Source organism: Xiphophorus maculatus, chromosome 20 (assembly GCF_002775205.1).
Source record: "Xiphophorus maculatus strain JP 163 A chromosome 20, X_maculatus-5.0-male, whole genome shotgun sequence".
In the NCBI taxonomy this organism is placed as follows: Eukaryota; Metazoa; Chordata; class Actinopteri; order Cyprinodontiformes; family Poeciliidae; genus Xiphophorus; species Xiphophorus maculatus.
This window is the reverse complement of record NC_036462.1, coordinates 25,596,912-25,718,807: the sequence shown is the minus strand read 5'-3', so window position 1 is coordinate 25,718,807 and position 121,896 is coordinate 25,596,912. Positions and strand designations below refer to the sequence as shown.

Sequence of the window (121,896 nt, the reverse complement as noted above, 5' to 3'; positions counted from 1 at the left end):
GAGACGGGGGGAGGGGCAGGGGCGGGAGCCTAAAGCGCACTGCCCAATCAGAAGCTTAGCTCACTAGGAACCTGGCAAAGCTTTAATATGCAACATTCATTTTCCCAGCCCTCCATCTGTGCTGAAATTTGGGAAATACAGTAGATTTCCAGATCACTTTGAAAACCACATGATGTAAAATGTGATTCTAGCAACACTACTGAGCCTTAGAGAAAAACAACCCAAAAAAGAATCACATCGGTAAAAGCCGAAGAAAATAAATAAATTCAGATTTTTCCTCATTTGTTTTTTTTGTTGTTGTTGTTGTTGTTGTTGTTGATGAAATAGTGCAGTCATCATTGAATTTTGTTTGGCAGAAAACATGGGTTGAACAAGATCAGAGCTCTGTCAAATATTGGAGTAAACAATGGAAAATAAACCAGTAATCACCGATGAACAACTTAACCATTTGTTCTGATTGCAATACGTATCGGCACCAGGTAAATGACCTTGCTTTGATCAAATGTCCAACTAGACAACTACCTCTTTTTCCACACGTTTAAAGCATTTATGACGGAAGCAAATTGTAATTACTGCTGAGAGGGGACTAATTTTCTTCTTTTTAATCCTAACTACAACGAGTCCTTTTCACAACGGCATGGATCTATTGTTACAGTATGTATAAGGCTTTAGTGTAATACTGCATTGTCATTGAGAGTTCACTAGTGACAGGAAGAAAAAAACAACAACAATCGGTCTTTGAGGAAGTTAAATTCAGCGGGATGCAAATTAGCGCCTTCGAGGATTAGTGGCGACGGCAGAGCTCGGATCTTGACTCAAACAGCGCAAATAAATAAATAAAACGCAATAAATTAAATAAATAAGATAAATGATTAAAATCTGTCTCTGACATCACTTGGTCAATAGGAGCTCCTTTTTTTTTCTTTTTTTCTTTTTAAACATTTTTCTTCTCCGTCACCAAAGAAGTGCTGAAGGCAGGAACAAGGATTCATCTGCGGACCACGACGGTGGCCCGTGCATGTCATATAAAAAAAGATTTGGTCACGTACCAACTCATAGAAAAATAATGCTGTGAAAGCATGCATATCATCTCAGACATGACTTCTAAACAAATATCTAAACAAATAAATGAAGAGAACCCACTGAAGTTTTTTAAATGTTTAGTTTTTTATAAAATAGGTCAACGTGTGTCTAAGCTCTAACTGAGGTCAATGCTCTCCCTGACTGTATTCTGGATAAATGCCTTGGTCAAGTCCTACAGTTTTCACTGTAACCTAGCAACTGTTTTTTTTTTTTTTAACCTTTTCTTTTTGTACCTGGTTTTAATGAGCATTATCTTGTTTTCATTCATATATTTATATTTATATATATTTATTTAAAGTATTTAAAGTACTTTATCCAGTCCTTGTAGATAGAAGTAAAAGTCCTATAAAATATGCAAACCTATGTACAGAAGAAAACGGAGCAAAAAAAGAAATAATTTACAGTATATTCATCGGTTTATGTATATATTTATATATATTTATATTCAAACTTCTGCTCTGTTTCTTGTTGTTGAACCAAGTTTGTTTTGTTTTAATTCATTTATTTTATTTTTATTTTTTTTCTTATCCCAGCCTGTAAACTTGCAGCTTTGATTCAGAGCAAATGAAGATGACGAACGCGTCACGTGACTGCGTCATCTCTTCCTACGTCCCACAACGTGAAAGCGCGGCTAAAAAAGACGTGCGGGATTGCTCAGACGAGCTCCGTGAACGCGTCTCTCTCTCTCTCTCTCTCTCTCTCTCTGTCTGTTTTTGTGAAGTTTTCTCGGTGCAGCAGTGGGGCGGTCAAAAAGGGACAGACAGCGCAGCGGCGAGCCGCCTTTTTCTTGACGCTCTCGCTGGAGTTTATTCTAATGCACCCGATCATGTTGGTCATCTGGGTTCCTCTGACTGACACGTAAATAGTAAATTAGGCGCAGCGCAAAAACAAAACAAAAGGAGTAACGACCCAGAATGTGTGGCGCGGGTTTTTTTTAATTATTTTTCATTCTCGCTGGATTTTAAAGGTAAATGTCAAATTATTTAAACAGCTAAAAGAAAAAAAAAGAAAAAAGGCAAGACGCAAACGCCGGGATACCGGCATAGTGAACATTTCATACCAAAACCAGTAATGACACCTAACGGAAAGAAAGCATCGTCATCCAAAAGTGTCATATAGCCTTATAAATATGCATATCTATAAATATTCATTAAGTATACTCCGTTGAGGGGAGTCCAATAAATCCACGTCTGTTGACCTTTTGGAAGTGTACAGCAGGTGTTTGCAGCATTTTTCTGTAAAATGCTGTAGGAAACTTTATGCTGAAGAACCATGAAGTGAAACTGCAGCTGCACCGAGTGGAAGGATTTGCTTCATTTAGCAGATTCAGTTAGGAGACCAGCGCCGGTCCTTCAGGTCCAACTGCTGCCCCTGGTAAAGATGTGTAGAAAGCAATAAAATACTTTTTTTTTTTTTTTAATTTTATTATTTTTTTAATCGCAGTACTATAATCTCTAGCTGAGAAATTCAGGAAGAAATAAATCTTTAATTTGAGTACATTTATTTCCTAAGGGGAAAATAAAGTGACATAAATATTAACACCCTTTATGATTCCTGCAAATGTAAATGTAATTGAAGCAATTTCCATTTACTTTTGTGGGTGCAGGGACTTTAAATCCAGAGCTCCCTGCTGCTCTCGGGGTGGGAAGGATGTGTGAGATGGTTCGTTTCTCTTATAAACGCTTCAAAATGGGACGGACACAAGAAAATATGTCTTTCAAGAAGGGCAGGTGTCTGTTCGTCTTCACAATTTGGGAAATGTCCGGAAAGAAAAAAAGAGATCTGCCCGCGTAAACGTGCACATGCATATATTTACAAGGAAAGTAGTTCAAAAGTTTTAAACGACGACTGGAGGTACGACCTAGAAGGCTGGAGGAGAACCAAAACCGAACAGGTGCATCGCATTAAATCGGAATATCAGTGAAAAATGTCTTTGGGTCATTAATTTGTTTTTTTTAAAAAAAATACTCATACATTTGTAAACTTTCATTTTTTTCTACTCTGTAAGCAAATTGATGTTGGTGGATTTTGTTGGTTTGCATTACTCTCTGTGTTTGTATTTGTGCATTTTAAATAATCATATGTCCAACAGTGAAGAGGTCTGCAGTCTACCTCATGATTTCACAGGCCGTAACGTAAACTTACACGTTTCAGAAACATGTTTCTCGTCGTTTTAAGTTTCTGAATAAAACTAATTTTGGGGTTTCAGTTGCTGTTGGACATAGTTAGCTAAATTAACCCCAGAAACATCACTCTGTGTTCAGAATGAGGTTTCTGAACACAGGAATATCTGTCGGGTTGACTTTTTGAACCAAATATTAACTTTTCAAAGACATTATAATCTTTTTGCGATGCACCTGCATCTTGCCAACATGCACAATGAGCAGCACGGCTAGGGAGGAAACAAAGCAAAAAGTCTCAAAAGTTTACTGTTGCACAATTGCAGCAGAGTGTGTGGGATATTACGGGTCACGATGTCTCCATTATTTTAAGGCTTTGTTTACGCATCTTTGCCAGGGCTTTCTGTCACGCAGTGGTTTTGTATTCATTTGGAAGGGGGACACGTGATGAGGCGATCTGACGTATCTTTAAAGCAAATGCTTCGTGTCACCAGCAGAGTTTTGCTCACAAACCGCCACATGTCACCACATTCCCAACGTCTTGACCAACATTACAATAACGTCATAGCTGTAAATACCGCTCGGTCACTTCCCTCATTCAGCCACGCCTCTCGTTTGCTCCAGCTTCGACCAGAGGAAGGAAGGTAGTTTACAGGAGTTTATGTGCCGACAGGCCACCTAATGCCCACGTTTCATAGAGTGTGTCTGCTTTAAGTTCTGAATGCTTGTTTTTTGTGTCGTTTTCTTTCCAAAGACCGGTGGACGCAACAGTGATGGGACGATTTGCTCCGTTTGACGTGCGCTGAAGCTCTCCACACATGGCTGAGAAATTATATGGATCCACCTGGGTTTGTTTTTTTCTTCTTTTTTTTTTTTTGACATCATAATAGCGCATTGGCTGCTTGCAGAAGTGTGTGTTCAGGTTTCTTTGTGTCTGTCTGTTGTTGTTTTTTTTTCTTTCTTCAATGTGGGAGCACAGTGCTGAATGGCAGATTCTGCAGGTGACAAGGCACACCTCGACGCGGTGACAGCCCATACGCTACATGCACTTTACTGAATGCAAAAAGAGAGCTAGGGTTGTGAGACGTATTCGTTTTGGTTCAAGTTTCAAAGAGAAGTTTGTGTATGCGCGTGTGCATGTGTGTGTGTGTGTGAGCTCACATGATATGTTTTGAAATAGAGTCGAAGATAATTGTCCTTTCCCTCTAAAGAAAATCCTCTTTAGCCCGATTCCCTTAAAGCCTGCTACTGAGAGGTGGCTTTTTGCATTTTTCAGATAATATTTACAGAAGATAAGTTTTCTCACACGCGCTAATCTTTCTTCTTTTTCTTTTTTTTTTTTTTTTTAGCAACATCTCGTGTGTCAGCATACAGGTTATCAGAGATAGGAATGCCTGCAGTTTTGGGGGAGCTGCCAGATGTGTGGTTCTCTTCCCAAGCAGAGCAATGCTTCGAACTCCTAAAATCTACAAAAAAAAATAAATAAATAAATAAATAACAGCTCAAAGTAGTCAGTAGCCGCTCTATGTACAGTCGCACATATATAAAATATGTGCATATAAATACATATATTTGTGATTAATATCTATTATCCATATATACCGTATATATATGAATACATTTGCTTGAATGCTCGTTATACATATATATGTACTGCAAATATAAACAAGTTCGTATATTTCAAACGTTTCGGATGTTATTTTATCTGTGAGGTTAGGATGTCGATTTTAAAAAAGATAAGGCTGTGATACGGAGCAGCCCCTCCCATGCACTCGCCATCCCTCCCGAGACAAAAACGAAAAGGGAAACAAAAATAAACATTTTGCGTAATTGTAAACTAGCGAAGTGAGAGACCCCTTTTGGTCGTCTGAAATAGTTCTGCCTGTATTCAAAAAAAGCATATCAGCAATATATATATGTATATATACAGGTTTTGTATATATTCGAAATGTACACTTGCTTTAAGTGCAACTCTCCAGGCAGGCGACGCTGACCCGAAAGGAGATGCGGTGGTCCGAGTATATTAGAGCTACAAGTCCTCAGCGATAAAAACGTTTGGTCTTTTGGTCCCTAAAACAACTAAGGAATGACGGATAATACTCCCTGGAATCCGTTGCTGCGGCTCTCCTCGGCAACGGTGTTCCCTGGAAACGGACAGGCACTCCGAGCTGAAGGTGGCCATCCCAAAATCTGTCCCGAAAATGTCACATTCCCTCCCTCGGCTCTCTTTCTCTCTCAATTTGCTCCTGGTGGCTTGAAGTCTTAGAAATTGGCCTTCAAAAGTCAGCTGTCCAAAAAAAAAAACCAGACACCCTCCGAAACCGTCTCTCAGAAGGATCTCCTGCGGCAATCCGCTGTTCAGTTTTTAAGAAGTTTGTTTTTCCTGTTGGACTTTTGGCGTCCACGTCCCCTTGGAGAGTTTAGTGGAGTTGGTCATTATTAGTAGATTTTACGGAGGATCTTTTACTTTTTTTCCCCTCTCGGCGTTCAAGTAAAAGTGTCTGTGGTCCAGAAAAAGGTAGCTGTCATTTAAGCAAGTTTCTTTCTTTTTTTTTTTTTTCTTTTTTTTTAAGGTGGAGGAGCTGTATATATGTGTGCAGGAGGAAAAGAAGTCCTGGTGCTAACCAGAAAACGCTCTCTCAGTTCAAAAGGTCAATGCTCGCTCTCTCTTCTCTCTTTTTCTGAAGCAGACTTTGTGGTCCAGAAGCTGAGTTTGCACTCAGCGGTGGGTAGCAAAGTGGTCAACATATTATTCAGCTCAACAAATCCTGCAAAACACAGAAGAAATAGTTTCGTCAACAACAATGTAGAAAATCGGTCACTCCTTTCATTAAAAGCTGCCGTACAGATTTAAAACTACATAACAAGGCCTGTAATTTCCAGAAACTTAATGGATAATTTCCTGTATGTCAGTCGCTGAAAACTGAACGTTTTAAAGTTTCTAAAAGGTACAAATGAATTCCAGCAAAGTTGCAGCTAAGTTTGATGGGCGTCACCGCATAATAACACTAGTTATCTGGTACCGGTAAGTTCTAAGAAAGCTAGGCCAAAGTTACTGGCAAGTTCTGTGAAAGTAAAAAAATAAAAAATAAGTGCTCAAGAAATCCTTGAACATTAGGCGGTAGGTTCTAAAAGGTTAATGTAAATACACTTCTTTTAAACTGCTAAATTGTTCCCGGTTCCTGAAAGGACTCAGTAAGTCTCATGGAAGTTGAATAAAAGTTTCTAGTAAGCTCCATGAAAGTACGCTGTTATAAGTCGCTTCATACTACAGTCCAGAAAAGTACTTCATAAGAAACATGAGTTATGATGAGCTTATAGGAAAGCTCTAGAGGAACTCCATGAAAGTGACAGGTAATTTTTTATCATATTTATAGGTAAGTTCCATGAAAATACCCTCCTATAAGTCGTCCCAGCTCCTGATAACATTTGATAACATTTTACAGGAAGGTCCCATGTAAGCGACAGGAGAGAATGGGCTGGGTTATGAATTGATAGGAATTTATTATAAAAAGGAAAGAAGTGGAACCAAACAATTTAAGTCTCGGGTCATTTTTAACCACAAGCTGAGAAATGGCTCTTTTTCAAATCTGGCAACAGAGAAACCATTGGAAACTAAGCATAGGGCAAGTTTGTTAGGACACATTTATGAAAGAGCGGACATAAGAAACAGCATCAAACCTAAGCGTCAGCATTTCGAAAATCAATTCCTTTGAGATGTTAGAATTATTTGGTTCATAAGAGGAACTTTATTTACGGAGTAAAATGGGAGATAATTTTTGATTGCCAAGAAGAGCAAGGGTTTCACTTCTGTTGTGCCTATTTCTCTTTCTGCATCAACATGCAGGTCTACAGTCACGGGAAAACTAAGTACACACTGATGATTCGCTGGTCACCATCAAGTTTGACCACCTCTATAAAAGCAGGAGTCGTGTCAGTCGGCTGGTCAGGAGGAAACTGGTGAGGTTTAGTGTAATGCCAAGGCGAAAAGACTCCAGCAATGACCTTAGAGGAGCATTTGTTACTGCTGATTACTCTGGGACGAGTTTAAAGGGTGATTTCCAAACATCATTCTACGTTACAATAACAAAGATTATTCACAATTAGAAACATTTAAGATAGCCACCAATCTTACCAAGAGTCACCCCAAGTCACAAAGTTCAACCTTGTACTGGTCGGAGAAATTGCGAAAAACCCCAAACGCTCCATCTCAGACTGTACAATGTTTCTGCTAGCATTTTAAAAGTTAAACTCCATGACATCGGAGTCGGAAAAAGACTGAAGCGTAGTTAGTTTAACAGAGATGACGGCAGAAAAAGCTTCTTCTGTCTTAAAGAAAAGGTTTCCTGGAACGCATTTGATTTTCAAAGTTGCATCTGAGTGAAGGAAAGCTTTCTGGAACAGTGTCTTTTGGACAGATTAAGTGTTTCAGTCTCCAAGGCCGGAAATCAACATGAATTAAGTGCTTTGAGAAGACATTAACAAAGCTGCAAACAATCAAATGCCCCAAAATATCAGTCTGCCACTGTAATGTGACAGACTGGTTATGTTTACCGAGAGTTATTGTGGCTAAAAATGGTTTTACAACCCACTGAATCTTAAAGTGCACTTCCTCTATTTCCCATGAACGTATATAATGGCAGACTATTTAAGCCGCACCTGTTTTTCTGAACCTTCTCGGACAACAACAACAGTGCAAAGAAATACAGTACAGGGAGAGACTGTAGAAAAAGATATTGTGTCGCAAAAATATTTAGATATGTAAAAAGAGCAGAAAAAAACCCCCAAACAAAACTTGCGCCCCTGTGCTTGCTTTGACAAACTCGTATGAGAATGCAATATTTTGCCTGTGATTTGCCCCAGGACACTGTGCGGTATGGTTCAGCTGGCTTGTGAGTGGGTGATAAGTTGCCCTTGAATGAAGTCATCAGCGGTGGATGAACGACGCGGCCCGAACCCTCCATCACACAGATGAAGGGAGGAGACAAAGAGGAACGGCACAATTACTCGCCTGAGGGGTAATAAATGCCTCCCCCCCTCAGAACCGTTTCCTTCTCAGCGCAACACGCCGAACCATTTACCAATTAGCTTTTACCTACAGGGTAACATGCGGGGTCACTTACTGCAAAGATGTTCCGCAAACAGAGGAGGCAGCGTGGAAAGGAAACGCCTCTACAGCTTTGTTTGTGTTTGACTGACATTAAAAAAAAAGACCCCCATCTATTTCCAATATCAGACACCTTTTCCAGGGGGCATAGATCTTTATATTACAGAAATAAAGAGAATGCTAAACTCCCATTTTCACCAATTTTAAATCTATAGATTAGCGAAAAGACTTTACATATTTTTTAAAATGCTCTCCGCTTTCAAAACCATTTTCTCACTTGCACTCCCTGCCAAGTCCTGAACGAGCCACATTAGCATAACCTTTACCAAATATATTCTTAAACTGTCTGCGCCGGAGTAAGACTTCACTAATCTTTACAAGCATTTTACAGATGATCAAGCTGTTATTAGGTGCCTGCGAGTGTTTTATGACTTACATAAAAGGTTATGGAAAACACATCAGGCGGCGCCATAAATGGGCTCGCCATTGGAGCGTTTGCCAGTTTAATATTGCAGCAGTCGTTCTCGCTTTGGTTCAGTTACTCAGTTATCCGGCTCAAGTGACACCTGACCTGTCTCTTCCTGTTGACGGCGGCGGCCGGCTGGGGCAGGGGAGAAGGGGCTAGTAGGGGCGGTTGGCGTCCTTTGGTCTCTTGAGCTGGACCTTCAGTCTCTTCATGCCAATCTGGAAGCCGTTCATGGACTGGATGGCAGCCTGGGCACTACCTGGGTTGTCAAAGCTCACAAACCCTGAGCGGAGAAGGAAGAGGAGGAGGATATATCGTCGTCAGGTGAAGGTGCAGCAACAGTTTGGGTTTATGAGGCAACACAGAATAAGGGTTAGCAGGGCTAAAGACGTGGCTTTTCACGTAGGAGTCGTGATCCTGAAAAAGAGAACGCATCCTTGATTTTGGATGTTCATAGTTTGACAAAGCATAAATCTTAAAGCAACAATGAAATTCTTTAAAAGCTTTTGCACATTTGAAATACAGATTAATGATACTAGGACAAAAAAAAAAATTATAACAATGCAGTAAGATATTATATGAAGCCTCCAACCAAATAGCATAGAAAAAATATGATATAGCAACACAATCCTTCATCAGTTAGTCACCAATGTATGAAACAAAATCATATAGAAAAAGTCAAAATAAAGCAATGCATGCACAGTGCCTTGCAAAAGTGTTTACATCCCTTGAACGATTTGGAATGGATTTGCACCCAAGCCCCTTTACACTGATACCCCTAACTAAAATCAAGTGCACAATAAATTGCACCTGATTAGTAAATAGAGTCCATGTGTTTGTGTGGTTTAATCCCCGTTTTTAATCCAATGTTTTCTGTGAAGGCTTCAGAAGTTTGTTAGAGGACATAAGCGAGCAAATATAATCCTGCTGGCCAAGGACCGCAGCGGGTCAGGGATAAGGCTGTGGAGATGTTTAAATCAGGGCGAGATTATAACAGAAATTACCGAGCTTTGGACATCTGTTCAATCCATCGTCTGAAAATAACTGGAGTGTAGCACAATTGTAAAACGTTAACAGAGAGGCTGGGTAGGGGGAGTAAGGGTTAGGGTTAGCAAAAATGGTTTATGCCAGTGGTTCCCAAAGATTTTCTGGGCCCCCCCAAATAAATTACAATAAAATCCCCCCCCAAAAAGAAAATAAAAATCTACTGGGCACACATCCTTCAACCAGACATAAACCTATACACATATTTTGCTTTCAAACTCCACTGAAGTTTATTTCACACTTCAGGTTGCAACAAAACAAACTACAAACCATCTTTACAGTGAAACACTTTTGTGTAACTATTTTTTCTTTTTTTAAATTCATCCATACTGCTTTCCACGCGCCCCCTGCAATGGCACGGCGTCCCCACTAGGGGACGCGCCCCACACTTTGGGAACCACTGGTTTATGCTAACCCTGGAGGATCTATACTAGCTGTGTACTACAAAGATCTGGTCTTTATGGAAAAGCATTAAGAAGAAAGCCATTGTTAGGAAAAAAAAGTGTTAGAAGCCCAATTAAAGTCTGAAATGTAAAGCTCAGAAAAATCCCCAAAATAAACATTTTTTCCACCTACATACAAAACACTGTTGAAATCAACACTTTGGATCACCCTGAACACATCATCCCCACTGCAACACATGGACACAGCATGCCACCACCTCCATGGGACGGCGTTGTTTTTTTTTTTTTAACAGCAGGAACAGTGATGTTTGTCAGCGTTAATGGGAAGATGGATGGAGCACAATACAGGGCAACACCGGAGGAAAAGAAAGGCTCTAAAAGAGGTGAGATTGGGGCAGATACCGGATTTACTTTTCAGCCGAGCAGCAGCCTGGAAAACGCAGCCGGCGCTACAGAGGAACGGTTTCACTTAAAGAACATTAACGTGCCAGGATGGCCTCATCAAAGTCCAACCCTAAACCCGACTGAGAATCTGTAACTAGACTTAAAGCAACATGTTGACAGATAAGAGCTGAGCAATGCTGGAATAAAAAAAAATATTTTCTTTCTTACACGTATGCGCAGGTTTGCACTGATTTTGTGCAATCCTCAGTAAAATACAGGGACGAAATGATGAAATGTGACTAAAGGTCAAGGGGCATGAGTACTTTTACAAGGCAATTCAACATGGCACAGTGACAGCAACAGTAGCATCACAATAGCTACCAATCAAACATGAAGGCTTCATAGAAAGCTCCACAGGCTTCCTCTAAGCACATTCATGTTGTGTCATATTAATGAGCGGGCTAATTTGCTAATTGGTTGCAGCTGATGGACTCAACATCAAACGCTCTCCATCATTCTGAGCTCATCGTTGTCAGCAGCGAAGTAATACAGCAGTTCAGCCCAAGATCACATATTTGTAATAAAATGTCACAGGAATAAAGGAATTAAAGGTCATATGAATGCAGAAATTAAAACAAGTTGAGCTTTGGAGTAAAACTTTAGGAATAAAGAGAGAGAAAGGATAAAAATCATTTTTGAATGCATGCATTTCTGCACGGCTGCAGCAAAGTGTTCTTCTTTGCTTTAATTTAAAATGGAAAGGAAAAAAAAACAGAGCGTCTGAGATGCATTCAGTGAAAATGGAAAAAAAAAAAATAGAAACAAGTAACCAGTATATATATATATATTTTTAATTCTGTTCATTTTTACCCACCAAAGCATTTACTTTGGTTTGTCGCCCGATCCACAAACACTTTGGAGGAGATGACATTACCGAAAGGCAGGAACATCTGCATCAGCTCTCCATCCCCAAACTCCTGAGGGAGGTGGTAGATGAACAGGTTGCACCCCTCTGGTCCTGCATGGGAACAGTGAAAAGCAGACACACACACACACACACACACACACGCACACACACACACATGCACAAAAAAAGGGGAGAGACGGTTGAAGAGGAGGGGAGAAGAGGAAGAGAGGGTGAGAAAAAGGTAAAAGTTAAAAAAAAAACAACTAACCATGAGAGAAGATTCAGTCAAAACTGGTACGCCTGGTAAAGATTTGTCAAACGTCCTGTTTTTTTTTTTGGATAATCATGAAGAAAATCTCTAATTTTATATGTAATTGTGTTTAAAAAGTAAAATATTTTCACAGATTCTCTTTTTTGCTTGTTTCTCTTCAGCTCACCCCTCACATTTTCATCAGGATTCAGGTCTGGGGAGAGTGGTAGCCATGGCAGATGCTTGACTTATTGCCTACTGAGCCCTTCCTTTCATTGTTTTCCCTTTAAAGCTTCATAGTATTTCAAGAGTTCATAATACCAGGAACTTAAAACATCTCAAAACAGAGTCACAGTCGCACAGAATCTCCACAGTAGCCACTTTGAGATGCTTTCTCATTCATTCAGCCTTTGTTTTACAACGGTCCCACTTTATGCACATTACATATGCAATGACCCAGTGTCAATTCTTCAACCAAGAGACTGTAAGAATATAACTTCCCTTTGAGATTAACAGAGCCGTCTGACTGAAATTGTAGTAAAACAGCTGCTACTTCTCGTATTTTTGTATCTAAGTGTTTTCTGGTTAGTTGCCAGTAATATCAAACATGTTCACCCCTCTCTATATTTTAGTTTTCCTTTACCAAATCACCACTAAAAGCCTAAAACCACAGACTCTGTCACGGTGGATTGGAGCGCTTTTTATCTCCTCCACTAGAGGGCAGTAATGCCCCGGACATGAGCCTGCTACTCCTCGGGGTCATCAAGTTTATATGAGCAGGTTTACAGCAATGTTGGAGATACTCCGTTTTTTATCCTGTTACTTTGATGCAAAATTCCCTTTTAAGGACCTTTCATCTTTTCAAAATTATTTGTCATAAATTACGGAGAACAAAATTGGGGCATTTAGATTCGCCTCGGTTGATCTGATTTAAAATAGTACGCTGTTGTGTTGAATAGCTGCCTGAATGACTCAGACACAAAGAAGAAAAACCCAGTAAAAGCTTGAAAGAAAAGCAAAGCAAAATGAAATGTTTGCAGTACTGTCCGTGTGCGTGTATAGGTGTGTGTGCGTGTGTGTGTTACCTTCTCGTTGCTGCTGTGGAATGATGGGTGGAGGATGGGGGAAGGCTTGGCTGATCTGACCGTATGCGGCGGGGTAGGCTGCTGAGACCCACACAAAGACACGCACACACACACACGCCGCGCATCAGATAACAGTCATGAATACAGCACACACTCGAATACATACAAACAATGTGATATATGCAGGAGCACAGCAAGCAATCGATCAGATAGCGTACACAATGGAGTCTACGTGTTGCACAAACACCGTCCGGGAGAGAATAAACTGATCCAGTTTGTGCCGAGAAGACGGGAACACTACATGATCAAAATACCTCATTTGAAACCAGGAGTGCTTATCTTTGCACTCCTCTTTTTTTCCCTTTTTTTTAAAAAGGGTCTCAGATGTAAACTCGCAGCCACCAGTGCCGCTCAAGACAGACACATGGATGAGCTCCGGAGGGACAGAGTGACGGACAGACCTGCGTACTGCTGGACTCCTGTGTAAGCCTGCTGGAGAGGGTCGGCCGCAGTGGGACTCTGAGCTGCTTCAGCGGGAAAGAGAGGAGGAGGAGGAGGAGGAGGAGGAGGAGGAGGAGGAGGAGGAGGAGGAAGAGGAGAGAGGTGAGACGGGGAGACGGATGGAGAATGTAGATGGAAGAGAGGGCACGGAGGAAAAGATAACAAGGGGAGCGAAGGAGAACAGACAGGGAGGTTAGAGGCAGCTCGCTTTTCCTTCAGTGTGTCCAAAACTTTTCACTTCATGCTCCTGCTGCAGCATTTTCAAAGTAGCTCTAGTGTGCTATTCTTGAAAACAAGTACAACTTTGAGGGAGCAAAGAGACAAAAACACACTACCACCACCACCACCACAGGAAAAAAATAAAGAAACAAACAAAAACTCCCTGTCATGCAAATCCAGATCCTACAAAACGGTTTTCATTCCGCAGAGAGCTAAACGCACAGTGGCGGACGGATCTGTCGCCACGAGTTGGCGCCGCACATCCGGGTACGTACCTGAGCGCACGCGTGTTTTTCTACCTGTCTGTTTCCACATGTAGCGCATGCACACAGAGACACACACACACACCGACAGACCCAATATGACTCGAAACAGCCGAGAAAATATCGAACACTGTGAACCGACAGCAACACTGACACACAGTCACAGATGGCCTGGAGGAAAGAGGAGAGGTAAGGGCTAAAATAGAGCTCTATAAAAGTTACAGAGTGTGAAATCATATTGTAGCTTTCTTTTCCAACCTGGGAGACGCTATTTTGCTCGGGGGGGCCAACAGGCAAAGGTTACTCCCAGGTCACGGTTTGCGAAAAGGGCGAGATCACACTCTTTGCCTTTTTCAAGTCCGTCGAGCGCGGACGTGTCTCACTGGAAGTTTCTGCTTGTTTAAACTTTGGAAACATCCGACTTTCAAAATGTCATTTAACTGCAAATTTTCGAGGATATTTTGTCATTCCCTGATACGGTGCCTCGCAAAAGTACACCTTGAAACTCTGCACATTTATATCGCCTTTTATTGCAATCTATCATTTGATAGACCAACATAAAGTGGTGAATTGCTTTAAAGTGGAAGGAAAGGGATTTTTAAAAAAAACATTTTGTACAAGTAAAAGTCTGGAAAAATATGGTTCATAATTTATGTCCGGCATGCTGAGTCAATACTGTGCAGATCCGCCAGGTTTGCCTCCAGGGAGACGGACGAAGACTGAAACCTTTCTCAGTTGCTTCTTCAGCTCAGTCTGATTAGACAAAGTTTATCTGTGAGCAGCAATTCAAGGTTTTCTACACATTCAACAAGAGTTGCTAGAGATCTAGCATGGTGGGTCACTAGCAAGGTGACCTACGTCGACGCCATGCTAGCGACCTATTAGATTCTTTATAGTCATGTTAAAAGGTTCATTTCACAAACTGCCTTTGTGTTGTTTTGCTCTCCTGAATTTAATTATTTTTGTACTTTTGGTGTGGGTCAGGAAGGGAAGTTGACATGTAGCTTATGTTTTGTTAATGTTCTACAAACCTCAAAAAAGATTCAAAGTATTGCAAAAAAGAAAAAGGGGGGCGAGGGGGTTCTTTTGTGTCATTCTTTCATAAAGGTCATATTGGTGGAGCGATTATCTGAAAGATGTCCTGCGAACACATTCTACCGTCTCGGCTGTGAATCACTGCAGCTCCCCCAGAGCTACCAACGGCCTGCACGCTGCTTTTCAGATCAATGCCCTTCTTGCCCGGTCTGTCTCTCTACGTCAGTCTTGGTCTTTATTTTTAGAAGATGGATGAAGCAGTCTTTATTCTCCCCGACAAGTTCTTTGCTCTTCTAGACGCGGTTTGTTTCCTGAAGTTCTCGGAGGCCTTCGCAGATCAAATGTTTTTGCCCTGATGTTAAATTTCACACAGACGGAATTTGTTAATGTGGAAGGCGCTGTACAAGTTGCTTATGTAAAAGTCACTTTATGTAGTTTTTGCAAAACAAACTACGACGTTTTTAGTTATTAGGGAGATCTATTTAGAGGATACATATACAATATACGAGCTTCGAGATATTTTCTGCAAAAAAACTAAAAATATATATATATTTTTTTGTTCATCGTCAGAGATTAGAATCCCTCCCAGTTTTCTCCAGAAATGTCACAACAGCCCAAAAATCCCCCCCAAAATATTTAGGGTTCGGATCTTCCTGACCGCTTCAAGCCTGGTGAGAGATGAGAGTGAGGGTGGGTGGGAGAGGAGCGCTACCTTCAGAGAGAGAGGAGAGGAAGCAGCCACCCTGAACCCCAAAACAACTCCGCGGAGCCACGCCCAAGCCGTTTTTCTCTGAGTCCTCCCTAAAAACCACCTCCTGCAACACTGTGGAGACAAGAGTGTAAAGGGAAAAAGCAGATAGAGTTTTCTTCGTCCATCCCCTCACAAAAAAACAAAACAAAACAAAGAAAAAAGCACGAGCCACGGCTCACCACACAAGCTCACACTCGCACCGTCAGCACGGTGAAGAGGCGCTCACCTGCACGCCATTTATTTTCCCTTAACATGCTTTAGAGCTGGTAAGATATGCAATCTGGAGCCATGTTTCTAACTGGTCTGTGTCTACAAGGTGTTGCTATCTTCAAGCACAGCAAATAGAACGGAAAAAAATCAGCCGTTTCTGTGACTTCTTAATGGCTGCTCCGAAGACGATCAAACCTACCCGGGTAATGGTGGATCCCGTTGGTGAAGACAGCTTCTGCCGGCGGCTGCCCGTTCGCCTGGGGCGGCGGCATGCCAGTAAAACCATTAACGCTAATGGGGGAGGGGATGCTGGTCACTGTGGGGGCGCTAATGCCCGGGGGAGTGCTGCCACCTGCAATAACAGAAACATTGACAAACATTGTTTTTTTTGTTAGTTTTTGGGGTTTTTTTTATCTCTTCCTGAAGACATGATGGGAAAGTTTGGTTTCGACCAGCTACCGAGTCACGAAAATGTCAGAGGGGCTGGTCCAGTGGACCGGTGAAGACACTAAATGTCAGGGCTGATTTCTTGGCCCTGTGTGACCCTCAGGGTTACACAACAACCATTAGACCTGAGTCGCTGAGCTAATCCTGCAGAGCAGTGGAAAAAAAGAGAAAAAGGTGTCGACATCTTCCCAGCCGCAGTTGGATTCTTGGAGTTTGATCCATTTGCTTTAATGCATTCTGAGCCAATTACAGTGGCTCTATTTTCACCTTCGGCGACGGCTCCACGGTTATTATTGACACCTCTGACAAGACTTAAAATAAATTGTTGTCATAGAGACTTGCTCAGTGCTAATAATATTGCTATTCTTCATGGAAGTTCTTTCTTTTCTTAATATTTAGTTTACTTTTGAAGTGAATGATCATCGTCAACAAACAGCTGATGACCAGTTTCACCTAATATATAAAAAAAGTCCCCTGAAATTCTTCTATTTTGTTAGAATCAAGAATGCTACCTCCCTGCTAGCTATTCACCACAGACCTTTAACCCCTGACCTCCAGCGCTATTACCTGACGTGGGGGTCAGCGGTGCTCCGGGGAGGCCATTGATGGTGGCCATGTGCTGCATCTGGGCTGCTGCGAAGGCCGCCATAGGACTGAGGTAGCCCCCCTGTCCTACAGACGCCATCAACGCCGCCTGCTGCTGCACCTGCAGACGGAGGATGAGGAGGAGGAGGAAGAGAAGGAGGAAGGGGAGGAGATGGGATTAGAAAGCAGAGCAGAGAGTAATAAAAGGAATGCCGCTGTCTGTGAGGTCACTGAGATGAGAAAGACAGATAAAAGGAAGAAGTAGGGCTATAAAGTGAAATGAGGTACAGCGCAGAGACAAGAAAAAGAGGCTATTAGGTAGAAACCGGGTATTGATTCTTACAAAATATCTATTCCCCAAACCGAGCTCCTGTTTTTTAATAGTAACGCGAAAATCTGACATGACCTCCATTTCCTCTTCGGACATTATTTGGTATTTATAGAGCCTTTCGGAGCTGTACGTATACACGGCCCTTGAACTTTTGCCACATTCTGCCATGTTCAAGCCTCATATTCAATGCGTTTTATTACCGTTACATAGACTTTCACCGAAGGGCGATTCATCGTGAAGTGGAGAGAAAATGACACGTGGCCAGCAAGATTCCTTACAAGTTAAAGTGTCGAAACCTTCAGCCTCTTTACTCTAACACCACAAAATAAAATGGAGCATGACCTAAATAACAATGAAATGGGTCTCACCAGGGTTTAACTCTATTTCAGATCTGGTAGAAATATCCCTCAACAGACTTGCAGCTGTATTTGCAATGAAAGGCGGTTCTACAAAATATCGACTCAGGAAGGTGGAAATAAAACATTTCCGTACTTCCAGTTTTAATTTCTTAATTCTTTTTGTGTAATTATTATTTTCCTCAGTATCCCATCTAAAATCCAAATAAACTACATTAAAGTTGCAGTATGTAACTTCTAAAAACATATTTTTTTTTAACTAATTTGTTGAAACTGTCACTATGTTGTGAAACGACAGTCCGGTATGAAACAGATCATCTGTGAAAAAAGCAAACTCCTTTGCATTCTCCCAGTGCCAACTAGAAACAACTAATCAGAGGAAGGTTATTATTGCTATCAATCATGCTTATATTTGCGCTGCTCACCCCCCATCGCTCCTGCAGCTTCTTCAAGACAGCAAGGCCAGCCATAAGTGCAAAGTCTAGTTAGCATGGGCACCAATGACAGTGGATGAACAGTTTTTTTTTAACCTTAAGTTATTAGTACATTTAGCAGCATGTACAAGAGGATGATTGACAGCACTAACACACTCTGGTTGATTGTTTTTGTGTGGAAGCGGTGCAGCAATAGTAGCACAGGGAGGAAGTGGAGAAGAACAATCTTTTCACAGATTACTGTCCCAATGATGGTTTTGACAAAAAAAAAAAAAACATTTTTTCTATAAAAGTTGCAGCTTTAAAGGTTGTGGTTGCAACATGACAAATGTGAACCGGTTCAAGGGGGAACAGTATAGTCACAATTTGAGTTTCACACACTATTTGCCATAAATAGCTCTTGAAGGAAAAGAAAAAGAAATGTATCTATGTGGCTCTTGCCTGAGCGTAGGCTCCGTAGGCTCCAAACTGCAGGGCCATGGGGTTGAAGATGCCCATCTGACCGGCCATCTGCTGCATGCGGCGGATGGTGCGCTCCTTATCCGTGTCAGCGAACTTTACCACCAGACTGGACGAGGCACCCTGTACACCCACCCACACCCACACACACACACGCACACACACCCGGCAGGACAAGTTAGTGTGGTTCGATTGACAGAGGACATAAGCTTTCATTTGTACTTGCACCCCCATGCTGCACACACATGTGCTTTTATGCTTCCTGCCAAGGCAGTGGCCTCAGAGCTACAGTTGGTGCTCACTCCACTGAAAAATTTAGGATGGGTTACATCCAAAGGACAAATCTCCTCCATGGGGATAATAAAGTTTAAAACTTTAAAAAGGCAATCAAGTGCTATTTAACTGTTTTGTCTATGTGACTCATGGTTTTCTTTCTCTCTTTCCCTTCACAGCCACAGGATACTCACAGGCATCGTCTGGCTGCCGTGTAGTGCACCGATGGCTGCCTGAGCTTCAGCGTGAGACGAGTATTTTACAAACGCACAACCTGAGGAAAAAGACCCGGAGAGTAGAAAAAACCAGTGAGGTGAGAACAAAAGCAACAGCATTTCTAGTAACAACAACACACACACAATAAAAACCTGAGTAGGAGTCCAGTTCCTTGCATTTTGTTACACTACTGGACGCTCGACAAAACGAGCCGCTTTGGCACCATTACCGAGTGTGGGATCCGCCGCATTCTGACGCTGCTTCACACTGACAAGTGTCACTGATGAATCTGAATGGTCACGTTCACAGTAATTATTGGGCAAATCCAGCTGAGTAAGCGAGCTGACGGAGCCTCGTTAATGGAGCTTCATGCAGGACTCAGAATGATCAAGCACACTGCAATTGTCAAGCTTAGTTATCACTGAACCTCATTGATTGGCTGCTGAACCCACAGCTGAACTTTATCCAGCGAACTTGTGGAGCACCCCGAGAGCATTTCGAAACGATCCTTTTTAAATTTTTTGTGTACCAGGACATGAAGCCTGAGGTTAAACAAGGCAGTTCAGTTAATTTTCCTTCCTTCGTTCGGGTTCGTCTTATGTTCAAATTTGCAGAATGAAACGGTTGTTTTATATTGTTTTTCTTTCGTGGTCATGAGCTTGCTCACTTGTGTCAGAGAGGTAAGAAAAGAAAAGAAAAGAAAAGAAAAGAAAAGAAAAGTCATCATTGTCACAAATTCTACCTTTGCTGTTTCCGTCGGGACCTCGGAGGATGGTGCACTCCTCGATGCAGCCGAAGGACTCAAAGAGGCGCCGCACGTCATCTTCTGACTGCTGCTTGTTAAGCATGCCCACAAAGAGCTTTCTGTCTTCTAAAAAGAAAGGGAGAGGAGGTCATGATCAGAGGATCAGATGTGCCTTCAGATGGAAGCCTTAGGAATACACATAGAATGTATCAAAGGCAGGTTTAGCGAAAGCCTTAGCGCGGATCAGTTTTGATACTGGAGGTAATGCACAGGCACGCATGCTGTTCGTGCGCAGCAAAAGCAATATATAATAGTTAAAACGTTGTAGTGTTGAAAATTTTGGTCTCACTTTTTTAAGGTAAACCGTCAAATGCTGTTGCATCTTTAAAGGACGTGATACAAGTAAAATTTTCAGCATTTTACTGATTTGAGACAGAATTTCGACATGCCATCACTGTCTTGTTGTATTTGTTCCTGACCATCTAGGGATGAAAATGTAATGGCCTAAACAAAGTTAATGAGTTACCCAGGTTGATTAGATAATTGTCAGCTGAAATAAACACAAAGTGGATCATGAGTTGGAACATCCCAATGGGAGTAAATCTTCATCGGTGTAGATAGAGCGTCTTCACAGCGTAGCAAGAGGTAAAACAAGGTTGTTATCAGGTTTTTGCTGAGACATTTGAAAAGCCTTTCTGCTCGTTTCGTACCAGTGCCGAACATTTGGTGTCTCAGAGTTGCAAATCTCATGCCGCAGGATTTTTTCAACGTGTCAAAACATTATGAATCCGTGGCAGCCTGGTTTAGTTGGGCAGAATTGGGAATAACAAATGCAGATAGTGTAGTCGTCAATGGACTCCCGCAAAGGCTTATCTGGGCCCCAGTTATTGAGGCCATTTAAAACATTTATAGAAAAGATACTCAGAAATACTAGTTAAATGATAGATAATACCAGTTTACTTGAAAGTCCTTTTGCCGTTTTATGAGTATTTAACAACTGAGGAATGAAAGTAGTTCAAAATGCCCTTTAAAACCAGTCCAAAAGTTATCAGCTGTCCTCAATAGCGTTTTATTGTTGTTGAAAATGCTTTTTAGCAGTGAGTCTAAACCAGGAGTCACCAACCTTTTTGAGACTGGGAGCTACTTCACGGGTCCAGAGCAACACGAAGGGCTGCTTGTTTGATACAGACATACATTTTCTTGGCTCAGCCTTTATAACAATAGTATATATACATATTATATATACATATATATATGATTACATGCAGCCTGATCATACTAATGTTAGTGATTACTGACAGTAATAGTTATCAGTAATAATTTGCCATGGCAGATATGGTTAATTGCTATTATGTGATTATTAGTTCTTAGTTCAGAGTTTTAAGTTTGATTCCCTTTTGGAGATTTTCTGTGTGATGCTAAATTGCCCACAAGTCACTGAGAGTCTGGATTGTTGCAGCAGCAGCTGTACAGATTTTCCTTAAAATAAAAAAAAGAAAAGAAAAGTTATTGTATTTTTTTTTATTATCCAACCCTCTTTACTATTAACAAAATTGTGGAGAGAAGAAAAAGTTATTTTGTGCCAAAACATCTTGTATGTAGCGCACATCAGTGTGAGTCTGTGGGGGTCAAAGGGCACGCCAAAGCCTAAATCTTACTGGTCAGTTTGCTTTTTCTGTGAGCTAAAAATGATGAGTGGAGTTTGAACCGCTCGTTGTTCTAAGATCCCGCCTGAGCTTATTATAGTGTGCGGTTCTGGCGGGTCGCCGGTTTCTTAGCTTTTTTTGTGGTTTTGCAAACTTAAAAGCTGATGGGTCACCCGTTGGCTGACACTAGCAGATGTCGAAAAAAAAAAAAAATCCGACAGATCGGACGTACAAAACGTACAAAACTATCACTGCACCTGACCTGCAGGAGCACAAGCACCTCTCCAACGCGCATCATGTGCGCGTCGCACAAAACCAGCACGAACCTAAACCACTAAAGCAGCGCACCTTTTTTTCTCTCGTTTTTTTCTTACACAAATGATGCTAAATAATAAAGACATGGAAGCAAAGTCTACCCGTGTGATACACGGAAAGAGGAGGATGTTGATTCCCAGGTTCAGGTGGAGTCAGACGTCCAAAGGAGGAGAAGGTGAAGCAACAATGTTTGCTTAATTTTTACTCTTTTGGGGAATGTTTCGACTAGATTAAATTGTTTAACCCGTCTCACTTCTGTTCATCAACTCCACATCTGAAGAGGCTGGTACGGTGGTACTGGAGTAAATAAATGCTGCAGTTATTCAATTAGTTCTGGACTTCATCTGCAGCCCCTTGCTTTGTACCATCTGGACTCTGTGCTGGTAATAATGCCACAGCACAAACAGGCTGTGCAAAGCTTCCCTCTTTCCACTTCTGGCTGTGCTTTAATGTTGCAGGTCATTAAAAAGCTCTTCTTTTTTAACTCTATTGAGATCTGGGTAGTCACTCCTGCTGATTTTACAACATATAATACTGCTACGACAATAACATACAAGAGAAATCAAAGGAAAATAAAGAGCTCTTTTCTGAAGGTTGGACAGCTCTTAGACCTTTTGCTTTGAGAGATAATTTCCTGTCTGCAACACGCGAGTGAGTAACAGCTACGGCACAGGTTCTTTTGAAAGTTTACTAATAGGGAGAAAGAAACTAAAATAACATGTTATATTTTATGGCCGGAACCTGTCACATGAATCTGACATTTTTTTCTTTTTTCTCAGAATCAGAAGATCCTACTTCCTGTAGATAAGGAATTGCACCTGTCGCAGGTGTCAGGCAGGAGAAAAGACAGATGCGTTGGTGTTCCTGTCCTCTGGGCTCAAATCTAGCTGCAGTCTAAGTTCAGCTCCACCGGATCTTACTCTGTGTGGAAACCACAAGCTTGCCGGCATCGTTATTAACTGCGCATCAAAAACTACGGTTCAATCAGTGGCCAAAGACCAGCTTGAGTGCAGCTTATGGCTACATTAATTTGCATGGAAATATAAAATTTTTACAACATAGAATTATATAGTTTTAATAGCAAAACTGTATGAAATAACAACAAAAACATTTTTCCTATTATTAGTTTTAGCAATTCTTTAGTTTCTGCAGACTTACAACCTACTTTGTCGTCTATAGGTCTCTTAAATTCGACCAAAAATGAAAAACTTGCAAGATATTAAAGAAAAGAACAGGGTTAATATAGTAAAAAATGTGATCATGTCTTCTTGTGAAATGCTGATTTCATTTTCCACCAGGTCTTGATGTCTGCCTACTATCTCAAAACTACCAATTCCTGCTTTAACGTCATTCAGCAAATTCAGGAAATTGAGGGCAAAGGAACAATGGCCGTTGTATTGCATTAAGATACACGGGTCTCAGTAAAAATATTTTTCCGAATCTTGAGTTTACATCGGCTCTAATCATCAAAATTAATAGAAATTAGACAAGACAACACAAAATAATGCTTAAAATTTGTGTTATGAATGTATATAACATTAAAATATAACATTTAGGACTGATTTACTGATCAAAGTTTTTGATGTACAAGGTTCTGGTAGTGATCTTGTAATCTAACACAAGTCAAATCTATGATTCTTGGGTTTTAAAGGCGGACTAGAGCACCGGCTTACATTTGACGAAAGGAGTGCATCGACATGTTTCCTTTCCTCACATCCCATAAATACTCAGATTTGCGGGGAATGGATGTGTATGTTTAGAAATTGATGAGCCGCAGAGCAATCGCCTGTGGAAAAAAATAAAAACACGCTTTGCAAATTAACGCGTGTGCAGATGTGGATTCTCTGCGGGCGCTTGCAGTGTGAGGGCGCGCGCACGCCGGCTGCGCCGAGCGTCCGTTCCCCCCTCTGCCTGTGCTTAACAGGGCGTCCTTGCCAAGTCAACAAGACTAATCTGCGCTCCGGCCTTGCACCGGGTGGGCTGGGTTGGAACGACGAGTGTTTACAAGAGTGCACCTCATATCACAGTGGGAGGACACACACCTATGCAGACAGACACACGGCTCTCCTTAGCGTCTTCGTGGGAAATATGAGGTGAAATCTGAGTATTATGAGCAGCTCACTTATTCACACACGTGCAGAGAGTACAAGTCAGTGCATCGTCCTGATCTCCTGATAGGTTTACTGAAGTTTTACTAGAATGTTTAAAAAATGTCTTATTTTACGACTAATATCAGAAATCCTCGTTTTTCACAGTCGCGTTGGTTTCAAACGTGATGTCTTATAGATTTCCAACATCTCACCTTAAAGCAGAATTTTTATTAGAAAGCTTAACTTTCCCGACACATTTAATATCAAAATATAAATACCTACAAATGAACAGCTTAAAATAAGCTGTGCCTTGTTTTATGATATTTTGTAATAGTGTATTTATTTATTCTTCAGCTATAATATCAGGCAGACAAAGTGTCGATCTTGAATTTGTTTTCTAAGCACTAGGCATTCTAATTCTTCCAACAAACCTGTATACGTTTGTGACACTTCACAGTTAATATTTAATATTCTTTAAAGGCTTGGCAGATATTTTAGTTTATTTTCAACGTTTAATCTTCAGTTGTAAGTTGGATTTGTCGTTCGGACAGTCGGACGTGTTGTTCCTTTACAACAAACATTGTAAAGGAACGGTCGGACCCCGGACTGAGCAAAATTACAAAACACTACAACAGGCGCACACACAAATATTCGGATAAATATCCTCTAGCAAGTCACAGTAAAACTCTTTTTTGTAGCCATCAGCAGGCCTCAGGCATATTTCTGGCCAAAGGTTTCACTCCTCTTACCAGAATCGGTAAAGCTCCTTTTTATCGATCGGTTCTCTTGCTTTAAAGTGTGATCTACTCATTTTTTATGGGGCTGACGTTGGAGTCAATCCAGAAGCTTAATGTTGTTCTGGTTTATCTGGTCCAAACCCAGTTTGGATGTGTGTGTTTGGGATCATGGTCCAGTTGCGACACTGAGCTACGTCCGAATTTCAACCACACAGCTGTTTATCTGAGGTAAAGTGAAATAATTTGAAGGTAGTCTTTTATTTTCATTATTCCACCCACTTTGTGCAATTCATTAGTATCACTGTCAGAGAAACGGATCCCCAGCATGATGCTACCACCACTGTGTTTGCCATTTGATGCAGAGTTCTTAGGCCTGAAAGCCTTTCCTAGTCTCCTCATGTCTAGACTTCTCTGTCACTGGAACCAAACAGCTCAATCTTTATAAAATCTGACCAGAAAATGTTTCTTTGTGGGGGGTTTGGTTTATCCATGTGGGCATTTGGTTGTGACTCTGGTGTACTGGTGTTTTCTCCTGGGTAGGTCTTGAACATCATGAGCATCTCCTCCCATCTAAAGCTGACGGTTTTGGCCCAGACGGCCTGAAAGCCGGGTTTCTCGACCTGACAACGATCCAAAACACATCAAAATTAATCACGGAAGCCTTGCATTAAGTTTTCTGTGTAGGTCCAAAAGCCCTGATCTCAGTCATACTGATAATTGTGGACCATGATTAAAATCTGAGTCGGTGCCAGGAAGCCAAACAATTTAAATGAACTCTCTACCCTTTCTAAAAAAAACAAAAAAGAAAGAAAAAGAAAGAAAAGTGGTCAAATCTTCAGCCTGAACAAGGCCTGGACCGTAACATGATTTCTCTTCAGCTTGCTAAATAACATTCATCCAAATATTAGTGGGGTTATGCATCATGTATATGTGTGAGCCTGTATGTGTAATTCTAAACTGGATTTTAGAAAATGTGCATTCATTTAAAACTTTTATACACAATTCCTATATCTGGGGTTTTAATGAAGTTGCTTGTTGTATGAATATTCCTACCTGAAAAAAAAACAAACCCAAATGCATAATTAAATATCTTGAAACATTATAATATCCGTATTCATGATGAAACTACTGAGTATTTTATGTTCAATACAGGATGGATTTGGATTTGCTCTGACTTTGGATCCACTGTCCAAGCTAAACAAAGTTCAAACTTGTGTTTACTGGGGAGAACAACGAGGGAAGAAATACTTTCCTGATTATCCTACTGAACAGACAGGAAACAGATATCTCTAAGAAAGTTTTACTCGGAACAACGCAAACAAAGCCTTTCCTTCTTTGAGGCGGCGTTAAACTCGCCAGTCTTTAGCGCTTAGTTTAATCTCCATAGATTTACACTTCTGTCATTTCTTTAAATGTCAGGTTTTTCTGCATTTCTGATCTATACTGATCAATACATTTGCATTTATTTTCAGACTACATTAGGAACTTTATTTATTCCACTTTCAAATCACTAAGTTGTGAATCCTTTTGGCAACGGCAGCAGGTATTTGTTATGAACACTGGCAATAATATGTTTTCTTGTGCAAAAATGGTCATTAATTTATGATAGACCAACACAAAATACTTTATAATTGTGATGTGAATGATTTTACATGATTTTAAACTACTTTTGATCAAAAATTGATCTATCCTGCCAGAAGAACTTTTTAAGTGTTTATAAACTTTCTTTTCTTACCTTGATCTGTCAAAGGACTGCAGATGTGATGCCTAAAAGTTATAACCTGGAACAGGGCGTCACATGGCGACATTTACTTAATTTAATTGTACATTGTCTCTTTTTAAATAAAATTACAGTTCAGAGTCAAAGTCAAAACAATCAATCACGCACTTTTACGCAGACAGGTTGACCAGAAGGCACTTAAAGTTCAAAAGGTCATAAAAATGCAATTACCACTCCTATTACTACAACTAATGATAATTTTACTGTGGATTTTATGGTTTTATAATTAGTGAGTCTACTTTTCTCTGAGTTACGCAGTAAGCTGCACTGCATTTTATTTAATTGTTTCATAGTGAAGGAACCACCTTTATTTATTTACTTTTGTTTATTTTCCTCCCCCTTCACAGTCATGCACTACTTTGTATCGTCCAGATGAAACAAGACAGATCTCGTGGCTGAAACACGACACAACGTGAAACGTTCGTTGCGTCTGAACCGCCCCGCCAGGCACTGCGCTCCCCTTTTCCACTCGGCTCTGTGAAACGTTGTGCCCTGGTGGCGCGGCGTTTAGCTTTGAAACCTCGCAGCGTGGAGAACGGATGAGAGACGCGAGGGAAGGACATCCGTACAGGAACAGATAGACCTCCCTCACAGACGCGTATGCATGTCTTCTGCCGCTCGCTCTTTGTTTCCTCCCGCTCGCTGCTTGCTTCAGTTTTCTCCCGCTCCATCAATCACCCTCCACACACCCCGACAGCAGGCAGACTAAATAGAGGAGGATGTTGCACAGCCTCTCTTCCTTCCTTTAAAGGTTATTTTCTTTTTTTTACTACAGGGTAACACCTCTACTTTCTCTCCCTAGACGTCTGCTGCTCATCAACCTTTAGCCACTTCCATGTTACGTTGCTGTTTCTCTCCCCTCTTGCTTGTGGATAAAAAAAAAAAGAAAGAAAAAAATCACTTTGTTGCCAATTATATTAACCACTTGAAGGTCTGAGACACTCTGGACAAAAAGATGGCTTCGGCCTTATCTCGCGCAGCCCTGTGATTGATGTCAAGAGTGGGTCGCCAAATGTCTAGACATAGAAAATTTCCTTTAAGCCATCTTGGCTGAAAATAAAGCTCCCCGCGTGAAAAAAAACAACAAAAAAACACCTTTTACCCCTGCAGAACTTCTCATGTAATCTGCACTTTGCAGTGTCACAAGTCAAACAGGGTTTGCATTGTTGCAAACTGATTTTTACAGGTGTTTTTGACAGAGGAGGCAACTTTGTTTTCTTGCATGACAAGACGTGTGCTTTTCTTCACGTTGCATATGACGACAGACAGGAGCTGCAGGCTGAGCCGGCCGGAGGCGGGCGCGGGGGGTCTGTTTACATAATGCGTTCTGAGCGCTGGAGGGTCCGGGGCCAGGCTGCGCTGTCAGCCCGCGTCGAGGCGCAGGCCGTCGTCTCGACGGGACAGATAATGGTGAAGCTGATGTATGAAGGCAGCAAGGTTGGAGTAAAAAGAAAGGGAGGGTGGAAGGAAAATAAAGTAAAAAAAAAAAAAAGCAAGGAAGGGCATACACTACCTCCTCGACTCTCGCTGTCTGCTGGCTTCACCTGGATCGGTCTGTTCATCTGTGACAGTTTGAGAAAAAAAAGAGGAGCAAGAGGGAACAAAAAGAGAGAAAGAAGAAGAAGAGACCAGTTAGCATCATGTAATGGTTGCATGCTTCCACCTCCCCCCTCACAGCCTCAATACAACTTTCGTAGAATGACTCAAGCAAATGACAATTTAAGTGTATTAGAAATCTCCAAAGCTGCAGCGCTCGTGGCCATTGGGGGAATGGCTTGTTGGTAGTATGGGCTGGAAATATTATTTGATCTGAGATGAAAGGGGGACAGAAAGGGATCAGCAGAGGGAGGAGTGGAACGATGGAGGAGAGAAAACAGTGGGTCAGCAGAGCTATGCGTGTGCCATCATAATTCACTGTGTTAAATATCAATACAAATTCACACACACATGCACACATTTATTCAAATGCAAGCCTTTGTAAGGTACGCCTCGACCCGTTTTGCAGCTGTAGACACTGAAAGCTCTGCCGTATTTTCTCTAGAAAATACCTGGAGCTCAGTTAGACTGAATAGAGGAGGATTGTAAGCAACCGTTTTCCAAATGACCACGCTGGACGTGGGTCATTTCTTTAACTTGGCCATTCTAACCCACTTCCTCTCTCTAAACCTCACTGCTGTAGCTCGGGGTGTATGTTCAGGCTTGTTAACCAGCTGGAGGGCGAACCTCCGACACAGTTTCAGCTCATCTGCAGCTCCTAACAGGTTTCCTCTGATGACTCTCCTGTATTTCGCTCCATTTATTTCAAAGTCCAACCAGCTTCCCTACACATACTGATGAAAGGCATCCTCACAGCGTGGTGTCGTCACCACCATGTTTCATCGTCGGTACAGGGGAGGTGGATTGTTAGTTTTTTGCCACATAGCTTGATTGCTCGGCTTGATTGACGTTTCATCGAATGTTGAAAGCTTTAAATCAGGCACCACAGTACAAACTCCTCCTGCATTAGTTCTCAAACTGCTGGTTCACACTACAAAATGTCCTGGCCAATCTTCTTTTAGTACTTACACACACACACACACACACATCTACACCCCCTCTGTCCCCCACTGAGACCTTTCCACACTGTGTCCGCCGAGGCTCTCCTTTCATTTCACTCCTGCCTGTCAAAATTTCCCTCTCCGCCTCGCCACCCTGCTAAACGCTCTCCGCCAATCAATTTTTAATAATGCCAATCGCCACGCTGCCAGGAGGGATGGAGGGAGAGGAAGGAGAGGAGGAGGAGGAGAGCATAGGAGAGGAGGAGATGGTGGAATCTGAAGGATGAAAGGTAAAATAAGAAAGTTGGGAGTTTTTTAAAAATTATTATTATTTTCTGGTGCGATCTGTGTTTTGCAAATTGTCAATATGTTGTTGGGGTTTTTTTGAGTTTGCGGATGAAGTCATCATCTTTATGATGCTGCAAGCTTTTTCTAAAGGTGAAGCGAAGCGCGTCCACACGGGGCGAAACATTTCAGCCCACACCTCCAACCTTCTCCGGCGGATCGTATCAAACCCGACCGTTCTCCGCAACGCTTATTTAAAAACGGAGCTACCCATTCCTCTCCCCCGACCGCCTCGTCTCCTCCCTCTCTTTGACGGGCCGAGAGAACCCTACTAATGTTTGTAATGTGCTGTGATGCATTATTTATCAGACTGGCTGTTGATATGGAAAAAAGGACGAGCGGGGATAAGGAAAACGGACAGGGGGAGTTAGAATGAGTAAAAAAGCGAGAGCGCGCGAATAAAGGAAGTCATCAGAGGGGAAGTGGGGGATGTAGAAGGCAAACAGAAAACACATTAAAAGAATGAGGTGGAGTTGGATTGCATGTGAGGCAGGTGTTTGAGGAGAGGGAAGTGTGGTGATAAAAAAAAAGAAAGGGGGAAGACAGAGGGAGGAATCAGGAAAAGAGGCCATAGGGGGGAGATGAGGACATAGATCAGAGTACGCTACAAGGTCAGCCCAGTGCTCCCAGGGGGCCCATAAGCCTGCATACATATGAGCACTTTTACCATGACCCATACAAATACTATGGCCTCAGTCTGACCTACTTGTGTTTCTCCACTGGTCGCTTTTGCTTTATTATTTTATGTAAGTGTAGATTTCAGCCTGGAGTCCATGAAGGAGCTGACTGTATTGGTTTTAATTTCACAGTGGGAGAATACACTTAAAAAAAAATCATATAAAGTTAGTTCTAGTTTTATTAAAACCATAAGTCTTCATTCCTAACATGCAGAATTACAGTGATTATAGATACATTGATGAATCCCTTAATTCGTCACTGCTAGTTGAGCACCAGTGTGCAAAATGTCCGCTAATAAAATTTTAAATACCGCTCAGAACGTGGCGATGTGGTTAAACCATTATTTTCTTTTGTCACCAAAGCCCGAGTGGTGTTTCATGGGCTCTCTATCAGTGGGTTTCCATTATCCCAAGGCCCATAACTGCTTCAAGGTCAGTTTTATCATCCCGCTCATAATGGGGTGAGTTAGCACCAGCCCAGCGGACGGCCGATCCCAAAACTGTTGTTAAAGGCAGACGCTGACTCGCCCGTATGGGTCCCTCGAGGAATTCTGCAACGGCGCTCGCCGAAGCCAGATGGCAGCGTTGAGCAGTAGAAGCGTCTAATGCCAAGTGGGCAGAAAATTGCCTTCCACACGGAAAGGAAATGGGGGGTGCGGGCGTTTATACATATGTATGTAAAGTTGCGCGCGTACAAAAGCTTGGCCCGTCCACAAACACACAGCACTGCAAATAAACGAAAGCAACCATCCATGCATGGGAACGATGGCGGTTCTCTAAATGGAGCCCTGGGCCAGTCTGTCCTCCTGCAGCCCCAAAGAATAACAAAACAACTCCTTTCTATTACGCAACTCATGGGATTCAATAAGCTGAAAATAGTAATCTGATATTAAATGACTAGATAGGCAGAAAACGTTTGAGCTATGTCTGCCAAACCTGCATTGGGAGAATCTCAGCGAACTGTCATGCTGCAGATTTGTATCTATTTATATCTATTTAATAGCAGTGACCTCTGATGTTCGTATATTTCACATCGTACTTTAAGCATCGTAGATGAGAATCTTATACATACAACAAAATAGTTACAGCTTCTGAAGAGGACAGTGATATTTCTGACACTAACGATTCTGATGATGATGGTTAGAGAGCTTTGGCCCACACGGCTTTAAAACCAACTCATATTCCTAATTTCAGGATCTTTTTTGCGTAAAGCTTTATAGTAACTTCCTATAGTTTAAGCTGTAATCTGATACAGGTGCTTCTTGCTAATAAAAATATTCAGGTATTGCAACAATACTTCACTAAGTATTGTTGCAATGGTCTATTTAATAACTTGTAAAAAAAAAAAAAAAACAACAAAAAAACATCAATGTGATTTTTTGTAAATTGCAGAACATTTTCTACGGACATGTTCGACATCAATACAACAATTCAACACATACAGTATATATTTTTTCATTACAAATTCAGTGCTTGTCACACTGTACAGTACTGCGGTTTTCAAGATTTTATAATGGAAATATATCTGCAAGGTTAGACAAAAGGCACGTCGGTCAACATGTCCGCCGCCACTTAACTGGCCATTCAAATCGGCTGTAGAAAACCTGTTAGAGACTGACTTTAACTTTTCTTTTGTCGCTGCACAACTAGCATACAGAGGTCATCAACCTCGGCGCAGCCATCCTGAGTTCCCGTCATTGGTTCTTTTGCCGCATGTCTTCCTTTTCTCTGCTCCCTTCCTGTCAGGCAACTTTCAAATAAAGACCAGTAGTGCCAAAAGTAGTCTTTTTTAAAAATAAAAAAAACTAACAATTTTTCTTTTGTCTCATGAGATCCCTTTGTGGTGTGTCACCTGAGGTAGAAAGCTGCCTTGGCCATATCAAAAGCTGCCTCCGCATGGAAACCCACAACAGAATACAAATATGGAAACACCCAACACATAAATAACTGGAGCCTTTTGATTTAACACCGACTCAACTGGCTCAATTTGCAGGATGAACCTCCTTACACCCTGCTTGTTGCTTGTTCTCTTATCCTTGTTTATGCTTTCTTTAAACTTAGAAACACCAGCGTTGTCCTACATGGACTCCATTGTTCTACAGTTGCTGAAAGTCCAACTTCAGCAGCTTTGCGTCAGATTGGCTTCTGCGCGCTCTCTCGCACACACTCTCGCCTCTGTTGATTATGTAACTCAATGACAGCGCTCTGCCTCAGCTCTGCCACAGATTCCCCCGTTAACTAGGAGGGTTGGGAATACAAAGTCTGCATGCAGGCTGTGTGCTGTACCAAAACTGGTGAGTCACTCCTCTGATTCAGCCTGGCACGGCCTGAGAGTCTAGCAGGGCCCCTCAACAGCGGCTCCACAGTTTACCTTATTGGATTTAACCTCGATACGGGACAAAACTGCAGCCTTTGATCTGAGTTTTACCGCTTATTGTATTGATTTCGCTGCATGAAAGCTACAGAAATTAAGTTACGAAAACACTGTTACGATGACAACTCTATGGGATTTCAAGCAGCTGGATTTCTGTACGCTGCCCTGTTATGTTCAATATGCTTCAAATGCACTTTATTACAAGTCATTCGGAGCGGTTTTAGCATCCACAAGCCTCACACACACACACAGAGTAACGCGTGCACGCTGAGGCGGAGCGACGCAGAGAGCTCACAAGGACACAGAAGTCCGCACTCACTCAAACTGCCATCATTCTCCGAGAAAGAGAATATTGAAAGTATGCTTTACGAAACTCGAGAGAGGAGGCAGGATTTTCTCATTTTCACCCTCGTCTCGCAGATGTGTTTTTGAGAGAGAGAGCAGAGCGGTGCAGGCCAGGTCATTTCATTATCACAGTGAGAAAGCACTCCATGAAACTCTCCCAGGGAAGCAAGGAAGGCTGCTCATAATATTCCACCTCTACCATTGTCACAACTCTCTCTGTTTTACATTCTGCAGCTAAAAGCCTTTTTAAAAAACATGCCAACTGCCTTAATGTTATTCCATCCAATTTGAATGTTGATTTTTTTCCCCCCGCCTCTCCTTCTCTGTGGCCTCTGTTCATACATATTTTCACAGTGCTGCATTTAAAAGCGAACATTTAAAACGCGCCTTTTGCAAACGTTTGAATTCTTTGCAAGAGGACGAAGGTCCGGGTTACGTGTAACGGGATGCCAGCGCTCGTGTCAAACGAACCACTGGCACTGAACCCAGAGCTGCTTTCCAAACCATCTCAGCATGCAAAACACTCATTTTGGGATGGAGAGTTGCCAACAGAAACATTAGCTGAACAAGAATATGGTTATAAGCCCTCCATATCCTTTTTGGAGAGTTGGACTCCGGTGTGAAGAGAATAGAAAATCTTTAGCTTAAAGATTAACTGACTAAAAAAAATATTTAGTAGGTATGAACAGCCTTGACCGAGAAACGAGTTTTAAAGTATTCAATTCACAATACTTCACAAGTGATGATCCTCTACATGTCCATTAAAACTCCTAAAGCACATGCACATGTTCTCTCTTAGCCACACAAGCGTTTTGCAGCATATGACACTAAAGGATCTCCCTTAACGCTGCTTTAAGATGAGCAGCAGATTGGTACCAGAGTCAGAAGAGACATTTTTGGGTCCCAAAACTTATATTATCTAACAATTTTCAAGGCATACTGTAACAAAGTGTAGATAAAAATAGAGTAATGTATTGAAATGTTTTAGAAAGAGACACACAAACACACACACACAAAAAAAACAACAAACAAAATCAGTCACTTGTATATTGATTTGCGCTGAACCTTGACTATTTAGTCATTTTGCTAGGCTATATTCCCATTCCTATGTTTCCCGTAGAGAAATTGTCCATCTATTTTTGTATCTCTATTATATTCTTCATGAATTTTTTTAGGCTAAAAATGCTCAAAACATTAAGAAAAGGAGCCTTGTCCAGTTGCAGTTAAATGTGGTTGCTGCTTCACACAGAAAAATGTGTTATGTGTCTTCAGCAGTTGAATATTAAAACAATTCATTTCAAACTGGGTAAGATCAGAGGTCGTGATCTCAGCTGTTCCCAATGAGGATCAGAAGGACATCATTGAAATCTTAAAATACTGATTCACAGTTAACTTAAAATACTCTTGATGTTTGATTTTTACTCATAATTTATCTCCGCAGTTCATCGAAATACTTAATTACCAAAATAAATAAGACACATGAGTGTGCAGTATACAGAATTGGGCTACAAATGAGCAAACTGACCTGTATCCAATACATTCTGATGATGCAACATGAGTGTTTATTTATCCCAGTTCTTTAAAAATAATCTTTAAAGATTAAAAATGTAACTAGAATTGCTTAATGGCTAAGTGGCAAATCCTACTTTGGTTCACCCTGAGGGTTTATCAGACTTCTGAGGAGAAAGTGAGTATTTCTCTTTCTTTCCTCCCTGCTGCTGTTCTTCATCCTGATGTACGACAAAACAGTAAACCTTCATTTTTGAGTGAAACACGCTGCACTATAAAGGAGAACAATCTTTTCCTTTCCTTTTCTGTTTTTTTTTTTTCAACAGAGATGTGCAATGTGCTTTGCGTCAGATCAAGAGGGAGAGAAGTATGTTCTGACAACAAGGCGGCCCCGGCCCAACTGTTTGTGCTGGAACTGAGTGGAGTACCGGAGCCGGTCTGAATGGAAGAAAAAAACATCTCGAGAAAATCTCTAAATAAAATTACAGACCACAAAGGAAAGTCTAGCTTCAACTAGTTGGTATAATATTGCCACAGTGAGATAGAAGAAAAAAGCCAGTTTTACAGTTTAAACCTAAACTGCAGACAAAAATGTTTATTCCTGTCACAGTATTGCACATCTGCCTTTGATTTGAATTGTGCAGGAACAGGCAAAACTACACCGAAATAACACAGCGGCACTGCCTTGTAACACATTTAAAATGTAGCGTTTAATCATAGCTTAATCCAGGCTTTTGTAGATTTTTAAAATTAAAATTCTGCTGTGTTAGCACCACCGTTACTCACACACCCCATGTATGCCGCCAGCGCATGCCACTGCTAAAGAATCAATGCAACTGTGACTCAAATACTGCAGCAATGATTGAATAAAACCACTGTGACATTATATCACAGTAAGCTACGAAGACGCGCCATTCCCCTTAGCATGCTGGATGCTTGAAACTAGAAGTTTCAGTGACAGCATTTCCTATTTCCTGTCTAATTTGGTGAATAATTATCTGACCTGTTGAAGGCATTCATAGGCAATATAAAACTGAATTCTCAGAAGGTCACTAGATCTTTGTTATGCATGTAAAACAAACTAGGTTGTGATGTCGCATAAATATGACTTTGCCCAACAAAAAGACAGATTGATCTCCACTATTCTACATAGGAGCTAATCATGCTTCAAAGATGTGACAGGACAGATAGAAAACAGTGTCATTTTAATGCTGATAAAAATGTACAATAACACCTACTAGTAGTTTTTAAATGCTTGTTGATGAGACTATGATCTCTGTTTCCCATTCTGCTTTTCAGGATAGAGTAAGTCTTAGAAACCTCTGGCCATTCCTGCATTTTCTGTACATTTTCATTAAACAAACTTCAAACCACAAGACTGATAAAGTTGAAAATCCTAGCAGAGTCTTATCTGAGTATTTGAAGTCTTGACATAGCCAGATGTCAGTAACCCGCCTGTGCTCGGTTACAGCAGTGTGCATTATTAAACATGAGCCACTTGCTCTCATTTTAAAGCATTTTCATCAGTTCAAAATGCTCAATGATGCAGCAGTGGTGCAGGCTTTTTCTCTGCAGAAACAAAGCATGCATGAAACTGTTCGTTTGCCACATGAATAGATTTAACTGGACAAAAGACAAAAGTACCAAATTGTGAAGATTTGTGTGAATGTATCATAACAATTATGTTGATTTTAAGTCTTCTTTTTCTAATATGATTCTAAAATTGTTATCATGTTATCATTTGTGTGAATGTATCATAACAATTATGCTGATTTTAAGTCTTCTTTTTCTAATATGATTCTAAAATTGTTGTCAAAGCCTCCATGAGACTGAAAGAGGCATCTTTTTGCTGGCTTGATTTTTATGTTTTTCCACCGGCAGCTCTACGATACCGCTGCCCCCCCCAGTCGTCTCTGCCAAGATCACGACGTCTCCACAAAGGCAGATGAAAGGAAAGCACACAAAAGGAAGTGAGCCGCTCCGTCCGAACCTCTGATCATCCCTCATTTCTTTATTAACGTGCATGCCGTTCAGGCACACACAGAAAATAAAGGAGAATGAAAAACAGCCATGCACACACACACACACACACACACACAGCAACCTTCAGAATAAAGGAGCATCTTTATATTTCTCTGAGTGAAAAACATGCCAGCTTTCCCACATAGATTCCTCCTGAATATCTTTTCTGATTACCGTGTAAGATGATTTCTTATCCACAAAGATACGGTTTCAAAAAACCCCCAAAACTTCAACTTTCTTCGAGGAAGAAAACCCAGAAAGTTACGGAGACATTTTAAAAGAGCTGCACATTATCACACACCCCCGTGCCTCCTCCGTGCCTTTTCTTATTTGCCTGGAGTTGGTGTGAGAATAGCAAAGCTTTTCTCACATCCATTGTTTGATCCATTTCACACCAGCCCACTTCTTTATCTCCTCCTGTTTTCTCCTTTCTCCACTGGCGTGCCGCCTTTACGCAGGCATTTACAGTGGGATGGCTTCTGGAGCGCTTCTGAATGAGAGGTTAAAATTTTTAAAATATGCTTTTTTTTCCCCTTCTGTTTCCCTTTTGATTCTTATTTTACATATTAATACTTCCTGCCGTGTGAATTTGCTGCAAAAAAAGGAGTGATTGATTGTGAACGCTTGCGGTGTGACACGAGATCTCGCAGTAATGCAGGGCAATATATCTTGTGAAGGCTGCCTAAAACAAAGCTCTATTATGTGACTTTGTCTGGTGAAGCAATCAGACACCTGTGTCCATAGATACAGAGCGAGGAGCTTCACGCCCTCACCTTCCTATCTTAACAATATAACGCTTTGTTACAGCATTCATAACCCTTGAAGTTTTTCACATTTTGTCATGTCACAGTTACAAACTTCAGTGTATTTTATTAAGAATTTATGTGACAGAGCAACAGAAAGTGGTTCATAAAAGCCAGAATGATCCTAACTGGGGTTTCACTTTTTTTCTCTCTCTGCTAGTTTTGAACATCTAGACACTGAAAGGTCAGTCAGGTTGGGTAAAGGCTGACTGTATGCAGCAATTTTCCAGTTTTGCCAGTGATTCTAAACTGGATTCAGGTCTGGACTTTCAGAACGTCAGTATTTTGTAAGATGTTTAAAATATTGCTGCTTTGAACTAATTCACAACATTGCTCTGACATTTCTCAACAAGTCAGCTGACAATATCATTACAAAGATGTTGCTTTCACCAAAAAAATCTTATCTGGTGTTTTATTATTTTAGATACAAATGATTCGTAAGCACTGTGAGAATACCTCAACTAGCTAGCTAGCTGTTAGCCGCAGAGTATGCTAAAGCTTCAGTTTTCTTTCTGTTTTTTTTTTTTTTTTAAATGCAGACAGCATTTTAACATCTTCCAGTTCAAAATACAAAATATTTAAAGTAGTTAAACCTGATACAAAACAATTCTATCGCCTTATTTAATCTATTGAAAACGATTAAATAAGGCGGGAGTGTCGAACTCAAACACATACAGTGGGTCAAAATGAAAGACTTGGTCAAAGCTGAAGCTAACCTTCATATTTTGGACAAAAAATTCTCCATGTTGGCTCGGTACACAATACACACCGGTCTGTCCTTTAGTTTGTGAACATATTTTTCTACTTCCCACCTGTTCAGAAAACCTTTCATTTGGCCATTTTTTGAAGGGGTGACCTGATGTGTCTGGTTGCAGCATGCGGTTGCTGAATGTCAATAAAGGAGGAAGGCTTGTGGGTCTTGTTTGACACGGAAACACACCAGCAAAGCGTTCTGGGATTTAGCTGCGCTAAAGGTCAGCTCTAATGGATGTTTGAAATTATCTCCCGGGCAAAACGTAACTCCACTTCGGGTCAAATTTGGACAACGATCCTGAATTTGAGGCACAGCCTGAAACTTGTATAGCCCATATTCTATCTGTGAGAACATAAAAGAGAATATTTTCTGTACTTTTTAGTATTTGTCACTGGACCCACCTTCAGTTGCAAAAGCAAAACCAGCAAAATACATGGATCAGCAAAATCTAATGACAGACAGTTCTTTGTTTCTCCGAATGTACTTTTAAAGTCTATTCTTGCTTTTGTAAACTCGATATCATGCTTAATTTACAAACCGGACGAGGCGTTACAAATCACGAGGCGTTAAGAAAAAGCAAACAGGAAGCGAAAGCGGACGGGGTTTCCTACTCGGACTTTAACGGGAATCGACACTTTGGAATTCTGTTGTCACAGTAGAACTGGATAAAAAAGCACATCATCTGCACAACCAAATGATTCTGCTCCGTCAAAACCTGTAATAGCTTCACACTTGTTTGTGACACGCACTCATGCACACACCACCCTCCGTCGCACGCTGAAGACACATGGAAATGAGATGCACACACACGCAGGCACACCCACATATGCGCAGAGGATTTATGCTTGTCAAATATTCAATTTTGAGAGTCTATAAATGATTAATTTGTCGTTTTATGACACACAATGGCACGCCTGACTCTGAAACTCTTTTGTGCGCTCTGACCACAGGTTATCACGCTGCAGCTTGATTCATCATCAAGAGATGCATTGCAAATAGAGCGGAGTGACACGGCGGGAAACAAACACACACACACACACACACACACACACACACACACACACACACACACACACACACACACACACACACACACACACACACACACACACACACACACACACACACACACACACACGCACATAGAGAAGCACACCTCCTGTGATGGTTACACGATTTGATGTGCAGCACCTTGGCAATCAACAACTCTGATGTTGCCATAGGGACTGAAGCGTTGACTATAAAAAGAATGGATCTATATGAGGAGGCGGCTGAGGGCGGAGGTGCAGAGTGAAGGAGCAACGGGAAGAAAGGAGAAGACACGGAGAATGAAAAGTGTGAGAAAATTGGTGCGAGGGAAGAGAAGGTGTCGCTGAGGGGTTTGAGCAGATCTCACTTCGTGTGCGAGTGCGGGTTTTCGTGCGTAGCGCACCTGCGTGTGCGTCTTCCGGAGGCATTCGAGTCTGCAGTGTTTGCGTGCGTGCAAACTCCTGTGCATGCAAGCTTCCAGGAGGAGAGAAAACACACAGGGACAAAATGTGATAGAGTTGGTTAGTAAGTGAGAGAAACGAGGGGAAGAAGAAGAAGAAAAAACTAGAAAAAAGTGTAGAAGACAATTTTCAGCCTCGTTCTCCCTCTTAGTTTAAGCCTACTGCGTTGCTCCGGCTTTGCACCATATAGTAAAGATTAGGCCAGTTGAGAAAGCCATAAATTCTACTTTTCTCGTTTCAGAGGTGAACATAAATCATAGCTGCGGCTGGTGTTCCATGGGTTGCATTTTTTTTTGTGTTTTCACTTATCTAATTAATAATAATAAAAACTCAAGAGAAAAAAAATGACTGCAAAAGCTGTCGTTTTCTAAACGTGCACGCTGCTTTCGCCAGATTGGCTACGCGACTTCCGCCTTCTTTCCCCCAGCCATCACAGGTACAGAGACGACAAGTTGGCTTCTCACAATTGCTCCAGGAGTATTCATGAGCTGCATATCGCTGGACTGCAAGTGCGTGAAAACGCATGTAAGAGCGAGAGAAAGAGAGGGAGAGTTGTGAGAGCTGGCTTGAAAGCCCCGTGCGCACGACAGATACCACACAACATATGCAAACGCAAATATAGACACAAATAGAAGCACGGGCAAACACGTCGCGAAGGCACTCGGACAGAAAATGCACAACTCCTGTGCTCAAATACAGTGAAAGTCGTGGTCCATGTAAACACACATTTACCCCACTGTCTGGTGAGGAGGGCAGGCTTCACTCACAAAACTGTTCAAGAACCGTTTTGAGAAAGGACAAAGCCGGAAATTACTGCCACAAAAGAACACACGTTATGTTACAATAAACAACTTAAAATTCAGAGTTTTATTGTTACTGAAGGAACCCTGGGATTAGTGTTTGGTGATTAGCTTGTTGCGTTTGCAAAACCGCAGTCAAATCATTACTTTGCTCGCAAAAATGTAAAAAACCCGCAACTCGAGAGGAGTGCAGCACAAAACCTAAAGGAGCATTTGGAGATGTGGAGACATTAGACAAACAGCTTTTATAGCTTCTGTTAGTAGATTTAATTATTTTGCTGCGTGGTTGTCAGGCAACTAGAATATCCTAAAAAAAGGAAAGAACTGTGTTCGCCAAACAAAAGCTGAAATAGCATCTTAATTAGAGGCGGTTGTGGGTGGATTTCATCACCTTTGGGCGAACAGGCTGGTCCTCTGACCTCCATGTTGATTAGCTGGATGGTGTAGCTGAATGTTTATTATGCATGTACCAGAGAGCAGATGCAAGACAACTTTTTAGGGAATGGAAATGTTTTGTTCTAAAACTGTGGCACAAGTGCAAGTAGTGATGCTTAGTATGTTTTTATTGAGGCTATGTCATTTTCTGCAAGGTAAGTACAGGGAAACTCACTGTAACACACTGACCTTTATTTCATCAAAGACATCTCAAAAGAGAAATTTTGTAAACTCCTATCCTGAACCGAAGAGACGCAAATTATGGACATTTACAAAACTGCAGCTGTGTTAAAGTCACTGTTAATAATTGGCTATGTCTGCCTCACAAAGTTGACAGGATTTGGTTGTGTCTCAAATAGTTCCTCTCAAAGTGAGTGTTTGGGAAAAAATGTTGTTTTCATCCTTTAATAACCTGCTACCCTCTACTTTTTAACTTTGCTAACATTGCGACAGGCAGTTATATTATTATGGGCTGATGCTGCATTAAGCTACACTACATCATACAGGGCAAAACCTGAGGTAAGATTAAGCATTTGATTCATGCGTTTATTTTGCTCTGATTTTCTCCACCTCAACCTGTGCAGATAACTCAGTGCAGCGCTCTTCTGAAAGCAAGAAAAACTGCACTTCATACAGCAAAATGTTTCTTAATGACAGCCCGCATGAAGCCCAAATTGAGATAGGAAAAAAAAGCAGGAGGGACATAAAGAAAAAAAATGACGACAATAAAATATATCTGTGAAGAAACGAGCATGAATGCATCACGGCTACCTGTACAGTGGAAACCCCTCTGGGCCCTATTTTTGCAAAACATAGCCTCTTATCTGCTCTTTTCAAAAAACTCTGCTCTGCACTAAAAATTCAGGGCTAAAGCTCCAGAAAGACGGATGATGGCTTCCCTGTCATGATCGCACATCGTCTTCCAGCCGCCATTCAATAATCACTAATTCAACAATCCTTGCTTGATTAAATATAGAAGAGGCTGGAAGAGAGTCAGACGAGAGACGAGAGGACTGGGAAGAGAAAAACTTTACAAAAGGATTTAGAAGAGAGGAGTTAGGAAGGGAAAAGGAGAAAGAAGTAATACTGTTAAATTTGTTTATTAGGGTTTGCCAATAAATAAAGGGTTTTGTTTTTCCTCACCACTAATAGATCTCTTTTAGCTCCAAGCTGAGCCCAGGTGGGCGATGTGAAGTTCTCTCACTCCCACATACTTACTTAGAGCCAAAAAATCAGCACACACGACTGAATGCAGAAACGAGTAAACACGTGCAAACAGATGCCCACTTGAAGTACAGTAACTTGAAAAGGTCTTAAATGATTGATTCAGGAATATGGTCTCACATGCAATCTGGACTTTTTTGAAAAAGTAATCAACCCCCTCGTTAATTCATGAATTAACTGAGATTGCCTTTTGTTTTTGGAGATTGGGTCAATTTTACCAGACTTACAGCTTTACTTAAATAGTAGATAATACTATTAAACTAAAAGTTTATGCTGATTCAAAGAAATTCAAGAACACAATTCAAGAATGTGATATAGAAATTGGCTGACATCTAATACGTATTAATTTCTAAGGTTTAGGACTCCAGCAGACCAAGGTGAGAGCCATTTTCCACAAATGAAGAACATAGAACAGTGGTGAACCTTCCCAGGAGTGGATGATCCACCAGAATTGTACCAAGAGCATATTGATAACATCTAACACACTGCAGGCATCACTTTCCTCAGTTAAAAACATGGGTTGATTTCACTTGGAAACTGTTTTAGTTTTATTTGTCTAATATCACAATTTCTGCTGTATTTAAAATAATAAAATATGTGTGACAAGAAAAATGCAAAAACAGAAAAATGAGCACACTTTTTACTGCACTGTGGATGCAGTCATCAATATTTTATTTAGCAATATAAACTTGGGTATATTCCTGCTTAGCAAGAAAGCACAAATGCACTTTGGACTAAACGTGTCTGCACACACAGATTAAACATCTTTTTACTAAACTTTATGGATGCAACAACCAAGATCTGAATCCATCCAGAATTTGTTCTATATATTTTCATTTATTCCAATATATATCCACTGATGCTTTCTGCCTTTAACCGGCCTATAACCAAGAGTTCATTCCCTCCATGAAGTCAAAAAGGAGATGAACAACAACAAATCCCGACTAGCGTTTTTGAAAGTAAAAGTATCATGAAACAGCGGGAAATAGAATCTATTAGAGAAAATGTTTTTTTCCAACTTTCCCCCACATTATTTTCATATCTTTGTGAGCGGATGAACTGCATTTCATTTCCGACGCCTGTCCCTCTTCATTTACCTGTTTTCTTTGCCATTTCACAATTCATTTCCTCCTTCAATAGCACAGTTTTTAGCTAAGGATAAGAGAATAACCGAGAAAATACAGAAAATACAGGACGGCATTTTAGGAAGCAGCTGCAGGGCAACAACTTCTTCGTTCCAGAGAACGAAGGGAAAGAAAAGACAGGGGAATACAACATCATTATTAATGCAGGAAAGGTTTCTTTAAATTGAACCCGTAAAGTATCACTGGACGCTTCTCCTTTCAAATAAAGAACACTGATGTCAGGAGGGGAGTAAACCACCTGAAGGAAAAAAGTAAGGAGGACGGCCGAGCAAAAACCTGTAAGATATTTCCTTTGTTTTGAATATTTATTGTGTTCCTTTTAGGTAGTTGATGCATTGTTCAAACTGGAATCAATAGTAAGTACATGACTGAGCTGTTTTCCCTGCAGATTTTAAAGGTAGCAATAGAGTCTAACATGGTTTAACTTTGATAATTATTAATTTAGAGTAAAATGTTTATGTATGTCCAACACATACTGAAACTTAATCCATTGTGAGAAAGTTTATTTGGTCTTTTTCTTCTGTATTAGGCAAAGTGTTCTACAAGTTCCCCGTGTTCCTGGAATGCTGCAGAAGGTTTGGGCAACACTTTTTCAATTTTCAGATAATTGTCTGAAAGGTAAATGATACATACGCTCAAAGATTGGGATATTTGTTTGATCTCCTAGCCATGCTTTGAACTTCTCCATATTGTCTCCCTGACCTGTTTGTTGTCTTCCTTGTTCTTTATGATTCTGTTTGTTTACTTATGTCCCCTAACAAACCTCTGAGGCCTTTACGAAGATATGCTGAGACGCTTACACACAGGTGGATTCGGTTTAATAATAGGATAATATTTTTGCACTTTTAACTCTAGATTTTATTTAGAGGTATCAGAGTAAAGAAGGATATGTTGGTAGGGATATGTACCTGCTGTAGTGTGACATAATTTGAGAATCATTCAAAAATTGGTACCTCTACTTTAGCAAAGCACTGCACAACATAAATATGTTTAAGCTAAGATTGTGACTAAATTAGGGCTCAATACAGACAAATTTAGAAGCTTAAGCTCCATACCTTAAAGTAAAGAAAACATTGTATTTTTGTGAGTGTAACAAGCCTGGTTACAGATATGGATATTCCACGTGTCAGGGATAATGTTTACATTGTATGAGCTAAAGCTAAAGTGCTTATGCAACTCCGTGGTGGAGCGGCTGTTATTTTCATTACCTGTCAGGATCGGTATTATGTCATTCTTATGACAGCGCTGGCCAATATGTCAGCCTCTTTAGGCTGAGTGCATCCATCTGTGTTACTATATATCTGACTGTAATATCTCTCTGGCCGTTGGCCAACTGGATCCTGGTCTGCCAGCGTTGCTAGTGTTTCTCAGTGTATCTCTTGTGCTCTCTTCTCCGCCCTCCACGCCCCCACGGACCTAAAAATATTGGACACAGTGATATGAAAGCAGATGCTCCAGCCAGCTTCTTACATCCCTAAAAATCCATGAAGAAAACTGACCGTTTGCCCAGCTTCAAGAATTTCTCTCAGCGCCGGGGTCCAAATCTATAGCCGAATAGGCAAGTTTGTACTTGCAGTGGTTGCAAAGACATTTAGAAAGGAGAAATCAATTTGTCCAAGAACGGGGCAGCAGAATGACTGATTTCAGGTGAAGCTTTTCCCCCCATGTCGACTTAAGAGGGCCCACTGGCCCTCGGGAGCAGCCAGTTACTAGAGAAACTCCTGCTGGGGCCACTCTGTTGAGGTTTTCAGCCTGTTCCCTGGGGGTCGCCACCACCACTTACCCGCTGAAATAAAAATCAATGGCTTAATGATCCAAAACAGGAAATAGAATGAGGGGGGTGGGGGGGAAGAAAAAGCAAGTCCCTAAAACAACAAAATGTCTTTTGGCAAGGGACATTCTGTCCTGCACCTTCATTTGTTTGTTTGTGTTGAGAGAAACTTGCGAGGATGGGAAGTGAGTGTATATGTAATGTTTGTGTGTGTGTGCACATGGACAAGCAGCTCTGAGAGAGTGAGCTTACCCTAGCTTAGTGGCGCAAAACATATTGATTTATTGATTGCCTGTTTCACCCCCTTGCCATCTCTCTCTCTGCCTGTTATAAAGGCTCCGGGGACTTGAGACTGCAGCGGGGACTGAAAAAGGGACGCGAGGGTGGAAGAGAAGTAGGAGGAGAGAGAGAGAGAGAGAGAGAGAGAGAGAAAGGCTGAAAGCAAGGGAGGGCTATCCCATCTGAGAGTTGATCCAGCAGCCTTTTAACCAAAGCCCCTACATCATTCAGATTTATGAACTAAGGTCATGACCAAATCAAAACCTTGACCTATCAGAGAGGATGCCGATTTATAAGCAGCTTGTACTGGGGAGAGGTGGGGACTTGGCAGTCACTTGTATTCTCCTTGGCCCTGGCTTCCCTATGAAGAAAGCTGGATCAGGGATGGGAGGGAGAGGCTGCCTGTAATTTGTAATTACAAGACAGGTTGTGCTTTATAATGCAATCCATGTGCGGTGCTGCTTCAAAAGAATGTCACTGTTGCGTGCTCTGTTCTGAAAAGCACTGATGAAGCTGAAGCACGGCATGCAGCAGGAGGTCTATAGGAAACGTTGAGAAAGCAGTTTAATGCAGGACCTTGCAAATGTATCCGTACTGCTTTAACTTTTTTATGCTACAACCAGAAAGTTTACAGCTGCAGATTGTAAACTGCACTGGGGTGAGACAGATAATCTGTGAAAAAATTTAGCTCCTCTGACTTCCTAGAAACAACCAATCAGAGCCAGGGGGCGGGTCTTAGCGCCGTCAATCACAATCTCGTGTGTCTCCCCTCATCATCCGATCGCCCTCCCTCATAAAAGGTTATGCAGCTAGCATAACCTGTTGTGAATGCTCAGTCTAGTTAGCATGGCCACTGATGACGGCAGATAAACTTTTTTTCTGTAGTGATAAATTGTTTGATCAACAGCGCTAAGCCCCTCCTCCTGACTCTGATTGGTTGCTTTTGGTTGGGAGCAACCATCTGATGCCATCTGCAATTCTTCAGATGGCAATAGTAGCTCAGGGAGGAGGTGGAGGAGATCGATCTTTTCACAAATCATCTGTCTCATTGCATGCTGTCACAACACTTTTAACAAACATATTCTTTATAAAAGTTACATACTACACCTTTAATGTATCTTATTGGCATTTTATGCGACTGACCAACAAAGATTGTTGGGATATGTTGTTCTGCAAATGTTTTATAAATAAAAACTTGTATAACTGTTTTCCTGTCACTTCCTTCAGTAGTTCTTGGTTCAGCGCCGCCACAGGCGAGGAGGAGACAGATTACTGTACCAGCTGAAAATGTAAATTTCATCTGCAGTTGATCTAAGACTACCGGACTATAAGGTGTTAAAACACACCCCTAATGACTAAATTGGGCCAACTGAAGTTTTTTTATGACTGACGTTTAAATCAGGATTTAGATATCAAATGATCTCCCAGGTAAAGTAATGTGAAACAAGCATCATCCCAGAAGAAAACCTGACTAAAAAAGACGTGTAACTGGGGTGGAAGTTCATTTGCCAGCAGGAACACAAAGTATGTGTACTCAGACTGCATGGATATCTAAAGCATACACTCAGTCACAGTGGGATGATCTGGAGAAAAGTGTTTGAATGTGTTGACCTAGTCAAAGATTGGACTTGGGAATCTGGACATTTTTCCATAGATGCTACTTTACAAAAACATTTGATCACAAAAAGACTTGCAGCTGTAACTGCAGCAAAATATTATAAAGTTGTAGCTCAGTTCAGCAAAACACACAGATGCCACACTTTTCAGATTTTTATTTGTAAAATAACCCCCCAAAAAAACGATGTTTAATTTTTATGCCTCCTTGCACTACTTCATGCTGACCAACTGCATAAAATTCTGGTAAAGTTCATTGTCAGTTTATGGCTACAACAAAAAAATGTGAAAAAGTAGTAGGGATATGATTACTTTCTAAATTTTAAGATTCAGCTAAGGGACTCTGACACGTGGCACTCCATGCAGTAAAATGTTTTGTTTTTTTTTTTAAACCCTGAAATGTAAAAAACCCCCAGAAAACTGAAGTTGTAATTGGTTACAGGACAAACACTATAGCAACACTGAGAGAAGTGTTGCTATAGTGTTGCTTTCTCATGCAAGTTCCACAAAAAGGGCAACCTTTTTTCCCCCTCAACAAAATAAACAACTTCTCCTTCATTTCATTTATTTATAGCCGTCCAAAACAGTGAATTATGGGCAACGTTTATGGCACAGAGCAACATGAAGCCTCTTCATATGAACAATGGTTGTATTGCATCCACATTATGTTCTATACCAAACAACCACTCTCTACTAAAACAGTCTGGCAGTCACACAGGCACCATAAAAGTCACTCCCTGCTATTGTCTTCTTTAAGCAGCAGCACAGCACATTAAACTGAAGTGGGTAACCATCTGAGACTGAAAGTGAACAAATATACAGCAGTTAATTATGAATGAATGATAATCGCATTAAAAAACACACACACTGCAGATTTTCTTTCCTTTCACAAGTCTCTGCTAACGTTCAGGCGAAAACGCTGCTTCATATGCACAATGTGGCAGAACACATACGTCACCACAGATCTGCGCTGTACTGTAACCCCGTGGATTATCTCATGACTCATGGGGGACGCTGGAGACACGGATCCTACCCCATCTTAGTGTAAAGTCCTTTCCTAAAACATCCAATGAATTATTGAAAAGATGAAATATGAGTCCCGATTCAACAGCCCTCTCTTTCCCCCTCCCTGGGAGACCCTGCTCAAAGAGTCATTTGTTGCTATTTTTGGCCTTTAACAAAAACAACAAAAAAAAAATCAAAGAAGACTAAAATGAATGCACAACAATTAAACTGTGTAAACGTGCAGGAGAGGAAAAAAAGTGCAGAGTCACACGCGGGGAGAAAAAAGTAGGTGTTTCTGTTCCACTTCATGTTGTCACATAAAGGGCTGGTCAATTCTTCCTGAGAGCAGGGAAATCAGTGAGGGGAAGGCCATTCTATTCTTAAATACACAGCATCGGGAAAATTCGATTAGGAGCCTGAGGGGGGCCAGGCCTGATCTAATAAAGGTGGCCCATGTGGTGAAAGCCTTCCTTTCGCCTGGGATGGCACGCCCAGGCGTGCCACGGGCCCCCCTGCGGCACGGGCAGACTGAAAGACACTACGTGGACAACACGTTGATTAATCTTTGGTTTAGAGTCACTGAACTGATTGTTTTGTTTTCCATATTTTGGTCTAAAGACACCGCAGTTTGTGTCCTTTCTTCTGAGTTAGCATTTGGCTTGTAAATGTAGAGTAATAACTTTTCTTTTCCCTCAAAAAATCCTTCAAGATCATGAATTCATTACTTTTCATCATCTGCATCTTTTGATTGAGTCGAATCTTCCTTTGCTTCCTGCAGGCTACTGTTTGCCTGGGATGATGAACCGAACCGTCTCCTCAGACCGAGAGTCCCATTGACTCTTGTTGGACATCGGCTCGTCCACCCCAGCCAAACCCGCTCGGATTACAAATGAGAGGATTTAATGGTGTCGTATGTGGCCGTACTCCTCTAATTAAAATCCCAGTGGTTGGAAACATTGCAACGCCGCATTGTCTTGGTTGAGGGTCGCCTGCTTTAGCCCTACGAGAGGAAACCTGGAGTGGAAAGGTTAATAGCAAAGACTTGTGCGGTACAAGCGCATGTGTAATTATAAGAACTATGGCTGTGAGAGAAGCTTTAATACCTGCAGACTGTGGGATTTCTGCACCCTTCGCTAGAATGGATCTTATGAAGTTTGAGCTGAGCAGACCGAGCTGACAATAGGATGCGATTCCTCGACAAACACACACTCTGGTTACACCACTGCTTTCTTTCTTAATATATCAAACATCTTTCAGTTCTGCTTTATAAACTTCCTCATTTCGTTCACTAAGCTGGGTAAATGTTTTGATAATTGCTCAAAAACACATTACAAATTCACATTCTGACTTTGACGCAGATAGAAATCTATTTAGCATCCACAGATCTCTTAGTCACTCGTATCGTTCCTTTCAAGCCATGACTAAAATCTACAGCATATTATCTTGATCATCTCTCTGGAGACATCCTATATCCTATATTGTGTGTTCTTTATTTTATGAAACATAAGTGAAGCTGATAATTGGAAGATTGAAAAACGAGGGTTGTGCTATTTTGGAAATTTGCAGTATTAATGAACCCACATTTTCCTTAATCATCTCTTTCTTTGACCATGATTAAGACATCCCTCAACTTTGTGAGTTTTAGCATCTCTATCATCAACAAGTGCAGTTGGGATCTATCCAAGTCAAGTAAATTTAGCACCAGAGGTAGGGACATTTGTGTTTGTTTGAATTATTCCTTTTTGAAAACATTTTTCTTGGCAATAAATTTTGTACAGCTGGAAGGTCTGCTTGTTTCTCTTTTAAATGTCATCACAATTATAAGAAAAATACATCTGTGGCATCGGAGCTGTTGTACCATGAAAAACCTACTAAGTCCTCTCTGCCAATGCTATACAGCTTTTGGTGGAGTCAGTGTGATAGTATGGGTTGGAAAAGCCGACTTCTCATCACTTCAGGCCATTTCAACGCAGAGAAAAAATAACGTGGAATTCTTCGGAATGGGAATCTAATAATCCAGCCTTTAGAGACAGAACTTTCTCTTAAGAAAAGTTCATGCTCAAACATCCAACATATCAAATGAAATCAAACAGTCAATAATAGAACAATACAAAACTAGAACAAAAAATGTTTGGCACAGGCAGTGAAGACTTGGTAAGTGTCATGAGGGGTGTGCAGGCAGGAAAGAGAATCACCAGTTTGAGCAGATGAAGGTGTTTAGTGGCCAACACAGGTAGTCTGTACATCAAACGTGCTTGGCTACGTCAAAGTCCACCAAGCACTAACAAGAATCCCACGCTGATAAAGAGCACAAACAAACTTAAATGCAAGCGGGAGATAATCAACAAACTGAAACAGCTGATGGTGATCAGGGAGAAACCCAACGAAACAAAGCGTAAACAGGAAAAAACTAGCTGTCCATGAGCAGATCACGACAGTAAGTTTTCCATTTTTCTACAGTCTACTTACTTATCTCTGCTGTCCAGCCCAAAAAATATATAATTTCATTACAAACGTGACACCAAACAAAAAGAGACAAATTCCAATTATTGCTAATTACCATTGTTACAGCAATGCCACATTAATGGCTCAATAAGACCATTACTTCATCTTATGGTGATCTATGCAGACACTGTCTGCACTGACAAAAAAAATCCCTCACCTCAGCATGACGATTGCTTAAAGTCACAGAGCATGGGACCCACCTTTATTCTCTGAGTAATTTAGCTAACATTTGATTGACCCATTTGGTGTATTCATAGAATGAAAAAGGACCAATAAGGACCCAAGAAGATCAAACAATCAAAAAACCAACAAATATGTCCCAATTAATGTAGTTTGATTTTTATCTGATCCAACTTAAGCTAGCCTCAGCATACCTTCAAACACTAGCAGCAACAATTTGTTGAGCTTGTTGATCCAAAAGCACATCCAAGTGTTGCCATGTTGTGTGTTCTTAATGCTGCTGGAAAACTTGCCTCAGTGCTTCTGTTTTTCTCTTGACGGAAATTTACACTGACTCCATAGTGTTGTGTTACGTGCTTCTGACAAGTACAAGAGAAAAAAACAAACAATTTCTAACACAATGTATTTCATTTATTGATCATGGCATTTAAAACACCCAAATTACCAGGAACAAAGATTAAATCACGTGGCCACAATTGGATATGTTTTAATCAAAGTCATGTTTTTATGGCCGACCACTGATGTTAAAATGGCTTTAAATGATTGCAAATAGCAACATTTCTGAAATGCAAATGTGAAACACGCAAAACAAAGAGGAAATAATGATTGTATTGATCCGCTGAAGTTCACAAGGGACCAGAGAGAAATGCTCACACTCACAAGCTATTTTGACACATTAGTGTTGCAGTGTTAGCCCACACATTTTCTCAGCATTGATGTGAAGCAAATGTTTTAAAAGATTAACAAAGGCAGTTTAGGATTAGAAACACAGACTTAACTCAGAAATCAGTTTAGGACCGACTGGCTACTGATAAATACAAACAAATGGAGTCAAATGTGGATTCGGATGTCTTGGGGTAAATATAATCCAGACTCAATTATCATAGAAACATAACTTTTCAGGCCTTTTGTCACTTTTCTGGTCATCAACAAGCTCTATCAAACACTCCAATTTCTTTTTTCTTAGTCCGAATACACGTGGACTTAATTTATAAAGCACCAACAAAACAGCAGCTCTCAAAACAAAAGCCTTATGCTGCAAGTTTCTGTAAAAATTTTACATTTATAATAATATTCTCAAGTTACTGCCATGGTGCTGGTGTTTTGAAGAATACATTGGCAGCTGCTTGGTTAGTTTCACCTCTGAAACGCTCTGATGACTTACAATGTGCAGGTAAATGGGTTTCTTTCTGGAAACTAATATATATATATATATATATATAGACTGTATAACTGGGAGCACTGTAGTGTATGGGACATTTAAAAAATATTCTTCTCTAAATCTTATTAGCTATAACTGGTTGGAAAATGGAGAAATTGAGATGGTGATACTTAAAATGCTGCACTCTATAGTCCCAAACAAAGGCCCTATACAAAACAGATGCACACACTTCAAATGAATGTCAAGATATTTTTCACAAATCGAATGTCATTTCCTCAAGATCAGGCCTGCATTGCCCAAGTTTTATTGTTTTATAGCTCAACAGACATATATGAACAGTTTAAAAGATGGATCATTACTAAATATTTCTCACAAAACTGAAGATGGGGAAAATTTAATACTGGGGTAAGTGTTTGATAGTCTCTTTTGAAGTTTTTTTCCCACTCTACTATACTTTTCTTTGCAGCTTTTAAGTAACCAATGAGAAAGCTGTATATTACTTTGAACGAGAGAGTAAGAATAAAAGAAACGTTTAACATTTCTCTGAAACATTTTTTTTGTGTGTGTTCTTGGCAGGAAGCAACATCCTTCCCAACACAGAGGTCAAGTAAAGTGTAACTTTGGCTGACTTCGAGTAAAATCTATTATGCACTGCTTGAGGGACAAAATAAATCCCTCCTTGCTTCTGCAGATGATTCAGAGCTGACAAAAGCTGAGTGTTTTTCTATTTGCCACCGTTATGAGACTCGTGGAAGTTTGTAGAAAAACTGGGGGGAAGAGGAAAGCAAACTGCTGAGTGGGAGGCAGGTTAGAGCCCAGGCTGACATGAGACGATACATGCATGATAAAAATGAGAAAGGTCAGCAAGAAAGACGAGATGAAGAGGAGGAGTCGTCTTCCTCTCTGTTCAAAAGCTGTAGACCCAAAGTGATGATCAGGATATTTTAAACATAGTTTATATATGTATACATACTGTATATTTATATAATGAGATTCAAAGAGGGACATATAGGAAGACGAAACCCATGTAAAGGTTTAACATTTTCAGAATGTGCTACTTTTACCAAAAGAGAAGGGGGGAGAAAGGGAAAAGTAATGTTGTGATCTATGCCAATATGCATACAGGGGTCCGAGCTGCCAAGGAGCTTTTAACATGTGGGCCAAACAAACCTGCCCTCCTGGAAAATCGCCAAAAACCGAACAGTGTGGTTGTAAGGCCTTTACATCACCACATCTGACACCAACCAGATGGTAGTTTGCCACAAACCATGAATGGAACCCAGCAAACATCAAGCGCCGTGTACGGGAAAACACCACCACTTCGTTACCTTGAAGAGACCATTTCCACTTATGGGTGGAATCTGGGTTGTTTTTCCTGCATATGAACAAGGAATCTTGTTCAAGCCACTCCTGGGTGAAAACCTGTTAAGAGGCTGAAAGACTTGAGACTGAGGGAGATGTTCACCTTTCTGCAGGAAAAACTTAAAGTTACAGCCAAATCCGAAATGGAAAAGATTTGATAAGACGTTCACTGCTGCAGTAAACCTATTGTTTCCCACGTACCACTACAATGCTAGACATTTAAAAACAACAGTGCAACAGGCTTGATGTGTTTTTTAAATCCAAAAGAAAGAAGAACATTGTTTTCCACAGGTTGTCAGTCCATCGCAGGGCCAGAAAAGTTTGGTTTTCAAACTTAGAATTGTTTAGACTTCTTTGCCTTAGTCCTTTCTGTTCTAGGAAAATTTCCTCCACTATTCCTGACTAATTCCCAATAAATAAAAGATCAAACAACATAATTTTTTTCCTTTTGGCTCTTAGTAGCTCTAAGTCTGGTATTTCACTGATATTAAACTTGCAAATAATTGATCCAAAACCATCTTCTAAGTTCAAAGCTGCTTCTGTGATGACCTTGGAAAATAGGTTTAGATTGGAGCGTCTACCACTGGTTAGAATGGCTTGGTCAAAGTCCAGAGCAACACATAGCTAGTAGGAAACCATGAACATCACAGTTCACAGATGCCCTCCATATAGTCTGATTGGGTTATTTTAAACAAAATAATGAGCAAATCTTTCAGTCCCCAGATGTGCAAAGCTGGTAGGGACGTACCCCAAAAGAAGTCACTGTAATTGCTTCTACAAAGTTTTGACTCAAGGGAGCAGTACACGTTCATGTCACCTGGAAAAGTTCAAGGAGTATTAATGGTTTTCTATGCTTGTAAGGCCAGACTAAGAGGCCGGCACTGTTGCTACAGAGGTTTGCACTTTCCCCACTAGGGAATGCACACAACTCCACTTGCAGAAGAGCCTGTGACTCTCTGGGGACCAGTAACGCTCATAAATGTAGAAAAGTATACAGCTGTAGCACAAAAGCAGTTTAACGCCCCCTTTCTGAAAATATAATTCTCCTCTTTAGTAGGAGAGACGCTCCTTCCAAGTCTAATAAAGTTTAGCAAATCTCCAGATTTCGCCCGCTCTAACCCCCTGACAACACCCCAGTCGTTCATTCCTCCGCGCACTTCGTCCATAAGGGAAGTTAAGTGTAACACCTGCCACCTCCTCTCCCATGCCATTGTTCCTCCCGCTCTTGTCCTCCGTCACTCCCTCGCCGATTCCTCCTCTCTTGCCGCACCTTGTCCGTGCGCTAATGAGTGGGGTAATTATGGATAGCCCAGGCCAAAGGGAGAGGAAGAGGGAGGAGACAAAACAGGAGGAGAAGAGGAGGAGGCCCTGCGAAGTTTAGCCTGGTTCTCCAGATAGCATTAGTCCTCTCCTTCCCTCTCTGACACATAGCCCTACGCTTAATTAAACATGCCTCAGAGGGATGCAGAGAGGGAAACAGAGAGAAAGTGAGTTCATGTTGGCAAGGAGTTGGAGGAGAGAGAGGGAGAGGGAAAAGTCAGGGTGATGCAAATGCAGCGAGAGAGAGAGAGGCAGATAAGCTGGTGATGGAGTGTGGGAGGTGGGGACAGCGAGTGGAAAGGTGGGGAGATATGGATAGGGAAGGGTGGAGGGGCTGGTAAGTAGTGAGCCAGAGAAAGAGCGAGTGATGTTGATGGAGGGAGGAGCCGAGGTAAGCGAGCTGAGGAGGAGATCTGAGAGACATCTTTGGTGGAAATGAAACGAACAAGCAAGGGGTTGATGGAGACAAAAAGGATTTAAAGAGTGGTAAAAGGAGAAGGGAAGGGGATTACGATAATGTATGAAAATATATCCCTGCGGAGGACCAGCCCTGCTGAAAGTACAGCAGGGAGAATACTGGCAAGGCATTTTACAGCGTCATGTGAGACTGGTCAGGTGTCTCCGTTAACAGATCGGCATGATTAGTTTTAGGATTGCAAACTGCTGCAAACAATTAAGGAAAAAATGTGTCTCCCAACATAACAGATTAATGTTTGGCTCTGGGAACGACTTGTTTTGGTTGGGAGCATCAGGAGCAAAATCATACAGATATTTGAAGGTTGTGGTTGGGAAAAAAAACAAACAAAGTGAGTAAACAGACCTAAAGATGAAACTGTTTTCATTTAATTAATTTTGGTTTAGTTGTGATGAGGTCTCTTGTCTTCATGGAGCATTTCCATCGGAGCTCAGGGTTCACTGTATCAAAAAGTGAAGAAACGGAGGGAAACAAAATGCACTCACTCACGTCAATAACAAGTTTTATGGCGTTATGTTGTAGGAATGAAGAAAATTTCCATCAGTTTTCAACATTTTTGAAAACTCACAGAGGTGACGATACTTTTCTCCAGCAGCCAAATGCATAAGGGTGGACACACCCTGGACTGTTCACCAGTTCATTAAAGACACGTAGCAACACAAAAGCATAATCATAATAAAACACCCAGGGCAATTTGGAGAAACTATTAAACCTCATAGTCATGTTTTTAGACTGTAGAAAGAACCCAAAGTACCCAGAGAGACCCTAAATATGCACAGGGAGAACACAGCAGAAGCTGAAGTGGATATGGACAAAGATGAAGAACAAATAAAAAACAGCTTAGCGTTTAAGAAAAGTGCTAAATCATATGGAAAATGTTTACATGACCAGTGTCACAAAGAAGCCAGGCTCATTTCCAGAAATCTGTCATGTGAAGCTAAGCTGAAAGTTTTTTTTGACAAATTGGAAACTTTCCACGGCAATTCTGGAAGTTACTGGGAAGCTGTGTTACTTACTTGGGCATTTAGCATAATTTAAACACACTGAGTCATTCTCAAACATAAATATGAACATTTCGTTCCATACATTCGAAAGTTAACACCATGCATTGAAGGCATTTACAAAATGATATATTGAAAGCCATATTCAATATGGTTTGTGTAGCTCAAAAATTCAAATGTGTGGCTCCAAAAAACTTAAAGGAAATAAAAAGTATATATATGTTTTATATTTTTGTTGTGTTTTTCTGTAGAAATATTAACCCTGTAATGATGTCACGTGGTCAGAAATCTCATAATTGAGCCTCTGGTGAACCTTAATAGTAATAAAAAATATCTGTATATTTGCAATTATTTTGCAAATGCAGTTGCAAAAAACACAAGTGATTCATAAGACATTATTATTATTATTATTTTCATGGATTCAAATGTAATTCTTTCAAAAATACTAAAGCATCCTCTCTGCAGACCAACAGATAGAAGTCATGCCTAAAAAAATGTAAAATGGTGATCTTATTGAGTTTTGGCAACAAAAAGAAAATCAAAAATAAAAATAAATCTTAGCACATGAAAAGAATGAAAACATCCAGTGAACTCATGCAAGTTGGTGGGCCCTATTGTTATGAATAACAAACCAGTCTAATAACGGGACAATTATGAATGTGTAATCACATTAACGGGACACGGAGACTTGTTTAAACCTGACGATGGTGACATGCAATTAGAGAGTAACTGTTATCTCCAGGATCGCATCAATAATTTATCACTGCACGCATTTTGTGCATTGCACGGAGATGACATCAATGATTAATAACTAGAATTGCGTGTCTATCCGTTCTTCAAACACAGACCCCGGATCCAAAGAACGGCTGATGAGAATTACAGGAGAGAAAATGTGAGTTTTGCACAAAAACTGTCAGGACAGGTAAACAATCTGAAAATCAGGCTGGAATGGGAGCGAATAAGGAAATAAATAAACCGTCCTACATCTCAATTAACAATCATTTCACTCCCAGAGCACTGTGGAGTAAGGTTGCCTAGCAAAACCCAACACTGTTGATAACACAGGTCAAAAGAGGTAGAAAAAGCAGATTTTTTTTTTCTCTCTGTCTCTCTCTTAAGACCCAGAGTAGGAAATGCAAAGCAACATTTATCCCCCCATAATAAATATAGTGCCAGTGCAGCTCACTCAGAGGGAAAACGAGAACTTCCACAGACGTTTAATTAAAGCACAGGAGCACCGCCTGTCAGTCTCAACATCTGGGCTCCGACGGGCGCCGGCAGATTTTCTCAGCAGCTCGCCTCGACGGTGAAGCGGGAGCGGAGAAAATGAAAAGGAGCTCGCACTTCTGCGGCGTGGCACTGAAAAACAAAAGGACGTGAAGGAGCGAAGACAGCAGCGATGGAGGGAGACGGGCTGAAGTTATTCACTGCGCGCGACTTTGGAGTGCGGCGCGCGCTTAAACTTTAATGAATACAACCCTTAAGACATGATGTAATGAGACTAAGGGAAGAAAAATAACACACCAGTCCCAAAGAGGGGACGAAGAGATGGTGGCGAAGGGGGGAGAAGATGAGAAAGAAAATAAATTCTCTGTCATTATTGTTGACTCAGCAATCACTGGGTAAACACACCACAATTAAACTGTGGCCGCTCTGTCCAGCATATGCACAAATCCAGCTATAACTCACTGCTAAATTACTATTGATTCACCACGGCTAGGTTCTGTGCGCAGCTTGCAACAAAAGGAATTGTACATCAAAGTTCTGCCTGTGAGCTACGGACCATTTTGAGCGAATAAAACGTGAAAAAACCCAACGCGCCAGAAAACTCATACATCCATCTGGCAGATGTGAGCGATTATAGGGAATAAGATGAGGATATTCAATTAAAAAACATTTGCTCCTCTCCATCCCCCCATCGTCATCAGTTCTGCTTTCCCATGGCAGACAGCCATGAAGAAAACACATCTGGGAGTGATCTATGCTATCTGTCTCTACAGGCTGCAGCTCCAAAAAAAAGGAAGGTTTATGGGCCCTTGTTGTGACGAGAAGCTGAGACGCTCAGACCTTTAAATAACACCTATAATTGTGAGTTTGCAAAGGCGGACCTGTACAGTAGCCAATCCTGGGAGAGTATAGCTGCTTCCTGGTAAAGAGGCGTATGTTAGGTCGAGGCACAAAACACGGGCTTGGATCTGAGTAGCGAGCTCGAACAGAAGCGCTGCTATCTGCAGAGACGCCGACCGAAAATAATTTGCTCACAGGGGCTTAGTAGAAAAGCTTTGAGTGGAATGATAGACGTACTTTCTCTCCAAGAAGACAAATAGGGGAAGAAAGCAGGTGAAGGCACGTGAGGGATGCAGATCTTTCCTCGTTGGACTGGCAGCCATCTATTAGCCGCAGTCCTATGATGACTTATGATACTTTTCTGGATGCCCGCCCAGAGTGAGATGCAGTTATGTGGAGGTAATGCCAAGTGCTAATGTACAGCAGCTCCACTGTCAACTCTTACTGAGTAACAGAAGCGCTTAGTTAATGGCAGCCTGCTGTTAGTTTGAAGGAGGGAAAACTGGCCTTTATGGTGTTATAGCTGTTAAGCTCCCAATGAAATATTTAACATTGTTACAATACAGATTATAAATAGAGACCAAATCACATTGATTTTGAAATAGTTACTTCAAAATCGATGTGCTAACCACGCAGTGTTGGATATGTAGCATAAGATGACTTTCTGGAGAACTTTGGATTTTACTAATGCTGTATGAAAGGTTATAGAGGCACTGACTTTTTACTGATCATACTCTGATTTTGTTGTGAGGGTGGAGGGCAAACCAGGACACACTAAAAATGTAGATTCTCGTGTTGAATTTGATAGTTTCTTATTATTGGGATGATAAAATTCATTCTGGATAAATAAACTAGTTGGGAGAGCAAATCTAACTTCAGAAAAATGCTGGAGGTTTGCTGAGGTTCCAGCCACCCCTTCAGAAGGAGCAAGTAGATTTTTATGTTATGAAAAGAGTAAGGTCAGCAGAGGAGCAGGACACAGGAAAAAGTCTTTAACCGAGAAATATCTTTAGATGTCATGAAGCTCACAGCAAAATAGTTCAACTGAACTGTTCAACTGAATCTCTTTTTCATCTCTTAACCCTTCCTAAACCAGTCATGAGCGACTCAGGCTCAGTGGATTCTTTGCAGTGCTAACAAACCGTTCAATTATGAGTCAGATTTAATGAATGTGATTTGTAGAAGTCACAGTTACAGTTGTCTGCTACAGTCAATGCCTTTCCTAGAAAAACTTCTCAGAGTGCAAAGCATCACAAAGGTGGCCAGCTTGGAATACACAACAAGACTAAAGGTATGCATAGTCTAAAAAAAGAGACTTAGATTAGATATAGACTTTTATTCAATCAACAAGTTTTCTTCTCATAAGAAATAAGACAGAAATATCTTAAAAAATTATTTTAAAAAATGTTAATTTGTAGTTCCCCGCACAGATGCTCTGGCAGATTACAATCAAGACTCGACCTGAACTGCTGCAAAATGATACCATACCTCAGGTCAGAAACCTGTTGGTAAAATTTAAATATTACATTTCAACCTAAATCTGTCAGAGGAATAGATTATTATGGACTTCGCTGTATGTTAGTCTGTGAGCAGGTTAAGCTAATGCTGCATCCGTTTTACCTCCACTGGGCAGAGAGAGCAAACAGAAAAGGAAGGTGAAGGTTGCTGTGAGGAAGATGAGGAGAGAAAATGAGACAGGCTGTGGGAGGCGTAGCAATGCTGGCCATCAACCTTTTTCTTCACACACTGGCAAAAGGAAAATCATATTTATTACTTTGATCTCACACAGTAAGAAGTGAATGTGTGAGACATATTGAGTGAACGAGTGGCTGAATAATGGCCACAATGCAAGAAAATAAAGTTAATTCATATATTTAGCCTTATCAGGACAGATTTGGTCAAAAATACTTTACAGATTTTACTTCCTAGTAGTTAAAGTAGTACATTTTGTGAATGAGCAATTTTTGTGGGTTTGGCAAGTAAATTACAGCTACAACGAGCAAACACAAGAAACATGAGAGAAATGAATATGTGTAAATAAATTAGTAAAGGGCGCGTTGCAAATTCGATGAGGGGATAATAATGACGCCAACTGTTAAACAAAATGACCTATATATTTCTCTTTCTTTCATAAATAAACATTAATGAGAACCGATGAATTTTTTAAAATATTTTTTTTCTTCAAATATTAAGGTATTTAGCCTTAAAGAAGTAGAGAACAGACAGTAGTTCTACTTCTCCATAATGTTCATGTGCGATGGTTTAAGCAGGTCGCTGTTGAAAACGAGACATTGTGTCATAATGAGACTCACCACATAAATAAAGATTGGAGATGAATGAATTAAGGACGAACTTGCACAACATTGTCACTATTGCAATTGCAAAGGAAGGCATGGACGTAAAACATGGAGGGGTTTTGCACTTAAAATGAAATAAATTTATGCTCCGTCTGCCAATAATTGTTTTGGTCTGTGGATTGGGCTCTGCCTCTCATTGAAGCTTGCTTCTGATTTAAGTTATCAAAATGATAAACATTGTGATAGCAACATCTTGAATGTCAAAACAAAGAGAAGAATTGTGAATTGTTTGGCTCAAAGCATCGTAACCATATTTAACAATAACGCTGCACGCTTTCATAATATCCTGCAGGCCGAGGACAGTTGTCTCATCGTCTCTGTAGATGATGCTTTCAGGTACCATCATAAAATCTGCCCTTGTAATTGCCTTACTGGTGTCAGTGGTTCATTTTGTGCGAGCTTGTTTGGGATTAAGGGAGCTGCTGTCAGTACCCACCCTGTTCCAGGAGGGCGGCTGCTGTAAAATGCAGTTCAAGTACACCAAACTATTGTCCTCTCATGGCCAAGGTTGTCCCTGAAATCAATAAGAAGATAAAAAATAATCTTTGTGATTAGAACTTAAAAACATCCAGGGCGAGTAGTCTTGCAGTTTAGTTATTAGTGTGCAGAGAAATCTACTCTCAGAAGCCATTAAAGGAGAAAAATACACTAAGTAGCTTACCACTAAGTGCTCCTGTAAGAGCCATGTCACACTTCTAAGTCCTTTACTACCCATGAAGATGTGTTGCTGTTCTGTAAATGAATTATTGGTTGGGGCTGGATTCTGGCCAAAGACAACCTTGCTGTGGAACATGGTTGTTAATTAGGTCTAGATGTGCTTAAGGGATAACAAATGTGCACAGCCACCACATCTTTAACATCCAGCTGAGGCTACATTTCTGCCGCAGCACCTTCTTTCCTTTGATAACCTCGCAGGCCCCAACCTCAGAGAAACAGCAGGAAAAAAAAAGCAAAAAGAAATGCTCCGACCTCTGGCATCGAAAGCAGTTAATGCATGCAACAGCTTAGCCATCCTTCACGCGTCGCTGTTATTTTGTTTGGCGGCCAGTGGAAAATTTCTTTGTCTGTTTAATTTCACAGGTGCCCTCAACACACTGATCAACAACGGGCACCGGCGGTGAGCAGGCGGCACCATCTGTGCGAAAGAAGCGCCAAGGACCCTGAAGGATTTGCTCTTTGCTACCAAACACTTCCAACTCTAGAACGCAGTCTGGGTCGTGCGTCTCTGCTCGTCACTTGCTGGGCAAAGTTAAGACTGAATGAGTGGAAGAAGGCACATCTCTTCTCCTAACGATTAGTTCCTGCAAGTGGGTATCACTGAGTATCATCACCAGCCCGGTTGTTACAGCCAGTGCACGTCTGGGATGACAAAAAGGTGGCAATAGGAAAGAAAGAAAGAAAGGAGAATTGCTGGTACAGCAGAGAATCTGGGTGACTTGGACTTCTGTCCAAAACTGTTACAAGGTTGTCCCGTGAGGACCGTAATCCATCAAAGTGATTTTTCTTCTCCCTTTTTCTTCCACCTCCTCCTGTTCCACCCCCTGTCCTCTTTGCAACGTAATCATTTTCCTCTCTCGGGGTGTGACATTCATAAAGAATGCTTGTGCAGGTGCCGCCTCTTGCCAAAGTTCGAAATCAGCTTTAGAAGTGTACTCAGACTGTGAGATTGCCAGAGGTAAGTTTCTGTACAATGCTTCTTGGCAGACTTACTCCCAACTGTCCTCCTCGTCTCTCTCCTTCTCTCCTGCCTCTTCTTCTATCCTCTTGGTTTTGGCGCCGTGGAGCTTAAATAACGCTTATTTTGTATTAATGGTCCGAAAGAGTTCCAAGAAAATGTGCCCCCCTCTCCCACACTCTTACACCATCACCACCATCGTCAATACAAGACTAGATGAATCCAGGCTTTAATGTAAGTAATCCCTAATTCTGTCCTGCGTTTCCATTACAAATGTGCAAAAAACTTTTTTGATATTCTGTTTATGTAAAAAACAACAACAAAAAACAACGTCGCAGTTGCGTTGTTCCCATTAAATAAGAAATGCAGTTAAAATTAAACGTGAATAAGCTTGAATATGGGATACGTCATTAAAAATTATGGCGAAAACAGGTGTAAACACTTACATAAGACATTTTCATGTATATGCTCATCACCGGCTACCTATATATTTGGCGTTTTGGGGAAATTGTAGTCTAAGATTTAACATAGAGCTATAGTATTTATTCAACACTTTCAAATGACAAACTCAACGTCTGACGAACTGAGCGATGCTGTGAGACCTGAGACGGAGCCAACATGTTGTCTCCAACAACATGTTGTTATTATTTGCAGGCCAGGTCCTGCAAATAATCACGTTGCTGCTGTTTACAAACTGGCATGATGCGAAAAAATTTTTCCTTTGCAACTCTGCAAAATACGACTTTGAAACGGCTGAATAACTCCTCATTCCAGCGCAAAAATTTTTTAATTGAAAAATGTGTGTGTGTTTCTTTTTTTTTTTAATTGGTGAGTTGTGGGAAAAATTTAATTACAAAACACTGTTAGATGAAATGCAGCCAATCTGAATCTTGCAGCTGAAACTGAGCTGCATCATTGTGACGTGTCAGACGTATGAGATTGTCCCATTTTGATGGTCCATTGCAAATTCAGGTCTTCTGCTGTTGTAGCCCGTCGGACTTATGATCTGATGTTTTGTGCATTCAGAAGTGGTATTGTGCATACTTTTATTGAAGCAAGTTGATATTTGTGCCGTTTTCAGGCCAGTCTACACATTCTCCATCGACCTCTTACACCAATAAGGCTTTTCAGTGAACACTTTCTCTTACCTGACCTTTCTCTTTAAACCTGAAAGATGTCTGTGTATTAAAATCCCTGCAGATCATCAGTTTCTAAACAACTGAGTTTCTAAACAACCATGCAATGTTCTCCTAAATACAGTTTCTCCCTCATTGTGACGTTCAGTTTGTGATCCTCATCCCATCTAGCTTAAAAGGCTTTCTGCAATGCGATTGGCTGACTTGACATTTTGTGCTAACAAGATATTGACAGATGACACTAATAAAACAGCCAGTGAGTGTAGATACCATCAGTACTTTTGGTCATAATGAATCCAGCTTTCTGATACTCCTCAAATCCGCAGGAAGTAGGACAGAGTCTGAAAACTCATCCTCACATCTCATGGCATTTTTCCATTAAGCAGTGTTTCTGTAAATGGCAAATGGCATCCTTTGGGAAAACAAACAAGGGTTTGTTCTAGATTTCTTCGGGTAGAAGAGTCCTTTATTTGTTGACAAGAACGCAGATGTTCAGTCCCCGAAAACACCTTTGGTGTTCAGCAAAATATCCTTTATTCAAAGTTTCTAGGGAGCTTTGGTGGAAAGACTGTTTACTTTTAGTTCCAACATTCGCACTAACAAGCTGTCTGACCGTGCAAACATGATAATCACACAAACCTCGCGACTCAGCCTGGCTGATGCTAAACCTCCCCCCTCCCCGACACCCCTCCCCCGTCTTTGCAGAGTCCTATTTCCTTAATGACAGTGCAAATTTTCGGTCTATTGACGCGCAAGTGTAGCACGGCGCGTTTCACAGCACTGTCAAATATGTAGACAGCATTAAAACACACATCCGTGCTCAAAGAGAGGTATGGGAGGAGGAGAGGAAAACAAACATCATCTGACAAGTTTGTGGCACATTTGGTTCAGACAGTGTGATTCCCTCTGGATCTGTGAGTGGTGGAGAGCAGAGGAAGTGTGGGAGAGGAGGGAGGGCAGAGCAGGAGGGAGAGGACTGAGCAATTGTTCTTCCATGTGGAAAGGTGAGAAAAGAAAAGTGTGAAGGGGCTCAGCCAGAGGAGGGGTTGTTGGGGTTGTTGGAGTGAAGGATGCAAAGCGAGGGGGAAGGATAGAGAGAGTGAAGTACGAACGTGAGGCTGTAAGACAAAGAGAGGAAGTTGAATATTTCAGTCGGCTGTAGGTGTTTATCATTGGCTGCTGTTAAGTATGATGTGGAAGCTTCTCTGGGGGGTTTTAGCTGAAAGTTTGTGTTTATGCTGATCCATCACCTGTGGGGATACTCAAAAGTGCAAAAAAAATAAAAAAATAAAAAAAATTAATAAAATGAAAAAAATTAGACCAAGAGAAATCCTTTCATGCCCTGTACAATTCAACTGAAAAGCAAACTAATCTGTTTGCATGCCTGAATTTTACTGCAACACCCATTTGTTGTCGTCTACAACAATCTTACGTCTCGACTCGCTGACTTGGCAATATTTTTCTCTCACTTCCTTGGAAAAGTTTTGCATGTAAGATGACATTTTTTAGGAATCCTTATTAGTACCCTCCCACTGACTGAAAGCTTTGTACAGAGATTCCTCTGAATTTTTAGTAACATCTCTGCAAACCCTAGATTTACCAGAAGTATCGGGAAAATCTTAATACAACTGCAGAGCTTCTCATTTCAGAATAATTAGTCTTAATAAAACTGAGAAGACTGAACGCTGAATATTAATCAAATGTGCTAAAAAAAAAGAACTTTTGTTATTTTAAGGTGTGCACATTAATACCACCAGGTAATTGCACATGTCTGCTTATGTGCTTTTCCAGTGATCAAATCATTTCGATTTAAAGTTTTATGTTTTGCATGTTAGAGGATTATAGTCGTTTTCTACAACACAGTGCCACCATGTTTTGCAGAGGAGACTGCATAACAGGGTTGCATTTGGGTTATTTTTTAACTGAATATTTAAACTGCTATTAAATTGAACAAATAAATGTGTTTTTCTTTGATGAATGCATCAACTATGTAAAACAAAGGTCTGGAAATTGAAATAAAAAAAATGAAACTGGAGACAAAAAATGGAATTTGGAAAAAACAGAAAGGTAATTTCACATGGCTTATGAATGTCATGTTGGGCAATTTTTCTCATCATGAACCAGTTATTGACTTTGGTTCAATGATTAAAATGTTTCTGTTTTAAAATTAAATTGTAAAAACAAAAGTTGGAAACATTAAAAAAGGCTGTCGACTTTTATTCATTTATTCTTTTTTTGCTGCAGAAAAGTGCGTTGTGGGAGCTAGGCGCCAGGAGCCTTTAGAAACAGATTCCTGTGTTCCTGTAAGGTTCTCTTCATGCCATCTGAGCCAGAATGTCCACACTTACTTCATTTTGAGGCAATACTGCCAAGGCTCCGGTTTTGCCTTCGGCCCATCATTGATGCCCGCACCCATGAGGTCGGTGATGAGAACAAAAACATTTTTTGCAGGTCTTTCCCTCATGGTTAGTGTTGCATCTTTTAGCACCCGTGTTGAGAACAGTTTGGCCTGGTCTTTAGAGGCAGGAGGTAACTCATGTCGTTTTCTCCAAAGTACCCACCAGGCTGGTCTTCCTGTCCTGAAAGATGGTGGCCAGTTTTAGAGAAGTGAAGAAAATATTAGTGGTGATATTTCTTCCCTCCCCTCTAAATAGCTGTGCCAGTTTCAAAACCAAATTCTCCTCAAGGAGCGGATGTCTGCTCCATGTTATGGAGCCTCATTTATCATATACTTTGACTGTACATCAGTTGCCAGCCAAAATTGGGTCCCACATTTATCAGGCATATTTGCAAATACGCTGAATGAATTTACACCTGGCCAAAGGTGATGGTGATGATGCCAGCAGCGGTCTTAGGCAACAAGGTTTCCACAAACTTGCTCCAAGTTGCTGAGATCAGCGCTAGCCTGGTATCCACAAGGTGTGCCTGACTGTCGGGTTTCCTTCTTATCAAAACGCAGAAATCTTCTGATTTCTTTTCATCTTTTTCTGGATATCATTTTCCTTGAAAACCGGGAAGCCGCATTTTCCCATCCAGAGACTGTTTACGTTTTTTGCTCCATGGATGTACAAGAGACTGATGAAGGCTTTTAGGCTTTTAAAATTGGAACCGTTTGTTTTTAGTCTTTCAAACATGAAAAGGAAATCCAATAAGTTTTTGATTAATCACCTATATTTTTTTAATCAACTAACCCACCTCTTATTTGTTTTTACAGTAGTGCAGATATCCATTGAAAGACTCCGATGAACAATTTTAGGCAGTTCATTGACACCAGACGAGGTTCCTATGCACAATTACTGTTTCTGGGCATCCATCTTAGTTGTGGTAACAGTATTTAATGTAGCATAAAAAGTAATTATATTTATCAAGTTTAAATAAAAAAATGTCTAAATCTCTCAAATTAAAGCTTTTAGTACACAAACAATTGGGGCAGCATACAGCCACAAACAAACAGTTGGGGGAATAAACGGCCATTTCTGTTTCTTGTAAGCTGTAACCGATTCACATAAAAAGGATTTGCTCATCATTAGTTAGATGACTTTATAGCCTCATCCCGAACTTCCCTTTTAGACCTCTGAGCATGACGCTTGAAAGCCGCTGGACTCTCTGGGTCAAATGTTAAACAAACAGCCTGTCCGGCTCTTCGGCATCACATCTCTGTGTATATCTGTGTTTGTGTTTGTGTGTGTGCGTCACTCATGCACACACACAAAGAACGCTCTGTGGCTGCTGCTCTGTGGCTGCTGCTCCCAGCAGTGGCATATCAGGCCATAATGAAAGCTCATCACCCATACTCTGTCAATGTGGACAAGTCCTCTCCAGTTCCCCCTATGTACGAGCATTCGCACAAACAGAAACACTTAAGAGGGTGAGTCAGAGCAACGGTTCTCCTGCGTCGTGCGCACATAAACGCTTGGCCGGCAGAGGCGAGGCGAGCGGCAGAGCCCCTGCCAGGTTATATGGAGGGACGGAGAGCGCTGAGTTACTGCACAGTGCAGCCACTCTCCACGGCAGCACCATACAGAGTCCATAAAGCATGATGGATGGCCTATCATCATTTACCTCTTTGGTGACTTCTCAATGCTGTCACACCCTGCCAAGCACATGCAAGAAAGGCAAGACACACCGACACAGACAGGGGAGCGAAGGCAGAGTATAACGACAAAAAACAAAAGGAAGGCAATGCGCAAAAATTATGCTAAAGTGGGCATCAGGGAGAGTGACAGAAGGGGAGAGAGGAAGAGAGAAAAAGCAGAGACGGATGAGGGATCATCTTTGATGTTTGCTAGAATTCAAGCACTCTCAATCACATCTACAAACACGCACACACACGCCCACACACACACACACACACGCACACACACACACACACACACACACCCACAAAAGAACTGAACCGTCCTCTGTCCCTTCTCTCCTTTGATGACAGCACCCCACACACAGAGGCCGTATTTAGAGCATGCAAAATCTACTGTCTCCTCCACTCTCCTCTTGTCCTCCTCTCTCCGCCACGGCAGAGGGAGCAGGGGGGGCCGAAAGAGAGGCGAAGGCAGCGAGAGAATAACGGAGGCGGAGGAGGAATCAACACCAGATGCAGCTAAATGACACAGTGATAGTTTGCGTGTCAAAGTGGCTGAAACGTCAAGACGAAGGCAAGACAAAAAGAAGGCGAGGACTGTAAAATAACTTCCAAGAGGATCATTGTAGCCAGAAGGGGCACCAGGGAAAACGGCCTGAACTTTAGCACAAACGGAGCTCTGCACTGAGATGAAGGCGAGCTCGGAGGTTTTTTTTTTTAACCTTTAAAACTTCAGATATCCTCCCACTCATTTCTGCTTCCTTTTGTGAAGCCCACGTATAGTTGTTTATTAGGGGCAATGGGATGACTATGCATAGCACTGGAATAAAAATGCAGAATTTAAGCGAGGATTTTCCTTCACTTATTACTTGGCTTTTTGTCGCCTATGACCTTAGATCTTCTGATTTGCTCCTACAGCATCAGAAATCTCTCGTTCACACTTTCTGAGACTGAAACATTTCGAGTAAAGCAAAAATTTTGTCTGCTTACTCCATGTAAAAAACCCCCCAACAAACAAGCAAAAACAACATACCTGCAGGGTGGAAAACTTTGTTCAGTGTGGATGTGCAAAAAAATAAATAAATAAAAGAGCTCCGGTCTCTCAAATGGTCACATTGAGTTGAAAAAGCTTGTCATCCCAAACTGAGACACAAACAGTAGGTCAGTGCCATTAAACAATAATGAGTTATCCCTAGGGGTGTATGATAGCTCACAATATTAAAACGGCACAACATTTCTCAAGCCTGAGCCATTATTATGCCTGAATATGAGCATGCAAACAGTAACTCCTCACTGCCTGAATTTAATAACAGTAAGAAATAGATTAACAATATTTTGCCATGACTCAGCTGCTAAATTAAAGATTATACTAATTTTAATTAGATTATTTTACAGATGCCACTGTTGCTGACATAATCCTTAAAGAAAATGCATCATTGGGCTCCTCAGCTGAATTAAGACCTGATGAAGTTTGAGGGAAGTCTGTGAATCTGCTGCAGCTTTGTCCCACACCTATTCTAAAGAAAGGAAATACTGTAGTTCTTGAACAATCTTGTTGTGCTTATGGAGGCTTCCTGTCAAGCTACTCAACAGCATTTGGTCACAAAAGTGTTGAAGATGTGCAAAAGAAACCTTCAGTGCGTTTTGGGTACTTCCATACAGGCGATAGGCTGTTAGCTAGCAATGACACCAACATTGGCATCTGCCTAGGGGATTCCAATACTAAGGTAAAGGGCTTTCGTACAGTTTTTCATGACTTTGGGCTGTTTTAGATCGTCTATATTTCAAAATGTAAAATATTTCATCTAATCAAATCAGAAGTGGACAACACCAGCATTAAGACCTCTGTAGAAACAAAGCATAAATAAACAAGTTTTGTAGTTTCTCCTGACATATTCCTAGAATCTTGGCACATTTTCATTAGCCGCAGCCGCCTGCATTGTCTTTTCAGCCAGACTTCTAGTTAGACCACCAGTCAATATTTATGAATAGCTGGTGTTTTTCTAAAGAAGCAACTGGCCCCAGTCCTCTGCATCATGTGTCCTGAACCAAACGGTTTGCAATATCCAAACCTAAAATGAGTCACAGCATTTTAAATTTACTCATTGAATACATGAACCCTACTTGAAGTCTGATTAAAAAAATAAGTTTGGGACTTCAGTGGTTGCTACTGACTTGCATGTGGTTTTATTTTTTTAATGAGTTGATTATGTTTGAACAACAGCAACTTATGAGCCTTCTCTTATTTTGCAAAAAACCCCAAAACAAAACAACAACAAAAAAAGACCCGGTTTCAGCTTCCCAAATCCCAAAACTGTGAAGCTCAATGATACCCAGCATGTGAGATTTCACTTTGGCTACATCCAGATTATGTAGAGTATAGAAATAACACAGGTATAATTAGGCAGAATAAGAAAATCCTTAGAAATCTGCAGAAAGCATTGAGAGAGAATATCTCCACCAGTTGCCCTTAGAGAAGCAGAAAGACAAACAGCATGAGGGAGGGACGTGGGGGTGCTGCCTCTCTGGACAGTGTCTATTGATCGCCGCCCGGCACAAATCACCACAACTTTAGCAAATTGCTATTGAGAAGTGACCTGTAATGCAATTACTGGCCAATCCGGGGTCTTGGCTGCCATCAATTATTAAAAGCTGCCTGAGTCGTGCACTGCTATCCCGTCTGAGCCGGAGCGTCATGTCATTATCACATCTGCCGGCCAACGGCTCACCAGCTGCTTCAACTGAAGTTGGGAATAAGATTTTCCAAGTGCCACTTCGCGGTCCGCTGAACAGATTGAATAACTTGATAAAAAAAAAAAAACATCAAAATACAATTACTAAAGTAAAGTAAAGTAAAGTCGAATGGCTTTCATAACCCTTGCGGATTTAAGTTTAAGGTTATTTTTTAAATTTTACAGCCATGTTTTTCCCGACTGGAGTGGCTCAAATAAAGTCGTGACTTGAATGTGATAGAGAAGCTGTGCAGGGAAGCTACAGATCAGGGTGATGGAGAGGAGGCCTTCCAACCTCAAACATGCTCATCATTAAGGGTAAATCATAAAAGTTCCAGTGAAGAAATGCAAAACGTTGGTCTTTAATTAGAGGAGTGGTTTGGTTCCTGTAATACCAATAAAACATTTTTATGACTGATTTAGCTCTTCTAAAGTGTGGCTCCCAGTTCCTGAATGGTGTTTCAATCATGGTTGAGATTTGAGCTGCACAATTCTCCAATCACAACAGCTGTCAAAATATCTCTGTGAAGAATATTGCAATTGCAAATGACTGATTGACGCAATATTTGGGCAAGATACTATATTTCAATAATCAGACATTCCCTCGCTGTATCTCAACTCTATGCTTAGCTTGTTGGACGGATTCTGACTGTGTTCAGTCCTGAACCTGATGTGTAGCAGCTAAAATAAATGAGGTCATGAGAGTGGAGGGGGCATTGTGCAGTGGTAAAAAAGTAATAATATTAGAAAAATGTGAGTTTATCATAATCAAAATCATCACTGTAATTTTTCGCTATTAAATATTTTCCTGATACTGTGCAGCCCTAGTTATGGTAAAGAAAAACAAAGATGCCAGAAGTATTACTGGTAAGATGCGACCTTTACTTTGAAACGGCTATCAGTTGCTTACATCCATCTCGTCACAAAAATGACTATAATAAATGTTTAGGGCTTTAACGCTGAATTTCAGCTCCTTGAGAATTAATATTAACACCAATTCTGGTAGTTCTTGAATTCATACAGAATCAAAACGATGGACACAAGCTCAGGTGGACATAAGATACAGATAATAATAAAGTAAGAGCAGTTTGGGACCTGATAGAGCGGGCTCTCTGACAAGAGCCGAATTTCCCATTGCTGCTTTGAAACACTTAGGTTAAGTCCAGACAGTAACTTTAACATCTATTAAACAGGACTTATAAGCAATGTTCATTGCAAAAATAAAATGTCTTAAAGAGGCTCTGAATACAATAAAAAAAATCCTTTAAGGCAAGTTTCCTCGATAACCTTTAATTTCATAACAGCGGTAGGTCGCCTTTGAAAAACTGGAGACCATTGATTAAGAGAAAGAAGGAATATAGAGCGAGATGCAGAGAATACTGGGCTCCATGCTGTTCAGTAAAAGCTGTAAGAGCCCTGTAAAGCCTCGGGGAAAAATGAGATCATTGAATGAAAATGTTCTCTGCTGTTTCAAAGCATCTGCTCTGTCCCACACTGACAACTGAGCAAGAGACTCGGGGAGCTGAGCAGACAATCCCCAACGCCTGACACGAAGGGAAGGTATAGAGAGCGCGGACCACAAGGTGCTCCCGCCATCCATAAAATGCTACTTTATCAGATAAATTAAGCTGTAAATGTGACTGATTTATTAGAATTTTATTGTTTACAGATGTATTTCTTTTTTGTGCCATAGCATTTAAAGTGCATGGTAATATATCAGAACAAGACACAATGATTTTTTTATATATATATTTTTTAAATCCCGACATTGCTACACTTACTGTGGTGGAAAAAACAAACTCTGCTGTATTTCTTCTGGGTTTGAGAGCATGAAAAGACAAATAGATATAGCAAGGTGACATAAAGATATTCTGAGAAAAAAAAAATTATATATATATATATATACATACATATAAAAAATTCCTTCACTGGCAGGATGTTTCAAAGCAGCTGGAGTTTACTCACTACAGCAGCAGCAGCAGGAGGTAAAACTGTGACAATGGCAGAATGACTATCACAACCAGCTTATGGAGATACTTAAATCTGTGAACTATGCTTCTGTCCTCTCCCCAGCGACAGTCACAGGCGCTGCTGGCTTTACATCAGTAAGGAAGCGCAGAGCTCCGGAGCAGGGCTTATGGAACAACTCGAGTCACACAAGAAGAGGACGGCTGAGTTTTCTCCGCTCTTAGACAATGATTTGGACGTCACAAAAGAGGTTTCTCTCTAAGATCCCTTCACAGAAAACCAAAAAATAAAATAAAATGTACATTGAGGGAATCTTTAAGACCCGTTTTCTTCCACCATTCTAGTGGGTACACTGAAGAGCCCTAAATGCCAGCTGTGACATTAACACTTGTAAATGCTCAGCAGGGAAGGCTGTTGTGGATGAAGACTCAGTGGTGCACTGTGAGGCAATGCTTTTGTGGATCAATACTGACTCAAGAAAAAGGACAAGTTGATTTCAGTCTGACAATAGCCGGTGCCAGTATTAAAGTAAGGCCTCGAAAATAGCCTGGTAGCAAGGCCACTTCTGCAGGGGCAGGTTTCTTTTCTATTGCTAACATCTGATTTTGGAGCAGTTGCACTGCTGGCCAATGTTCACTCTCTCCCTTTTTAAATTAGATTAGCATTTAAAACTGGGTTATCGCCATGGCACTGCAGTTGTGCTCAGTTTTAAAAGGTGTGTAATTTCACATATGGATAATCAATCTATTGACCCGGCGGGGAAGCATGCACCACTTCTAAAATTAGTTGGCTTATTGGACTATAGTGAACTGTTGCCTCAAGGCAGATGAATAGTTCTCATTTGTACAATCTGCTCAAACTCCACTTGGCAATGGGAGGTTGTAACATCAGGCCTAAAGCCTAATGATAATGGGAGCATTCAGACTTCACATGACAAAGGATGGCGTGTAGGCTTGTAATGATGTTACAATTAGAGTGCAGTTCACATTTTAAACCTCACGGGGCTTTAACCAAAGCTATTGTATCTGCCCCAAATTAGGTGGACATCGAACTAATTCAAGCATTCAGAGATTAGTTGAAAGCGTAAGCATTTCTGTTTTGCCAAATTGATAGTCCTTAGAGTGAAGAACATTTTCCCTGCCGTATATGTACAGTGCCATCATAAACCATAGACCAACATAAAGCAGCAAATGATTCTGAAAAAAAAGAAGATGTGATGTGTTATGAGCAACTTTGTACACGGAATATTGGCATAGATTTCAGCTTGTGTGACGTACCCCTAAAGCTGGGGTACGTCACACAAGCTGAGCTGTAATTACTTTGAAAGGTGATTCTACAAAGTATTTTATAACAGACCTGTATGTTGTTCCAACAGGAAACAGGAAAGACTCCTGTTTGAAATTCTTCTCAAGAGAAATAATAAGTCCTGCACAATACAAAACCGGTGTGTATTAAGGTCCATGATTTGATGCTGGCAATACAGTGACAAAAGAGTTTTAACACGTTCAACAATCCAACAAGCACTTTAGTTCAGTTGAATTAAATAGTACTGACAGCTTAGGTTCATTTGGACGAGGCACTCTAGTTCATTACACAAATCAATCAGTGAATCAATCAAACCAAAACCATAGGCATTAATCCGCTAGCACGGCCTCCACTCAAAGCCCAGATACAGTTACCTTTCCACTTCAACCTAAAGACGTTTGAGCTCAACGCCTCTGTGCAGACTACACTCTAAAAAGTGTATTTGGCCTGTACATCATTTTATGGACTTATTTACATTAATCTCAATTAATTATTTTTGCTTTAGTTATGACATCTTACTTTTTTGTGTACAATTCACTTAAAAGTTACAAATCTGTAACATAAAGAAACTTTTGACTTTACTTGAAACAATTGAGTTCAATGTCAGTTTCATATCCTACGTCTGACCAACGTAATATATTATAATAATTAAAAACTCAGTTCATTAACTTTATCCAACTTAGTGTACACTTTTGAGAATTAAGTGAGATTAACCCATTTAATCCCAAATTTCTTCCTGCAAAATAAGTGCATGCATTTCAATCCTAACACATGATATTTATGAATTATTACATTTTATGTTGGTTATGTTAGTGAAAATGTAGGTTTTATACTCGGCAACAACTGTTGCCGGTGGGAAACTGCATAGTCTAAATTACACAAATCTGGCATATTTATACATATAAAAAAAATAAGAAAAATTATGACATGCATAACCTATTATAACACAGAATGGTTACAAGAGTGTTCAGAAATATTTTAGATACATAAACATTGAATGCCACATCCTGCAGATGTCATTGTTTCAATGTGCCGAGTGACCTTTGAACTCATTTGGTCATTTCATCAATGAGGCAAAGTCAGGTGAAAATGTTAGTATGAACAAATCTGCATCTGAGAGGACATTCTCCCTGTTCCACCAGACCAAGCACAAGACCTTTGCCTTGTCCTAAACTAGTTTCAGGCGTGGCATCATATTGTAGTGGTCATTTAGTGACGAGGCCACACGTTGTGAAAAGGATCGCCTTTTGGGGGAGTTAGGGTGGGGTGAGGTTCAACTGTGGGACAGTCAGTGATGTAGAAGACATCATTTTGAGGTTCTTTCATGTCTAGAAGATCTAAAATATCTGATAGTTTTAAGCTGTGTGGAAACAGCGAGGCATATAGATTAAACAGCAAAGCTGTGGACACATAGCATAGTGCTGTCTATGTATTATGCTAGCGGCAACAATTGTTGCCATGCTTACATTCACTCTTATGATCAAAATATGGATGAAGGGATACAATTTTCTTTATATATCAGTAGAAGACACTTGAAAGAACATATGTTCAAAATATTTTATTTATATTTGTTTATTAAAGTATTTTACTGGCTTCCTCTTGTAGAGGTTTGTGACCTCCAGTGTTACAGGCAGGAAGTAAAGTGGTCTGGTCATGTGACCTTTCACACTAAATACATGAAATTGATATTGCTTAGAGTAGACACACTATTATTTTATTTTAAAACTTCAATTATCTGCCAAAAGTCAAAACCATTTTTTTTTAGAGCGTCTAGAAGTTAGAAAAAATGTCTGGCAACAATTGTTGGGTTAATGTAAATAAATCCGTAACATGAACTACAACCCAAATACTTTTAAAACTTTTGAAAGTGCACTTTGGAGTGTAGTACACTTTGTAGTGTACACTTTTGACAGTGTATACTTTTGAGAGTACTTGTAACCACTTTTGCACTCGCAAAAGTGTATTTGGGCTGTAGTTGCTATTAAGGACTTATTTACATTAATCTCACTTAATTCCTTTGCTTCAGAAATAACAACTTACTTCCACGTGTTTAACTTAAAAGTTAAAAATATTTAACTTAAAGGAACACTTTTTACTTTGACTTTACTTCAAGCAATTAAGTTCAACGCCGTGTTCGTATCTTACGTCTGACGTCGTGACGCAAGCTTCACCAGATCCTGCGCCATGCAGGGTGCTCTGGTGGCGCAGTGGTAGAGCACAACAAGCAGAAGGATGCCTTAGTCCTCGACGCGGCCATTGTAGGTTAGATTCCCAGCGTGAAGACCTTATCTGCACATCTTCCCCCTCTTTCATTGCCTAACTACTGTCAAGTAAAGGCTGTCTGATTAAAAAAAAAACATTTTAGGAGAGAGATCTTTTATTATTTTACTTCTTTATTTGACGTAAACTAAATGATTTGAGTAATACTAACTTAAGTCATTTTGTCATTGTAAACACACTTAATGAATTCTGTCAAAAAAAATATATAAATTGAGTTGGATGAACTAGATGAGTTGAATCGGATTGTCATAATATATTGAGTTGAATCAATTTAATTGAATTACTGGTTACCAATTGAAGCAATTCAATTAAGTTGGTTCAACTAACGTCTTTTTCCAGTGTAGTGACGTTCTTTGTTTGTTCAGTTTTGGTTTCCTCCAAAAGGCACTGTTAATACGCAAGAACAAAAGAGCTTTCCGCCAAAAAGCTGGATTTGTGAAATTGCCTTGCATAAAATCAGCATATAATTGTGTGCTGATATCCTTTTTACTGGAAGCAGCCGCCCTAATGTCGACAAAAAAAAAAAAAAAGGTCCAAGACAAAGGTGCTCAAAACTGTAGCAATAGGTCACATGTAGATAATAGGCAATTCTCAGTCCCTTTATAGGGCATAATAAGAAAGCCTTAATTAATGAATTATATTATCAACAAACAGTGTTTAGCCCCTGAAATGATTCCAAAGCCAAGTCCTCCTAGCTGCTGTCCGCGAAGGGAGACTCATTTGAATTTTTATTGCAGGCTTATGACCTGCCAGATTCATCCTACAAAGTGCCTCGCTTCAAGGCTTTGCACTGGTTTGGACAGGAATACCGTTAATTCTTTTGTTACACAGACCACTGCTAATAAATGCAGCTCTTTCTTTTTATTAGCTGTGTACGACTTGAAATAAGTCACTCCGCTGATCTACGAGTTTAGAAGAACCTGCCTGCCTTTTTTTTTTATGCATGTGCCTATTGATTTCTTTAAAGTTGGAGTCGTTTTAGCTAAAACTCGCTTGTGTTTCATTCCAGCTTTCTGACAGTGATTTTGTATTCATTAGATGGAGCACGTTATGTGGCAAATGGTTTCTTTTAGCTAAGGGTGATTAGGATAGTTGATGAGGTGATGGCTTGGGGAGAGGGAGGCGACGCTGCACAGTCAGTGGCATTAGTCACATCGACGTGAGGCTATGCCTCCTGAACATGGCACCTCCAATCTATAATCTACAAGAAAGGATGAATCTGGAGCACTTGTGCATGTTTAGGGGACGCCAAATATAACCGAGCGTGGCCTAATCTCCCCCTATCCACATTCAAACACCTCTTCACCCACTTTACCTGGGGAGCCGGGCAGTTATTGACCAATGAGGGCGACTTATTGAGAAAAAGCTGCCATGAAACTGGGTCGCGGGAGCCAATCAATGTCATGGATTTTGTTGCCCTGGCATTATCTCAGCTGAGTGGATGGGGTGGGGGATTGAAAAAAGAAACAGACACAAATCAGTTGGTATAGAGGCACCTCAACTATAACTCTCCTCCCACTCCCTCCATCCACCCACTCTCACCATTCTGCCTTCAAACACCCTTTCCACTCTCTTCCGTCCGGCTATTCATTTGCCGTCCTGTCTTTTCTCTGGTTCGCCTGCCCCTGGGCTCGTAGCACTGTGTGTTTATGTGTGTATGAAAGCTCTCTGAAATGACGCATTGATTCTCCGTGTTCTATATTTCTCATCTGGCTCACTATTACAGTGAGAGTCAATCAACGCCATATTTCTCTCCTTACCTTCTTCCCCCTCTGTTTCTCTTTCTGCGAGTATCACAGTATGATGTCGGTGAATGGGAGTGTTTACGAGGAGTGTTGAATTGCAGTTACAAGAGACGGGTTTGGAAAACGAGTGTGTTGGGAGTATCAGCGGTGTGCTTTGCGCGGTATCTGTATGTGTGTGCTTGTATATTTGTTTTTATTTTAAAGTGGATCAGGACGCTGCGTATTCAGGAGTGCACGCCTTTGTACGAAGGGCAGGAGCTCGTGTCAGTTCTGTGGCCTTTACCATACTGTATTTTTGACAGTACGACTGAATAGATGCCAAATCTATTTTTTATTTTTATACTTGTGGTACAACTTCTCTGAGTGCAGGAGGATTCGCTGGAGGGTATGTGTCCTCAGCGGTTTGTGGACACGCCACACCAGCTAGTCCTGCAATAGCTAGGCCTGTGACCCACACATAAATACACACACACACACGTGAAAACCACATCCACCCACTTCTGGGGACTTTTGCCAGAATCAATAGAGGAGCTTTTTAATGCTTCTTGTTGTAGTCTGAAACTGGAGTACAGAATCACAAGCAACATGGCGAGGATACGATGTTTTTGATGTGCCCGCTTTTTACTGAATAGCTCCGTCTCACACACCCACTCCCACACAGGCAAAACAGAAATACTCAATTTATGTCGTCATATTGGTAGATGGTGTTTTTTTTCAATGGTGGTAAGATAAATTACACAGTTCACATTATTTGTAGACCTAACCAAAAATTTGCTACATAGCAAATTATGAAAACTCTGTGGATGGAAGTTAAACATCTTGTCCCTTTCAGACGAGTTTGGGATGCAGACATGTTCGTCACGTGTTGGTGTATGTAACACAAACGACTATCAGAAAGATGGGAATTTCAACTTTGAAATAGCTGGATAGACGAGAAGATATGATGGGAAGAAATTACACTTACTCCCTTTAATAATTAGGCAACCTAATTGTAAAAATGTTCAAGAGGTGCAGATACTTTTGCATGGCATTGCCAAAGCACATCACCTCTAACTTGACCCCCCCATGTCCTACAGTTCTCCCCACGGCTGATCGCGAGCTTAAGTTAAAACGGACTCACTTCCTGAATTTTTAGAACTCATTTACATGATGACTCAGAACTGTGGCAAACTTCCAGTTTACAGTTGCTACGTAGCAATGCTTGAGAGATTGTGCGGCTCTCAGAGAGTCAATGACGATATATCTGGTAAATCCCATATACATAAGGAGTCAGCGGGAGGGTAAACGTTGAGGGAAATGTCTTTAGGAGCTAGCTGTAGGGGCTCAGAAAGAGTTCAGACACGCCGAGCAGTAAAGTCGAAAGGAAAATCTGGCATAGTGTGACTGAATGCTGGGGCGCACTAAGTGTAGCTTTAACCCAGGAGGATTAAAAAAAGAGAAACAGACAAAACATGTAGCATGAGCAACACTGTAATGGAAGACCTATAAAGTCGCATACTGTAACCTCAGATTTAATTTGCTTTTTCTTGAATGGAAATTAATTCATAGAAATCTTAAGTGTGTTGTTCAACTTAGGTTACAGCGGCTCCTAATTTGACAGCATTTTCTCCTCCCTAGTTTTGTATTAGGCAAGATCAAAGAGGCGAGAGGGAGTGGAGAATTAAGTTTGTTAGAGAAAATGAATGAGAAAAGAAGTGCAGACATGCTCGGTGCAAGTCAAGATGAAGCCATCACTAAATCATTGGCCTACTTAATAACAAAGAAGATGATGCCCTTCAGAACTGTAGAGAGGCCAGGCTTCAAAGAACTCATGAAAATAGTTGCTTTATAATTGTTTCAGTGGGTGCTTCTTTTCTTTTTGTATTACGGAGCCTTATTAGGCTTTTGCTTAGCACTTCACTCCCCACAGTATATGTCTGTAAGTCTATAAGTCAATGGTAATTAAAATCTCGATTTGATTTTTTCTAGATTTTCTTAAAAATAGTTACAATGATGATTTCTTTTTATCATATTTATTTAATGAAATTATAAAGAGACTTAATTCATAATGCGGTCATATGTAATAAATTAGAACATACGTTCCAATTAAGTTGGTTTGTCAGATTAAAAGTATCTTTTCAAAAAAATTTAGACCACACTGTTGTATTAAAAATGATTTTTTTATTGGTCTGCTGTCATATTTTAATCTTAAATATCCCATTTTTGTTTCTGTAGGCAGACGAGCTTGAAATAATCAGTATGTCTCTGGGTAATGTTTTATTAGTGATGAGTTACTGAAATGTATGAACTTCTTATATATATACATAATTTAATTAAAAAAAATGACTGTTTATATTTTGACTGGTGCTTATTTTAATAAAACATGAAGTGACAGTCGTCTCAGACTGAATGGGCCTGGTCACTGATCCATTCATGTTAAATGAAGACTTTAGAGTTTTCTTCTTTCTTTTCAAGGCCAATAATACTGAGGTATATGCAGCAAGGTACTAAATGAGTGGAAACCCAAGTTTGAATTTCAGATCTGTTTCTGAACAGCAGAGTGAGCAGCATCTCTCTGTTGATGATACGTTTTTATCACATGACTTTCTGCTTCCTCTTCCAGTCCACAGCGTCACTTATCTATTCAGAAATCCTATCCTGTCACGATTCCTTCACTGACCAATGTCCCCTCTGGAATTCCTTGAAAAATAAAATAAAAAAATAAAAATGAGCAAGCAAAACACTTTTTAAAAATCATTTTAAGAACTTCTGTACCTGCTCTGTTTGTGGTTAAAGAGAAAATAGTCTGTCCATATTGCTTCCATTGTTTAGAGCAGGGGTCCCCAAACTTTCTCCTGTGAGGGCCACATAACTTGTCCCTTCTCTGATGGGGGGCCGGGGTCAGTTTGTAACAGAAAAAGTGTGACGATTGTAAGAGTGCTAAACATAAAAATGTATTGTTTTTCAGAAAGCACAATCAAATAACCTTTTCTGGATTCTTCAGAGAACAAAAGTTAGGAAATAACACTATTTATGAAATAAATAATAACCAAATAACACTGGGTTCTCCACATAAAAAAAGGGTTAGGGTCAATTATATGCATGTATAAAATAGTTACTAACTAGTAGTTAATAATAAATAAAGTTCATTACTAACATTTATTTTATTGCAAAAGTCCAACTTATCAAATAAAAATGCACATATATGAAAATACTCTGGTATTGTTCAGGGGGCCGGACCAAATGTGGAGGCGGGCCGCATCTGGCCCGCGGGCCATAGTTTGGGGACCACTGGTTTAGAGTAATAAGCTCTGTAAGTCCAAAGAAGAAGAAAACAAATAGCGGATGCAAAACAGGTGCAAAAAATCATGGATTTTCAGCCCCCCTTCAGTGTCGTGGCTTATTTTTATTATTATTATTTTTTATTAATTCTTAAAAGTTTTTTTTAATCCCTCCAGGGGGTCTTTTTGTGGGCTCTAGAGTCCTTTTTATGAAGTAGGCTGACAGGAAAGGGGGAAGAAGAGGGGGGAAGACATGCGGTAAACGTCGCCGGGTCCGGGAGTCGAACCCGCGACAGCCGCATCGAGGACTTGAGGCCTCCAAATGTGGGTCACGCTAACCCCTACACCACCACGGCATGCCCTTCTTAAAAACTTTTAAGAAGGGCGTGCATCAATTCACCATCACACTTTCCCTGGGTACATGTGGCACTACGTGGCAAAACAGAATTAGAAACGCTCAAAGAAATTGTCATTTATCGTGAATTATCCCTCACTAGTGTCACCTCGGCATCAGTATCTTCGCCTGTCACTTGTTTATCCAAAAGTCTCTCCTGACACCGCAGACGCTAAGCCTCACCCACACATGTTCTCACCCCTCAGTACTTTGTCTGTGACTACATCAACAGCCTACAGCCATGCTTACCAGGCATTTCCACCAGGAAGCAGAATCCCTTCTTCCCTGAGCTCACCTGACAGCAAAAGGAAGAAAGCTTGGTGGAAAACTTTTCAAAACATAAGGGGTGCTGAAGAACTTTGAGGATAAAAAAGCACACCAGGAGATGAAGTAAAGAAAAAAAAGGTAGGTGGCTTTAGAAAAAAATGGGGGGTTTTATTTGCAGGGTTTTTTTTGGTTGCGTTGGTCTGTGTGGATAGAGAAGAGAGGAAAGGGGCTGGGGATACGAGGGGGCAGGGGAGGTGGAGCGTGGGGAAGCTCTCAGTGGCTCTTCCAGGGCCAAGTCGTCGCTCGGTTTCAAACAAACTCATTTATTCTGTTTTGCTGGCTTTACCTTTAACTACAACAAAAGGCCGTTTACCGTTCTGCCTCCCTGAGCGCTCGGTTTCAAGGTTTGTCTACTATCTGGGTCTGTCCTGTGGCATCGCTCCTCTTTACTTCAAACTCCCCATTAATCTAATTCAAACTTTACTACAGTCCCCTGCTGAAAGTAGAGGATATTAGTAGGAATTAAGCAATAATTACGCTATTAATGATCGCTAATTAATATATTATTAATTACCAATTAATAAGCTATTAATGAATTGCTAAATAGTATTTAATTGTTAAACCCTTATACAGAGTGCAGGACTTTGCTGATGTATTCACTTTCCCACAAATTATGTTTCAGCCTCAAAGCCTCAATGTAATTTTTTGTTATTTTATGTGCTAGACCAATGCAAAGTCATACGTAACAGTGAAGCAGAAGGGAAATGACAGATGTTGTTCAACTGTACTCATCCCCTTTTGCTTTCATACAATTGAAATGTAGGCCAGAATTGCTTTTTAAAGGTCACTTAATTGCTGAGGAGAGTCCAAAAGTGTGCAGCCAAACAAAGATACAATAGTAATAGAGCTGCTGTGAGAAGGCCTCAAAGGTTCGTTAGAGAACATTTGGGAACAAATAGTGCCATGAAGACTAAGGGACATAGTAGACATGATCAGGGACAATACCTGGACTGTCAAATGTCATCATGAAGACATGCAAATAGACCAAAAGGTGTCATTGAAATACTAAATGTGGAGAAAAAACTGCCACCACAAGTCACATGAGAACATCATGACTGCAGTGTAACATAGTGGTGGAAGCAACATGCTGTGGGAATGCTTTCCTTCATAGTAGACAAGCTACAAATTCCTGGCAGTGGAATAGTTTTAAGCTCATTTATGTGTTAGGATACCCTAGTAAAACTTTGGGCCTAGTCAAAGTCCAGACCTAAATATCATTAAGAATAAGTGGCAGTGAGGTGCTCTTCACTCTAATCGATCTCGAGACATTTGAGAAAAATTCAGCAAAGATGTCAGTCTTTATATAGTGCAGAAGTGGTGTTCTGCACTTTTAGCTGTAATTTTCTATTAGCTTTTATTTGTAAGATAACTGGCTTTTCTTTTATGTTACCCTTTTATAACGCTTTGTGTTATTCTATTACATAAAATCCCGATAGATTACATTAAAGTTTGTGAACGCAGCAGGACAACATATGCTGACAGGGTGTGAATACTTTTGCGCGCCACTGTATTTCAGTGAAATATGTTCAGACGGAATGTTTAAAGGTTTATTTTTGTGCCACAAATAGTTATGTCAAATCCTGGCAAGATAATAAATTGGCAGAGCACAGTTTTTAGGAACACAAAATCTCATTCTAGTTTTGGCCAAATATTTAATCTCTCCTCCTCTCCTTCCATGTGTCTCTGTTCCTTCCCTCCCCTTTTCTCGGAATAATATGCCACTGGGAAGTAAAAGAAGAAGAAGGAAAAAAAAAAAAAAAACTCCGAGCACGGATCCCCACTCCTCCGCTCTTCTCGACTGCACGTCTGTGATGTCATAATCACTCACATCAAAGGCTGCGCGCTCAACACGGCGACTGTCAGCTTCCCTGGAGGCGTCATTAAAAACGAACAGTGCAAACCAAGCTGGGCCTGACAGAAATGCATCAAAACTTCCCAACGCTCACCGGCGCGTGCGCCAAGCCACGCCACGCCACGCAGGCATTCAGGTGTGTGCGTGTGCAATTAAAAAAGAAAAGAAAGGAAGAACAAACTTGCACACACACACACGCAACTGTGAAATACCCCCCCACCCCCCATAATCATTTATGCACTAAAGAAAACGCTCACATTGCACAAGATCCCTGAAACTCACATACAGAATCTTCTAATGAATGAACTGGAGCTTCTCCTCCATCTCAGCACCAGAACTGGGTCTTTATATCATGTATGAATAAGAGCTAGACATTCAAGAGAGCATGGCATGCACGCAGCTGCACTGTACATGTGACTAATAACATCCACAGCGCCGCCGTGACGCAAGTGTGCGTTCACAATGTACGCCAATGTGGACTGAATTCAGAGCACGCACGTAAAGTGTAGAAAGAGCCCACATCCATCCACCCACCCAGTTTTCATCCCTCGCTGTCTATCTCAGACGTTTGGCCCACACACTCGGGCGCTCGCACACACACGCACGCATGCGCATGCCCGTTTACACAAACTGGAGGGGGAGATATAAATAGTACGCGTATGATGTGATATTTTGTGGTTTCTCCCTATGGGTTTGTGTGTATGTGACTGTCAAAATGAAGAGAGCGGGAGAGAGAGAAAGGGGGGATGGGTGTGAGAAATGGGAGGGAAAGATGGGCTTCGCTAAGATTTGCCTCATAGTGAACCCCCAAATCAGAAAAAGATGGAGATTCCAACTGGATTTGAAATAAATATAAGGAACTGCATGCTTTAAAGACATTTTTTCTTTTAAAAAATGTGTGTGTTTGTGTCAGACTGTAGCTGCGTTCTGGTTGTATGACTTACTCCTGGCAGGGTCTTCTGCTCATGCAATGCATTCTGGGCTTTCAGGGCTGACTCTCTGGCACAGTAGGTGAGGAAGGCACAGCCTAAAAAAACACACACACACACACAGCAAAAGGAAGAAGCAGAGAGAAATGGTTATGTTTTACCTTAACTCATCAGAAACATAAAGAGAATAAAGTCTGTATCAGTGATTAAGAAATACTCAAATATGACACACACACACCACAGAAAGCCTGCAGCCATAGCTCTGAAACTCTGTCCATACAGGGAATTCACTTTGTATATGTCTGTGGGTGTTTTGTGCACAATGAACTACAATCTAATGACTGAATAAACAGAATGCTGTTTCCCCCCCCCCCACACACACATTTTACTGTGGAACAAATGGGAGCAAAAGAAGAAGAAAAAAAAACTGTGTGACAATTTGTGTGCTCTGTTGTGTGAGAGCACCCATGCCAGAATCGACACTTTTAATCTGACGAAGCTTTCTCCCTGGCAGTCTGAAATAGCAGTTATCCATTTGTCCATCGCACCCTCCTGGCTGCTGTGACAGGGATAGACAGCCTGACAGCTTCTCCCTCTCTCTCCCTCGCTCTCTCCGAGGCCCCCTCCTCTGCTCCTCCCTCCATTTTTCCGTCATCTCCCTGCTCCATATGCTCCGAGACTACCCACAATCCTCGGTTTTGTTAGCACCTGGGTTGACATGCGGGGGTGGAAGGAAGATGGAGATGCAGGAGGCACGAAAGACGACAAAGCCGCAGGGAACGTGTAGCGTTCCCTCGCCGCTGCCGCCGCCCATCTCCCCCGCCCCGCTGACAGAGACTGTCGGAGCTGACAACCTGTCAATCTGCAGATCAAGGCTAATGATTCATGTGTTTGACAGTTTAATAAAACACATACAAAAGCTGCTGCACAATAGGCAGAAGTGTTACAACACAGTTTCAGTTCATGTTGTATCAGCAGGTGTTTAGCTTGTTAACCCCTCCAACCCCACTTCCCTCCGCAGAACGTGTCCTCTTAATTAATTTAGTCTATTTTAGTCCAATCTAGTGGTGTTAAACATTAAAACACTGTGATATTCCTCATGAAAGTGAGAACGTGCTGTCAACATGTGCACCTAAGCTAAATATTATCAGCTACCAGTAAAAAGGTGACTGCTTTAAGGTTGTATTTATGTTTGAGACTCTTATTTTGTAGTAAGAAAGGAAGCGGTTCTACAGCTGCCCTGTTGGGTTGACAATAAACAAAGACTTCTCATTTGGCTGGTCATCTACAGACGCAACTTTTCCTGACTGCTGTCAATAAAGACTTACTCAAAATAAATTTAATATCTTTTCACAACTACAAGAGCAGCATAATATATTCTGGGTTCCAAAAGAAAAGAAATGTGAGATTACTGCAAAATTGTCGGAATTAACATAGTATTACTCTTAGACTAAATAAACAGTAGAAAATATTTTTTTTTTCTCTATCTAAAAAACTCCAACATTACTAAGAGTGAACCTCAAACTCGCCCACTTCGTCCAAGGATTTGAGTCGTCGGTTTTGACACACAGCTGTGCAAATTTAGATCCTTGAAAATTATTTCCAGGAAGAACTACCATTTGTTGCATTTGGACTTTCCTATGTTACAGACTGGAAAACGTATTATATTTTACTACAATAGCAAAAATAAGTTTTTGGACTTATTGACCAATTTTAATTTTTCCTTTCAAATGAAATCATCTATATGACAATACAGTATATATATACAGTGTATATATATATATATATATATATATATATATATATATATATATATATATATATATATACTGCTCAAAAAAATAAAGGGAACACTTAAACAACACAATATAACTCCAAGTAAATCAAACTTCTGTGAAATCAAACTGTCCACTTAGGAAGCAACACTGATTGACAATCAATTTCACCTGCTGTTGTGCAAATGGAACTTTGTACAGAACAAAGTATTCAATGAGAATATTTCTTTCGTTCTGATCTAGGATGTGTTATTTGAGTGCTCCCTTTATTTTTTTGAGCAGTATATATATATATATATATATATATATATATATATATATATATATATATATATATATGTGTGTGTGTGTGTGTGTGTGTGTGTGTGTGTGTGTGCCACAAACACATACAACTGAACATCCCATAATATCTTTAAAAAGTGTATACTTTAGTCTAAAACCACTAGTTCCTAACGGAAAGAACCAGGGCCACTGTAATTCATCTCAAGTATGCCATAAAACATACTTTGGGATATAAATGGAAAAACAGTAAAGTCTCTACTTTTACATGACATTCTGCTTATTTAAAGTGGTGAAATTTTTCATGTTTTTGTTTCATGCCGACATAGTGGATTGTTTCATTGAGGCAGTCAGGCCAGTCCAAGGCCTTTACCAAGTTTCTGCCTGTAATTTAGGAAAAGTATATTTTCTGATGGGTGATTCCTGTAGAAATAACTCTACTGATTGCGTCTCATGCAGCACTCTCTACAGGTGGTTCTTGCAGCAAAGACGCTAAACATTTGTGTGGCAACATTTCCAGTAACGGCTTGGAAAAAGAAATGGCGACAGAGTCAGGGATCGTATGATTTGTGCAAACTACGAGAACACAGCAGCTGGTTAACCGTTGATGCTGACGACTTTAAGGTTGGTGACAACGTCGGAGCTTGCTGTAGGTGCTAAGCTAACGGGCTATTTGAAAGTTTTTCTGATTCATGCATCAGTTTCCAAGATCTAGAATACTTAGAAAGGCTTAACTAGACAATTCTATGCTGGCGTCTAGGACCAATTAGTGTTAGCCGAGCATAAAAACATTACATCAGGACATTTTGCAAAGCCTTTATTTGGCTTGTGAAAACACATAAGCTTCCTTGAGTCCCCCTAAAGTATTGCTAAAGTCTTCCACTGTACATGACAAAAGGCTTGTATCGTTCTATTAAACCCAATTGCATGCACCATCTTGTCACAAACCTCATACTGCGCTAAACGGTGAAAACTCTTTAAAATATCTAAAAACGACTATCAGCATGTTGCCTTTCTATATGATAAGTCTTCAAGTTTGATGCTTTTCAAAGGAATACATCTCTCAGTGAATAAAGGAGCATCAACCTTAAAACTACAGGAAAAAAAAGAACAACTCATGCCTAGGCTTTGACAGATTCTTCTTTTTTCATTTCTTTAACCAGACATATCTGCAAGCAGGCTTCGGCAAACACCCTGCTGCCATGCAGCAAACACAAGCACAAAGATACAAAAGAACCACAGTTTGCTCTGAAAACATCAAGGGCTAAACATTAGACGATTATCATAGACCTCTTCCCCCCCCAAAGACACAAACACAGTGCAGTTTAAAGAAAGCAAGGCCTTCTAATAGCTCTTCCCATTTCTGCTTCACTTTGTTCTTTCTGAATACCCCTGGCTATTTATTGTTAAAAGTCTAGGACTACATACTGTATGTGGGAGCAGCATGCCTGCCATCCTCCATGCTCCATGTCTTTAACCCCGGGTCGTCCTGATGGTGGGACACCGGGGAGCTCTGCCTGTTGGTGTTTTTAATTAACGGCCCTCTCTCTCATTAGGCGAAGCGGGAGCTGGCCGCTGACAGCTCTGCTACCTTCTTGTCCTCTCAGGGCCTGTCGCGTTAATGCTACATGCTAGCGCCGTCCCATAGGAAGCACACACACAAAAGCCTCTGATTCATGTGCCTGACACTCACTCACATGTTCGGGGCACAGGCACCCAGCGCAACTGATACATTCAACACGGAAAGAAGAAGCGAATCCATCATTCCAGTCATAGCAGGTTAAATGATTGTACTCATTTAACCTGAATTTGCACTTTAAAAGATGGAAGATGAATTTGAATTTCATGTCTAGTTACTGTGATTTAATTGAATAGACAAATCAAAGGAAGCAAATAACTCTGAAATAGGAGGAAAATCATGTCTTTAATTACTTAAACAATATCTTCCCCTTTACGCTGACACCCTGTAATAAAATACAGTACACTAAACTGTCTAAGAGTGCAACATAACTGGGGCACCATTTGCAGAGGCTACAGCCCTCAATGTAGCTGCCCCTGATTTGACCCCCGGCTATTTGCTGCATGTCTTCCTCGTCTCTCCAGCTGCCCTCCTTCCCTACCAGCTGCTTATGAATAAAGGCCACTGGTAGCACAAGAACCACAAAAGATATTAACTAACAGTAATTAAAATACACCCGTGTGTAATCTAATTCCAGTACGAACACAGCTGATCTGTGCATCGCACATGACACTGATCACAGTTCCACTGTGAAACATGGCGTTATGCATTGAGGAAGCTTTCTGCTGCCATCTTGGAACTGCCGGGAAGATGAAGAAAACTAAATACAAGTTTGAAACAAAACAAGTTGAGCAGAAACAGACGTGCAGCAGAGGCAAACAAGACAACGAACCGATGTGTCCCAGGGTAGCCAAGAGCTTCAATGGAACAGTTTAGAGCACTGGAGTCCAAACTTTTTGTCAAGTTAACAGAATTCACAGGCCAAAAATATAATACAAATAATTTGTGGGAAAGGAATGTGTATATTACGGCTTATGCACAACTTAAAAAGCATTTTGCTCATTTTTTTGGGCTCAACTAAACCTGTTTTCTCCCCACAAGGAAAACAAAAAACAAACACACACCCAGCACGAGACTAGAATTTGGGTCATTTTTATTAAAAGCATTACTTAGGCTTTTTTAAAAATTATTTTTTATTAATTGAAACCAGACTTAGTTGCACCAAAGTCTGCTTTTGAATAAAAGTCACTAGACCCTATTTATTTTGAAATGAAAAGAAAAATAAATGTGGCTAATTCATATTTGAATAATTGTAATTCTAATTTATCATTAATAGTTTTGCTCTAATTAATAAAAAAAAAAAAAACAGCTCTCCTTTGATGCAAATGGAACTGCTGGGCCACATTTGTATCATTTTTGAATTGCAAAGTCGCAAATGCCTCCTGGGGAGCACTATGGTTGCCCCTGGTTTCGAATACTGACTTAGAATAATAGAGAGTCAAAGACTTGAGTCTCATCGAGGAAGTGTGGAAAAAAACAAAACATGAATCTGTGACAAAATCTGTGCAACTACACTGAGCCTGAATTATTGTGCACTTCCTAGTCTGTAAATTTCATCACCTTCAATCCTTTCAAAATAACACATATATATGACAAGAGCTTGGTAGCTTCACTTTTGCCATAGTGTTTCCCACTGTAAACACATTTCATAATCAGTTCTGACAACCGAAAATTTCTAAACATATTATACAATGCATTTCTGCTGCTAATGTATTCACCTAACATTCAGCATCGTGCCCGAATGTGGCGTTTTAAATCTGATTTCTGTTTTTATAAAGCAGCAGTAAATGCCCCCACTTGAAAACATAATGTAGTGTCAGAAGCACAGATGTGAAAAAGAGGAGAGCATGGTTTTATCACACCTCACGCTGTCACTGTAATATTGCCAGTATTATTGCAACTGCATGATTTTATACGATCACGCAGTTCAGTACGTCTGCTACCAGTGAGCGCAGGGACTCATCTTCAAGCCAAATATTACATATTTAGTTCAGTAACATCAAATAAATCTATAGTGAAACACAGCAGAGACACATACGAACTCGACGGCCACTTTATTAGGTACATCGTTTCAATTGCTTGTCTCTAAGACGAATAGTGAGTGAATCGGCCGATTTAATGACAGCAACTGAAAGCATCTCAAAGCATCAACAAGAGAAATTGTTGAAGATTACGCCAAGCATCAGAGTGAGGAAGACAGGAAGGGATTTAGGTGACTTAAAAAAAAAAGAAAAAAAAAGACTTGGTTGTTGGTGTGAGACAGGACTTCAGAAACTGCTGAGCCACTGAAGTTTTCATGCACAACCATATCTTGAGTTCATAGAAAATGACCCGAAAAGGAGAAACTACCCAGTGAGCAGCAGTGGTGTGAATGAAAATGGTTGGTTGATTTCAGAACTCAAAAGGAAATGTGGAGTGGCTGAAGTAAATGGAAAAGCTGAAATAACTTGCTATACCCGATGTCTTCGGAATACCATGTCTTCATGCAAAACATGCAACCGTCTGAGATTACACTGATCTGAGAAAAAAAATGACAAAAAAGGAAAACAAAACCCAACTTTGATTATTTTGATTGAAATTGTTCAAACAAATCTCTTACTGTGTTTCTGATGAATCTCTGTTCAGAGTAATAAAACATCAAAATTGAGACGCCTAATTGTAACTTATATTTTAATCCTTAGGGATAACAACTAAACACAAACCATCCGGGTGAATGCAGCTCATATACAGCCACCTCACATCAGAAAAGAGCATCTGATTGTATGTGCACATACAGATTTAATGTCTGCTTCTGTAATAAACAACAGGTGGTTAGAAACAAACCTTCAGTGAAAAAAGAAAGTAAATATCTTGCTCTAAGAGCAGCAGTTATAGGAGGTTTCACAGCAAAAAGGTGCTTGAAAAAGGAGGCGAGGCGACACGGTTCTACAGTCCGCTAATGACAAGTCTGCCATGGATCCATGTGCATTATATTCGGTTTAAGTCGTACAGCTGGATATGCAGCAGCGGCCAAAGATATTGAGCCACCTTTCATTCTGCAGGTCTTCTGAAGGTCTCCCTCTATTTTTTCCCTTTATACATAAGCTCCTTTTTTCAGTCGTCCATTTACCTGACTGCTTTCAGACTGATGCATGTTTTATTTGGTAAGCCACTTAACTGTGATCTATGAATCATTCAAGCATAAGAAACACCTACATCAAAGGACGAGCCGGTGCAGCTACACAAAACTGACACCTTAGCAATGAGCCAATTTTAAGTTGTATCTTTAGGCTTCTTTGTTCCTGGGGGCTTGCTGGTTGAATCTAGAAATAATGCTAAAGATAACACAGCTTGACAGGCCTAAAATAGCACTTTTTTTCACCAGTAAGGTGATTCACAAAGAGCTATTAGCCGAAAAGAATGCACATGCACGTGGCACTGAGTCCAACGCGCTGACACACTTCCACATATGCACGCATTAAAAGTGACAGTCAACAAACGTTCAATTTATCATCATTGTCACAAGTCAGATGCTGGCAGTGGCTCTAGTATCTGACTAAGGCCTGCATTGGCCCAGGAGAGAGAGATAAGCTGTTTGTTTCTGCTGTCAATGCTGCCAATTTAGTTTCCCATCACTTCAAATTCAAATCAACAGTAGCGCAGAGGGGATCTGAGAGAATGTGCGTCTGAGACAAGAGGAAGAGATGGTGGGGGAGAGAGAGAGGGAGTGGGAAGGGCAAAGGAGCAAAAAGAAAGAGGAGGAAAAGAACAGCAGAGAGGAAAAGCAGAACAGCACGGGATGCTCGGGTAGAGAGGAGGGGGGAGGTGGAGCAGATAAGATCACCTAGCTTCTGTGAACACCATCCTCCTGTGTCCTACACTCGCTTCTTATCTCAACTGCTGCAGACACCCTAAAGGGACACACACCCACAGAGAGAGAGAGAGAGAAAGAGAGAGAGATGTAGAAAAAGAGTGAAAGACAGAAAAAAATATGAGAAAGGGAAAGAGAGCAGATGAAAGAAAAGCAGCAAGGGAACGGTGGAGGCTGAATAACTCTGGTGGGGGAAGAAGAAAGAAATCCACCAACTGTCACCAGGCCTCTTTCAAACGGCAGATGTGCCGGACCGCGTTCAGCTCTGACCTTGCTAACTACTGAACATTTTGACTTTATGAGCTGACCTTTCCCGCAGTTCTCTGAAAAGTCGATTATGGAAAACTTTTTATATTACGAATTTCCAGCGGCAATAAAAAGTGTGCATAGACTTTCAACTTTTTTTAAAATGTATTTTTTAACACACTGTCTCATTAAACAACAGAAACATTAAACACCAGAAAATCAAAGACCTTTTGGACTTTGATTTTCCTATTATATTATATTATATTATATTATATTATATTATATTATATTATATTATATTATATTATATTATATTATATTATATTATATTATATTATATTATACTATATTGCGAGCCATACTGTTACTGTATTTGAGTTGTAGTTAGTTGGGAGTCACATAAAGATATTCCAACCTTTGTTTAAAAATCATGTGAGGAATTAACTCTGTCAAAATTCAGATCCAAATCCAATTAATACTTAACCTAATGAATAATTGTTTACCAGTTTCTCATCAATCACTCTGACTGACTCTGAGCTATTTTGCAAATTAGAATGAATAGAAGATTGTAGTCTCCATGGTAGAAACCTGGAAGAGAAATCCCCAAAAAGCCTTACATCTGCAGCTCTGAGTCACTAAAGTGCGGCTCGATGCATTTGCGAGCCACACTTTTCGTATTTTATATTGCCAAAAATGTTGAAAACCATGCATCCTCTTTCTTCAACTTTACCTTTATGCTTTTTGTGTTGAGCCACCACTTAAAATCTAAAAAATAAAAATTAAAGGGCATAAGCGATTTTGCAAGGAATCATAAAAACATAGTCTAGCTAGTTTTCTCTTTCTACAATTTCTGCCAACTGCATGGATTCTCGTACTCTGTGTGTTATCATATCTTTCACATCATATCACAGTTTTTAATGGATGTTTGTGAAATAGTGCTACTGGTAAAGATGCATTAAAAAAAAAACCTCCAAACAAATTCAACCTAAATATGTCAACCAGCATCTTATGCATGACATTATGATGTTTTCTGAAATACCAGAAGATTTTTAATTAAAATTATGTGTTCCCTGGCAATAATCTGAAAATGAGTTGACACTTATAGTCTTCATCGTCACAATGATCCAAACCACAGTTTTTGAATTTACAGAATTACAGACATACACAAAGTCAACGTTCATCCATGAGCATTTGAGTGCCCAGATTTAAATCCCTCAGAAAATCTGCAAGAGTTACTGAACACTAGCACCCAGGACAATACAGAGCAGGAGTACCCAAGTGAATCAAATGGCTGAATTCCCTCATCAGGATGTCATTCAGCTCTGCAGAGGACTGGTAACGAGCCATTCATTTAATTCAGGTGTGTTGGATGCATTTAAAAGTTGCAGGATGGTAACTCTCGAGGACGGGAGACGGGGATCCCTAAAGTAGAGAGAGATCATGATGAAAGGGATGTTTGAATCTGATCTTTATGTGATCCAACCCTAAGAAATGTTACTGAACACGGTGAAGTGCTGCCTTATTGGTAAAACGGGGCTGTTTAAGTTGCTTACTGTATGGAGTTCCGACAGTTATGCAACCAGGGACTTTGTGAAAAACAATAATTTCCCAACGTGGGATTTTCTTTCTCCAGAATAAAGGAATCCGTGTGAGATCATTCTGCTGCAAAAACAAAACAAAAAAAAGGATTCAAAACTTTTCTTGCACATTTCTGCTCAGCTTTCCTAAGGATGCCATGTGGGATAATTTTTTCCAACCTTTTTTAACCACTGCGCATTAAAATAGGTCACGACTCATATTGTTATTTTCAAAGTAAATGTTCAGCTTTTTTTCCTTCAAGTTTTTTTTTTGTCTGTGATTCATCCTTTCTGCTTGTTTCTTACTGTGACATTGCTGAGTCTTGATCTCGCTTGCTGGGAGGTCCTTGTAAGACTCGAGTCATCGCTCGGCGTCTTCGATTGGATTCAATTGAACTGAAAGTGAATGACTGTCGCCTTATTGGCGCCTCGTGTCCAAGGGGCTTAAAGCATTAGAGCCTGTAGTTGTCTTGGGATGTATACTCCCTCGATTGACATTAACTGATTTTTTTGTTTAGAACGATTAAGCACAGATGTATAGTTACTAGCACTTTTATGCACTGCTCTGTTATATCAAACTCGTAAATGTAATTTTAATCATCCTCTGAAGAGATAAATAATTAAGGAGGCAGGTCATAATATTTTGTGAAGTACTTGCTTTTCATGTTTCATTAGGACCTCAATTAAAAAAAAAAGTAATGTGGTTATCACCAAAATATGCGGTGGATATAAAACATCTACGCACCTCAGTTAAAGGTGGCAAATGTTTGACGTGAAATAACAACATCAAAATAAATAATTTAGGAACTTTTTACAATTTCAATATGACCTGTCGTATTACAATTTAATTGAAAAACCAAAGAAGTAATCTGTGCAATTGAATAAAAAATAAGAAAACTGAAACAATTAATGTTATTAATTTTAACAGCACAATCAAAATCACCAATCTTGCAAACGCCAGCATCAGCAGGGAAGTTCAATACAATCAGAGGGATCTTGATGTCAGAAGGTATCACTCAGGAGAAGGGTACAAAAAAAAATACACCATCAAACATCCCTCCAAAATTAATGAAAATGAGAAGAAAAGGTCAGGAAGATAACAGGTCTTCAGCAACACAAAAGAAGGAATTCCTTGTGAGTACATGTGAAAACAATTCTGCATTCTTCATAATTCTGGGGTATGGAGTGGAGTGAAGCCTTTTCTTACAAAGAAAAACAACCGAGCCCAAATAATTTCAAGTCTTATAAAACATGTGGGAAAATCTGCAACAAAGAGACAAAACAAAGGTTGAGCTTTTTAGCCATAATTCCATGAACATGTGTTCATGTGCAAAAAAACAACAACAACAACAATGCTGCACCCTATAATAATGACGCCACAGTTACGGTGAAGCACAGTGGCGTCTGCGTCATGCTCTGAGGCTGTTAGTCCTCAGCTGGAAATGAGGCCAAGAATAAATGGAGGCAGTTCTTTCAACCTTCTGATGAAAAGAACAAATTTAAAGGAAATTAATTTTTTAGCATATCACTTCTAAAAGCAAAAAAATATAATAATAATAATAATAATAATAATAATAATAATAATAATAATAATAATAATAATAATAATAATAATAATAATAATAATAATAATAATCCAAGTCAAGGAAATAACTGGTTCATCAGAAGAACATTAAAGTTTTGGAATAGCCTGGTCGGAGTACAGACCAGAGTCAACCTGAAAATCGGCTTGAAAAGTCAAAAAGAGATACATACACTCGCAGCATTTTTGCAAAGGAAAATGAGCAAATACTTCCGAGTCAAGATGCGCCCTGCTGATAAAGTCGTACCCCCCAAAAAAGTTTTGAAATTGTTTTTGATTGCGTTTTTTCACCCCTGCCCCCCATCCCAAAACCCTGGCGTTTGAACATGGTTTTAATTCATATTAGCTTTATTGAAAAAAGTCCAACAGCTAACTGCTCCAGTCCGTCTCAAACTGTCTGTAATACTTAAACGATGCTGTGAGGGAGGCACACATTTGCCAAGAGCTGCTGGAAGCCAACCGCATTCACTGTAAATAAAAGATACATACATTCAGCAGCAGGGTGAGACAAAAGATTCCCCACACTGCAGCTGTAAAATAAAGTCTGATGATCACACTGATTATGCAATGTTTAACTCTTGTTGCAGATCTGACCTTTGTCACAGCAGCGGCTTTGGTCCAGGACCGGGAACCTCTACTCTTCCAATTCTCTTCTGACACTAATTACCACTCTACTACATTTAAATGAATTGCATCGTTATTGGACACATGAATTGCTTTTTTTTTTTTTTACCATCATGCACTGCCTGATGCCACCCAAGACTCCAAACTTGTGGGACAATGTTATTGCACAGAGTTCTCTAATTAACTTGTGCCTATTAATTCAGGGATTGTAACAGAGTGACATAAAAAGCTCCCCACCCTCTCGCTCCCTCTTCCTCTTCTTTTATTCCCCGCCACAGACGAGGCGCAACTCCCAGTGATCATTTAAATATTTCAGGACATCTTGGTAAGAGCCCGAAATGAGTCAATAGCATTAAAAAGAGCTCTGCCGCACAAGTCCTGCAGCTCTGCCTCGCAAAAACATTGCCATAAAACTTTGTTTGAGGCTGTCCAATTTCAGTCAGTCAGTAGAAATTCTCATGTTTCCCTCCACCTCGGTTCTGTTAACACTTATCTCCGCCTGAAAGGGTTGACCAAGGACACCCTTTGCTCAATAAACACAGGAATGCTTTTTTTTCCCCCTCCTCTCCCTTTTAAAGATTGACCTTAAGACAGGAATGTTCTGCCTAGATTTTTGTGAATGTTAAACCTTAGATAACTCTTCAATTTAGTGTTGAAATGGGTTGGAGTAAAGATAAAAATTCTTGACTTATTGTGTTTGGGGAAAAGACATAATACGTTTTGGTCTTTTGGTTGTGTAATGAAAATGAGTACCACTGAGAGCAGAACAAGAATATTTTTATAAGGGTTGTAATAAAAGAGCTTCTGATTAAAGAATGATACAGCTGCCCTTGTACTGCTGTGGCTTCTTTTCTCCGTATGAGACTTTCGATTGCTGAAATTCGGTGTGGGTCTTTTTAAAGCTGTAAAACTGAAAGAGAAAAGTTAGTTGCAAATTGTAATTTCATAATTTCTCTAAAGTTCATCGGGGCTTTTAGCCTTCAGCCACTTGGATGGCACAGCTGTCAATAAATAAGACATGTATATAAAGGTTACGTCATACTACAGCCATACTCCAGGAGAAACGTGGAAAACCGCTGCTGTTGGTCTACTCTAGATCGATCTACCTAGTATTGGTGACATAATAATTTGCATTCAAACAACGAGTTACCAGTTCCATTTGGGAGGATTATGAAAAAAGAAAAGTCAAAGTGAAAATGGTTGATTACCACAGCTCTCCTTGGTTGGTGAAAAACATTCAAAGTCTGACTTTAAGATGATTTCAGATTATATTTCAACTCCTGAACACAACGCTGTTGAGCCACCCCATATTATGACTATTTACTGATTCCATGTGATAAAATGTCCCATGTTATTTATTCTTTATGCAACTATTTCTGTAACCTGCTGATGCTGCAGCTACAATTATTTTATTTTCCTATGTATTGCGTTTGCCACAATGCTAGCTTCCACACTTACCACTGTTGCCCAGGACTAATTTCAATTGTTGGAGACAATAAAGGATATCTTTATCTGGATAACATTGCTTAAGGTGTTACTCTGAAAGTGATACACAGTTTATTTTGCTTCTCATTAGTTGGTCCAAACTAGTGAAATTGTGGCTGCAATATTTTGTAAGCGGCGAAACATTATAAATTACAGCCCCGTCACACTATTGCATATCTCCGTTGAATATATTAAAGAAGATATGATGCAGACACTCTGTCTGCAACAATGAAGATTAATTCACCAAAGCCTATTAAATTGTTGGAGTGTGTACGACTGCAGAGGCGTGGGGACCGTTTCTGATTAATTCAGCTAATAACCCTGCAGTTTATAGAGAGCAACTTTCAGCAAAAGAGGGTCAGGTAATCATTAAGACCGGAAAAAGAAGAAAGGAGAGATGGTGAAACCTCTCCAACGGAGCTGTGCATTTCACACCATTCATCCCAACACACACAAAACACAGGGACATGAGAGGTGACTGAGAAACTTCATATACATGACAGGGGTTGACGTTTCCCTAAATGCTCCTCGGTTATATTTACATATGGACATCTGGACTATACAAAACATGTTTTAGATATAATATTTGAGGAAAGCTCGTCACAGCAGCATAATATATTACAACCAAATTTCAGGAAAGCGATAGACTCAAGAAAAAGCAGCAGAGAAAGCAGGTAATGTCTTACCTGCTATTGATAGCTCTCTTGGTATCTTCTTTTACCATGAGAGGGGGAAGACTACAGCAGACATCTATCATCCTACGCTAACTCCAATCTCAGAAACATCGTAACCTTTAAATTGCCATCACATTTGCATTGAACGGTTATTTCCACCAAAGCCAGCGATTATTTACATGCCCATTAGCGCCATGGAGTGCGACAACAGTATTCTGCCGGTGGCAACTGTGTCACATCTAAGGCAAAGTAAGAAATCAATACAATCATGTTCACTTAAACTGAAGTTGTTTTGCTCATATCAAACAATTACTTTGACCAGAAACCCTTTGCATGTCCCACTCTCAACATGAGCTGCAAACTGTGAGCTCTGTGGTGGTTCCTCAACATTATTTACCAGGAAGATAATAATTGGCTTGACTCAAAATGACAACTCAAAACAACTGCAACAGTGGCTGAAAGGGTCATAAAATAGCATTTGAAAATCTCTCAATCAGCTCCTTCAGACTAGCCAGCAACAATTAGCAAACTCTTGGTGATACTGTGCATCTTCTGAGGTCTTTATAGGAGAAACTTCTCAGTGCGACGCTGGTGAAAACGTTGCTGGAGGGCTAATAGAGGAGCCATGTTGTGATGACTTTCTGAAGGTGGAGTTTCAGAGTTTTTAAAGAGACGAAAGACCAATTTCAGGAAGTTAAATATCAAAGTCAAATTTCTTTTAAGTCATGTTTGACTTAGTTGCATTTCTATAACAACTGAAAGGAACATAGTTACTTGATAATGCTATAAAATAGCACCCTGTGTTCTTAGAAAACACATAATACTGCCTCTTTAAGAACTTAAGTGGTTTGCACTCATTATAAAGGAAACTTACAATAAGATGGCACATCTTACTACTGGATCAGACCTTTCAGTGTTGCTCCTATAAACAGCAGTTCAATAAAGCAGGCCAGCCACTAACACCTCCTTCACCTTTGCTCACCTTTCAGATCATTACTCAGCACGGAGAAAAGAGGCAAAAGATAGAAGCTATTTTAGGGGACATAGCCAAGGTCTCCTACAACAGGGCAACTTTCTCCTGTATCATTTATAATGTTTAACTTGCAGCTATAGACCCTGATTAAATAAGAACAAGCCCTTTCTTTCACCATCCAACATGAGCTCAGAGAGTGATGTTGTGCTTTGTGTGTGAAGGGAGAACAATAGAAAACTTCAGTCGCTCGCATTAAACATTCTTTTCATCTCGGAAAGCAGATCTTAAAAATCCAAGAATTGATTCAGAAACTAATCAATGCTGGTTTCAAGTCTGTTGTTATTTCAACAGCGAGAAGAAAAACTAAAATTGTATTGAAAGACGAGGTGAATTTGCTTGTACTGTTCTGTAATAGTTGATTCCCCGGTCTTGTCTTTAGGGAAGCAAGAATCTACAGTATGTCATAGAAGTGCTACACAATGTGGTTCTGAATGAGACATTTCAGTAAAGTGGGACCAAATGCAATGATTTCATCTTTTTAAGCTAAAACATTGTTCTTCAAGTGTGCAAAAGAAATGAAGTAAAATAAACAGATGAGCACGACAAAGGCGCAGGATATAATGATGTCATTTATGTTTCTAATGTACTACTATAAATTTGGATGTAATAAATAACCATCACAAAGAATAATGTTGGTGACAATATGCTTTGTGACAAGTATAATATCACTACTTTTTGATGTATAGAACTTCAAAAAGGAAGTTATTAGACTTCCTTTTTGAAGAGGAAGTAGAAAAACAGTATATTTAAAGATCCTTCCTTTTCTGTCAGCTGATGAAATTTCACTCATAGGGTGTTTGGCAAACCACCAACATATCATGCTTCCTTCAACACGTTTGAGAATTTGAATATTTTTTTATTCTTCTCTATATAGTTCAAAAGATTTCAAAAGTGGAATTATTTTTTTTGGCTATCACTTTCTGGTGTGGCTTGTTGATGCAATATCAAGGAATATCAAGAGCACTGTTCAGTCCATTGTTTCAAAATGGTAAGAGAATAGCTCAACTGCACTAATGAAATATCTTTGTTCGTCGTTATTAAAAGAGTACAAGGAACTTTGGAGTAAAATAAAATAAAATAAAAGATGTTATTTTCTTCCACAGTACAGTCAAGACAGGTATAACCACATGAAATGGATAATCCAAAAAATAATAGACATGACAAGATGGAGAAAAAATTAACTGGCTCCATGAATGGTGTTAGCTGCAGGCGGTAACACGTTCAACGCAGGCCCCGCCTCCACGAGTGGCCATCTCTAAGCTGTCCTAATCGATTGGCGAAGGAGGGGAAAAAAGGCCAGCTTTAATGTGTTGCATGTGAAGGATTTACTGGAGAGCAGAACCACAGAATCAATGGAGTAGAAAATGCATCATTAGGACACTCCCTCACCCCCTGACATCCACCCCACCTTTGTTCCCCAACACCCCTCTCCCCCCACTCGCCCTCCGCTCCACTGTGCCCCCACTGCCTCACGGCTCTGGACAGAAAACTCAAGTGAACGCAGACACACGCTTGTGTCCACACACAGAAAGGAAGGCCTTATACGGGACACTAGAAGGTAAAGTACTTACTCAGACGGCGCTAACAGGACGTCTGGTATCACATGGAACTAAAAATCCTGAACATGCACACACATTTCCTAAAGGTTCCCCAGATGGCAGGGCAGGAATTAAAAATGTCTTGACCCACGTCCCAATATCCTGTCAGACCAATCTACTCACTCTCCTACCTACCTCAGCCACTTTATCAGGAAATGTTTGGGAGACCGAATTTAGCTTCTCATGACATGAATTATTAAGCGTGGAAAGACACCGAAGATGAACCCAAAGTCTGCGCCGCTGCCTCCCAGGTCAGTCCTTTAGCCAATTTATGGATGATAACTCATTTCATTGTTTAAAGAAAATTGATGGTGGACATTTTTACATCAAAATGTACAGGATCTGATCCTTATACTAAAAACACTTTTTATGAAAAGTTGGGAAAAATGATCTGGGTTACTGATGTTAGAGGACCTAGACGTATTTCTGTTAAAAATAATATTGTAGTTTAAAAAGTCTCAGTAGTTACTTTGGCTATTCTCATGTACAAGAGCAACTGGTCAGCAAATATCACAGGTCCAGATATTGGTAGATATTGACTATATTTTTATCTATCCATTTAGTGATATTTGTGTGTCTTTAAGACTTTTTCAGTGTTTTTTTCTTTTAAATGTTGTGTGCTATGATGGGACAAACAAATTTCTCCCTGTTTTGGGGATAAATTAAGTATCTATTGGTCTAATACAAAACTTTAAAGCTAAAAAGTTGCTAGTCTACTTGTTTTCTTTGCAGTAAGGCAAAAAAAATAAATAATCTGACTGCTGCAATACAGTAAAGACACATATCTACAGGGATATTAATGTTAATTATATCATAGTTGTTCTTATTTGGATTTTGACACTAAAGTAAAAGTATGTTACACACATTCGTTTTAATAGTGGCTTTTACCTTAGTCGCAGTGATAAGTGGGCCTCCATTCGTTTCCACTCTGACTTATTAAGTTTAAGCGTTCCTAACGTCAGATTTGACTTGCTTGTGCAAAAGGGTAAAAGCATAGCAGCCATCTTGAAGCCAGCTGGCTGGGAGTGAGCAGCAACTGGTGGGAGAGACACAACTCAATGCTCCATACAGGTGAACAAACGTCCAGTCGCTTTCTCTGACATCTCATGAAAAAGACCATGAATGTAGTATCTCTGAACTTAGCAGTTAATGTGTTTAAATATGACAAGTCACATTAGCCTACTCCTCTAAGTCGCTCCTGAAGATAAGAAAGACAAAAGAGCATGTTGTTCATTTCAGGCAGATGTTTGTTGTCTTGTTGAGTTGGCTGCAAAAAATTGTTACTCTTATCAACGTTCCATTATCTGCAGTGAGAGCAATAATTAAAACACTTAAAATAACAATTATTTTGACCAACAAGGTCAAACAAGGGCTTACGCTTATGTTGCTATATCGCACAGTGAAACAACAAAAAACAACACAATTCAATGCTTGTTCTTAGAAAACAGCACTAAATAGTGGCATCACCAGGGCTCCATAAACATTTTTGTGTTTTTCAAAGCTCTTCACTAGAGTTGCCAATAATAGATGAGCATTCTGCAGATAAACAGACAGATACTGTAGATGCATAGAGTTCCTTTATTCCACCCTGGGAGGGGTCCCGTGTCCCGTCCCCTTGGTAAAACACTTACAGGATAAACACTCCTATTAATATTCCTCTGTGTTCCTCTCCACTCTACTTGCCTCTCTTCTCCTTTCCTCTCCCTGTCCTATTATCCTGCCTCAGCGGACATCCTGTCCTGTCCCATCCGCCTTGCCAACCTGCAAGACGGAGATGAGAGGATGATCCAAATGCAGAAGGGGGAACATGAATCATTACACTTCCTGTTGTTGCCCACCGTCAGGGGAAGGAAGGGAGAGGACACCCCGGGGGGCTCCAATTGATTCCAGAGACTTAATTGGGTTTATTAGCCAAGATGTTGGGCCCCGCAAGGAGGCTCCCAGAGGCCACCAAGTCCCCTCTACCCCACCCCACTCACCCCTCCGCCACCCCATCCCCTGTTTTCTGAAGGAGAAAGCCTGCGTAATTGTTTTCTCTCCATCTTCTGTGTCATTGTCAGATGGGTCCTGCGGGATTATTAGCAACCCTAGGTCCCTCAATAATTCATCCAGAGCTATTTATACACAGATGGAGAGTCCTCTAAAGTCTCCCCCTGTGAGATTATCTGACGCTTAGACAGACAGAAAGACAGACAGAGAGAGAGAGAAACGGGGCTACAAAGGGAAGAGCGTGATGGACAGGCACATAGCAGAGAGTAAGAAGGATGGAGTGAGGCAGTCACAAAAATAAATGCAAAAACGACCAAAGCGAGGCTGACAGTGTATAAAACAGTGAAACGGAGAGACGGCATCTTTTAAAAGTAGACACAGTGACGGTAATTCTGTCGTGCATTGAGTTTCAAGGTGAAACTCTCTCCTTTGCTTTGCCAAAGTGAACAAAAGCACCATCCCGGGAATAGCACAGCCGCAACCAACACACATTAATGGCTTTTAATCCTCCCCACCCCACCCTCCACCACCACCAGCACCACCTTTTTTCCCCCATTTAACACAATTAAGATGTTTGCAAAGCTAACATGGACCGCTAGTCACCACAGGAAGGACAGATGAAAGACGTTCAGGGATTTCCATATGCAAAGTAAACACAGTTATCCGTCCTTTCTAACGTGTCTGCGCGTAATACCGAGAAAAAAACAATCAGCTGTTTCTTAAATCGCCGTATAATTCTCTAACACAACAGTAATGCATGAGCATGTAAACATCGGCGACTTAAGTGGTGCTTAATCCTCAACACATTGCGGTCGGACTACAAAGGGCTGCAGGACTCCCTGCCGTGAATGACTTTACAGAAACCTATGATTTTCGGACAGCAAAGTTGGGCCGGGGGGTTGTTTTATTGTTGTCAGGCTAACGAAGCCATTGGCGCATGCGGCTGATTTTCAAACTCTTTGTTGGCTCTCCAGCCACAGATAATTATATAAATTCATTCCCCTTGGCAGTCGCTTTTATCAGGCTCATTTCGAAAGCCTGGCTTCCTCTTGGACAAATTGGGACACTGAAAAGGCAGATAGGAGTGATAGTTTTTACATTTTGTATCAGTGGCACACTAATCAGGGCAAGAATAGCTATGGGAAAAAGGAACTCCTTGTAGGAATCCAGGCATTTGCCTGTAACAAGCAGCATAACAAAAGTTGCGTGTTCATCTGAAATGTATAAACGTTCTGCCTCCGGAAAAATCTTCTACCACTAAATGACAGAACGTGAAACGGTTCTGAACAGCTGATTTATTTCTAAGTTGCAAAATAAACCATAACATGTTTTTATTCATAGGTTCTAGTTAAGCCTTTCTTGCCGCACACCTGAAACATTTATAAAATTTCCATATTTAAAATTTTAACTAATGAAAAAGGAATTTAAAAAATTTATGCAAGAACCAGTTACGCAAAGGAGCATCTTCAAAGTTTAATTAACTGTTATAATTATGAATACAGTTGCAGTTTATCAATATTTTCACTGCTTATGGGACTTGTTCAGGGCATGTCATGTCTGAGCGCTGCAGACAATTTCGACTGGATAACCTGCTGTAGATAACGGATGGATGTCTCTGTGGTGGGATCACGTTTCATCAATGCAACTTTTGCAAAGAAATCTAAACTAATAAGTTATAGTTTTTATGGTTGCTAAGCAATTAAACTTTGCTCCTCTTTTTCTGCTTTGAAGAGCTCCCCCTGAAGTGCTGTAAATCATAGCCAACTATCTCAGAGAGATTTCCACAACTCCTTTACAGCTTCACCTTCTAGCAACCTTCTTCCCATGAGCAAGTTTAGTGCTAAATACAGAACAATGAACTACTAAAAGAGTTGCTAGAGATCCTGCTTTCACTGAGGAGTTATGGTCTTAACAGTAAACCAGGTCCTGCTATGGATCCCATACCTACTCACCTGAACTTGGTCATATCTAAAATCAGAGCGTTAATTAAAATATTTCAAACAGTCAGAATTGCGACAAACAAACCCAACTTTTCTCCTTTCACCACGCATGGGAGGATTTAACATCACTGTTAGCAAGTTGCAGCAGAGAGTTTCATCTTAAGGTCACCGAGTCTCCATGACGACGAGTTATTTTAAGTATTTTGTTCATATATTTATCAGCGCTCCAATAAAGCCACAAAGGGCTGCACATCCTTCACTGAAGTGGCGCACTGATTGGATGAAGCTAAGGCTATTTTCCTATTTTCTACAGATTGTTTCTTTTTTTTGGAAATTAACTTCTGTTTGCTTTTATGCCAAATAGCTTCTGGGTTTTTGTGTTTTTGTGGTGTTGATGGATTTTCCACACAGACAATGACAGCTGCAAGGCACATGGAGATATCTTTCCACACCAACTAAAGCAGAGTATGTACAATTTTGACCTGCTTGCCATCTCCTGCTTTGCGACTACTGGTCCAAACTAATCACCTCTGTGTCACTGGAAACCTGCATGAGACTGGGAGAGACCTCTGAAGCCATTAAATTGCAAGTCTGACATAATTTGCTGAAGACTTTCTGTCCAGATAATGATTTGTGGAATGGCTGAACCCGGCGGCTTCGCAGCCAACTCAGTCCTTTTTGGAGCCTTCAGGCATAAGCAACACATTTTTATTTCATAATCAACACAGTTTAAGGTTTCCTGCTCATTCATAAAGGGAGGAACTGATCCTGCATTATCTTGAAGACGAGCTTTATAGATGCTACTCAGAGGACTACAGCGTCTAAGATCAGCAAGAAGGAGTTTTGAATTCACCTCAGTACTGTAGGTTTAGCCTTTATTTTATCAAAAATAATCCGGACAGTTGCTGATGACTTTCTGTGGTTGCTCCCTGATGACACATCAGGTCTATCTCAACAAATTATGTGTAGACAACATAGCAATTGGTTACACACTTATTTTCAAAGTGAGAAAAAAACCCATGATGTTTAGTTCTGTTCTCGTTACCTTAGCATAACGAGAACCAAAGGAGAAATGCACTGCTGAGCCATGTCATGTAAACATTTGTTGTTAAAAGCTTTCATTATTGGCTACAGTGCAAACAAACAGACAATAGGATTAGCTATTAAAATTATTTAAACCTGAATTGATTGTCTTCAGTAATGACTTGAAAGTAACTGCTTTACTTTGGTGACAAATTCTGCCTTCTTACTTAACTTTTTGATATTAAGTTGACTAAAGACATTGGTTTAGTGAGCCACTAACGTGGATTGGTTGCGTGTGGAGTTCAGAAGAGCACAGTAAGTTTAATATGAGTATATAGAGTGGGTTTTGAATAAACATATACACCCTGTTATGGGTTAGAATGGTCAAAGTTATGACATAGAAAGTTTCTTTGTTGGAGAATTTAAATTATGTTCACGTTTTGGTAGTTTAGCAATAGCATTAATGCTAATGTCAAACTTTGGCGCTAAGTGAGCTTTTTAACTCTGAGGCGGTCATGAACGGCCCACCTTAGCTACGTTTGCAAGGGAAAATGTTAACACGCCACCTTGTTAGAGTAGATTTGTAAAGTTTATTGTAGTTTCAGTAAAGTTTAATCAGAATCTAACTCAAATATTTTGTCTTCAACATAAGAGGACAAATTAGCTGAGCAAATGACCTAAGTAAAGTGAAAGAATTTCACAAATATAGTCAAGACTATTTTGTTTGATTAATCAAAAATATTTACCACGGATTAACCAAATAACATGCATGTAAACTAGTTAAATTATAACAATCAATGATGTTTTATTTAAAAAAAAAATCTGGTCCCTATAGGTAGAAATAGATCAGCTTCTTGATTTCTTTACTTCCACATGCAAACACAGCTAAACCGCAGCTCAAGATTTACGTCTACACGACATGAAAAAAGCAAAGATATGTGAAGAAATGTGTAAACCCAAGTATAACAAGGGTAAAGTAAGAGCTGTCCCATTAACATGTTGTCAGATATGGAGGGCACTTGTTTATTTACCCACGGGGCAGCTGGGAGCCGTGGGGGTCTAATTCTGCTCCCATCTCCGGAAGGTCATTCTTCCCTCTCGAGCCATGATGGCCACAGATTGGTGCTTAAATCTGGAAAAACGCAGCCTATAAATTACAACAGAGGACAGAGAGGTCAGAGCTTGGCATGGAAGCGGGCCAGAAGCCATCAATCTGCTGGGGCCAGAGACGGCGACATCTGTCTTTGGGAGTCCCTCACTCTTTCTACTTCTATCTCCGCCCGGTGCTTTCCTTTCAGCCCTTCTTCCACCGCCCTTTAATTCCTTTGACTCGCTCTGCACCTGACATTGGACAATCTCCGCTTTCCTCCATTTTTAGTCTCTCTTTACTGTCTCAGCTCTATCTTTTTTTATATCACTCTGCCTCTTGATACTCTCTCTCTTTGTGTGCAGCACCCACCCAAACACTCCTCCGTGGATCCCCCTTGCCTCTTTTCATGCATTCTCTTACATCATCCCTGTTTCAGCAACTCTGTAATTCTCTTTCCTTCTCTCCTGCTCCCTGCCTGTCTTGAGCTTCTTGTCGTTTTACGCTCTCTTGCACCATCTCCCTCTGCAGCGATATGTTTTGGTCTATCTGCTAACCAACCAGCAGGACAGCATAAAGCCTTTATGTTCTCTTCCTCAGTGTTATCCCAACATGATTTGAATGGTTATATCTGAAGGCAAAAACATGCAGGGCTCAGCACAGCATTGGACAAAGGAATATAGAACAATGTCTTTCCATAAACATGTGCCACAGTTTAAAGTGTGTATTTTTAGGTGTTCTGCACAAAGTGACAGCAAGATGTTTTCCTTTTGAAAAATAAACCTATAAAAAAATGATATTTAATTACAGTTTTAAAAAAAGGAAAAATAAGACAGAGTCTACATATAAACATAATATTATATAATACTCTGAATTGTGCATTTTTTATGGATTTTCTGAACAAAGTGTTAATAAAAAAGCTTCACTTTTAAAATAAATAGAACAAAAATAGAATTAAACTGAATCCACTCAATTAAATTGAAAATGTATGCCATATTCAGTTCTAAAAGGAGGAGAAATGGGACAATAAACTGGTGGAATATTTAAGAGTGTATTGCACATTTTCACAAATTGCTAATAAAGACTAAACAAAAAGAATATTATTAAATTCAATAAAATAAGATAAGAGTGATATAAGCGGTTCTGGAGGCAGGAAATTAGGACAATGTCTTCACATAAACATAAATACTTATCACAGAATTCAGGCTTAAATAAATTTTTGGGGAAATCTTTTGCAACAAAAAGCTTTCAAAGAATATAAAATGCAAATATGTTTAAATATGTGATTCTTACCTTTTCAGTAAAGACGTATCATAGCAAATGCAAAACAAACTTCTTGGTTTTTTTTCATTGACGCTCCCCGCCGACCCAAGACAGGGTTTGTCACCCAAACATACGAAACCTTCCACATGACTTATTAATCCTCCTCCATTTTCTGAATCAAACCTGCCTTTGAATAATTGAGAGGGATTTTTTCTTTTTTTTTGAAAAGCCCTAACCTCCATTTCCACCTTCTTTTTACAAGTCAACGTGGTGCATTTTTAATTGGGCGGGATATAAAATAGGGATGAGGGAAGACGTGGAGAAAGTGAATTAAATCAGGGACACTAAAACCTGCCAGTCGATGCTCGGCAAAGAAGCCCGCTTACAGACGAGGCTAAATATGTGTCTGGCCTGACAAGTCGCACATGCTCACCAATGTTTGACATGCTTTCTGTCAGGGACAAATAGTACACGACTCATGTAATCCCTCCTTCGGAATATCCTAGCAGGCAGACCCAGATACGCCACTTTGAGTTATGTTCAGCAATTTGGTTGAGAATAAACATCAACTCAACTTTCTATGAACCATAAATCAACTAAAGCTGTGTGATTTGCTGGCTGTGTAGTCAACTACTTTGTATGGTCTGAAAGGGTAATTGAATCTACTTGCGTCAAAATGAAAAGCTCCACAGATACTGAGATAATATCTATCTACGGATTCAGAGCTGTTTGCATTTTTCCTGAATTCAGCCGATCAAAGCTAGCAGACAGAGGGTGCATTAGACAGAGTCCGGAAGTCTTGGAGTAGGCTGTGTAATCAGAATTAATGCCTGCACAGTGTGCATTAATGGGTCACTGCCACAGTTAGCTGGTGACAAACTTTGGCTCCATATTTCATATTGCTGCTGTGTCATGCTGCTGTTTCTTTGTGGAAAACCTCTGCAGCAGTGAGTTGCAGCTGGGCTCACTGCCGCCTGCAGACTAGAGGTCTGAGTCGGGTTTGGATCAGAAAAATGCTCGCAAAACGTTGGGATCCGACTGTCGTTTAAAAACCCATGCACTGAAGTGAAAGGAGCCTGTCTAAAATTTGACAGTGAACTGGCGAAAGCTGAAATATGAATATGAACAGGTGACACATCTGATCCAAAATGTCCAAATGCGTCTTGAGAAATGCATATGTTCTGCACATGCAGGGAGATGGGTAGAGTGTTACAAAATGGCCTTATAGAGCAAAGCAAGAAGGATCAAGTTTCTGAATTCAATCACAGTTGAAAGTTGTTATCTTCTGAAAACTGTAAACATATCCTAATCCTCTGAAACTGTGGAGCTACACATGGTGCCTTGCAAAATCATCAAAACTCAAAAATATTTTTCACATTTTGTCACTTTACAACAACAACCTTCAAAATATTGTATTGACATATTTTTCTAGACCATCACATAGTATTTATGAAGTTGAAGAAAAGTTCTCCATTGTTTTTTTTAATAAAAAACAGTAATATAAAGCATTTGTTTAACCCCCATTTGCTCTAATATTCCTAAATAGAATCCAACCATTATCCTCAGTATAAATGCAGCTAATCTGTGAGACAGAAGTCATGTAGGGGACAAAGCCAACATTTAGAAGAAGGTGATCTGGCCAGATGAAACCAAAACGTCTCTGCTTTACATGCAAAACGTCTTTTCATTTAAGCTAATGCTGCATATTCCTCTAAACACCCTCATGACATCACATGCTAAAAGTTCAATAAGTCTGGAAAGTGGCTGTTGATTTTCATCCACTCAACACCCAAAAATATGAAAATAAAATCACACAAAAAAAGCACAAAGCACAAGCAAAATGTTAGACTTTCCAACATTTCAAATATGTCACGTTTCCCGCAGAACATGTAATGTAATTTGCATCTAAACCCAGGGGGCTTTGAAGGGGCTGCAGACTAAACATTTAAGAGGACGAAAGTCTCAAGGTGTTTTTTTATTTTTATTTTCCACAAAGCACAATCATACTCTGCTGCAGCGAACGCCTTGAAAACCGGCAACATTTACCTCACCAAGGAGCACTTGTCAAAAATAATGGTTTTCCTTTAGTCAAGACTGAAAGAAAGGCACAATGGGACAATGAACACTCGAACGAGAGAGCAGACATTAGTAAACAAGTAGAGAGAAGGAAAAAAAATGGATTCAAGTGTGAGCATTATCGGACTCTTTTTAAAGAAGGCAAAAGGCCAAATGTTGATGAAACATTTAGGGCCGGCTTCATTCTCACTCTGCTGTAGGCTACTTAGCTGTGACAAAAAACACAAAACCTAATCCACTCCGGAAAAGTTTTTGGCCTTAGAAATGTTTTTAAAAAGCGGCACAGCGCTGCTTTTTTAAACATTTTATGTATTAAAATATCAATATTTAGTTTACAAAAACCTGAAAAAAGGAAAACCAGCTCGATTCTTCTTGGTATTCTTATATTTCTAAAGTTAGTCTTCTTAATGGGAACACTGTTAAGCTTAGCAGCTACTCTGTGCTGGTAGACTGCCAACAAATTCTCAGAAATAGGGTGCGCCCTCAGGCATGGACTAGTCACCAATATGAATATATGCAAAGGTTTAAAAAGTTCAGATTTCAAAATGCCAGAGAGATCTGACTTTTCTACAACTGTATCGAAATCAGACTCAGGTTTGTTGCCAGGGCAAATCCCATGAAAGGTTCGTCAGTAACTGGTAGAGTTAAGCCACAAAATGTTCAAACCCCTGTCAGATTTAGGCCAGGCTAAAAGTGACTTTTTATCCTTACCGACATGTTTCTTATGAATGGAAATAATGTTAATAATTTGGAGAGACCCAGAGAGAGCACTGACCTGGATCGGATGGGGAATCTGGGAAAGACCTAAATATTAGTGTGATGGCAAGGCGGCTTTCCAGCCTTAAAGACAAGAAGCTCGTCACCAAAGATAAATAATAAAAGTACACATGGAAGTGCATAAGGTTTGATTGATGGTTTGTTCCATTAGTTATTGTGTATATTATATCACAATACCATGTTTTTTAAATATGTAAAGAAAAACAGATAAATTACTTTAATTACAATTATCTTCAAAACTGAAACTCCTTTTCAACTCTTTTATTATTTTATTATTATTTGAGAGATGTCTGTCTCTTTTCCAGTCAGAAACCAACTTCTTGGTTGAAGGAAGAATTTGTGGCTCAACTGCATGAACAGCAAACAGCCGGGAAGCTTTCTGTCTGAGGAGCCGAACGGGGTTTTAATGGCTATTTTTGCTTATATATCAAATCAAAGCAAAAGTGAAAAAAAAAAAATGGATCGAAGAAATTATTATAAATGTAGAAATTATTTTTTCTGATTATTTTAGCAGTAAGAAGAGCAAATGATGCTTTTCTGTTTTGTATAAACTAATTATTGACTGTCTCATACGGTCACAGGCCTCGTTAAAACTCTTATCATCAACAGAAAAGCCATAACTTAGTAATATAAGAGCTCCTGTATAATAACCTAAACATTGTCTGTAAAGCAAATAAATTATGTTTCTAAAAAAGTTCATTTTCGAATTAAAAGCCATTTCAAAAACACATCATCGTTCGTCTTCTTTGCAACACTAACAGACATGTTTTGACACCAAACTGCGGCTTAAATGCTGTTTATTAATTTCTGTTGCGGTTTAGGGAAGTTAAATGAGAAGAAGAAGCACGCCTTCGCAGCACCTCCCTGTGCGCGTATGTAAAGGTCAGCGGTTATAAGGATAGTACTGGCGAGGTCAGAGAAGCCAGAGGGCCCCACCTCCCTGACAGGCCATATCACTCCACACCGGCTGTTAGCATGCTAATACTGGCGGGAGCTCCACGAGCGCTCCCTCCTTTAGCCCGATCGAGCCATCTCTCACTGTGACTAACTGGCTCCCTGCTCGGCCATCAGCCAGCTCCCCTCGCCGACAAGTCTTCTCCAATAATAATGGACAACGGAGGCAGCATTACCCTGACAAATTATCCTCTGCTCTGTCTCCACCTCTTGTTTACCTCTTGTTGCTTGGCAGTTCCCGGCTCTGACAGAACGCGAGAGGACACAAGTTTCGTGGCTTTTGGTGGTCGAGCGATGTTCTAAAGGCGTGTTGTGATGTCACACACTCCTGACGAAAACCTCAAAAATCCGTTGTGATCCATCTTCTGGAGAAGCGGGTCACAAAGTTTAGTTCTGAACTGAGCTGTGCAGAGCTTTCTGGGCCAGGCAGAGAAGGAACGCATTAACACACACACACACACACCCCCACACAAACAATCAGTCATAGAGGCATCCCAAGCCAAACGGGCGAGGAGGAGGAAGAGGAGAAGGAGGGGGAGGAGGAGGGAGAATCATCCTATCGAGGGGATGATGCAACCCGAGTGAAATTTTTCGAACGAAACTCCTGCTGCATTAACGCAGACCTGCAGGACGAAGAAACACAGCCCAGCTTGTCTTCTTTCTTTGTTCAAAGTCAGGTCTGATTTTAGACGTCTTTTTCCTCTGCTGCAGACAGCAACCTGTAACATCTAATTGCCTGTAATAAGACGCAGCACGACTCTTTCCTGTTCTTGGCATCGTGACTTCCTGGCCTCGGTGAATGCAGCGAGCCCCACGATCTGTTCTCTTTGTGTATCCGCTTGCCCGACATGCTCAGGTAAAAGGCTGAAATATCAATGCAAAAAGTGTTTAGGGGGGAACCATAACTCGCTTTATGACCTGCACTGATTGTAGCCTCCCCATCTGTAGCATAGACCATCTGCACTATGGGCGAATTTAAACAGCACTGGAAGTGGTCCTTAAACTGCATCCTCTTGTTTTATTTCAATAACTCTGACTTACAGCAGCATTCAAACCCCTCAACCTTTCCACATTTTGTCACATTATAATTACAAACTTTTAATGTTCTTGAGTTTAGCTGATTAAATTACACAAAGTAGGGCAAGAATATACAGTGGATGAAAACACATTCTTAAATTTTTTTTTTTTTTTACAACTATAAAAGAAAAAAGGGGAAAGAACTGCAAGCATTAATTGAATGTCCTTTACTCTAATATCTCAAAATAAAGTCCAGTACAACCAAAATTTCTTAACTAATGAAACTGTTTTATGTAGGCCTCTGAGGCTTGTTGGAGAAAACGTACGGCACACCTGCAAGCCTACCAACACTGTAAAACGTGTGCATTGTGACGTCAGCTTCTTGCAGGAGGATGAGTTAAATAAAAGGTAATCAAGGCAAAATAGTACTAAAGTCTGCAAAACACTTGAAATTGGGACATGCTTCCAACATCCAAAGAGAGAATAACTTTTACAATACAGTCATAGCTAAAAAGGAATGGTTCCAGTTCAACCATTTTCATCTGTTAGAATTGTCCAGTCAAAGCCCAAACCTAAATCTAATTGAGAAGCTTTGGTAATACCAAAAAGTACTTCGAAACCAAGCTACTCTTATCCTTCACTTAATATTACATACATTTGCACTTCTTTCTGTTGTCCACTCATTTAAAATACATTGACGTTTGTGGTTGTCAGGTGACAAAATGTGAAACGGTTCAAGGGTTATGAAGACTTTTGCAATATTTACTAAAAGTCAAAGCATGTCCTACTCTCCCAGCAAAGCATCTCATTTTATTTGTTAGATGCAGAACAAACAGGACCTCTGGTAAAGGGTTTGCTCTACCCGTAGCTTGTTTTGTTGCTTATATCACCCGTCACGTCAAAATGGACGATTAGACCCAACTCCAAATGAGATTTCGACACCTGCTTTGACTTTGAGCAACTCTCTAGCTTTCTAACTATTTTAACTGTCTGAGCCCATGGCGAAGGCTGCTTCCAAATGTATTTAGCTTGACCAAGGACAAATACATTACTTGAATTGAATTACATCCAGATGAAGCAACAGCAATGATACAGTCTTGGTAACAGCTGCATTTGCATTTACTAAGAAGTGAAGAAGAAAGGGAGGGGGGAAAAAAGTTTCAAGGTAAAGGTTTGACTTGGAACGCAAATGCTGCACGAAGACGCAACGGTGGTAAAAAAAAAAAGAAAAAGAAAAGTAGCTCCACTTCTTAAATGTCATCTCCATATCATCACAGCTCAATTGCCGCAGTGATTACGACATAAAATCCGGGCTGATGAATAGTTCTGGCAATCATTTCTACACCTACTCCTTTTGAACGGATCCCCACCTCCCATGCTGCATTGCCAGCGAGAGGAGAAAGGGCCAGCTCTTTGTGCTCGCCATGCTTCTCAGCCCCGTTGTGCTTGGTAGCAGCAGCAGCACCAGCCGGTGACCATTATAAATGGCCTCTATTAGCATGGCTTGGTCGCAGAGGGGAGAGAAATAAAATCATTGAGAGGATGTAGCGCTGCGCTGATGTCCCGGCGCCCGCTATCAAGCTCAGCTGACCCCCGCTCCCCGGCTTCTATCCTCCCCTACACCCATTCCAGCGAGAGACACAATCCTAAAGACTAGATTACAAGTGATACATAGAGTCATTATGGGAAGGCTTATGACAATAGTATCACATGCACAACTGACAACGGCCATAATAGGGGTGTATTTCTTCAAAGGGAGCATTAAAACAGTAAAGGTACTTCTTGATATGAAATTCTTATGGAATGATAAGATAGGGATAGATTTCACAGTACTTACACAAAATTTAAACAAAAATGCATATTTGTTTTCATTCAATTATTCTGACTACTCCTAAAATAATTTCTCATGATGATTAGTAGCCAAGTTTGTTTTCTAATACTGCAATTTTGATACATTTACATATACAAGAATATAGAAGAAACATTGTTTTCAAAAGCCAAGTGCATAAGAACAATTTCTATTATTATTTTTTACCAACTAAAACAACCACAAGAAGCTAATATTAGCTGGTTAAGTAGTCAGGCTATCTGCTAAGCCAGTCTGCAGTCAGCTACTTTAAGGACAAGAGTAATGGGTGGTGCTAGCACTGAGCAGTGGACCATTTAACTTTGTCATGGAAAGCGATACATTTCTGAGAGCAGTGTTTGCTTTTGTAGCGCTTAGATTAGAATTTGTTATTGATTTAGAACTAGAAATAAATTTTGATGAATTTTTAAAACTATTTCTGTCACTTTACTCATCATTGGAAAACAATATTTTAAGTCCATACCCCAAATATTTTCAAAAACCTCATTTTGCCTTAATTCTGCAAGAAAGCTGACTTTAAGCTTCATACTGTAGAAAACAACTTTGGTCACTTTCTCTGACATTCATTAGAATGACTTCAAGCTTCAGGGACAGAATTTTTTAAAATTATTTTAAAAGCTTAATTTCACACAACCTTGGTATATCTTCATCCCAGTAACTCGTCCAACAGCTTCTAAAAACAAAGTTTCTTCATAAAACACGCCTTACAATAAAGTTAAATGAACTCGTTACACAAATAAAGAGTGATGATATAGTTAACAAAAGTCAGTTACTGTAAGTGCACGTTTAAAGATACAACTGTTATAAAACAAAACCGTGAAGAAAATGTATGCGAGCATCTCCAGCAACAACGGAGAGGCTGCCACGGCCATTACGAAAGCACAGTGCACTGCAACTGAACAGGCACCACATCAGCGCATGATTTAAAGACACAGAAAGAGAGGGAAAAGAAAAGAGTGAACACTGTCAAGCAGAGTTAATGAAAAAGGGGGAAAATGAAGGGGAGGATAGTAGGAGGGGCTTTCTGGTGAGCAGACCTACAGACTTCACTCCAATGAAGCACATCACACCTTAAAGGGTCATCGTGCCCTCAGTGGTACTGTCTGCGCTCTGTAACAGGATTTGAAAAAAATGGCAAATGATATAAAAAGGCCAAGTGAAAGGAGGAGAAAGTGGAGTTGAGTTAAAAAAAAAGCTAAATTTCAATCAATGAGTTTAAGCATAAAATTGACAAAAACGTACCTATGTTTTTAATGACACTGAAAACCGATATTTCTAACAAAGACTTTTAACTCTGCTGCTACTCATTTACTCTCAACCTCTTTTGTTACCTGGTGCACGTTATTCAGCGAAAGACTTCAATAAAGCCATATGATCGAAGCGCGCACAGTGAGTCACTTTGCCTGTAATGTGCGCGTCGTGCTGTCTTTTACTGCTAATTTGGAAATCTTCCACGGGAACCTCGGGAAGGTGCTGAGAGGCAGTGAAGGAAACACGGGCCTTCAAACAGCTTGCAGTCTGCCAGCGAGGTGGCAAGCTAAAGGAGTATAGAGCCTCCAGCTAGTTAAAATATGAGCACAGCGGGGGCTCACTAATGAAAGCGGGGGCCCCAGCCTGGGAAGCAGGGCTGTATATCGCGGCAAAAAGACAGTTCTTAGAATCAGCTGGCGAGCAATGCCTATAGTTCTGGGGCCGCCGGTGATTAACCATCCAAGAGGGAGTCGCTACTACAGCTGGACTATTAATAAAAGATCCCCCCCCCCATTTCTGCGCTCACTTTCGCCCACCTCTTTGGTTTCTTGCTATGCCTGCACACAATATCAATGCCAGAAATTGTTTGGATGTCATAATCTATTCCTAACACATGGTTGATTTTGCACGTTGTTTATATTGGACAGAGAAAGCTTAAACATCACAACGATGAAACAAGCTGCTACAGTTTATATTAACCATTTGCATAACTTCTATTTGGGCAGACATTTGATCAAAATATGTGGAGAAAATATCTATACAACATGTTATATGTAACAGCTAACACAATAAGGCCCTGTTTACATGACAATTATCCAACGAAAATGGAATTTTTGCTTAGTTTCTGTTAACATATTTACATGAAGACATTCTAATTACAATCTGGTACACATCAAAAAGGTGTACTGCTCTCGCCACGCCACTAGTCGGTGCTAGGTTCTTTGAAACTAAGTGCGCATGTGTTTAAAAAAAAAGTTCTACTTCTAGTATTGCACGTCGATTCGCGTTTCCCCATCAGGTACCAAAAACACGCACTATGTGTGTCTGATTAAGGTGCAGTTGGAAAAAAAGTGGGATAACTTTGCTGAAACACGTTGTTTGAGCTTTCACGGTGTCCGTAGTTCTCTAGATAAGAGCGCTTAACAACACACGTGTATTTTGCCACCTTGGCGGTGCGGAGCGGTGAAGAGACGCTGGGGGAACCGTATCTGATGGGGAAACACGAATTGTAGTAACACCAGCATTGTTAGTAGTTTCTTCTTCTGTGGATTGTAGGAAGCAGCTATGTTTTGAGTCATACTATGCATGAGCTAGGGATTCCCGGACAGAAAAGGACATTCGGTGGTTTCATGTAAATGTACACTACAAACACAACAAAACTCTTCCATTTTCACCAGAAATTGTCGTGTAAACAGGGCCTTAAAGTGGAAGACTTTAAAATATGTCCTATAATAGAAAGTGAAACCTTTTCCATGACAGCTACGGTGAAGATTAGCAACAACTAGCTAAGAAGCTAAACTTGCCTACAAGTTTGAGTGAAGCTTAGTATTACTGCTAAGCTAGCTAAAGCTAAAGCCAAAGCTATCTATTCTAACAGCAGAGGATTCAAACCTTCGTCCTGATGAGAACAACTAAGTTGTGTTATTACTTAGCAACGCTGTTTATCATTCCTGTTGTTGCTAGGCATTAAAGCTGGATGCAAACTTTTTAAAATCTGAATACAACATAGCAACTAAAGCTACTCAATGACAAAGAGAGATGCATTTAATTAACAACAGCTAACTCAGAATTACAATGTTTAGCTTGTAAGCTTACCTTTAGCATTCATCTGTCAGTGAACTATTCAAACCTGGATACAAACTTAAATCATTAAAACTCTCTCAACCACAGATAAGTTTGTCTAAATTGGTACATTCAATCAAGTAAATGTTTCAACCCTACCATTTCTGCTCTACACATGACAATTTATTCTTTTAATTTCCAATCTACATGCCTTCTTAGATTTGTTACCAAAATAGGATTATAATTTACTTACTAAAGTTATAATTATAAACTAGCATGCTGGACTCAAATGTAAAAACATTTAATGGCTATAAATGCAATACTCTCCAAAATGAACTTTTTACAGTGTGGTTGCTCATTCTTCATGCTCTGTACTCCTCTGGGATTTGTTTTTCAGGTACAGCAGATCAATTAGTGACCTCTCATTAGATGGCCATTTGCAAAGAATAACCCTTCCCCTGAGGGAGAAAAATAAAAAAGAGTTAAAGCATTATCACTCTTGTTGGATAACAGCCCATTGATATTGATTTAAAAAAGCCCGCGCGAGTAAGACTTTTAGCATATTATGCGCTCTGGTTTTTAGCTCAGCAAACTGAGTTAAAAATAGTCATAGGATATAAATTACATTAGTAAACCAGTTATGGGTGTGAATAGGCAGAAAGCCTAAAATGCAGAAATATGTAAATAGATCTGCATTTCCTTTCCAAAGGAGAATTTACTACTATGGTTAATTACTAAACCAGAGGGTCACAGCACCATTGTTCATCTTCAGTGAATATTATTGGTAGGCTACACTGACTTTACTTAACACAAAAGCTAAATGTTGACACATTTAACAAACAGCATATTGCTAAATATAACTGTTCATCGTTTGGAACATTTATATCATAAACATGCCTTTACCAATAGTTTTTGTTGGTCAATTTGATTTCTGTAGATGATTTCATTAACCTACTGATTTATGACCCAACATGGAGACCGGACCCAAACTTTGTGAACCACTACTGTTACGTCACTCCTGAAAAGGCCATGAATCACTGTTGCACTAAATCTAATTATGTATTTGATGCCAAAAATGATTATAGCTGAAAATTTTATTATTAAAAAGGATCAGGAATAGTAACTATTACACCTGTGATTTCTGTTTTTAGAGGAAAAACTACTTTAATAAATGTCTATCTTTACTTCTCACAACTGAAAGAGAAATCCCACCTTCCCTAAAAAATAAAGAAACCAATATGAATTGTTTTGAAACCAGGATCTCTACATATATGACAAAAAGTGAGAAGTTAGAACATGGCATTACATTCCAGTCTCTGTTTGCTGATTGGAAAAGGTTTAAAGCTAAAACTAGGAATAACCCAGTAAATAGTCTCACTTCATTATAACCTTGAATAAAAATATAAACATATTTTTATACAAAATGTATACCATTATCTAGCAGCTTATATTTAAGACAGACAATTATTTTTTCATATTTAATAAAATAATACAACGTAGTAATCAGTTAAAATTATTGCTATTTGGATTTTCCTACACAAACTTAGGCAAAAACGTTCTAAACTTACTAAAGAGCTTGTTATGCACAAAATAACTCCTTTTTGCCACTCTGCTAGGTGTAGAGTTAGATACAAACATGACCATAACTGGTCCATTAGTCAGGCTATCAGCTCCAGTAGCAGATTTGCTGTCACTATTTTTTAGACATACAGCATCAAAACGTCTTAAGTGTAATTTTATAACAGTTAGAGGTGACACTAGGGTTGGACAATTGCCATGTAGTTTTTTTTTTTACTCTCAAAAACAATCATTTTGAGAAGCTTTTTTTCTTTTTGTAAGACTCTCATTCTACACAATATATTCATAACCTAAAAGCCTGATGAATTTGTGAATACTTTTTTTTATCATTACTTGTATTGCCATTATGATAAAAACATAACATCTTCACCATGTAACCTGTAGCTCATCATGCATCCCTAGCTGATACTCTTAATTTAAACAAAACAGCTGTCCATGTTTTTCAGAAACAGAAATATTTCCAAATAGACAAACTCGTGTTTGTAGTAAGTGAGAGAAAAACGTAGTAGCTCTTTCAGACAACTGATCTGCAGTGTGCAGCATTACTTCATTCACCACACAGTTGGAGAAAGCATCGGTCTCTTCGGCACTTTCTCTGGCATCAAAATTAAAGGACTTAATAACCGATCATGAAATATTTGCTGTTCTGAAGGTGCAGCTTTTTATTTGTGGTCTAAATTGTACGACCAAAACCTAAATGGGGTAAAGTTAAATAAACTCATCAGAGTCCTTAGATGATGTAAACAAAACATGACTGGGTTTAGATAATCATGTATGAGTCAAGGCATTGAAGCTGTGACTGAAAAGCAGGTGTTTTCACCCAGAGATGGATTGAGTAGAATCTCTTCCTAAATGGAAACAGCGTTGTTCAAACACCACTGGCTGTTGTTCTCACTCAGGTCTAAAGACAGCCTTTTCTCACTTTTGGTTGTAATTTTCTGCAAACAAAACCTCAAAATGACTGTGTAATATATTCTATTTGGATTTTGAAGAAAATGCTATCAGTAGTTCACAGACTAAAGATGAAAATAGTACTCAGTAATGCAATGAAATAAACAAAGCAAAGTGTACAGTTGTCTCTTAATTTTTTTCCACAGTTGTATATTCATGGGCCCACTCTCAATGCTGTTGCACGTTCATACGCACGTGAACCCGTCCACCACCCCCCACGCGCCCCCTCCCCCCCCCCCCCCCCCCCTTTTCACACGCACTCACACACACCGATAGTGTAACAGGCAGCAGAGCGTACTGTTCTGCTAATCAAACATAATCCACTCTCTCTATAACGCTTGCTGTCGTGACTCCCTCTTCGGGCCACTCTCGTGATGTTTCCGCACAATAAGGTGACTCTGAAGACCAGCGCCAGGTCGAAAAAAGATCTGTCATCTGCCGCCAAAAAAACAAACAAAAAAAAACTAAACCCCCCAATCCCCAAAAAATTCATTCAGGCGTCTCAAAATTTGCCCAACATTCGCGCACTAATCGTCCCCCATCCGTGCGTCATGTGTGCCAGATTCCTCGCCGGAGCCTTCGGGGGGGACCGGAGGGAGTTAGACCCACCTTTGTGCATGCCCGTGAAGCGGTCCTTCAACACAGTGAGCTCGTAAATCTTGCCGAACTCCTCGAAGAGGGGCCGGAGGTCCTTCTCGTCCAGGTTGCGGGGGATCTGGCCGATGAAGAGTTTGATGGCATCGTGGTCCTTCATGGGTATGGTGGCCGGGCATCCCGCCGGGCTGTGGCTTAATCCGTTCACGAGCCCGTTCGTGCTGGCGGACACGACACCGTGCACCGCGCCGTCCACCTGCCCGTTGGTTAAAGTTGCCATCTTCGGACCTGCCGCGGTGAGAGTTGGGTAGAGGTACAGGACGACGGCGGCAGACGGCGACGGGCGGGGAATCGTTTTCTCTCTTTTTTGAAGAAGAAGAAGAGGAAAAAGAAAAAAATAATAATATAAAAAAAAAAAAAAGAAAAAGAAAAAAAAAAAGAAAATTTGGGTTCCGAGACCAAGTCGTGCCAGAGAGGGTCCGCTCTCGTCCTATCAAAGCCAGTATTTACAATGATTGGAAAACACATGTAGCGTGCGGCGAAGACTCATATCAAAAATAAAAAAAGGCGCGCAGTGCCAGTTGGTCCCGATGGAGGCTTTGATTCCTTGTATTTATGTCTTACCCAATAACTCGTTCATTGATTTCATAAAAGAGAGAAAGAAAGAGAGGAAAGAAGAGGGGGGGAGAGAGAGAGAGAGAGAAATAGGAGAGCAGGAGAGAGAGAGAGCAGCAGCGTTCACTGTCTATTTACACCCACGTTCCTCCGTCCCAGCTTCTTGGCACCCTTTTATTTATTAATTTTTTTTTGCATTGAGGACTTGGTATGGGTGTCTTCTCGGTTTAAACGGACAGGACCTGCTCAATGCTTGCCAGGGCGGCGGGGAGTTTCGAGTGAAATGGGGGGGCGCTTTAAGCTCACTATTTATAAACCGAACCGTTTTCTCTCCCCCTCTTCCTTATGCGAAGAGCCAGTGGTACATTCCATGGAGGGAAGAGGGTCTATAAATAGAGAAATATAGAGAATACGGTCCTTTGTGCTCCAACCCAGAGCAAATAGCGGCTCGCGCACCAACTTCAAGTTACACAGTGAGACCGACTGAGAAATGCGTCTCATCTGAGGAACAACACTGTTTTGCTCATGTTTCCATCCCACCAGACATAAGCTATGAAACATATAGATTGTGTTTTAAAGTGGTTGCGTTTAAGTTCACATTCTTTCGCGTCGTTCTTGCTCAATTTCCTCCTCCAGCGGCAGAGAGAGCCGCTGCCTCCCCGCTTCTCCATTGGCCGACGGACAGCTCCGCGGTGCTGAAACGTAGCTCCGCCAGCCGAAGCCAACATATTTGCTTCCTTTGGAGGAAAACGGTGTGTGACAATTCGTCCTACAGCTCGTTTCAAGTCCAGAAGAAACACAGAGTGTTGTTATTGTTCGCCTCGCTGGTTAGATGACGAGTTATTAGATCCAGCATCTAGAGTCATGTTGACTGTAGACGGCTTGATTTTTTTTCTCTCCCGAAAGAGGAAGTCTGTGAGCACCGCCGAGTGGCGTACAGAGGGGCCACATGGAGGAAGGAGAGGAATCCCACAAGAACAAGAGGGAACAAATGGAAGTTTTAATGGAGTGATGAAGATGAAGTGATAAATGTAGATTTATATGAATGTGTTATTCACACTCTTCCATTTAAAATAATGGAAGAGTACATACAGTTCTGTGGTGGAACTGTATGTACAGACCATTCGTTGTTAACCGAGACAAAAAGGTATTTTTCTTCCACTACCACAGTGGAGGTGAGATCTGTTTTCCGCAACAAAGCCGCTTCTGCAGAATGTCACTTTTATTTTCTAATTTATCACAGGATAAGAAACTAGATAGATTAGATGGATTATTTTAGCCAGACAAGGTAGGGTAAGATAATTTGATTTATATAGCACACTTTCAGCAATAAGGCAGTTCAAAGGGC

General features: G+C 40.3%; 1 protein-coding gene across 5 annotated transcripts; it reads right to left on the bottom strand.

The window, feature by feature from the left end:
- Nucleotides 1–461: 461 nt before the first annotated feature.
- On the bottom strand, nt 462–120,789 carry celf4 (CUGBP Elav-like family member 4). 5 transcript variants are annotated; one of them, XM_023324878.1, is made up of 14 exons: nt 119,949–120,789; nt 83,498–83,580; nt 27,757–27,805; nt 19,673–19,801; nt 18,909–18,988; nt 18,424–18,564; nt 16,844–16,982; nt 16,029–16,181; nt 15,581–15,691; nt 13,312–13,377; nt 12,851–12,931; nt 11,543–11,626; nt 8,882–9,059; nt 462–5,971 (listed from the first exon to the last, which is right to left on the bottom strand). In XM_023324878.1, the coding sequence occupies exons 1-13, from the start codon at nt 120,211–120,213 to the stop codon at nt 8,932–8,934; spliced, it is 1,509 nt and encodes a 502-aa protein (XP_023180646.1). In that variant the 5' UTR covers nt 120,214–120,789; the 3' UTR covers nt 462–5,971; nt 8,882–8,931. The 5 variants fall into 5 exon arrangements, with proteins under 5 accessions (XP_023180646.1, XP_014323867.1, XP_023180644.1 ...); XM_014468381.2 differs by having other exon boundaries at nt 11,483–11,626; nt 119,949–120,788; XM_023324876.1 differs by having other exon boundaries at nt 11,483–11,626; nt 12,851–12,928; nt 119,949–120,788.
- Between the last annotated feature and the right edge of the window lie 1,107 nt (nt 120,790–121,896).

Excerpts from the sequence above, each read along its gene's own strand:
- celf4 (XM_014468381.2), bottom strand. The coding sequence starts at position 120,213 with ATGGCAACTTTAACCAACGGGCAGGTGGACGGCGCGGTGCACGGTGTC. Across the intron at positions 15,692-16,028 it reads CGGGATCCACCATTACCCGG|TGTTGCAGGAGGTGGTTTTT; the intron begins GTAGGTTTGATC and ends TTGTCTCCACAG. Across the intron at positions 13,378-15,580 it reads CCTCTCCTCTCTCTCTGAAG|CAGCTCAGAGTCCCACTGCG; the intron begins GTAGCGCTCCTC and ends TTCCCGCTGAAG.